The sequence below is a fragment of the Vigna unguiculata genome, chromosome 11 (genome assembly GCF_037176805.1).
Source record: "Vigna unguiculata cultivar grain cowpea cultivar isolate G323 ecotype 2 chromosome 11, ASM3717680v1, whole genome shotgun sequence".
Lineage (NCBI taxonomy): Eukaryota > Viridiplantae > Streptophyta > Magnoliopsida > Fabales > Fabaceae > Vigna > Vigna unguiculata.
Window position 1 is genome coordinate 2,456,402 of NC_140802.1, and position 134,338 is coordinate 2,590,739.

At 29.8% G+C, this 134,338-nt stretch overlaps 9 protein-coding genes across 37 annotated transcripts; 5 read left to right on the forward strand and 4 right to left on the reverse strand.

Moving 5' to 3' along the window:
- Positions 1 to 21,771: 21,771 nt before the first annotated feature.
- On the reverse strand, positions 21,772 to 32,948 carry LOC114169364 (Tetratricopeptide repeat (TPR)-like superfamily protein). 23 transcript variants are annotated; one of them, XR_014986516.1, is made up of 7 exons: positions 32,634 to 32,948; positions 32,371 to 32,538; positions 30,306 to 31,892; positions 22,802 to 22,936; positions 22,543 to 22,606; positions 22,369 to 22,417; positions 21,772 to 22,054 (listed from the first exon to the last, which is right to left on the reverse strand). XR_014986516.1 is itself a non-coding variant. In XM_028054504.2 (3 exons), exons 1-3 carry the CDS (start codon positions 32,771 to 32,773, stop codon positions 30,446 to 30,448), a joined length of 1,755 nt encoding a protein of 584 aa, XP_027910305.2. In that variant the 5' UTR covers positions 32,774 to 32,948; the 3' UTR covers positions 30,178 to 30,445. The 23 variants fall into 23 exon arrangements, 1 of the variants encoding a protein (XP_027910305.2); XR_014986518.1 differs by having other exon boundaries at positions 21,772 to 22,047; positions 22,752 to 22,936; XR_014986515.1 differs by having other exon boundaries at positions 22,752 to 22,936.
- Positions 32,949 to 45,939: 12,991 nt separating this feature from the next.
- LOC114168649 (Ribosomal protein L13 family protein) lies at positions 45,940 to 49,496 on the forward strand. Its single transcript, XM_028053544.2, has 6 exons — positions 45,940 to 46,078; positions 46,162 to 46,269; positions 46,431 to 46,502; positions 47,373 to 47,539; positions 47,774 to 47,885; positions 48,999 to 49,496. The coding sequence occupies exons 2-6, from the start codon at positions 46,234 to 46,236 to the stop codon at positions 49,212 to 49,214; spliced, it is 603 nt and encodes a 200-aa protein (XP_027909345.1). The 5' UTR covers positions 45,940 to 46,078; positions 46,162 to 46,233; the 3' UTR covers positions 49,215 to 49,496.
- Positions 49,497 to 55,622: 6,126 nt separating this feature from the next.
- NRPD1B (nuclear RNA polymerase D1B) lies at positions 55,623 to 75,190 on the forward strand. 2 transcript variants are annotated; one of them, XM_028055451.2, is made up of 19 exons: positions 55,623 to 55,774; positions 55,884 to 55,999; positions 57,091 to 57,195; positions 57,413 to 57,539; positions 57,619 to 57,734; positions 63,097 to 63,150; positions 63,674 to 63,841; positions 64,393 to 64,551; positions 64,900 to 66,780; positions 66,883 to 67,058; positions 67,722 to 67,797; positions 68,360 to 68,484; positions 69,211 to 69,350; positions 70,113 to 70,387; positions 71,047 to 71,220; positions 71,303 to 71,443; positions 71,752 to 73,817; positions 74,196 to 74,310; positions 74,607 to 75,190. In XM_028055451.2, exons 3-19 carry the CDS (start codon positions 57,115 to 57,117, stop codon positions 74,889 to 74,891), a joined length of 6,159 nt encoding a protein of 2,052 aa, XP_027911252.2. In that variant the 5' UTR covers positions 55,623 to 55,774; positions 55,884 to 55,999; positions 57,091 to 57,114; the 3' UTR covers positions 74,892 to 75,190. The 2 variants fall into 2 exon arrangements, with proteins under 2 accessions (XP_027911252.2, XP_085524675.1); XM_085668549.1 differs by lacking the exon at positions 55,884 to 55,999 and having other exon boundaries at positions 55,640 to 55,774.
- A 1,985-nt stretch (positions 75,191 to 77,175) lies between these two features.
- Positions 77,176 to 86,785, forward strand: LOC114169136 (glycoside hydrolase family 2 protein). Its single transcript, XM_028054175.2, has 17 exons — positions 77,176 to 77,476; positions 78,149 to 78,388; positions 78,633 to 78,779; positions 79,076 to 79,154; positions 79,632 to 79,815; positions 80,415 to 80,480; positions 80,814 to 81,059; positions 81,423 to 81,629; positions 81,711 to 82,014; positions 82,150 to 82,309; positions 82,548 to 82,656; positions 82,754 to 82,889; positions 83,000 to 83,055; positions 83,135 to 83,434; positions 83,574 to 83,696; positions 84,843 to 85,532; positions 86,291 to 86,785. Exons 1-17 carry the CDS (start codon positions 77,329 to 77,331, stop codon positions 86,462 to 86,464), a joined length of 3,369 nt encoding a protein of 1,122 aa, XP_027909976.1. The 5' UTR covers positions 77,176 to 77,328; the 3' UTR covers positions 86,465 to 86,785.
- An 887-nt stretch (positions 86,786 to 87,672) lies between these two features.
- PFD1 (PREFOLDIN 1) lies at positions 87,673 to 90,039 on the reverse strand. Its single transcript, XM_028053998.2, has 6 exons — positions 89,849 to 90,039; positions 89,698 to 89,751; positions 88,461 to 88,566; positions 88,321 to 88,327; positions 88,117 to 88,201; positions 87,673 to 87,932 (listed from the first exon to the last, which is right to left on the reverse strand). Exons 1-6 carry the CDS (start codon positions 89,870 to 89,872, stop codon positions 87,819 to 87,821), a joined length of 390 nt encoding a protein of 129 aa, XP_027909799.1. The 5' UTR covers positions 89,873 to 90,039; the 3' UTR covers positions 87,673 to 87,818.
- A 2,282-nt stretch (positions 90,040 to 92,321) lies between these two features.
- LOC114168605 (uncharacterized) lies at positions 92,322 to 94,938 on the reverse strand. 2 transcript variants are annotated; one of them, XM_028053490.2, is made up of 4 exons: positions 94,787 to 94,938; positions 94,259 to 94,553; positions 94,087 to 94,129; positions 92,322 to 92,740 (listed from the first exon to the last, which is right to left on the reverse strand). In XM_028053490.2, exons 2-4 carry the CDS (start codon positions 94,532 to 94,534, stop codon positions 92,589 to 92,591), a joined length of 471 nt encoding a protein of 156 aa, XP_027909291.2. In that variant the 5' UTR covers positions 94,535 to 94,553; positions 94,787 to 94,938; the 3' UTR covers positions 92,322 to 92,588. The 2 variants fall into 2 exon arrangements, with proteins under 2 accessions (XP_027909291.2, XP_085524778.1); XM_085668652.1 differs by lacking the exon at positions 94,787 to 94,938 and having other exon boundaries at positions 94,259 to 94,766.
- Positions 94,939 to 95,720: 782 nt separating this feature from the next.
- LAF3 (Amidohydrolase family) lies at positions 95,721 to 104,965 on the forward strand. 4 transcript variants are annotated; one of them, XM_028055377.2, is made up of 15 exons: positions 95,721 to 95,878; positions 96,365 to 96,522; positions 96,852 to 96,953; positions 97,320 to 97,392; positions 97,970 to 98,076; positions 98,158 to 98,281; positions 99,713 to 99,907; positions 100,418 to 100,503; positions 102,023 to 102,130; positions 102,327 to 102,422; positions 102,503 to 102,601; positions 102,735 to 102,809; positions 103,049 to 103,180; positions 103,284 to 103,399; positions 104,607 to 104,965. In XM_028055377.2, the coding sequence occupies exons 1-15, from the start codon at positions 95,791 to 95,793 to the stop codon at positions 104,779 to 104,781; spliced, it is 1,734 nt and encodes a 577-aa protein (XP_027911178.2). In that variant the 5' UTR covers positions 95,721 to 95,790; the 3' UTR covers positions 104,782 to 104,965. The 4 variants fall into 4 exon arrangements, 3 of the variants coding, with proteins under 3 accessions (XP_027911178.2, XP_027911177.2, XP_085525287.1); XR_003601029.2 differs by having other exon boundaries at positions 95,731 to 95,878; positions 96,347 to 96,522; positions 103,053 to 103,180; positions 104,607 to 104,751; XM_028055376.2 differs by having other exon boundaries at positions 95,736 to 95,878; positions 96,347 to 96,522.
- Positions 104,966 to 115,152: 10,187 nt separating this feature from the next.
- LOC114168368 (protein LATERAL ROOT PRIMORDIUM 1-like) lies at positions 115,153 to 119,970 on the forward strand. The gene is made up of 3 exons (XM_028053152.2): positions 115,153 to 116,123; positions 116,616 to 116,923; positions 119,750 to 119,970. The coding sequence occupies exons 1-2, from the start codon at positions 115,397 to 115,399 to the stop codon at positions 116,909 to 116,911; spliced, it is 1,023 nt and encodes a 340-aa protein (XP_027908953.2). The 5' UTR covers positions 115,153 to 115,396; the 3' UTR covers positions 116,912 to 116,923; positions 119,750 to 119,970.
- A 3,689-nt stretch (positions 119,971 to 123,659) lies between these two features.
- On the reverse strand, positions 123,660 to 128,040 carry LOC114168882 (phosphatidylinositol 4-phosphate 5-kinase 6-like). Of its 2 annotated transcripts, none has more exons than XM_028053851.2 (8): positions 126,403 to 128,028; positions 125,999 to 126,166; positions 125,665 to 125,830; positions 125,368 to 125,484; positions 125,098 to 125,291; positions 124,843 to 124,988; positions 124,679 to 124,754; positions 123,660 to 124,248 (listed from the first exon to the last, which is right to left on the reverse strand). In XM_028053851.2, exons 1-8 carry the CDS (start codon positions 127,506 to 127,508, stop codon positions 123,969 to 123,971), a joined length of 2,253 nt encoding a protein of 750 aa, XP_027909652.2. In that variant the 5' UTR covers positions 127,509 to 128,028; the 3' UTR covers positions 123,660 to 123,968. The 2 variants fall into 2 exon arrangements, with proteins under 2 accessions (XP_027909652.2, XP_027909654.2); XM_028053853.2 differs by having other exon boundaries at positions 124,099 to 124,248; positions 124,928 to 124,988; positions 126,403 to 128,040.
- Positions 128,041 to 134,338: the final 6,298 nt, after the last annotated feature.

The following is a 134,338-nucleotide window of genomic DNA, read 5'->3' on the forward strand; positions in this document are numbered from 1 at the left end:
TATAACTTTAAACTTAATAAAATTAGAGAATTTTCTTATCCATTTCACCCAAAAACAAATGATAGAAGAGAAGCATGTTCACTCATTTTTGTTCCTCCCAATTTTACTCTTCTTGTTTCATCACAAACAAACAAAATGTAATGTCACATTTAACGACAACAACCTAAGATTCTTGCTTTTAAATCACGTTATCATATAAGGCTATAGTTTTATAATTATAGTTACATTACTACACTTTTACTACTTACTAATATTCTCTCTTACATGTTATTAAATGGAATCAAAATATCATCATTTATTCAATTAAAAAGAAAAAAAAAAACATTCTAACACGTGGGATAACATTAATATGCTTTTCATTTTTTATTTGATAGCTTTTTGTTTTAAGTGTAAAAGTATTTCAATGTTTCTATTGTTCTAAATGTTAACCAACCATGCCGAAAGACAAAGTTTGGTTCCGTAAACTACTTTATAATATGGAAGTATTTCAAATATGATAATCCACTTTAATAATTCTTGCGTGTACGCATTTTTTAAATATGTGTGATATTATATTAGTAGGTGATGATAAGATAATGTTTTTAAGTTAATATATAAAATAAAAATTATATTTATTAAAAATAAAGTAAAATATATCTGAAAAATTGAGAGAATAATTGTTGATAAATAGAGAAAAACAGAAGAAGCAAAGATAGATAATTTTTTAAAAAAACTTGTAAAAATAACGTTCAATTTTCGAAAATTTAATAAATAATTATATTTTAAAGAGTAAAATTGGTATTTGAAAATAATGTGAACACAAAAAAAGGAATCATCTTTATATATCGTTATAGATTATCTTATCAAATTCGAAAAGAAAAATATTTTTCCAATATGTTATATATATATATAATTATTTAACTATATTGTATGTATACATTATATAATAAGTTGCAATTTAATCAAAGTTTGGATACTTTTTGATTGATGAAGATCTATGGTACTTTTAATTTATAATGAGAATCTAGATCTTATGACTTTTGATAAGATCCCAATGTCATTGTACTATATGTGAGTAAATTAATGTATTAATATCTAAGGAGATTGATCAAGTCAACTTAATTTTTGAAAATTTATTTTCATGAATTGTGAAATTGAAGTTTAAATTATCGAAGAATTTAAGATGAACAAAAGAGATGTAAGTTAAAAGGTGATTTATTTTTGGAGTTACATGTTTTGCTTATTGTAGTAAAATTTGAAGAATATGATACTGAATTAACGAATAAAAATCTTTGAAAATCTAAATAAAAATAAGGGTACATTTGATTCGGTGAAATAGTCATATTTGTCTGCATTATACAACAGTGATGATTCTTTGCTTTGTTCTTTTAAAACATTGAATGACAATTCTATTTTATTTGGGTCCTGGATTACCCAAAGACAAGCAAAAAAAATGAACATGAATATTCTTCTTTTAAAATTAAAAAGTGAGAATTTGTCACTCTTTTTGCAAAAATAAATAGTAATAATCTTCTAGTGCTTGTTTAGCTTTTTCTTGTGTGCTAGTTTTCATTATATTTAATTAGAATTTTATTCTTAAGTGTTTGTGTATCAAATGTAGATAACATGAGAATAGAATAAAATAGATTATATATGAATGAGCTAATCAAATGATGGAGCATTCCATTCAATTCCAAGATATTTATTCATCCTAATTTCTTAAAAATCGATTCCGAGGGCCAAGAACATGCAATGCCAGAAAAAATAAAATTAAAGTTCTACAACAAAATATTGTCTTTTTTTTGTTCATCATCTGTCTTATATAATAACAATTAATATATATATATATATATATATATATATATATGATTAATATAAATCATATACATTAGAAAACGCTGTAAATAAATTTATTATTTTTTATAGTAGTTATTTTTCTAATCAATTTATAAAGATTTTTACCTTATTTAAAGATGAAGAAAGTTTCGCAAAGATAATAAAAACTTTTTCTATCAATTCTTTTAGATTTTTTTATATTTTTTTATGTCGGTTAATGAATTAATATAAGGGTTAAATATGTTTTTGTTCTTAAATTTTAGTGAAATTCAGAATTAGTTTATCTACAAAAGTTTTGATCAATTTAATTATTCAATTAGTCTATCTACAAAAGTTCAACCTACACATCATCTATCGAAATTAATGAACTTGCTCAATGAGTTCCTTTGGCTCTAAGGAGTGTTTGCATCCTTTATTTAAGTGAAAAACAATGTCAATTCGTTTAAAATGACATTAGAAGCCAAAGATACCATTACATAGATTCAATCCCAATTTCCCAACTTAGAGATTAATTTAAACATTCAAACTTAGATTGCTTATACACATCAACCAAAAATAAAAATTACAATCATAACAATTCATTAATCAAATCAAATATTATCATTCAGTCATAGCCTACACGTCTACCAAATCAACAATTCAATCACAAATTATCAGACACTCAATTTAGATAATATAACTCAAATTGTATCAGACATTCCCTCACTTATTGTAAAAAATACTTTTAACTCAAAGTTGTTTCTAGAGTTCTAATTCTCACAAGATGTTCTAACTATCTATCTAAGTATATCGTTACAATCACAAGTAAATAACAAGTAAATAGAGATTTACTTTCAACTATTTTGAGTTGCATGCATGGATCTTAGACCTATGTGTACCTCAAAATGTTAAACTAACTCAAAAATAGAACAAAAAATTAATTTATTTTGGTTTTAATTATGATGGATTAGAAATGTAGACCTATCCATCTTGAATTTACTTGTTGTCCCTAATCATTAATTGAATGAGAAACGTACTCAAAGAATTAGAAAAAGAAACACACACAAAAATTATAAAATATAAAAAAAAAATATTAATTCTTATAAAGTGAAACTCAATTAATAAAAAATTATATTTATAGTTTGACTTTTTAGTAATAAAATAACTTAGTACCACTTAACTTAATTATTTTTAATGCTTATATATCATTTAATCAATATGTTCCATCTTTCGATACTTTGAAGTGCGAAAATCATTAACTCCATCAATTAATGTTGGCATGTGCAAGCGTTTTTCTTACCTTTATAAAGTTAAGATAATTTTAGTGTATGGTGATAATTTAGATTTCAATAAAAGAAACGTTTACAAAATTAACTTATACATAACTATCTTTTTAATCATATTTAGTATAAAAAATCAACATGTTTTCATAATATTATTTTTATTTATCTTTTCTATCACTGTATCATTCGTTTGGTGGACGGAGAAACTACAATTAATGATTTCGCTAAGTATATGAATTTTTAATCTATAAATTGATTTTAGAAAATGAACCAAACGAACGATTGATGCATATAGAAAAAAATATAAACATTTTTATTACACAAATAATATTTTTTTATAATAAATATTTAAAGGTTTAACCAATAAAACTTAACCATTCACTGACTTTCTCATAATTGACCTGATCATGGTTTTACTTTAGGAATCTGTACAACTCTTTTACCAAACCCTACTTTTCTAACTTGCCTTTGCCAAACCAATGTGAATAGTGTTGTTCAATCAAGAAAAAATTTGGATAAAAAAACAAATACCCAGAAGGAGATTAATTGGTGAAAAAACTGTACACACTCCTCTTCATCGTGTGTATCGATTCTGAAGTACACACACTTGTCAAATACAGTCTGGTATTTTACTTTTTTCCATACTGTAGTAAAGTTTCTGAGCAACCAATGTAAATTCTATTTACTCACTACTCTTTTACATTTTGATTCTTCCCAAATGGTGGATTTTCCAGGTTGAAAATACTAAAATTATTTTTAGTGGCCATAGGAAATAAATTTAGAGTAGGATATTTAGTTTTTCGAAAGTTTAAAATTCAAAAAGTTAAAAAAAATAGTTTCTCATGAATTTAAAGTTAGAAAAGTATAGTTTTCATGTTTGATCATTTTTTTTTTAGAATATAACATTTTAATCAAATTTTCTGATAAACGTTTTCATGGAAGAAATTAAAAAATGACTTCTCCGAGTAAGGATGAACCTTTTACTGAAGAAAATACATCATATTACATTTACTAAATCGTTCAATATGATAAAGAAATTAATAACCTCGATAAATATTTTTAGAAATATCTTTCATTGGCCAAACAAAATTTCATCATTCCTAATCATAATTTTTAAATTCATAAATTCTATAAATCTTAATTATTATATATGATTTTTTTTTTCTTTCAAATAAATATGTCAAAATAAGTTTCAACCAGTGAATTAAATCAATTTGACTTCAGGTTAAGTAAAAAAATAAGAATTAGATGTAGGTTAAACTCAACTCAGTTTATTTAACTCAGGTTAAATGAGTTGAAGTTAGCGATGACAACCGGACAAAACGGGAATGGGTTTCGCTATCAGATACTCATCCCTAGAGAAAAAATTATTCTCATATTCAAATTTAACGGGTATCAATTTTTTGTCTTATCCTCATCTTCATTGGGTAATTGGTATATACTCGTGTTCATACCCGTACTTGTTTTCTCACCGTTTCAATATCAGTTAATTAATTTTTATAAAACAAAAAAAATTACGTAAAAGAAACATAATATTATCAAATATTTAATATTAAAATAAGGGTTGTTTCTTCAATATTAAATATATTGAAAAAAATTATAATTGTATACATTTTAAATTCGAATACGAAATAAAATTTCATGAGAACTAAAACATTAATTAAATTTGCAAACACTAGTGAAACCTAGTTAATAAAATTTAAAAATATTTTTTAAAAAATATGAAAGGAAAAAAAATATTTAAATTAAAAAGTTATAATACATCACTTGATCAAAATCATACAAAGAACAAAGATTAAACTAATGATAATAGAATTTTAATATAAACCTTTCATCTTTTGAAATTCAATATATGTTGGATGGTGATAAAAAAGATTAATGACAATTACATTAAATTATTATATTATAGTAAATAAATTTTATTTATACAATTATAGTAATAAAGTTACACGAATGATAATTTGTTAGAAAATAAAAATAATTATATAAAGAATATCAAAATAGTATTTTACATGATAAAAATAAATAACAAATAAAATTGTTAAAAAAATGATCAAATGTTTCTCTTAGAAACAATTTGAGATACCATTGAATGAAATCGTACAAAAGAAAATAAATGTATAGTTAAGGGTATATGATAAAATGAAAAATAACTTATCCAAGTTTCAAATATCAACATAGTCGATAATTGCGAGATAATAAAAATTAATTTAGTGAAACAAAAAGGTTATTCAAATGAAACAAAAATTAATAATTATAAAATAAATAAGATAATTTTTTTATATTACAAAGTAAATGAAAATTTTATGCTATTGAACACATAAATTGAGAGTGTTAAACATTCTTATATGAAAATAAAATATAAAAAAAAAAGAAACACTCAAATGTAAGACATAAAAAATATTTAATTGATATACATCATTTGAACATAATTGCAAAAATGTTTGACAAGACGAAAAATATTTTGGAGATGCAAATGAATTTCTTGACAAGTCAAACAATTAGAAGAAATAAAAAAAATAGAGAGGGTACTTAATAGACTATGAGTATTTTAATAATTTAAACGGGGATGGAACAAATATGTACATCCACATCCCCATCCACATACCCATACTCGTATATAGGGATTCCCTTTCAAAACAGGGACGGGTTCGGGCATTATCCACGGGGGGCAAGTTTATTTGTCATCCCTAGTTCAAGTTGAGTTGAGAGTGGATTGACTTGTAACTACCAAGAACAACTCTTTATTTTTTTTTTACCCTTCGTTGATAATCTTTTATTATTATTATTTACAAGTTCTAATTATATATGTTTAAAATATAATATTTTAAAAAATTTGGATGTTACTCACTAATATTTAAATAGTTTAAATGTTGAATTTATTTTTTTTAATTATACACTAATGCAACAATAGTTTCTTATGACGACTTATTATGTTGTTTATAATCCACTTGTCATAATAAGTGACAAAATGGCAATTTCGAAAAGATGATAAGACTTTATATACAAATTATTCTAATAGAAAGTTGGTGCGATGACAAGTTTGTAATAAAGTATAAAATTTTCTATGTTGATTATACCTAGAATCGGTATAAAAAGTGAAACGATGACACTTTTGTAATAAAGTATATATGACTTTGCATGCCAGTTCGACACTATAACCGACATAATTTCTTAAATATTCATCTCTCCCTTTTTGCAATTCACTTCACTTTCCTCCATTTGTTGCTCTTCTACACTTCTTCTCCCCTTTTTGCCGCTTTGTCGCTTGCCTCGCTCATGTCGAAGTATCCACCCTGCATTCGCATTACTCTCGCATTCACTCCTCCCTCCCGAATTGACTCATTTTGACACTCTCACCTCCAAATAAATTGATAACTTAGATAAAATAGGACCTCACCTATGATACACAATACGACATGTATATATATCGGATATGACGCATATCCGATATGTCGATAAATTTATTTTTAAAATGATGGGATACAATACGTGATATATACATATTGAAAAGTATAAATAATTTTTAAAAGTATGATAAATATATGATTGTTATTACAAGATATTGTCATCATAAAAGTACTATCGTTTTATAAATTAGATACTTCATTAATATGTATCCTAAAGTATCACACATAAATACGTGTCGGACACAAATGCATGACTCAAATTAAAATATCGGTGCATCATACGACCTCGCACTCGTATGTTTATCGTATATTTAGTAAATTTGATTATCTTGTTATTCACTAAAATTAATTATTAAGAAACTAATCTCATTTATCTTATTTTTTCTGTCTGAAATTCTATTCTTCTCCACCCCTTCATCCCTCAAAGAATCCATATCCCTCTTTTCACTCCTTTTTGAAAACTCTAACCTTCACTTTTTTTCAATCACACTTTCATCTCAAAATTCCAACCTCCATTTTTCTTCTACCACTTTCTTCTGTCTCACTCTTACTTCCTCAAAATTTTTTTAATACCCCACCATTAAACACAAATATATTGGTCAGAAGACTAAATTAAAGTCACAGTTTTACCATGTCAAATCAACATTACTTGTAAACATAAGTATGGCTTAAAAGTTAGGGTGATGTACCCAATTTTCCTGAACATTGGTACTAGACTACACCTCCCAGCACAATCCTCACATTGAATCAATTCATTGACTCCAAGAATTGCATGAGTTGAGTGGTGGTGGCACTGTGGATTTCATGGCAGAGATAAAGGGAAAAGAAAGAAGTGTTTGTGGGCATGGTGTGATGGGTGGTATTTGGCAATGTAGACAGGTACAATGAGTGGGGTTAAATGCTTCTTATTCATTACTTATCTTCAAGGTACAACACAATGTTATAGAGTTCATAATGGGGTGCTATGAATCAAGTGGTTGGTTATAGCATGAATCATGGTTTTATGCTTTTTTTTTTTTAGAGACATGATGGTTTATACTTTATAGAGGCTATGGATAATGTTGAGGTGGATATTGGTTTCACCCTATGGAGAAATTATTAGATTCGGATTCTTAAGGACTGTGATGTGTAATTAAAGTTCATAAATTAAGATTTAGTATATAATCATGTGGAGTGGATTCTAAAATAACTAGACTTGGCTTGGATGATTATACGTGTGTACATCATAAATTTAAACATTGTCTTAAGCATGTTTCAAGATTAAGTTCTTGGAAAACTAAATTGCAAATATTTCAGCATTATTCAATCTATGAACATGACACCCTAGGTAACATAATTAGAATAAATATGTAACTTGTTAATGAATAGAATATTCTCTCTCTCTTTTTTTCACAGAATGAATGTCTTCCATAAAGTTAGACTTTTAATGTGTTATTTTCCTATTAAATAATTCTCAAATAGTGTCATACGTTGTCTGTAATGTCTTTGGAGAAAGCTTAGTATCGATGATTTTTTTTTGTAATGACTTTGTTGATATATATATATGTGGGAGGGTTTAGGTGATGGATAGCATTGAGTATCGATGAATCCGAACAAAAGTGATGGAAGTTGTCAACGAGTCTGATATGCAAGACGGTGAAGACTAACAGGAGAAAAATTGTCATTGTCAATGAATATCTGGAAATCCTTAGAGTTATTCAAACATATCTATTGTCAGTATGTCAAATGTTTGTTTCAAAGCACAAAGAAGAAGATATCATATTGAAACTTCGTTGTGGATTTTTTTAAATGTGAGATTTTGAATGAATAGAGAATATGTTGATTCTCAAGTGGGTATTCATGAAAGTCATATAGAGTAATATAAAGAAAGAAACAATAAAAATATTATTTTTTATTTGAAAGTTTTAGTACCTTGATTCAATTAGTACCTTAAGCGTACAAGGAACTTGGCTTGTTGTGTGTCATTAGAAAATTTATCATTTTGTCTGAAAAAATTCTATATATAATTTGTTTTTTTAGCAAAAAAAAATATTGCATGTTAAATAATATTGAGTATTTGTAGATGTAGGTATTAAGAATCAAATCACATTAAATTTAATGTATGTTTTTATTTAAATTTTATGTTCTTATTTGTGAACATAGTTTGACTATAAGAAATTATTTTCTTATTATATTATTAAGTGATTTATCCTGCTGAACTTAAAAATTTGTGGACAAAAGGAAGGTTATAGAAGATTAAAGAAAAACTTATGAAGCATTATATCTTTTATAAAAATAGTTAAGATTCTTTCTTAATTGTGATGATAATGTTGAAGTTTCGGCTTATTCTTAACTTAGATAAAAGTGAGGTGTTTTTCATTCTTTATCTCGTTATCCATTATTCTCATCTTAATATTTTCTTTGATGTGTTTCTATCTTTAAGTAAGTTCGTGTCATGTGCTTCTTGGATAAAAAATTTATTCTAAATTTCCACAAGGTAATATATTCTTCCAAGTTCAAGAAAAACTACATCAATTTTCATACATGAAAAATAATTTTACTTAAACCAAATTAAATGACTATGTACAATAAGTTTTTTTTTTTAATATTTGATATACATTCAAGACTTATACTTTAGATGAAAAGGTTAATTTTACTTAAATTTTATGTCTTATATGTAAATCATTTATATGATGACCAAAGAAAATAATTGTTATGTTTTATAATTATTCTTCTAATGTATAATAATTTAATTTTATTTTAAAGATTCTCTTTTCAATCTATATGTTTATAGAGTTGTATTACAATTTTGAAAGGAGGTTAAACTTATTTAGAAAAATTAGACATATTATTTTTAAATTATATTTTAGATTGGGGACAAATTTATAAAATATTTTTTAAGTATTTTAGGTCTTTGTATACGAATTAAAACAAGCTGAATGCTTCACTCATCTTTCTTTCTAGTAAAAAATTGTAACTATCTATTTCTTTATTCAAAAATAAATACTCATATATATATATATATATATATATATATATATATATATATATATATATATTACTAAAATAAAATTAAACTGCATAAAAAAAGTCATGGAAAGATTAGTTCGTCAAATTTTAAGAATAAGACTAAATTTAAAATTGACGCGTGTGATTGAAAACTTAATTAATTGGGTAAAATCTTTTAAACCTTATTTTAATACTTTCCTGATAAATTATTAACTATATATTAACTTGTGTTCAAACTTATAAAGCTATAACAGGGTATAAATATAATAATTTAACCTAAACTTTGACAGAATTATTAAATATAACCATCTTGTAGTACCTTTTAGGTCGTTATAATAAGCTACTAAATCACAAAGGGATATTTTGTTTTGTGTGAGAATCATATTTTATAGACCTTTGCTTTTCCATTGAATATGTTATCTTACTAAATGATATACAATCACACTAATTATTAAAAATATAAAAAAAAAATGTGTATTTCACCTTCATTTGACGTGCAACCTTTTTTTTTTGTGTTTGTTTTAATTGAGTTATCTAATACTTGATAAAAAAAATGTATTAATTTTATTAAAATTTTTAATCGGTGTAATTATTAAAAATTAAACCTCAATATTTGTTTGTAATTGCATGAAGTTAAAAAATATGTTTTAATTAGGTCGATTATTTGCATTTTAAGCTATAAAAAATATAAGGGGACAAGGATTTGAATTTGGATTTTTTGTTGAGTTTTTTTTGTGTTATTTATCTATTGTGTCTTCATGATATACTGATTATCACCAATTTTGACGTTTTAAAATATATTAAAAAGATATTTAAAAAATCAACATAATGTATTTTTAATGCTCAACAGATAATAACACCAAGACAACCAAAAATTTAGATCATATTTACATGTTTATAAGAGTATGATCCTTGTACTTTTTTCTAATACCATTCATTTGGGATTTTATTAGACCTAACAAGTTTATAAAATTGTTTCTAAAGTCCTTGAATTTCTTTTAGTGTTGAATTTCAAAGCTTGATATTAATATGTACATAACATTTATAATTTTGTACCACATAAATTTTCTTATACCTAAAAGTAAAGAATCTTTGTCACATATTCACACTTCATGCTAGAAATTAAAATTGATAAGATCATTTCACGATTATACTCCAATAACATATGTATAACTTCTTACTATGATGTGATGTTTAATTCATTTTTTTCTCATCCTTAAAAAAATCATTAGCTCAACACATTCAAACCTAAAAATATTTTGTATAATTACGAAAATGAGAAGAAAAATAAACTTTACAGAAATATTAGCTATAGAAGATATTAACTTAAAAGGTACTTTTTTTAATCTGAAAATATATAAAAGAAAATTAAATAGAGTTTTTGTTTCAAAAATTATTATAAAAAATTGAGTTTCATCCTCAAACTAAATTATACAGTATTTTGTCTCTGTATTTTACATGCTATTATTCTTCAAATATGTAAATATTATGTAATAAATGATTTTGTTTTCTAAAATAAACTATAATATGATCTCCACGTCTTACTTATTAAAAATATATTTTACATTAATTCTATAGAGTAAGAACAAAATATTGTATAATTTAATTTAGAAATAAAACACAATATTTTATAAGACTTTGGTGACGAAAAATATATCTAAAAAAAATCTTATTTAATTTAACTTTAAAACTCACCTTCTAAGTTTTGACTTTAAAATACTTTACAGTTAGAAAAAAATCAAATATAATATAGTAATCTTGACCCCACTAAGTTGGAAGATTTTTTGTATAAGAAATTGTAATTTGATTAGTGCACGTAGTTAAAATGGGTTAGTATGTGTTATTAACACAATTTCACCTCTTTGTTGGATCAACGTCTCCATCATCACCCTATCAACCCTAAAACAAATTTGATGGGACTTTGGAAAAAAAAGTCTTAACTATATCACTAAGGTTTTACTTTTTAAGGTATCAATTTATGTTTTTTTTATGAAAATTACTAATTTTAATTGTTATTTATTAAAGTATATATAGTAATCAAATGCAAAATTATTCAAAATAATAATGTTGTGTATGCATTTTTTAAATATAAATGATATATATTAGTAGGTGATAATAATGTAATGTTATTAAGTTAATATATAAAATAAATTTATATTTATTAAAAATAAAGTAAAATGAATATAGAAAATAATTGTTGATGAATAAAAGAAAAGAAAAAAAAGAAAAAAAATTTATAAAAAATAAGTAGAAGTAATCGTTAATTTTAAAAAATTTAATAAATAATTATATTACAAAGGGTAGAATTGGTATTATGAAATCTGTATACAAAAGAGAGAATCTACTTTATATATTGTTATAGATATATCGACTAAAAAGAAGAAAAAAAAAGTGAATTAATTGTTCATATTTTAAATAAAGCAATGGATAAGTGTGTTTTCAAATATTTCCTCCTTCTAAAGGTTGGAAATCAGAAATGGCTAATTAGTGAAAACAAGTTTCTCTCAAATTATAATATATTTTTTATGGTAATTATACATTTTGAACATTTTTTTAAGAAACAAAGTCTTTTTAGTTCAACATTTTATTTGTAACGATTTTCTTAATTAGTTAATAATAGGTAGTTGAACCCTACGAATACATTATAAATTGAGAAAATGTACCAAAAATAATTATGAGAGTATCTAACTAAAAGTTTCACATACGATATTGTTGGAAATAGTCCAAGTGTGAGTCAAAGTTTTAACATTGGATAGAATAGATAAAGTTAAACACTATATAAGAATAAAGACCCATAACATCATTGCCTTAAAGTTTTAGAATTAAAGTAGTGTCAAATATATGTGTATGTATAAGACTAATTTTTTCGTATGATATATTTCTCTTCGGTATTTGAGTTTCAAATTATTTTAGTCTTTCTTTTTATTCAATATACAACTTTCCTTTGGTGGCATTTGTTCTTTCTTTTTAAAAAATCTTCAATTTTGTTACATTTATTTTTTATATATATTTTTTAATCAATTAAATTATTTTTCTAGTGCTAAGTATGTTAAATTTAGGGTTTTAATTTATCATAAATAAATTATATGAAAGTAAAAGAAAAAAAAATTACATATCTTTTAAAGCGTATATATTAAAGACCAAATATCTCTATTTTAAAATGAGAATGAAAAGACTAAAAGCATATTTATATATAAGATGTTTATATTTTGATATCCATTTTCACCTTAAAGATATATAGAAAAATGTTATGATATTAAATTAATGGTCCACCACCAAAATCATAATCATGGATGATGAAGATAATAGTGTCCTATTTGTGCAAACACTAGGCATTATCTACTATACCTACAATAAACTTTACAAATTTCACCAATTCATTAAAAAGGGTATAATGAGTATTTATATCAATGTTTTTAAAACCACATGCTTTATTAATCTTCATATTATGTGTGATGTGTGAGTAATTATCATATGTGAGAATAGTAATAATATTAATAATTATTACTTTGATCTTTTACTAGTAATAATTATTTGAAATCCAACTTTAGAATTGTGTCCTTTTCACGATGACACTATGGTCTTCAAGTAATTATGAAAATCTTCACTTTTTTCAAAATGGGACAACCACAGTCAATGCATGAAAGCTTTTCTCCCATTTGTTGCTGTGAAAGAAAACTTAGTGCTTTCATTCATTTTTAACAAAAAAGAATTATTATTTTAATTTTCTTTGCCTAATTCATGAATGTAACTTTCTCCATTTTACTTTTAAGGTTTGGCCGACTTCTATATATATATCTATATATTATCCATAATAATCTACTTAATTAAGCTCATTTTTTTCTTCATAATTTTTTTTTCTGTCAAATTAAAGTAATATATATTGAAAAAAGAAAAACACCACGAAAATGAAATGACTTAGTGTACCTAACTTTGGTGGTAGCAACTAATCTCATCTTCAAAGGTTTGGCCGACTGTCACAATCTGCATATATACTATCATATCCAATAACATTTCTTTATATATATATATATATATATATATATATATATATATATATATATATATATATATATATATATATATATATATATATATATATATATATATATATATATATATATATATATAACTTTGATATTTTTATCTAATTCAATCCAAATCACAAAATAAAAATTCTTCCACACTTTTATTTATGTATATATAGACAGTAGTTTTTATGGACATGGTATCTCTCTCAATAATAGAAGTATACCAGGAAAATATATATATATATATATATATATATATATATATATATATATATATATATTATATATATATATATATACATATATATACGTATATATATATATATATACGTATATATATATATACGTATATATATGTATATATATATATATATAATATATATATATATATGTATATATATATATATGTATATATATATATACATATATATATATATATATTTTGTTAGTATATATTTTGTTAGAAATTTAAGTGTGAATCTAAGTCTTACATTGGTTAAAAATGAGAAAGTAGAACACTATATAAGAATAAAAATTCATAAATCTATTGTCGTAAGATTTTGGATTGAGAGTGGTGTCAATATCTTATATGATTGGGCTGATGAAAATAACACGTCTTGAAAAGTCTCACATCGTCTAAGACATGTTATTTTATTTCAGAAATTGAGAGAGTTGTCTATGTGTTTTTTTTTTGTGTTTATTTGATTAATAAAGTAATTTTCAGAGAATTTTTTTCCCAATAATATATATATATATATATATATATATATATATATAATTTAAGAGAACTTCAAAATAATTCATATAGTTTCTTATCACCTTTTGTCATCCTTAATTTTAGACCTAATCATGTTATAGGTGTATCATATATGACGTGCGTTTAAATTTTTCATTGATATGTTGATCTTATATTTTTTAAATAAATAAATAAATGTAGATTTTATCTCTTAACTCATTACTTTAATTTTATTGCTCGTTTTTCCATTTTATTGCTGTATTCTAAACTTGTTAATATTTAGTTATGTTAAAATGTTTGACAGCATAACAAACCGACATGTTTAGATAAAAAGCTTAACAAAATTTCAAAAACTATAAAACACTAAAACCATGTGGTTTTGGAAAAAAAAAATTGACAAAATGACATCATTTAATTTTTTTTTTTTTAACTTCTTTCATGACACATTCTGAAAAATATGGAAAAAAAATGAAAATATAGTGATGATAATGCCTAAAAATGATAAAATTTATAAAATAATATAAAATGTAGCACTCATAATTTTAGTTTCTTATATATCACCGAAAAACTAAATTATGATAATTTTGTGTGTCTTAATTTTTATACAATTTGATCTTCAAACTTTTAAAAGAATGATATTAATCTTCGTCATCAAACGATACTAAGAAATCGCTGATATGACGAACGATATCATCATATGTATATCTAAGTCATTACATGGACATACACATGACACTGATGTCTACTACATTTGTAATAAGTTGTTTGATCACGACATTTATTAATAAAATTTAGAGATAAAAATAATTCAAAAGTTAAGAAAAATTAAAAAAAAAAAATCAATTTTCCATTAACCTTGTTGCTGAAAATGCAATCAATCTTTTTGTTTCATATCTATATGAAATGACTTTGTGTAAGAGTTGGTGTTATGGATGAGAATACCGTTTATGTTTCTTAAGAATATTTTGGTAACATGAAATATATTTTGTTGGTGCTGAAAGTTACACAAATGCACATCCATGGCCACCAATTGATTTTTAGGGTTGTGGAAGAGAGAGTTGATCTCCCGACAGCAGGAGTTGCAGAAGACTAGTGAAGAGGGGAGTGTGAGTGGCAATAAGTCAGCACCTGAAGGCCAGGCCAAATCTGTATAGGGTCCATTTTTCCACATAATGGAGTGTCCAAGTTCACTTCTGCAACAGTTTTTTTTTTTTCTTTTTTTTTCTTTTGATGCACACACACACATGATTGTCAAGATTATACAAAGGTGAGAGAGAGAAAGAGTGTGTGTTTGTGTGCTCTTTGACAAAAATGGAATCTCTGAGTGAAAGCATGACCAATAAGAAAGGGACTTTCTAGGCCTTTGTGGGAATGTGTGCCCTAGATTCAATGACTCCAGGTACACAATTTTAGTTGGATAGAGACACATTATTTTTTAACCCTTTTTCTAGCATTTTCTTTTATTCGCTATCTCGTATATTAGGGTTTTTTATGTTATTTATTTAAAATATTCATTAGGGTTTGTTATCTATATTGTTGGTGAAGAGAATAGTATCCATTAATTTTTATTAGTGAAAGATTTGACTGGACTAGATCTCGTGAGATTTTTCTTCCATATCAAGATTTTTCTACGTTAAAAGTTTTGACATTTGTTGGTTCCTCCTTTATCTGTTTTATGCATTTTATTATTTTGCATATTATTTATTTAAGGAAGATTTTATCTGAGTTTTGCTTTTGTTTAATTATCTTAGTTTTGAGATCTTCCCAACAATATATATTCAAATCTGTTTAGATAATATCATTAGTAAAAAACTTATATTTCATGCCAATTTTGTTTTGAAATTTTTTTTTGTAAGAAATACTTACAAATTTTGTTGTGAAAAGAAATTTACTTACAAATTTTGTTATGAAAAGAAATTTGCAATAAATTACTATCAATTTTCTTGCAAAATATTTTATATAAAACACTTTTCACAACAAATTTTGTAGGAAATACTTACAAATTTTATAATTTTGTAAGAAATAATTACTCACAAAAGAATTACCTGTCAATTAAAATATTTAGAAAAAATGACAGAAAAAAAGTCTTTTCTTGTAAATCTTTTTAACAAATTTACCAGTGTATCATTATTAAGAATTTTTGTTGTAGTTTTGTTCATAAAAAATTGTTAAAAAATTAAAACAGAAATATGTATTTGAATTAATTTTGACCTCGACTCTTAAATGATGTGAGACTGTTAAATTTAAGTGATATGAGACTATTGAATTTATGAAACTATTGGATGTATTGAAATAATACAAGTAAATAGTATATTGACGAGATAAACGTCCAAACACAGACCCTCGTGGTGTGTATTGTGTATGTCAGATAGTGAGCTTATGACAACTGTCTTAGAAACATGTTATTTTTTTGCAGAGACATTGTATGAAAACTAAAGAGGAGATTTTGGAGGAATTCACGTTTGCGAAAAAGCATTATTATTAGTGTTTTTGTAACAGATTACAGTGACAGATAGAGAAAAGTGTGTTCTTTATCTGCTGGTGGAGGCAACAGCAACAGTTCATGTGATTCTCGAAAGTTTTTGGGAGGATTTGTGGATGTGATATATCAGTGAGACTAATACTAATAATTGTACCTCTCAAAGGTGCACGTTTTTCTTTTATTCATAACCTATGTTTATGAACAATTAAGATTCACCATTGTATACATCATTTTTGCATAGGGTTTTGATGAGGAACTTTAGAGAGTGAGGAAATTTAATCACTTCAATAGCAAAAGAAAAGTTTTTTTTTTTATTTGAATAAAGTGGTTCAATTCCTTTTGTGTTTCAAATTCTTTGTTTAAATAAAGTTATTTAATTTCTATCTTATAAAAAAAATGCTTTGAAAAAAACCATATGTACAAAATTTTCAACATCTTAAAAATTCTTTAAATTTGTTAACTAAACTAACCGTTTAAATATATAGTATTTTAAGTTTACTTAAATTGAATCCTAAGTGTAGCAAGAAAAAAAAATTGCTATTTTACAAGCTTAATTGAGCAATGTTCAATGAATAAGCTAGTTATAAGTTAAATAATAGTCAAATGTTTTTAAATAAAAACAATCAAACATATTACGCATATCAACATTCAATAACTAAATTTTATTTCTTATTTTTATATTTAAACTTATCTATTTGTCGTTCTTTAAACATTATTTTTCATTCAGAAAACGATTTGGTTTAAAAAACTATTTATTTGTTATCTATATTTCTCTATAGTTTAGAAAATATGAACTGCAAAACTTTTTTACTATATGTAATAATGTAATCAGAATTGTAACGAGGCTACAAACAGAGACATCATTGAATTTTTTTTTCAGTGTATACACATAAAGAGGGAAGGTTCGCTATGAAAACAGTAATGAAATGTTTAAAGCAAGAACAATGCTATGAAAACAAATTTGTATGTATTGCCTTGTAGGAGGAGACATTTATTAGTTTTTCTTTTTAGTTAAATAGGTTTTTAGTTCTTAAATTTTGACGTAAAATTGAAATTTGTTAATGTCCGAAACTTTAATATATTTTGGTATTCAAACATTAAAAATGAATGGATATAATCATTTTAATTTAAATACGTTAAATATTTTAGACATATCAAACATGTTTTATGCTATAATATTTGACTTGTTTACACCGTTTAATACATTCTCGCTTCAATGCCAGTTCAAAAACTTGTTTGACATATCAACAAAATTTGACGTAATTGGATTAAACGAACTACATTCATTTATTTTTAAAGTTTATAATCCAAAATGTATCAAAGTTTTAAAGTTCAATGACTAAAAACATATTTAATTTTTTTCTTTTTATGTATATATAGTACTATATATGTGATTTTATGTCCCTATTTAATATATTTATTTTTTCTAATAAAACAATGTATGCTTTGTTCAGGTTAGATTCTTTCAATGAATTTATATATCCATGTAGAAATCAATATTTATTCAAAAAGAGTTTTTATCTGATTAAGCATGAACCAATCCATATAAGATACTTGAGAACACCATCAACATTGTGAGTATTAAAATATATATGAGTTTGTGAGTATTTCTTTATATGTATTGTTCATCTCATTCATCTCTAACTACAATGAGACTTTTAACTATACATATGAATTCATCATACTTCCATTTTTTTTGTGAGCATATATATCTTTTTACTAAAACATGGTTTATCTTTGTTTGAAAAAAGAAAAGGTGCATGATGAAAGGAAGAGAAAGTCTATAACTGAATACAAATCGAAAAGCTTTGAGTGAGTGTGTAAAAATGTAAAAGGAAGATGGACCACGACCTATATACTCTTTCCTTTTAAAATTTCTGCATGCATAGAAACCTATGAAACATGGTTTTAGTACGGTTGTTTCCTACTTCCTATGCATCACTTTTCATGCTAAAAGAAAATTCCATCTTATCATCACCAAAAGAAAGTGTGGCTCAATTTGAATAGCTACTTGGTTTGTTGGCATATTAAGTTTTTAGATAAAAGAAAAAGAAAAAGAAAAAACATTCCATCTTATCTTCGAAGCTGTGTGGTTCGATTTGAATTAGGGTTTTTGTAATCTAATCTTTATAGGTTATTTATTTTAATTTATGTTATTTTATTTTAAGAAGAACAGTACTGTGTTTTAAATAAAAGACCTCTGTGAGAACTTTTATTGATTTGAGGAATAAATTTATAAATTAATCATTATACAACCAAAAATTAAAGATTGGTCGATAATAAATGACATAACTACTTAAGGAATAAGTATTTTTCTTTCTGAATTTTGATCATTAATACAAGTAAAATTTTATCAACATGCTACCACTTATTTTTGGAGAAAAAAATAAGTTAAAACACTAATACATAAAATGTATTCGAAATCGTCTTATATATTTCGTTTTTCGAAAAATCCGAAATTTTAGAAACACGGTGACATTGTTTAAATTAGGGTAGGTTTAAGTTTTGGTTCTTTGAAGAACCGAAGTCTAAGGTCAAATCTCAAATTTATGGCTTCGGTTATCAACATGGACATGACACGACGAATTAATAGATTTTCCAAATGTATCTCAAACTGAATATGTTGTCGATTTCACATGGAAGATCGACTGGAAAAAGACATATTACAACACATGATTTGTGATGTTGTCGCAGAAGCTTTTGTCTAAATGCTTGTGTATGAGTAATGTCTACTGATGCGGAGACTTCATTGTACGTCAATACAACTATTTTCACACGATTGTCAATGATGTTGAGTGATGTATATGGGTTCATAGATCCCAACTCACTCATGAAGACAATAAGTTTGATGACACCCAACTCACTCATTAATATGTATAAGTTAATTGATTATATTTTATTATTTTATTTTTTGAAGGAATAACGCTTTGTTTTAAATGAAAGGTTTGTGTGAAAACTTTTATTTAATGTGAGGAATAAATTTACTAATTAGTCATCATGCAGTCAACAATTAAACAATATATAGTAATAAATCACATCAGCTACTTAAAGAATTAGTGTGCTTTTTTCTAAATTTTGATCTTTAATATTTAAGTAAATTTTATTAACATGCACACACTTACTTTTGGAGAAAAAAATAAAGTTAACAAGTTTCATTTAGAGTATATTTTATGAAATTTATATATAATTTGCTAACTTATTCCTTGTAAAAAGTAAGTTAATATAAGTTAGCAAGTCACATCTTAGGTGAATTTTTAATATATACTTTTTAATAACAAATGAATCCAACATGGTGTGCATGTATAAAAGGGTGCCAAAATAGGCTAGTTGAATCCATCTTGGTCCGATCCGTCAGAGGCTCACTTTTTCTTTCAATTGTTTTTTATTGTTTTAATTTATTTTCAAACTTTTCATATTTTTTACTTTTAAAATTTGTTTATAAATACATATAAATGAATAGTCAAAGCATATTTAATCTTATCAAATATTATATAAATTTTTAATTGATTTGTTAATATTTTTAATTAAATAAATTAAAATAATTATTATATTTATTTTTACATATTAAATTACTCTATTATAACTAGTAATTGTAACTTAATTTGTAACTGTTAATGATTTAAACTATAATATTATTATATATTTATACCTTTAAAAAAGATAATATAAAAAATAATATTTTTTAATTATTTTTTATTTTAATTTTAATTTTAATTTTTATTTAAAAAAAAAAACAGGTCAATGGGTCGGAACGTATTAACTTGTATTTTGTCTTGTCAAATTAGACTGGCCTAACCAAGCCAGAACGGACTAGTAGGTTGAAATCTTCAACTCGATCCGTTCTTTTTAACATAGACTGATGAGTTGGCTCGTCAAGTCCAACCCGTTTTGTCACTCTTAATATATATATATATATATAAAATTTTGACTTAATTACTCCATTGATCTTTATTTTCATTAAAAATATCAAATTGGTCTTCAAATTTTTTTTCTTCTCGATCTGATCAATAATCTAATTCAATTATATAATTCATGTTAACGATACATCGGATTAAATTATAAAACATGTGCACGTATAGTGTTTATATAATCAACCATCATCGCTACATTTCTTATTAATAATTACAACTTGGTACTTCACTCTAAATTACATCACTCTTAAAGCAAATCTTTTAGATCTGGGCGAATATAATTTACTTTTTAAATTTCTGATAAATTTTTAAAACCACAATCTTTAGTGCTAATTTACATTTGTTATGGGCTTAATTTTTAGATCCTTTTCATCTGCAGTTCTATGCGTGAGTAAACGACAAAACTGTCCCTTTTGCAGTCACCATTCCCTTGCTCTTGTCGTTTCCTTGCCTTCCCACTCAAGAAACAAAGTATTCTTATTAATTACATAATTCAAAGTAAAAGCAACTTTTAAATTACACGGTTCATAATTTAAAAGTTTTCTTTCTTTACATAAAAAAATAACTGCAATTCAGAAGTTTTATTTTACATTAAAAAACAACTTTAAAATTGTATAATTTGAAAATCACTTTCAAAAACAAAATGGAAATTTTGGAATTTATGAAAGTACAGAAGGAAAAATATAATGGTACAACAAAAATCTCTGAAAAACACTTGAGGTTTAAACTCTTTAATATCATATTTCAACTTAAATGTCAATCCAAAAAATTATTTATCATATAAAAAAATAACATAATTGGGTTATAAAAATTATATTCAGTCACTTTTAAAAATTAAAAACCAAAATATATCAAAATTTAAAAAAAAATTATGTCTAAATTTAAAAATTACAATCATATTTAACCCTTTCTTTTTCTTACAATCCTTTATTTTTCTTACAATGTAGTTTTATTTATACAGTAACCTTTTAAATTATTCTTTTAAAACTTCAAATACACTAAAGAGCATAAATTAGCTACATTTTGCAATAAATTCAAATTACTTTATAATTTTCAAGAAAAATTTGTAGATATTCATAAATAACTGTAGATCTAAAAGATATACCATCTAACAAGTAATGTACAAGTTTAAGACATTTTTCTATTATGGAATGAGTGCAGATATTTATTGAGCCTGTTCCGTTACCATTCTTAATATATAATGTTTTTCTTATTGAATATCTTCACCTACTCCCTTTCATTTCACATTATATATATATATATATATATATATATATATATATATAAAGTTGGACCTAGCTCCCTCTACAAAAGCTTTGAACTATTTCGAAAGTCGCTTTAAAGGAATCATTTCAAGCTTGTCATGATAACTCAACTCTTATCACGAAACTACCAAAATATCAGCCATAATCCTGCAATCTTGAATTCACAGAAAAACTAATCAATACCCGAAAAGTTAGAATGGTAACTTTTACTTCAGAAAAATTAATGGAGTGAAATAATACAAGTAACACAAAGCTAGTGTCAATCTATAACAGATGTAACTTAAAGAGAAAACTTACATATAATACCATAAATTCTGATAGCATTATTCCTCCATCAGATTTGGATCTTAATTTTGATAAAATCGACATACATTTAACAAAATTATTTACTACCAGATTGTGAAATGAAACTCTAAATCTAACTTGAGATCAACACCAACAAGTCAATAATCATAGTACATAGCTTACCTTCTTGTAGCAGGCCAAAACGCACAATTTCTCAGTCAGCTTGTAAAGCCTGTTCTCCAAATATAATTTCTCAATTTAACACTTGCAAACCTCAGTCAAACGGAGAAAAAACACTGACATATCATCTCAACATTCCGATATTTTCAGAGCAAGTAAACATTTATCAATAATTACCAGAAAATAACCCCCGGCTGCCATATTGCCCTTGGTGAAAAAATTCCTAGTGGCTGCAACTAAACTATTGTAAATTATCAAATACATGGTAAAAATAAAGCTACATTTTAGTACATTCAAATTATTTATTTATTCACCAATAAAAAAATCATTAGCAAATATGCTGGCTAAAACCACACTCGTCGTTTAACATTTACAAGCACACCCACCTAAATTTGCAGTTTGAATCCTTCAGCATTACGAACAAATGCGACAGTACCTATTATTCTGCAGGTTTTCTGTCGGTCGCAATCGGCCCATTTTGTGCCGGTAGCCTCTCAATGGTACACTTGTAGGCATTTGTTATGATAACCTCCGACTAGAGGAGAAACAGCACTTCTTCCAATTGCTCCTTCTGGATGTAAAATATATATAATGACGGTTATATTACATCAGCATAAATACAAATATGAATGAATAATCAAGAATTCTATGGCAGATATGAAGCTTGGAGAACGGGAAATTCACAACTTTCTGCTTCTTGAGTTGAGAAAGTAAAAAGAAACAAGTCATCAATCACTTAGAAAATTGAATGTACAAATTCCATCAGTTTTGATTCAGTTATATTTGGTTTAACATGTTTATACAGATAATTAGTGCCAAGACAGCTACGTTGTTAGAACATCACCGATGAAAAGAAACACAACGGATAGAAAGCCACCAAGTATTACTAAAAACGATGTCAAAAGATCTGCTGAGTTATGCAGTAGAGACACGGATAAGTAACAAAATTGAACTAGAAAAGAATTTATCAACAGCAATGGATATCATCGCAGGACTAGGCCATTGCAAAGAGAGATAACCTCAGTCTCCTCAAAAGTACCTACAGAAACAGAATACCCTTTACTCTTCCTCCCTAGCGACCACTGTCATTAATATCAAGATAACAGAAAATATGAACAACTCCAAAAATTCTTCAAGAAAATATTTCTGAAGTCAGAACGGGTTATGGTGGAAGTATAGTAGAAAAAGAAATACAATACATACATATAAATAACAAAAAAATGCAGAAATATAATTGTAATTAAAAAATAATGAAATAAAACGATATAATTAATAATATTGGCAAGTTCAGAAATTCAAATAACAATAAAACTAATAAAACCAAATAAAAAACCGCGAAGTTCCAGTTCAAGACTGAAGATAACAGCAAACCATAAGACAAATGTTCTAAACTTATAATCATTTGGCTTTTCTTCATTCCCAATCTAATTATCTTCAATGTTATCAAATGGGGCGTATCCCTTCTCTTCCTCTTCACAGCAAGTCTTGTGAAAGTTAGTAATTCTTCAAATTCTTTAAACTCAGAATCAGAGTCATCAAGATAATTCGTGTTGGAGCTGAAGTTGCTGAAGTTGCACCTGGATATTTGTTGGAAGCATGGGAAGATCCAAAAGCAAGAGCACCACTTTATGGTTGCTTTCTTTTATTGCTTGTTTTTCTCCTTGTATAAACTACTGGCTCTCCAACTCGTGAAACTTCATAAACAATTGCCCAATTAAGAGTAGGATCTTCATCAAAAACCAAATCATTCCTCTCACCTTCATTATCATTAGCATCATCCACTTGTCTCACTAACCACTCATAAATCAAAGTTATACAATAGGATCAATGTCATCTCAAATGTTGCATCTTTGAGCAAGTTATTTCATTTATTCGTGATGTAAACCAATCATGCAATTGTTTATTGTCACTCCTATTTCTCCTTTTTGAATAAGTAAAATGCTAATAAATTTCTCCCTGCTTTCTACAAAAAATTGTTAATACAGAAATGAGTGATGAAGAATAACTATTACTTGCACAAATACACTCCAATGGCACTCACATCCCAATAAGCTAAATGTCAAGATTAAAATCTTGATTGCTAGCTTTTGCAAGTTTGAAACTGCTTGACCATAATTTTCCCACCATTGAGCTATAAAATCAAAAGCAACTTCAAAATTAAACACTATGTCTTAAAGCAATTTAGAACACTTACAATAACTTCTATGAAAGTGTTTGAGTGTTTCACCAGGAGTTATGGTCCTCCTAGATTCTTTGGCAAAGTCATCACTATAGAATCCACTTCAAATGAATGGAGCAAAAAGATCTAACAATGACATTAATCATATCCTGAAATGTCTTCAGTCTAACAAGGTTAAATGACAAGCAAGTTTGGGAGCAAAAAGAAGGTTACATGCCTCATTATTCATATCAGCTTTTGTCTTAGTTTCTCTTTTGTGTTGCAACAATTGGATTTCTAGTAAACATACCAATCACCCTTTTATACCACCACTCCTTCTCCCCTTAACATTACTAGCTATAGAAATTTCAAATTCATGTTCACTCTTATTATCACCATCAGCCTCTTTATTCATAGGATTTATAGAGGTGACTTCTTTTTCACTAAATAACTTCCAAAGGTCTTCTTTGACATTTGTTGGAATCTTAGTGCAAGATGCAACATTGCCCTTCTTTGTCTTGTTATTTGGATCTAGTAATTCCCTCTTCCATAATTATTTTCACAATAATTATCAGGAATATCAAATAACAAAAAAATATCAGCAACCCCAAGAATGCTTCATGAAAATATATTAGAAGCCACAATGGGTTATGGCGGAAACACCGCAAACAAAAGTACAGTATATGCACATAAATAATTAAAAATGCAGAAATATAATTGTAAATCAAAAATAATGAAAAATAGTCATATAATTAATGAAAATTGCAAGTCTAGAAATTTAAATAAAATACAATCAAATAAAAATACCACCAAGTTCAAAACTAAAAATAGGTGATGAAGTGTTAAAGGGGTTGAAAAGAAGAAGAAACAAATAATTTGGAGAGGACGGTTGGTGCTGAACAAAGAGCAAATTCAAAGGGAAAAACGGACTTCGTTGTTATACAGCTGTGGCAGGACAATGGCTATATTGTAGAGGGATAGCAGCAGTGTTGTAGTGGGACAGCAGTGCAGCTAAATAACCAAGCACATTAATGGGTGAAGGAAAACCTTTGAAGCTGAACGGATGCCTTCACAGCTCGCAAGTGGCGGCGGCAACTTGGGATATGTTGTGGAGTACATAAACCAAGTGCGGTGCGATGTGGAGTACGTGAACAAAAGGAGGCCATGACATTTGGGGTGCGAGTAGTTGCAAGTGGATCTGCAATCATCTGGATGTGCAACCCAATCTGCATTATGAAAGGCTTGAATAGTAAGGGATTTATGCGGAGTAGCAGAACAATCATGAAGACCATAGATAAAGTGTCTTTTAAATACCAAAGAATCTGCTTTACAGCCACCCAGAGTTTGAAGTGGTGTTGCCACAAACTGACAAACCTTGTTCACAAGAAAACATATTCCAGGTCCAGTAAAAGTAAGAAATTGAATAGCTCCAACTATTGACCTGCAGAAGGAGGGGCCAGGCAGTAAATCAGGGCTCTGTTTTAATAGTTTTTAGCCTAAAAACATAGGAGAAAATATAAGTTTAGTCTTAGAAAGAGTATTTAAATCGAACCCAATCCTACAAAATTGATTTCTAAGATGGGTTTGCACCTACCTATGTACTATAATTTGGTCATATCTCTAGCTAATGTGAGATTTCTACACACTTCCTCACACCAAAGATTGGACATCTTGAACAAGTAAATACATATTTATGAGTGATCTGACACCAAGCACAATAGGCCCAATAAATCTCAATGGGATAGGCCTTGATACTATCTTAGAAAGTGGATTTAAATATAAATCAATCCTACAAAATCGGCTTATCGGATAAGGTTTACACCTATTTCTTTGATCATGTATCTAGTCAATATAGAGTCTCTAACATTTAGAATACTGCATTTTGGTCTTGGCAAACAAATATTTGATATATTTAGACTATGTCACAAGCAAGGATCCCTCGGACCGAAGGCACACTTCTATGCCGAGAAAGTAATCAAGATTACCAAACTACTTAAGAGAAAAGACTGAACCCAACTGCCCAATAATGTGTCAAAGAAAAGAGGATGAATTGCGTGCTATAATAATGTCGTCAACATATACCAAATATGTAGACAACACAGGATGCATAGTTATAAATGAATAAAGATAGATCACACTTGCTATCTTTAAACCCAAACTTTAGTTAGGTAGTTTTGAGTTTATCAAAGCAGGCACAAGGAGCTTATTTTAGACCATAAATGGCCATGTAAAGCCTGCAAACAAGAAAATGTATCAGTTCCTTCAAATCTAGGTGGTTGAGCTATGTAGACTTCTTCATCAAGAAAACCATTGAGAAAAACATTGTGAACATCTAAGTGAAAGATAGACCAATTGCATGTAAGAGCAAGAGTAAGAACAATCCGTATAGAAATTGGTTTAACAATTGGAGAGAAAGATTTTGTAAAATCAAAACCAAGTTGTTGACTAAAGCCTGTCACAGCAAACCTTGCTTTATACATTTGAATAGTAAAATCGGGATTTCCTTAATCTGAAACACCAATTTACATCCTATGGTTGTTCTGTGAGGTGGAAGTGAAACAAAAGACCAACTGCTATTATGTAGAACAAAGATTTTATCTTTCATAAAATAAAATCATTATGAGTCTCGAAGAGCTTGTGTCGTTACGGTAGATCCTAAGTAGACAAGAAGAAGGATAGGATGAACACGATTTTGTAAAGTACCAGCTTTGGATCTAGTTTGCATAAGATGAATGTTTAGAGGTTTGATGATTGACTAGGTTCTGAATTAGATGTAGAGTGATGTGGACATCATAGAGGGAGAAAAGGTGGTTGAGGAAGGTGATGAGGATGGAAAATATCAGATTTATACAAGTGTGATGGTAGGTATAGGCGATGAGGATGGAGCTTATGAGAACTAACTAAACAGGTGCAATGTTAGGTATAGCTATTTGGGATGGTGAGACTATGGATATATTAGAAGAAGAGGGGAAGACTGATATTGTAGTTAATTGGGTAGAGAGAAAATTTTCAGTATAAGGAAACTTGTTTTCATTCAAAGTAACATCTTTAGATATATAAACTCTGCTAGAAGGAGATAACAATTGCACCCTTTTGAGATGTCAATAGCCAAGAAAGAGACTGTTAGGCAGGGAAGTAATGAGAAGGTGTAGAAAGTGTATTATAGAAAGAAATCTAAAAATATAAGTAGTTAAGAAGTTAGTTGGGGTGAGACTTTCTAAGAAAGTCTATATATAGTCTTATCTTGTGGAGTGTGGGAGAAGGAGAGTTTTCAGTTGTTGTGATAGGGAATTCCCTATGCAAAAGGAAGAAATTTCCTTTGTAAGCTTATGTTTGTGTTCAGAGTTGATAACTGCTGAAATAATACAGAAAGAGTCTTAGTCTACCTTTTGTCTCTATCTTTTTTTCTTTTGTTTGAGGAGGCACGTAACAGATACATTTTGAGAACGAAAATCAAGTTTATGGTAGACCAAAATTTACAGAAGCAGAGGGTATTTTGGAGATGAGATACATTGTTGTAAGAAAGGGAAGGCCCCAACAGGTCATAGTAAGAGAAGCTTGTTGTAAGAGGGTAGCAGAAAGATCGATGTTTCCTTTCAATGGTGCCATTCTAATGACATGTACAAGGAATATAGTTCTGTGATTAATACCATGGGAAGTGAGATAATCATGAGAAGGACAAAATTTACCACTGCAATTAGTTTGCACTGCCTTTATATTTGTGTCAAATTGCAATTCAACCATAGATTGCAATTGTTGGATAACGAGCAATGCATCCAATTTGCATTTTAAAAGAATTACCCATGTAAATATCAAATAAGCATCCACAAAGAAAATATAGTAAGAATCGTTATTAGTAGATGACACAAGTGTGAAGGACCCCACAAATCACTAAGAATTAATTCAAAATGAGAATTATAAGAAGTGAGAGAATGATGAGAAGGAAATCCATGTGATTTGCCCATACAACAAGCTGGAAAAATAAAAGGTAAACTACTTTTATTATTGAAAGATACATTACAAGACTGAAAGATAAGACAAAGTACATTGAAATTGGGATGTCCTAACCGTAAATGCCGGTATGAGCATTACAATTAAAAGTATTATCAGAAGCAATAGTGTTTAGACTTGGAACAGGAAAACTAGTAGGTTGCTGTTGTGTATGAGAGGCATGAAGCAAGCTTGAAAACCAATACAGGCCATTGAGTCCAACTTGTCCATGAAGAACTTCATTAGATGCACGGCATTTGACAAAACAATGATTAGGATTAAACTCAAAATACACATTGTTGGCTGAAGACATGCCAAAGATGACAAGAGGATCCAGGACAATGTCAACCACAACATGATAGCAGTTGCAACAGTGGACAGAGTTAAATTTGAGGATTCAAGAAGCTCTGCCCTTCAGGGGCGAGTTTTCTGCAGGCTGAGGCTTTTGAGCCTGAACCCTCACATTAGACCAGTCCAATTTGCATGATGAAGCACGGACAGCTGTGCAAAGATTATGCATAAATATGCAGAGTCTTTCATGTTACAACATGCCCAGCCATGCATATTTAATGTACAGTTCTATAGAGATACCTGAAAGATTGAACAGAGAGAAATACAAGCTGTGTCAAGAAGTTTCAGCCAATGCTACACCACTGATTCTGGCCTCAATGTGAAAAGGCCGTAAGTAATGAGCAGCGAACTTGGAATGGATCATTTTCTTGCAACAAATTGCAGGCTATAGAGACTTAGCATCAAATAAACCCACTCTCCTCGTGCAAATGTGTCCTCACCCAAACCATCTCTTACAAATACCTCAGTCACCAACATGAATAGTGTGCTTCGAGTTGCACATTGTATTCTGGCAAACAATGTTGTACCAATACTCTGCCCGAGGTGAAGGATTTGCCACTGTTTCAACCAGTCAACTGCAAAACACCTCAACTCAAGCACTCCAAACCCTTTTCAAGACCTTCATTTGTTCATCCATTAGAAGTAGATAGGCAGAGCTCCTTGCCAGAGTTCTCACTGCAAGCGCATAGTTTTTTACAACAATTTAAAAACAAATGTGGGATCCCAGACCCTGATCACTTAAAATGGAACTTGGAACCCCCATCAAGTCTAACAATTCATTTAGCAAATAACTCATCTATTTCTGCAGAGTAAATGGGTTCTGGAGGGACAAAATGCCCATTGCTTGAGTACCTGTTGACATTGACAACCACCAAACCCCCTATATCTAGGCAACCCCCTATCAAATCCATCTCATCTTTAATTAGGAATGATAGAAACCAGATACAGAAAGGGAAACTGGACCAAAATGTATATGGAAATATTCCTAATACTCAAAGGAAGAAGTCTTTTAAAGGATTTAAGTACATACTACTACTAACACACTAAAATGGAGCTAAGCTCCTTACGAGATGGAAAATATACAATATGACCATGGAAATGATGAGTTTGCAGGCGATTTGGAAGGTCACTAATCCTCAGTGGATAGTTTATAGCAACTAAATTTCAATACAAGTTAAGCATTTAATTAAAATTTAGCAAGAAAAAGTTCCAAACAGCACATGCATTATGTTAAATGTCACCACCGACTTTCATTTAAACAAAATTGTAGTATATAATTATATATAATAATTCACAAATCAGCAGCCAGCACATAAAATGGGTCCACTAATCAACCCAAAATCCACTTTAGTTTTCAGGTACAACATTTAGCAAGAGTTTGGATTGCTGCCAACAATTATTTCACTGATTACATTGTGTGGGATAAAATGTCAACACTCACCTGAAGCATTACTGATAAGAGCTATCATCAACATTTCAGTTGAAATCTGAATTTCAGAAAACTACTGTTTGACTTTTGAGCAAAAGTGGCCCTTTTTCCAGAACTTCAAAACTTCAGGATGTCCAAAGACAGGCAGAATGTCAAATGTAATACGGATGACTGCCCCTTTTACTTTCTAACCAGTCTTGATAGAAATTAAATGCTCTAACTGGTTCCTCTAAGTTGCAGTATTTGTTAAATAGAATCTGCACTGGAACATGATCATTCAATAAACCAGATTTTAGTATTTTGCCATATAGCTCCTCTGCCTCTTTCATCTTACCTCTAATACAGAACACCCTAACAATTTCAGTATAAGTTATTAAATCTGGTTCATACCCTCTCCGCACCATCTCATCATGTAATTGAAGAGCAAAATCAGGACGTCCTAAGTTACAGGCAGCACCTATCAATAAATTATAGGTAACCACATCAGGAAAAATATCCTTTGAAAGCATCTCTTCCTTCAGAGAGCAAGCACCATAGAAATTGTCATCTTTCACTTGTGCAAGAATTAAAGCATTGTAAGTAAATACATTTGGGTGAACACCAAAAGCTAGCATCTGATCTCTTGTAAAAAGTGCATTGCTAAGATCATTATATCGTCCGTAGAAGTCAATTAGTAGGTTCCATATTAAAGGCTTGGGCACTATTAAATTGTTCAACATAGACCTAAGCAAGCTTTTTGCTCTAGCAATCTCTCCATCAAAACAAAGGCCTCGAATCACAAGCTGGTATGTAATTTCATCAGGCATAATTCCCATACTAGACATGACTCCAAGGGTATAGCAAGCCTCACTAATTTTACCTTCCTTGCAAAGAGCACCGATAAGAATATTATACGTAAAAACATCAGGAAGTAAACCTTTCTTATACATCTCGCATGCATATCCATATGCAAGGTTCATTTGTAGACTCTTGCAAAATCCATGGATAAGAACATTATAAGCTACAACATCAACTTTAGTACAATTTTGAACCATCTCATTCCAAAGACTAATAGCCTGAATAATTGCTCCTCTCTTAAAGTAGTTATCCATAAATATAGTAGAGGTCACTAAATCAGTTATATCTTTCTCGTCATCATCCTTCAATATTTCTTCGAGCATCCTTTTAGCTCCCTTTAGAAGACCTTTCTCACACAGAGCACGCACCAGTATATTACAAGTAACCCTGTTTGGCAGAACCCCAGCATTGGACATGGTGGAGAATAGAAACAAAGCCCTGTCCATGTCATTAACAGTGCAATAGCCCTTGATCAAAGTGTTATAAGTCGCGCAATTGGGACCAGGACCAAATGCTAGCATCTCTCTAACAATCCAATCTGCTTTCTCCAGAAAACCACTTTTGCACAGCCCGTTTACAATATGGTTGTGGGTAAACACATCAGGAGCAACACCTTTCATAACCATTTTCCTTCGAAGCCAAAGAGCTGCTCCCAACTTACTTTCCAAGCACAAACTCCTAATAGTAGCTGTATGTTCAGCATACTTGAATTCACAAGCATATCCCATAGTTAGACCTATCTTTACCAAACATAGATTTTCCCTGCAACATTATATGTAATAACCAAAAAAGTCAATCACATTGGAATCCCTTATATCTTTATCCTAACATATAACATAATAGAGATATACATATATGGGGATGTAGCTAACAAGAAATCCATTTTAACATGATGAGAACAAATCTGGGTCAAACAACCATACATGGATGTCAAGATTAGAAGTTTTTTAAAATCACACAATATAGGACCTTTGAGAAAGGTCGTGTGAACTCTTAAATTATTTTCACTTAATTATTTGTTTTTTCCATTTTCTCTTCTCTCAGGACTGAACCGTGTATTCAACACACTTATTCAGCTAGTTGTTCATCTAGTGACATAAATAATCTTTCATTGATGGTAAGATCTAAAACTCAACCGCATAACATTACATAAACATGCATTGCATGATACTATGATTCAATTAATTCTACAAATTACTTTAAACTACATTCTTCGAATTCGATTACAATAAAAACTGACCTCATCATCTTCAGCCGCTCTAAACTATCCTTAAGCATAGTATCCAGCACATTGAAAACGGCGTGCCGTCCATTCTCGTCGGCGCCGAAACTCGTGTCGTTCGACGAGGAATCTCCCGCGTACACCTCGCACTTTTTCTCGACCGCCGCGTCGACGTCGCAGCAAATCCTGCAACCAACCACGGAACGACGTCGTTGAGGTCAGAAGTGTGAAAGAAAGAGAGGCGATGCAAATAAATGGAGTGAGGGAGAGAAAATAGATGCCTGTGGTGTGAGACGGCGTCGTTTAGGGAGCGGAGAATGTGAGCGATGAGGTTCCGTTTGACGTAGAGAAAGGTGCTGTTGAAGAATCGTAGCAGAGGAGGTTCTCCGGTGGCGGCGAAGAAAATTGCGGTTTCCGCCATCGTTTCGGTTTTACTCGATTGAAGTTGAAGACATTTAGATCCAGAGAGTTGAAGAAGAGAGGAATATTGAGAAATGGAGAAACTGTTATCTCTGAGTCTGTATTGTGTTGGTGGCTGAAGAGTGTAGCCGGTTGAAAGAGGAATACACAGCAGTGGAAATGAACAACTTCATAGGGAAAAACCATAAGGGAATTTTAACAAAATAGATTATCTTTGCAGAAAATTTAGAATGTTTTACTATATGAAAAAGGTAAAATCCTATAATTTTACTTTACTCATTCAACTATTCAAAATTAAATAATTTTAAAATTTTTATAAATACATGTGCATGTGTGCACTTATTTTTTTTATTCTCATAAAAATTTATTAAACTATAAAATAATTATTAAAACTGATTATAAGAATAAATAAGTTTGTATTTTTTATTAAATATTTTTTTATTATAAATAATTATCTAAATTTAGAAAAATAGTTATTAAAAAATATAATAATAAAATAATTATTTTTAATTTATAAAATATTTAAATTTATATAATGATTATTTAAAGGATAAAAAAATATAATCATTTTAATTTAAAATAATGATTATTTTAAGGTAAAAATAGAAAAAAAATGTATATATGAAAAAAGTGAATCGTGTATGTATAGAGATTATTTAATTTATTATATAATTCTTTTATGTGCTTAATTATTGATTTATATTATTAAAGTAAATTGTTCTCACTTTGGTTTTGAAGTGTTGGTTCTAGCTGCATTAGAATTCTATTGAGTCTTGGTAGAATAATTCTATTGAGTGCTTGGATGTCCTTGGATGTTGGCATATGGAATGGCCGTGATAGAAGAAACAATAATATTTTTATAACGATAATAATTTAGAATATTTTTTATTTTGAATTAACACATTTAATTTTAATTTTAATTTACACATTTAATTTTAATTTTAATTTACACAATAATAATTATATATTTATCATAATTTTAAAAGTTTTTTATAATTTTCAATATGTATATATTACATATCAAATCTTTTATTATTTTAATATGTGTATTGATGTATTTAAGTGTCGTATTTAATATTCAAAATATATATATATATATATATATATATATATATATATATATATATTATATATTATATATGCGTCATATAAATTTAGGTTATGTTAGGTTTGGAATTTGAAATTTATGAAATTAGTGGCAACAAATAGAGGTACCAGCGGACTTGAGGCTTTTCATATATCTTTAATGAATGTTAAAATAAGAATTTTAGAATTTAAAAAATGCATAAAGAAAAGAGTGGGTGTAGGAAGAAGCAACCAGTCAAATTGGTTTTGTAAAGGGAAAAATATGTTATTTATACTTGTATGTTTACCTATGACTCAAAATAGTCTCTTATCATCGAAATTTGTATAACTTTTGGTTTTATATTTTTAAAACTTAGCTTTGGTTCCTATTTTTCTAACCACGTCAAATTTTATCTTACGTGGCGATTAATGACAGATCTTCAATCAATATTTTGGGTATACAAATTTTGGTTGAATTATTCTTTTTATTTTTTTTTTCGTTCAAAAATGTTAAGTTAGTCGCCTAGTTTATTTTAGTCTTAATATTTTAAAAATTAATATAATTTAGTCTTTTTTCATTAAACTTATTGAAATGGAACACATATTTTTTATAAAAATTGATATTAGGATTATGTCAATTATACCGAAAAAGCAAATCATTCTTATTTACAACTTTAATTTTGATAAAAAAACATTTATCTAATTCAACAAATTTAACTAAAAAGGACAAAATTGCATTATTTTTTCAAAAATCGAAACAAATTTGAGATTTAAAAGAATTAAAGAATCAACTTGATATTTTTTTTGGCGAAAAAATAGCAACCAAAAGAATAAAGCAGTCAAATAAAAATAAATAAACAAATGATCATATAATATTGATAAAATAATTATTTTAATTTAAAAAAATATTTAAAAGGTAAAATTGAAAAATAAATGTGTACAATAAAAAGAAGACTTTTCTTTTATATATAGATGTAGATATATAATTTTTTTTTAGAATATAAAGTATATAAAATGCATTACAAATATTAAATTTTAAAAAAATATATTTAAAATTAAATATTAATTTTATAAATTTTAAAAAATTTGGAGCCATGACATACCTTATTATTATAAAGGTCTTTGATGATGGCAAACAGTGCGCGACGTATTATTTATTTATTTTATAAAATAAAACACTACGTCTGTCTAAACCACGACGTTCACAATTAATTATAAATAAATAAAAAATAAGTTAAAATTTCAACATATGAAGATAGAAATTGTAACATCCATTTAATTAATAATCCTAAATAAAGGAAACGTCACACAGAATAATATAGTAGCGCGGTCTAGAGTATAAATACTATTTCTTACTACTTTCCAAGAGAAAACAACATATAAATTTAGGCACGCCACGATGCTAGAACCAAAATAATATAAGGGGTAGACAAAGTACAAAATAAGGTGATAATGCAGGACAATACATGGGTTATAGCCCTAAAAGAAAATTGGAGTTCATCTCAAAGACGCTAAGAAGTGGAATCACCGTTTCCCTGTTGACCACAGGGAGTTCTCGCATATGCTCACATCAACAGGTTGATGATCATCGCAGAAGGAGAAAACCACACACATAACAATCAAACCAGCAACAGGGTAAGCTAGAGCGGAAAATGATTTATCATACAGTCACATACAATTTTATAGTTCAAGACGCATAAGCCAACCAATCATGTTATGACGTGCAAACAATGACTCATACACGACTCATCCGAATACATATAATTAGTCAGATTCAGCGAATGCTTGCACTTATGGTGGATTTCCCTGCTCTACTGAGCTAAATGTTACAGTGTCTCACCCCTACGCACAAGGTTAGCCCTTAATGAGTTTCAGGCCTCCTGCTACTCTCACCACTAGGGTCAGTACGCTCTATGTGAGACTAACTGACTCTTTAGAGTATCAAGATGCAACCTTACCTTGAATCCTTACTAAATTATATAGATGCGGTAGTGTCAGGATGCAACCTTACCTTGAATCCTTACTAAATTATATAGATGGGGCACCACCATGAACTCCCACTAACAAGGGTCATGGAATTACGTCCCGACCAACTGAGGCACCACCATGAGGTCTCACCTAGAGGCTCATGGAATTATGTCCTAACCAATGAGGTACCACCATGAAACTATCATGGAATTATGTCCTAACCATATACAATTCATGCTTCACTAGCCAAATAAGTATTTATCATGCATACCAATCTCATGCTAAACTTTACAACCAACCTTCATTCATATCCTATATCAAATCCATACCAAACTCATCATATTCGATCCATGAACCAATTCCATACATGCACATCATTCATTTCATGCTTTTAGCACATTAATTCACCCAAGCATGTGGTAACATACCATGACAGAGAAGAAAAAACAAAACCTGATGCATTCTCGCCCAACTTCTCGCTCAAGCAGAAGAGTCTCGCTCAGGCGAGCTCCTTTCACCTAGGCGAGAGCTCAAAAAGTGGGGAACAATGGCTTGTGCGTTCTCTCGCTTAGGCGAGACCTCCTTGCCTGAGCGAGATAGACTCTCGCTCAAAACAGAAGCTTGTTGCCTGAGCGACAGCTCGCGTAACCAACCTGGGCGAGTTGCTGCTAATCTCGCCTAGGCGAGACACGCTCGCTTGGGCGAGAAAACTAGCACCCTCCACTGTTCACGCATGCTAACATACAGATTCATCCAGAACAAACTTTTCATCTCATTCCAAACATCATTTAATCACCATAGGCACAAAATAGAGTTGAAAAACCAATAATAGACATTAAAACTTAAAAACAGTAAGGGCTCTAGCTTCCCTTACCTAAAAAATACTAGCCAATAACTTCGACACCCAAACCGTGGAGCACAGGTAGCTATAAGAGCAGATTTAGAGCTGGGAAATAGCGAAAGCGTTCAAAACGAGTTCACCCTAACAAACCCTAGTTGGGACCACGAAGAATAAACTGAATGGAGAAGAGCATGAACTGAAAACTGAAATACGCGGAGTAAAAGACTGGTTTGAGCTAGCTTGAAGATGACGGAGCTCTAAACCCTAGCATAGCTTCTGTTTTGGAAAAGGAAAAGGAGTCAAACACTATTTTTGGCAAAGTGAGTGCAGGATGAGACTCTTAACTGCTTTAGGGGCCTTGACACTTCATTGACCAACCTTTAGATACAAAAGATTTAGGACAGCCCCTTGGTTTTAGGGCAGAATAATTAATAAAAAAAATTAATTGGTCTTATAGAAATGATAAATATCGAATGAAGAAAAAATAATGGTCTAATCCAACTACAACCTTTCTATTACCTATTATTATTATTATTATTATTATTATTATTATTATTATAATTAAATTTTTGTATAATAATAACAATATTGTTAATAATATAAAATAATAATATTATTATTATAGAATATATTATTAATACACTAATATTCTGAATAATAATATTATTATTATATGATTATAAATTAATTATAATAATTAATAATAATAATAATAATAATATTATTATTATTATTATTATTATTATGTATTACTAGGTTACACACGACCGTTATCGTGCTTGTGTTAGCATTTTTTAATTTTCAAGAAATTTAAGTTAAGATCAATAATAAATATATAATTAATTTTTAAAATAGTTGTTAAATGTAAAATTAAAAAAATTAAGATATGTGCAATTTTTTTTATATAATAGTTTAAGACAAAAAAAATTTTTAGAATAATGATTAAAAGTAAATTATTTATAAAATAATTAATTTTCAAAATAATTAAAGGTAAAACTGATATTATGAAATGTGAACAAAAGAGTAAATCTATTTATATATTAATATAATTAATAATAAAAATAATAATATAATAATTTAACAATATAACAATATTATTATTTATATAATAATATTAAAATTACCAATATAATAATGATTAGTTACTATTTAAATTTGTTTACGTTTAGTAGTGACTGAATAAGTAATTTATTTAAACGGGAAAAGTAAAACTAAAAAAAATTGATGTATTATTAAAATAAAATATTTAATAAATGAAATAATTTGAAATAAGATAAATTTAAATTTAAGAATTTTTAATGTGTTTAAATATTTGGAAAATATCTATTTCAAAGTTAAGAGATAAAAATTTCGCGGGTGCATAAGTTCAAAGAATAGATTTTAAAAAGTACAATACATTAAATCTAAATTTATTTTATTTTTTAAATGTTTTGTTTAGATTATACAATTAAAATTATTGAATGCAATATTCTCGTTTTAATAAAGCATTAATAAAAAAACTATTTAATAATTGTTAATATTGTAAAATATGATATTATTAATCTTTTCAGTCAATCTTAATTATGTTTTTTTTTCCAAAAAAGATTTTATTGATCGATAAAAGTTGTTATGACGTGGATCCAAATTGTTTCGAATTGACGTTGCACCATTAATGCATTAAACATTCTTTTAAAAACAATTCTCAAATAAAATATATTTTGAAATCATTCATAATAATGAATATAATTTTATCTCTTTTAAATACCATGTTTTGAAAGAAAAAAAAAAGACTTTTTAAAAAATTATCATTTGAATTCATTTTAAAAAAGAAGTAAAAAATGCATTCCAAGAAACCCTTTAAACAATAAAAGAGATAAAGTCAGTATGATGATTATTACCTTAACTCTCCGTTTCTTGGGAAGAAATAATAATCAAGAAACAATAATTTTTTTAAATGGTATTTCTCTATATTATGGTAAACATAAGGAATGTTCCAAAATAAATATTTTATCCTGTCCTTCATAATTAATATAATATTCATTTTTAATTAGTCTAATTACAGATTCCAAAAAATAACCTAAATGATTTATAATTATCAATTATTTTGAAAAACGATTTGCATGACAGTTTGAAATTGATGGATGACCTTAGCATAATTTCTAATGGATTGAATTAGACCAAACAATGGTATTGCACGTTGGAAGGATATAGACAAAATAATTAATTAAATTTTAGATGAAAATTAAGGTTTATAGCTATTAAAAAAAGGTTCAATATATCTAAAATTTAGAAAATGATGGATAAATTTTAATAAAAAAATCTCAAACAACTTCAATAAAAGTAAGTAGAAACATCATTTAACATATGCGAGAAACATGTTCTTATCATATATGATTGAAAATTTAAGTGTGAATCTAAACTTCACATTGAGTAAAAATAGAAAGTTAAGTATCATATAAGGATCAAAACCCATAAATCTATTCTCTTAAAATTTTGGGTTAAGAGTAATGTTAATCCCTTATATAATTAAACTCATATTCATTGATATTAAATCTCCTTAGTAATCATCTTTCAAAAGATCTTACACATATATCGATACTGTCACGGATATGTGACACCGATACAGACACTTCAACATAGTATATATAGTTTATATGATCCTAAAACATCAATTTCATATACCTCTCTAACAATGACACCATCTTCTCACAAGTTTCAGATGTTGTAAAAGTAGCCTCCACTAGGATTTCTGCTGCTGGATGATGAATTCTCTTGTACACAGATTTAACCAATGGCAGAACTACTGCAATTTCCTCATCAGCCATGTTTGGCTTCTTCAGCAATTTGATAATCTCAACAATCTTTTCACGAGAAGGATCTGAAACTTCATCAGTATCATCATTAGAAGATGATTGTGCAGTTGAATCAACTATACACCCTATTGCAACTAGATACTGAGATACTCGACGTGAAATCTCACCTAATCTATGTTCAGTATCACCATTCTTCCCAGCCATGTTCTTGAACTACACTTTAGAAGAAACTAACACAACATTTATAGGAGATATAAGTGTAACTTCCAAGGTAAAACTGAATTGATTACAAGTTGTATTTACTAGAAGATTAATGAACACAAGTGCAACTACTTTCTAGGTAATGTAAGAGTGTATGAATTTTAGGTTTGAATGAATGAATAAGCTGAAACAGTTCTAAAAAAAAATAATCTAACCAAACCAACCATAATGTGTATTAATCAAACATACAAATTCAACAGTAATTTCTTAGTTTCTGTTTGGTATATAATATGATTTTTGTGTGTGTTTTATTTTAGTTTTGTTAGGTCGGCTATAAAGAATAAGATAATAATATTTTAATAATTCTTTTTCATAATCTCAGATGTTATTTTTAAGTGGTTTTAGAATATATATATATATATATATATATATATATATATATATAATAAGAAAATTAAAGAAAAATAAAAAGCTACTTAAAAAGTTACCTCAAATTTTAAAAAAAAGTTGTTAAAAAATTATTTTCCTAAATAATAATCAAATGATTTGTAATTTCTCAACTTGAAACGACAATCGATTATATTTAATAGAAATTTATAATTTTATGCAATTTATTTTATAATTACAATTTTGCTATATAACATTGTTATTCTTTCATTTATTTTATAACTACAATCACTATTAAAAAATTTCATATTATATGAAAATTTTCTTACAAATTTTCTGTTATTTTTTTAAAAATTTTAATTAACAGATAATTTTTTCATGAATAATATTTTTTTTACAAATTATAAAATTTATAAATATTTTTTACAAAATTTGTTGTAAAAAATATTTTATTAAAAATATTTTAAAAAAAAATTGGCAGCAGCCTTTGAAGCATTCAATAACAACAATTTGTGCCTCAAAACACTCAAAACCAATAAATATTTTCTCGTTTTTTTACCTTTGGGTCGAGAAGTATAGAATTTAAGAAGACAAATGAAACTCTTGGGAGAGTAAATTAACTCATCAATACTTAACTTCTAAAATACTTCTGAATTTATTATTAATTTCATGTTATGTTTTCAAGAATTAGAGGTATTTTAAGAAATTCTTTTTTTATGGATACTTATTTCAATTTATATTGCACAATAGAATGACTATGTGAGATTAGCTACAGCAAAAAAGTACAATTTCATATTATAGTAAACATTTTGGAAACCATATGTGAAATCTTGAATCAGGTTAATATATAATTATATCATGATTAAAATTCATAATAAATGTCTTTTCCAATTTTAGGTATATATTTTTTAAATGGTTATATTGAAAAAAATATATTACCTTGTATGGTACCAAGCAATTCTTAATAGTCGATTTAAAATAGTTATTCAATTGGAAAAATTGATCTGAACTTAGTAAACATGTTAGACAACTGGTACATTGGTTCGCACAGTTTATGAAAAAAATGCAAATTACCAAGGGGTACATTTCTTTAACAAACTGAAGCGTGATATTTAGGAATTTATACATTTTGCTCTTTAATGTTTCTATTTTCACTGTTTTCAACAGTTACTGTAGTACTAAAGTCTCATAAAAAACAATACATTGTAATAGAGTTCTACTAAAAAAAAGTGCAACGGTCATATAAAAATATTGCCCTCTATATTACTAAGCAATGTGTAATACCAGTATCACAGTATAAGAAGAAAATATGAAAGACCTATATCAAAGTTCAAAACAAAAGACATTCAAAAGTTGAGGACATGCAGTGGTAGTCCATGAAACCTAATCAAATTACATATTCAAATGTCATATTAATGCATTTTGTATTTTGATATACTTGGATACAATTTTTTTTTGTTTTTCCATATTGTGTTTATATTTTGGTCATAGACATTGGAAATAAAAATATAAAGCATTACTTATTTTTAATATGAAAATATGAAAAACAACTTGATCTGCTTTTTTTAAATTTTTATTTCAAGTTTTTCTAGACAAAAATGCAAACCAACACGAGTGAAGTATGCGTTAATGATTGGAAACGTATTTAATTCTTCTATGTAAAAAAACCACCACAATCTAATGTCTCTTGGATGGGTAAATCCAAGGAAGTAAAATTGGCTAGAATCATTAACACAAACTGTTCTATTAGTGTAAATTTATAGTCTAACAAAACCTTTGAGAGCAAGGGTCATTTCATTTCCACAGCATCCATAAAGCATATATGTACATAATGTATTGTAGAAAAATTATGAAACATGAAACAACCATAGAAAATGAAGATAAAAAGCCTTTGCTTTTGTGGCCACCTAGCAGTGCCAAATATCTCTTATAGTACATCACACTCAATGCATGATTGGATGTTCTACCAGTAAATGTAAATTTGCTCATCCATCATCATCACCTCATAATAATAGAACATAAGACCATAAAATCTTCTGTATTTAAATATAACCCCGTTAATACATGTGCACCTGTGAGTACATAAAAAGATGAAAGAAAAAAGTTAATAGTTAACACAAAGCATTTGAGTGATGAATACATATAGTACAGTAGTATAGACTCAAATAGATACTAACATGAAAAGAGATGAAAAAAGGAGTTGTGTTTGGCATTTGATAACAGGGGGGCACTTAAGGGAATTTCCTATTCTAACATACCAGATAGTCGAATAAAGGAACAATTTCACATAAAAAAATGTATAATATACATACAGAGTTTCAGTTCAACCTAGTTGTTATCCAAACTACAAATTTTTTATAGTTACTAAATTCATTAATTGTGGAAGAGGAGGGAAGTAAAAGTTTATAGGAAATATCTAATAGAATACAAAATAAAAAGTCTCTAACTATTAATCAATGAAATAAATTTCATTCATCTCAATGAATAACTAATAGAATACAATATAAAATAAGTTTCATTTATCTCAATGAATATAAATGATGTCACGTGAGCACCAATATTCATAATACATGTTGATAATCCATTTACATGACTGCTGCAATATCGGTCAAGTCAAATAAAATAACACCTTATGAAAATGTTAGAAACTAATTAAGAAATCCTGACAAAGAAATCACTTCCAATTTTTTCAGATATTGTATTGATTGTTCTCCACCAACCCCGTCGTACAAATAAATTTCATAATCCATCATAATCACAATTCCAGATATAGATTAAAGATATCATGACCTTTATAGCACAAATGATTTCTAAACCAAGAGAATAGAGTTTGAGAGTATGAAAATTTGAACAAAGTGGTATGCAACAACTTCCAACTGTAACACTTGGTTTATTTGGAAAATAAGGTTACAATATTATCAAGAGCAGCAACAAAACAATTACAACCACAATGATGAATGCGTATCATCTCAGTCATTAATATTAATAGTCATTTATACATGCAATCATCATATGAAGTTATAACAGCAAGTCCCTATATGGGACAAAAATTAAGTTTGGGTCCATTCTAAAATGAATTAAAATAAAAAAAGAAAGTCATTAATTGATGTTAATAACCATGTCTACCAATAAAAAATAGCTATAAAAGTAGCAACAAAACAATAAAAAAATGAAAAGTGAATAATAAAATAATGATATGATCATGAAACTATACTTACTTTCAAATCATTAACAAGTTTTAAATTTTCTTCAAGATAACCTTTTCTTGAAGCCAAATCATTAGACGCACAGAGAGATAACTTCATTTTGCTCCTCATCAATTGCCTAATAAAAATGTAACATTCAAAGTTTAAGATTGATATCATATAAGTAAAATGGTAAAATACAACTATAATTTACAAACATATTTACTAACCATTCTTAGTGTAGAGAATTGTCTCTCTAGTTTGCATTTCTATTCAATAGTTGTAGTTCCTGCTGCCATTAAATTTAGTTAATTTCCTTAAAACCTGAAGATGTAGATAAACATAAGTGGCACATTTATATTTTGTACCTTCGTGCGGGAAAAAACAATTTTTTCATGGAGGGATCTACTATTCTTGCCCGCTTGCCTGTGAATAAAGTTCTTTCAATCAAACATATAATTTGATGGAATTGTATGAAGTACTCAATATCTTTCAAAGAAAAACATGCATTAGCGTTTATACTTTTCGAACATTATGAAACTTCCAATGTAAAATTGATCAAAATCAGAAGCAATTTCTTATAGGATGAATATTATTTTATCACATTGTTAACTTTGTCAAGTAAGCATGAACACCTACATATTCATAGTAGTGAAAAGATGAATCACATCTCATCTTTAAGTTTCTTATGAATTTGATAAATAACTGTAGTAAAAAATAGTCTTGATTATTATCATTATCAAAATCACCTATAATCACAAATGCTCTTTTTGTAGTACTAAGATTAGTATCCATGAGTTCAATGCCAAAGTAATTGAGTGTCTAATTGAGTGTCTCCATCACCTTGTTGAACCTTCCCCTCTATTTGTGCCACAAAGACTTGTTATTTCAGAAAGTAAGAGTGTTAACATTAGTAATAAAGAATTTTTGGGATCTTTTTAGAGTATATCTATCATTGCATTCATACATATTAAGAATATCTATGAATTTAGAGTGATTTCAATTTAAAACCATGAAAGAAAAATATGGAGAAGGCAAACTTACAGTAAACCTTCAACAACTCCAAACACACAGATCAAGGATTATGCTCCCTAAGGTTTCATAAGGACAAAGAAAGGAAAAACATTAGATACAAATTCACATGGAAAGGCTTTTTTGGATTACAAAAACATATTCAAGATACAGAACAAATAGAAACATCAAGATAGAAAATAAAACCTTAACAACAAAAGCCAAAGCAAACCTTAACTGCAAAAGCTAAAGCAAACCTTAACTGCAAAAGCTAAAGCAAACCTTAACAACAATCATCTCATGAAAGAAAACAAAACCTTAATAACAAAAGCAACAAACAAACCAGCCATCAATATAATAAACAAATATACAAAAATAAAAACAAACCACAAACCCATTTGATAGATCCACGAAAATACGGTAATAGGAGATGGAAACAAAATAATCATGGAAAATGGAAACAAAACAAACAATTGATTAAGGAAACCTTAACAAAAAAAGCCAAAGAAAAAATATATAAATTTGGGGTTTCAAAAATATGAGCAGGAGAGAAAAGAGGGATTGTTCGCAAGTTCATTCCACAAAAGCACCACAAAATATAGAATTTCAGTCGTGGCTAGAAGCTTCCTCGACAATTGATTTACAAAGGGTCTTAAATCCTTATCCACGAGCCTTATTTTCTTCGACGTCAAAGCACTTCAATCTGCAAAAAAATCAAAACTTTCATAAAGAACAGTCAACACAGTAAAAAAAAAATAAACAGAACACAAAGTAAAAAAAAAAAACAAAGTATGAAGAAAAAGAAAGAAGAAGGATCCACAGAGAAGAAGAAGAAAAAAAAAGGAAGAATAACAACAAAACTAACCTTGATGAACCAAAGGTTCTGTTATGCATGAAAAACAATAAACAGGAAGTTAAAAAAAATATAACTTCATATGAAGAAGAAGAAAGAAAAAGGATCGACAAAGAGAGAAGACAAAGAAGAAGAAGAAAAACAAAAGAAAAAAATATCCATAACTTATGTAAACCTTCAACAACAACAACAACAACAATCACAAAAAAAAAAGACCAACAAAAAAATAAAAAACTTAGGCTGGTATGAAGAAGAAAGAAGAAGCATTAAAAAATATCCACGACAAAAAAAAAAGAAATAGAAGAAAAAATTACCTACACCAACCAAAACTTTTGTCAACATGCAACAACAACAATCAGCCAAAAAAATGAAGCATTAAAAAAATATCCACCACCCAAAACTTCTGTGAACATTCAATAACAACAATCAACCAACAGAAATAAACAACCAAAAGAATATTTAAAACACTTACGTTGGTATGAAGAAGAAAAAAGAAGAAACAATGGTCTTGAAGAAGAAGAAAGAAAGCAAAAGAAGGATAGGAAGAAAGATAATGGAAGAAGAAAAAAAATCAAATACCTTGATCAAGTGCAATGACTTGAAGAAGAAGGCTCTACCTGTCAACAAACATCAATCGCCATTTAATGCTTTCAGCGGGAAAAAAAATCCAAAAAACTAAATTACCCTCAATTTGAGACAGATGTCAATTAGTTACAATGTCTACCTGAATAAATTACCTATACTAAAAATTTCTTAGATATATAATAGATTTTCAAAAGAAGCACATTTTTTATTTTTTGGGTGTAATAGCAGAGTCACTATTTTGTAATTGGGCTTTAAAATGTTTTAAAGAAAATGGGCTAAAGTGTTAGGTTAGAAAACGGGTCCCAATTTCAACCCATGAAAAACGCCATACATCAGGCACCACCACGAGAGTCACCACCGCCGCGAGAGTCACCGCCGCCGCGAGAAGTGACATTGCCGTGAGAAGTGTCGCCACGAGGTCTTACGGGTTGAAACGCGATTTTGAATACCTTACTCTTATCCCTTTCTCACACTACTTTCTGTCCATTTTTTTTATCTCAGTATTTGAGTCCAGAGTTGAAGATTTTATTATTTGAATTGTGAGGAAGATTGATCAAAGAAACTGAGGCAAAAATGAAGATGGTAACTGCTTTCACCGGCAACATGAAGGTGATTAAATTTTTGGAAGCTGTATAATTAGGTTCTTGTGCTATATAATTTTGCTTAGTGTTTCGTAAAAGGGATCCACTTCCTCAATGGTTAAATTGGTCTGTAATATAGGCATTAATTTTCAAATTCAATTTTTATAGCTGTTTTCACTGTATTCTCAGAGAGCTGCTGCTGGACTTAGACGCATTAATCTTGAAGGTCTTCGATGGCGCGTTTTCGATGCAAAAGGCCAGGTGATTTGCAGTCTTTTCGTGTTTCTTCCCTTCAAAGCTAACATAGAGTGACTACATGCCATGACATGATATTTTGATGTCAAGTTAAAGCAATTTTCTAGTGTCTATGATTTTAGAACTTGAAACTCACTTCAATGTCGTTGTTTCATTTTTGGCTATGTTTGGAACTGATGGATTGGAAATGAATGGAATGGGACTAAATGGAATAGAATCACATCAATTGTCATCGTTTGGTTTGTTAGAATAGGAAATACATCTATTTCTACCCCTTATGAGAGAATTGGGTGGAAATTATGATCCATTCTCCTTATAATTCTGTCCAAATCCCTATTGGGTTGCAATTTTTCCCATTCCATGATATATTCAACTGTATGGTTATTTTGTTCTGTTTTATTTCATATCATCCTGTTCCAATATACCCATAATTAGAAAATTAAGTATCCAAGCATAACCTATGTGATTTTATATGCATAATTTTTAGCGTTTTCACATTGCAAAATAAAATGTGAGAAATTGGGTTATTTTCTCACATTGGCTTGCATGGCATGTATGACTAGGATTGACAGTCAAATCCTCTGAAGAGTTATCAACGGATTCAGAAGTTAATTTCATGGAGGTTTCATTTGATAACCATCCAGAATGAATATAGATCTTTTGCAATTTCTAGTTATAAAACCAACTAAGAAGGGATCATGTATTTTGTCTCAATTATCAGGGGTTGTTATCACTTAATAAGTTGCAACCGATAAGCAAATGCTAGAAGCGAAGCTTTCAGCTTATACACTTTTTGATTGGCATTTGTAGTGCAGTCGACTACTGAACAATTTGCATATTTGATATTTTGCTAATACGAATGTTCCTTTGAAATAGGTCCTTGGGAGGTTAGCATCTCAAATAGCTACTGTAGTCCAAGGAAAGGATAAACCAACTTACACCCCTAATCGTGATGATGGAGATATGTGCATTGTTCTTAATGCAAAGGATGTTTGTGTGACTGGGAGAAAACTAACAGAAAAGGTCTACTACTGGCATACAGGGCAAGTTCTATGCATTTGTACTATAAGTTAGAAGTTCTGGAATATATTAGTTATTTGCATTGTTTTCTGTCATACTATAAATTAAATCCTTTTTTGTAGTTAAGATGACAATCTTTTAAGAAATTCTTCCTAGTTTATTGCATTCCTATTGTTCATTTGATTTCTTATGCTCCTTAGACTTCCTTAGTTTTCAGTTTTGTTCATTCTATTTTGACATAAAGTCATGGTATGTAGATATATTGGCCACCTCAAGCAAAGGACTCTAAAGGATCAAATGGCCAAAGACCCTACTGAAGTCATTCGCAAAGCTGTTCTGCGTATGCTGCCCAGAAACAAACTACGTGATGTAAGTGATATGTTCACCAATGATCTTGGAATTTTAAGCTCACTAAGGAATTTCATTACCAGGGTGAATGATGTTATTTTCATGTTTGGCTTGGATATTACTTGTTAGAATCCCATTTGAGAAAAAGTAAAAAGCCCTTGAGCACTGTACTTTGACATTTTAGAAATGGTAGGTCAACACCCAGAAGTAATTCATTGGAGCACTGTACTTTCCAAAAGATATTGATAGGTAGCTGTTGTGATGGACAAAAGCCGATAGTTTTCTGAAAAGATCCATTGGAGCAACATTTTTAAATTTAATTTGCCAAGTGCATCTCATGATTTATAAAAAATATCTCTATGGAAATTGAAAGTTCATTGAATCATTTCCGTGTCAACCAAACAGGAGCAAGTGATCTCTCAGAAAACATCACTATCGAAATTTGCACCTGTGAACCTTGAAAAATTGTGAGGTGTATATCAATGTTATAACTAAATTTTCCTTTGAATGATTTTTTTTTTGACAGGGTAATTAGAAAGGTTTTACTAAACCAGAAGGTTTTGCGATTGTATTTACATATTACCTTTACCAATGAAGTACACAAAAAAGTGTTCAACCTTAAAAATTGTGAAGAAAAAAGCATATCAATGTTATAATTAAACTTTCCTTTGAATGAATGTTTTCTTTTTTTAACAGGGTAATTGGAAAGGTTTTACTAGAAGGAAAGGTTTTGCAATTGTGTTTACAGATTACGTTTAGCAATGAAATGCATAAAAAAGTTTTTAACCCATGACCATTTTTGTTGTCTTTTGATGTTCGATCTACTGGTTGCACTAGGCGCCAAACCCCTTATTCACTACTTCATGAATTGCTCCTTCTACTTATCATTAATCCAATAATATTGCTTTTAGTACTTTATTAACACTTGGTTTCAGAAATAGAGACTAGGATTGACAGAAAACATTATCAGTGTATACAAAATCATCAGGTCATTATCATAAATGTTACGAAATGAAGAATCAAGTATCTTTTGCTAAAGGATATTCACCTTATTAGCTTGTGGTTTTGAATTGTTTTTATTTTATTTTGATCCAGAACTGAATTTCTAAGTTGCATTATTCTTAATGGATATAGGACAGGGATCGAAAATTAAGGATTTTTCCTGGCAGTGAGCACCCATTTGGTGAACGGCCACTTGAACCTTATGTGATGCCTCCGAGAAGTGTACGGGAAATGAGGCCACGAGCAAGGCGTGCCATGATTCGAGCACAGAAGAAGGCTGAACTGCAACAACAGAATGCTGATGGAAAGAAGGGCAAAAATAGAGAAGCGAAGGAAGAAACTGCATGAAGATGCAATTTTGTTCAAAGGATGATGGTGCACACACTGATTATCATTCAAATGGAAAATCATCTGTCTCAAAGGCTTTAAAGAAGACATAATTAAAGGCTTAGACCAAAGAGTTTGAAAACTTTATTGATTATGATAAACTGTTCAAATAACTATTTTCAGTAACTTGTATTCCTACTAAAAACCGGCAAATTGAGAACAACTGCAGGTCCACATTAAAATTGAAACATGTCTCTAAACACTAATCCTAAGCTGAATGATCAACAAATTCTTCATTCAACATTTCTATATCTCTCGACATTTTGGTGAATGATTAGGCTTTCTTAACCTAACCGATGGTTCACATATTTGTGCAGTGCAGGCATTTTCCTTTTGCTTCAGTGGACTCGTTCATTATGATTTACAAATGATAAGTGTGCTTTACTTATATGAAAGTTTACACATCAAGGTAAGACTTACTCACCAAGTTTCTGATGCCTCCATTCCTGAAATGAGTAAAGGTTTCAGAACTCCATAAATCTTGACCCCATAGCATTCAAAAGGTTTACCTTTGGATAAAAGTTTCATATTAATTTTAGTTTAATGACAATCTCGAAATAATATCATTTGCTAGATAAAAGGCAAATTTTTATTCTTGTCTTTGTTGAAAATTTAAATTCCTTACAGTAGAGTAGTTGATGGATCAGCTTACTCAAAGCTATCAAACAAAGAATCCCACTTGCTTGGGGGGAATACCTATATCACACAGAAAGAAAACCTTTGATTTCTCCTTAAATCGATTTTACTATTACACCACAGGGACGGTTCTGTGTAGATTTTGTAGACAGGTTCATACCACAGCCTGTGCCCTCCTCAACTTGAAACCAAAGTATCACTTTGTTGTCTTTTATAGATGCTTTTTTTGAATGATTTGTATCTGGTTTCTCTATGGTACTTCTGTAAACTCCATAATTTCTTCTGGTCAAGAGGAAAATTTGGACTAAACTAAAAAAAAAAAACACATCACATTTGCAGGATAATATTTGCTAGATGCTTTAAAACCTTGTTAAAAGATCTTATCAATTACTTTTCACTAAACTAAAATCTCTCATACTTCTACCAAAATGATAACCAAACCAGACAAGTCTAAAACAGTCTCCACAATGTGGTTAATGCACTGGACAAAAAACATATCTACAAGCTCTTCAAGTTCCCTTCCTAATCTTCATGATATGCCAATGTTTGTTTTCTGCCATAACTAAACTCCCTCTTCCTGCACAAGCCATGAGCATATAAAGTAACACATCGGACAAATTTCAACTTGATTATGTTTATGTTGGTCTGATTCCAACTTGATTGTGTTTATGTTGGTTTATGTGAGGCAGAAAAGCCTCTGTGGGTGTTATTTAGTCTTCAATATATAGTGAGTGTGACTAACAATACCTTGGTTTATTAATAACATAATAACACATTGTTTAATTTAACATTAAGCATTGTTTTATATATCTTCATAACAATGCATTCATATCAGACATAAGTTTATAGCATTCCATTAGTAAACTGTATTATTAGGGAAAAGGTGCTAAGAGATCCAACTTTTCCCGAACAAAAAATAAATATATACATTTTCGATTAAAGTGAAAATTTTATCACATCTTATTTGCAAAGCAAATTCGTTTATTAAACTCTATATATATATATATATATATATATATATATATATATATATATATATATCATCCAAATTATAACAAAAAGAAGAATATATAAATGTAAAATTTATGACAAACTATTTATTGTGGTAGAGATTTACAATTTAATTTATTAGAGTGCGTTAACCAACAAAGTAAAAGTGTTTTATGTTATTATTAAATCATATTCGTTACGTACAACAAGTTTATTTAAAATTTATAATAACTATATTAAAAGAAAAAATTAAGATATTTTTTTATTGATTAAGATTGTAAAATTCTCATTAATTTGAAACACGAGTTAGATTCGAACTTATTTTCATAGTTATTAATGGAAGAGTGATAAAATAAATTATTTTTATGGGTTTAATAAATGTAAAATTCATGAAAATTTTGAGTATTTTTAATTGGGTTTTAATTAATATTTTTAATTGAGTATTAAAAAAATGTATATTTTTCATCTGAAATCTATTATCTAATTTTTTTCACTATTTATTTATTTATATATTCAATTATATTGTTTTGTGTCAAATATATATTATTTTATAGCAAATAAATATAATAATAATAATTATTATTATTATTATTATTATTGTGAAACAATCAAATTTATGATAAATAAAAATTTGATTATTATAGTTGAGATGTTTTTAAGTTATTCTATTGACCATGGTGAAACTCATTTATTCCAATTAATCATTACAAAATTAACCTAAGTTTTTATAAAGTGTGATAAAAATAATGTTGATGGATTTAAAAGAGTTTTCTTTCTTTTTATTTTATTTGGATATGTTGTGGTTTTATATGATATTTGTCTTACTTCCTTGTTTTATTATTGTATATATGACAAACAAATTTTGAAAATCACACTTTAATTAGATGGATATGTTGAGCATGTAAAACTCTTTTTCTTTTTTTTGGACATTTTGGCCATTTTCTCATAAAATGTCTAGTAGACAAATGTTGTCAACAACTCCATGATTTTACATGCATCAAGAAAAATTGTTCTTACTTTCGTCTCGACTCTAAACATATCCATTTTTATACAAGAAATCATGGTGTTCACTTTTTGTATACCTCAAATGGTTCATGTCAACCCTCTCATTAACTTGTTTCTCATATTGGCCGAAGATTAGTAATAAGTACCTAAGAAAGAAGTAAAAGTAAATAAATAATCTTTTTTCTCCTCCTAGTATTAGAAAAATGTAAAATGTAAAATATATGACGTAAAGTATAAGATGTAGAAAGTTTCCAAATCAACTTGTTAGCATTATTCATATTATTCATATGTCCATTAAATGATCTATCTCATACCGTTTACATATTTCTTATGAATTTGCTTATACTTTAGTTGTTTAGTTGCATAAAGCACAAGTTATAACATTTAGAAATCATATATAAAACATTGCACACCACATTTTCAAATTATAACAATACTCCTTTAGTTTTCCTCACACCAAACCCATCAAAATCACATAAATTTCAATTCCATACATTCCTCAATAAAAAATGTTTTTGCACCCAAAGATGACGGTAATATGAATACAATTTCACATACACGAGAAAAACAATTAAGATCCCATCAAATTGTTAAAATTTAAATAAAACATAAAAGTGCTTTTAAGAAGAAATTGAACCTAATACTTCCCATTCCAATAAGCTTTAGCCAATTATGCTACAGCATCATTTTTTATCATGTTTTTATTTTATTAAATTAAAAATTATCCTAAACCGTTTTTTATTCATTTTACCAATGAAAACTATTTTTCACACGTTTTACAAATGGAGGTTATCTTCCTAGAATGTCTAACGTCTAACGAGATTTTAAAAGCTGATTTTAACGAATAATTTTAGTTAAAGTTCAATTAATACCTCCCATTCCAACAAGCTCTACCCAATTGTGCTAACATATTTTTATCATGTTTTTATTTTAATAAATTAAAAATTATCACAACTTGTTTTTTATTTATTTTACCAATGAAAACAATTTTTGCTAGGTTTAACAAATGGAGGTCATCTTCCTAGAATTCTAACGTCTAACAAGGTTTTATAAAAGCTGATTTTAATGAATGATTTTAGTTAAAGATCAATTAATCACATTTGGTCAAATATCATTTGAAACTAAATTATAGTTGACGAAAAGTAAGAATAAGTTTTCTAAAGATGATTGAATTTTGTATTCATCGCATACAATATAAGGTTCACTCTCTTAGGTTGTTGTTAAAGAACACTTTAGTGTTCTATTAACATGCTAGGTTTTCAAACTTTTTACTTGAGCAGTTGTAGGATCATGTTTGATAAATCATTTATTCTTCAAGACTATTTTCTTTTTATAAAGAGTTTGGAAAGATACTTGTTGCAATTCATTTTCTAGTTATTGTTAAATATTGAGAAATTATTTGTCTTCAATTATTTATGTTATTGAATATTGCATTAAATGTTTTTATGTAACATTAATTGTAAAACTTTTCCTTGATGTAGAGTTGTCAAAACAAGTCATCTGGCCTTACCCATTAAGAGTTGGTCACTTAGTGAACAAATTCAACTCAACTTATTTATTAGCGAATCAAACAAATTCGAACCTGACCCGGTCCACTATGAATTGGTGGGTTAAACATAATTAAAAATATATAATTTTTTTCTTTGGTCCCAAAAAAAATTAAATTGTAATTATGATTAAAATTTAAATAAACTTCAATATAATTCATATACAATCCAAAATAATGTTTAATCCAAAATACAAACCAAAATCATAAAAACAAAACAGTCCAACCCAATCCAAATAAAAAAAAAGTGTAATCCTTTATCTGTGGGTGGATTGGTGAGCTAACCCGGTTCACCATAAATTCAATTCAGGTGAGCCAGATTCTTTGTAGACCGGATAAAAAATTAATCCATATTAAAATTCGTAAAAAAAATTCAACCAAACTTAACCTAAATCCATAATAGATCGGTTTGGTCCACGAATTCTAATCCATTTTGATAACTTTAACTTAAAATAACATATTAATGGTTAAAACAACTCATCATACCTAGGTAGAATTTTTTTGATGTGATCTTTAGTAAAATGTCAATATTGTACAAGGCGAACAAACTAAAACAAAGGTGATAATTTGTCCTAAACTGTTGGCATAAAATAACTTTACACACTCTGTGAGAGATCTTCTAACATTGACATTTATTGCAAGATTCTCTTTATGCCTTTTTTGATAAACGTAAACAATCGCATTTGTCGAGATCTGATAGTTAACGATATATTTTTATTTTAATACTTTGTTATAAAATACTTAACCAAAATTACAAGATTACTTAAGTAAAGTTATGTATATGGATATTTTCTTTAACAATTTCTCTCTTTTTTTTGGTTGTTGAACCAATAAAGTTTAAACATAAAAACTTTTCAAAGGTTTTTAGCATATCCAATGTTTACAAATTGTTTTCTCAACTCACACACACATAAGTTTGGGTGTCATTGTGCTTGGTTCTATAAGAGATATATAATTTTGTTTATGTGAGTACAAGTTGATCCGATACACCCAATAAATCTCACATCTAGAAATCAAAGTCAAACGTAATTTAAATACTTATTTCTTTCTATATTCTCCAAGCGTCCGTTTAGAAAATAAATAAATAAATAACCAATAAGAGTGAATAAATAATTGATCTATTAATTACCTGCAATACATTCAATGTTTTATTAATATGTTATAAAAATGACATGCAATAATATTGATATGTATGTTTTATTATATAAATTAAATTTATTTATATATATTAGTTATTATTATCTAATTATAATTATATATAATTTTTAAAATTAATTAAATTCTTATAAAAAATTATCAATACTTTTATTTAATTTATTTTTTTAATTTAAATTATTGTTATATTATTTTTTTACAAACTTTATTTAATATCATGTAATGAAACATCAATTTATAATTTATAATTATATATATATATATTTATTTATTTTAAACTACATAAAATGTTAAAAAAAAGATAATAAATGTTAAATATTGAAATTATTATAGTAATTAACTATTTCTATAAAATTGAAATAAATTAAAAAATATTAAAATTAATATCCAAAGAAAATTAAATTAAAAAATGATAAAATAAACTATTTGAAAATATTGTAGTAAAAATTCTAATATTAGTGAAACTTACTTGTAAACTAATCCAATAGTTACTAATTAACTTATTCTTATGAATGGTGGATGTCACTTTTATACCATACCTCATTTGTAAAGTAAAATCCCACCCTGAAACCATTTGTTTGGTTAAAATATAGTCACTAACTACTTTAATTAACTCCGGTGAATTCTCCTTAACCACGGTTAGTTTCATTTATGAACGAAATGACTGAGCTGTGCCTGTGATGGTCCGCATGCAAATTTTGTGTGTTCACTTTAACAAACAGGGAGGAAATTCCAATAATACCACAAATTTACATTCAACTAAAATCAGAAGAAATGAGTCAACACGGGTAAATATGTCATTTCAGGTCAAAACCCCGAAATCCAGTTTCCAACACTTTCTGTCTTTTCAGCGCAAAAAGAGACTCTCTATTTCCGAAAAAAAATAAAACTTTCTAATGTGCATTTTCGCGCAACTTAAGTTAGTACTAAAACAAAATCAAGTTATTAATTGAAAAAATAATTAAATTTAATAAATATAAAATAAAAATAAATTAAAGTAAGAAGTATTTGTTGAAAGAGAGAAATTAAAACTAGTGTCATGCTTATTTCATTTCACAGTCTCACTCTCACTCTCTCTCTCTCCTTTCATCTCAGTTTTCTCTTTTCCTTTGTTCTTTATTTTCTTTTCTCTTTTGAAACCCCCTCTCTCTCTCTCTCTCTCTGAGAGATCGATTTTTCACGCGACGAGGTACTATGGTTTTGTGTTTCTGCTAGGCTGCATTTTAGTCTCATGCAATGCGTTTCGTTCTCTTTGATGTTTTCGGCGTCGATTGTGTTATTTGCTTTTTGTTCTTTAGTTTACAGGTGTCCTTGCATATTCTAGGGTTTAAGGTTTTGCGTTTAGCTGCGCGAGATGCTGGAATTGAACTGAGTTTGTTTCGTTTATGAGTTAAGAAGCTGTTCCAAGAAGAAGGTCATGATTTTGTCTTGTTTTAACTTTTGCTTTTATTTTTGTTTTATTTTTGTGCTTGTGTTTGTTGTGATTGTGGTTGGGTTTTAGTTTGCATGTTCCAGGGAGCATTATGTGTACTGTTAGTTCTCTCTCGTGTTTTATTTATTGATTGGTTTTGCTTCTATTGATATTTGAATCTGTCATGAACCACTTGTTTTTGTTAAATTTTGTTGTTTATCTTTCATGTTGAAATGGGAGCTGATTAGACTTTCTTTTTTGGTGAAAAACAAGTTCTGTATTAGTGGATGAGAACGAATTGGTGGCCGGTGGGAGTTTTTTTAACCTGATCAAGGAGTTGTGTTAGATATTTTAATTTTTTAAGACGGATGATTTTGGTTGGTTTAGATGATTTTAAGCTTGCATGGATTTAGTGGAATTCTTAGCTAACTGTGTTCTTTGGTGAAGTGGAGGTGGATTTATATGTATGTAGAGCTATTTAATGATATCACACTAATAAGTACTTTTGTAGGGATGCTAATTATAATTACTGCTGTAGTTGTGGTTGTAATTGTAATTTTAACTTATAAAACACTTCCTAGTATAGGTTATAGACAGGCCTTGGTGTTTAGACACACAATTTAGTGTGATCTATCTGTTTTACGAGTGCTCTGATGTGAATTGGTTGAGGATTGGCTTTGACATAATTGATTGTTTTTACATGGGAGTACTCTTAAGGCCATAGAACTTCTTAGTAAGAATGAAAACATCTCATCTTTGATAGATTGATCGACAAGTTGTTATTTCAAATATCTAATTTTGCTAAGAAAATTGTGTTATCTAGTAATCCCTTAGGACATTCATGGTGATCAGTTGTTATTGACATGCCTGATGTTTTCATTCTAGGCGGTATCCATATACCTGTTTTACGACCTAGATTAGGAGAGTGGTTGTAAAGGGAACACATGCTATAGTGTTTCTTTGAAGTTATGTTGGGTTTTCTTTCTATTATTTTTCTATTTCGTTTATTGTTTAATTACTCTTCCTCTGTAATTCTGGTAAAGATTTCTATGGTTTACAAGTAATGACTGTAACTTTGAGGTTTCTATCATCAGGCACTGTAATTGACTGCAAAAGTAATGGAAGATAGTCCTCCCTCAAGTCTTTTAGATGGGGTGGTTATTGGAGTCAAATTTGGTATGGCTACACGCCAGGAAATTGTAAGCTCAAAACACATTCAATTTTTCAGTTGAGGTCTTTGTGACGTTAGCTTACACACACACACACACACTTTTTTAAAAATTATGATCTTTAGCACTGTTTTAAATAAAAAGTTCTCTTTGGAAAATTGAATCAATTTTTTTAATATAAAAGGGTTATGGTCTTTGATTAGCTTTGATCTCTTTGGCGGTAAATTGTCTACTTTTGCCTTGATAGAGTACAGCATCGATCAGTGACTCTTCAATTAGTCATGCTAGTCAGCTGTCAAATCCCTTCCTTGGTCTACCCCTTGAATTTGGCAGATGTGAATCTTGTGGTACTTCTGAAGCAGGAAAATGTGAAGGTTTGCTCTTTTTCTGTACTGCCTTTTTAAATGGTAAAAAGATGAAATGCAAATTAAGAAATTTGATGTTACTTTTCAGGTCACTTTGGATATATTGAGCTACCAATTCCAATTTATCATCCTAGTCATATTACTGAGTTGAAACGGATGCTGAGCCTTGTCTGTTTAAACTGCTTGAAAATGCGGAAAAGCAAGGTATTGTTGACAACGAGAATAAGAGTGTCATTCTTCATCTTTTTGTATGTCTATCTAGCTTGTATGGGTTAGCTACTAATAAAGGGTGTAGTAGTGGTTTTAATGATATGATTTGGTTTTAATCTTTTTTACCTATATGTTCGATTTAAAATAACTATAAATAGGCCATTTGCCTTTGAGAGTTTATTTTGTTTTTATTTATTTTTTCAATCTTTCTTTATGAGTTGAGAAAAATAAAAATTGAGGAGAATATATTTTAGAGAGCTTTTACTCGTTTATTAGAAATTGAATATTAATGTAAGATAAAATGAGATAGAGAAAAAGGGGAAAATATGTAAAGGCACCTCTAGGACCCTAGGTACATATAAGTACTACTCAAAACAACTTTTTAATAAAGCTTATTATTTCAAGCCTATTCTAACACTCTCCCTCAAGTTAGAGCATACAAATTGTATGTGTTGAGCTTGGAACAAATAAATTAACTTCAAGGCCCTCAAGGATTTTATTAACACATTTACAAGTTGATTGTTGGATTCGACAAAATCAATACACAATTCCTTGGACAACAACTTTTCTTGAATACAATGATAGTCAATTTCCATGCATTTGGACTTCTCATGGAACATAGGATTGAAAACAATGTGGAGAGTTGTTTGATTATCTTAATACAACTTCATTTGCTGAATCTCACAATTATAGTTATTGGAGAAACTGACTTACCCACACAAGTTCACAAGTGAGAGGGGCCATTGTCCTATATTAAGCTTTTGTAGTTAATTGGGCAACCACTTAAGAAAGGAGAGTTTAAGGCCAATTCAACCTCACAAACCAACTTCGTGAGGTGAGCTTTGCACAAGACCTATATATATATATATATTTATATATGTGTGTGTATGCATGTATGATTGTATATATATGCCATAATTTTGCATATTTCTACTCGACGTGGGTTATCCATCATACCTCCTCACGTTGAGCACTGAATGTCTCAAGTGTGGGACTAGGGGTAACCCAATAGTAGGGATCACTATAAGCCCAACTAATTTAACTAGGATAGGTTCTGAATAACCTTGTAACTATTTTAAGAACTGTAATTTAAATCTAGCTTCAAAAATGACTTGGTAAGATGAGGTTTGAACACACCTATAGGGGGAACCAATAGCATGTGATATGATAAGCTCAACAAACTTGACTTTAATAGGTTTTAAATGATTTTGATACCATTCTAAGAAAGTGAAATTTAAGTCTAACTCAACATCTCAAAACTGACCTAATAAGATGAGTTTTGGACCCACCTATATTTTATAATTTGGTTGTAAGTTGGAATCTCCAACACTTGCTTTTCTAGGAAATAATATTTCCTCCAATAAAAACACAATATCATGTAGTAGAGCATTCGCCTATACTTGATTCTACCCAATTAAAATCATAGTACTTTCAGATTTGGGTATTCCCTTTATCTTCATATATATTCATATAAAAGACATTGTCCAGAGTCTTTCTGAGGTATCTTAGAATGCAAATAAATGGCCCAGGTTGTTATACTAAATGAACTTCTTGTAAAGAAATGGGAAGAAAAGATTGAAGTCTACTAAGTTTGGGAACCATTTTGAGGTATTCCCATTATCTTCATATAAATGACATATAAGGCTTGAAGTCTACTAAGTTTGGGAACTATTTTGTTTAATTTTGACAAGCGTGAATGACCTAAGCGATAGTATAAATGCTAAGGAGATAGGGATCAAAACAATACACATGGTGAACTAGTTCCAAAGTAGTATAAGCCTTTGGATTCATGTCTATTTACAATTTGTTGACTTGTGCCACGTTCTTGTAAACGAAAGAATTGACACGCAATGTTATTGAACAATTTAGTGACTCAATTGACTTAAAGAAATATGATTGAAGGAACATGCAAGAACATTGAGAACAAATTTTAAGTTTAAGGAAGGAGAAAAGGAAACTTTACCAATTCTTTGAGAAGCAACGTTATATCCATTGGCTAAGATTGTCATGAAGAATTTTAGGATAAAAATGGAAAATGAACAGAGGTATTGCATAATTGTGATTAGAAGCACTTGAGTAAATTATTCATGGACTTTGACTATCCATTAATTGTGATTGTGCTAGGATATTGGATAGATTTCGACCTCAAACATTCTTGATATCCTTCATAGGAAAACTTTGGTTCAAAAACTTCAGATTTTGAGATATTGTTTGTCTTGTCAGGATCAACATGGAGAGATGAGCAGTTTTCTTGAGTACAACACATTATTTTACAATATGTGCGTTGAGGATGTCCTCTACCACCATGTCCACCTCTAAAACAATGATCCCCTCTTTAATGTGTAGATATCAAGGTAGAGGATTTAATAGATTCTTGAAAATTTCTAGCTTTAACAACCGGAACACAAAAGTTGTGTTGTTAAGCTTTCCATAGTTGAAGCTTCTTGACTTGTTATGATTTGATCTCTAATATTACCGAAATTTGGATTTATTGCATGAAGGATCGTGACCATAAATACTTTGTCCGAGTTTTTCTTAATTTCTTCTAGGGTACTAGCTTCTAAGAACATCTTTAATTCTATAACACCTATTGTGCCGTCCACTATCAGGAAGTTTGTTGTTTGTTGGGCATGTTGTTCCACCCGTTATCGGACCATCCATTAATGTCTAGTCCCACGTTCGAGATGTATATACCTCAATACGAGTTGTGTGTGTTGGAAGTTCCACATTGGCTAGAGATAAGGCGATTTCATAGTATATAAGTGGATGCAAACTTCACCTTATTAGCTGATTTTATGGGGTTGAGTTAGGCTTAAAGTCCATTTCTTAACAAGAAAGGATTTAAAAAATCTAAACTCACCATCCCAATCAGTTTGAATAATTTTTATTTTAGTATCAAACTAAAGTTCAACATGAGATTTAAAGTTTTTAAAAACAGAGTGGGCTTTAGATTTTAATTTAGAAGGATAAAGCCACGTAAACCTAGAAAAGGCATTGACAAAGGAGATATAGTACAGTTACCCAGTAGTAGAGGGGGACATGGGATGGTCCCCACATGTCACTAAAAGTTAATTGAAGTGGTTGTGTGTAAATAGTAGAAGTGGAAGGTAAACGATGAGACTTGCCATCACAACAAGATGAACAAAATTCCTATTTTGTATAATGAAAAGGAACATTATGTTGAGTCATTACAAGTTTTAATACATTGACATTAGGATGGCCTAATCTAGAATGCCATAAAGTGAGAGACTTCGAGGGAGATGGAGTAGTTGCAGAAGACACAACATCAACAAAGGGGTGGAAAGATTGGATGAGAGAGGGGCAAAACGATTGTGAATTTGAAGATTAGGGAAGTAATATAAGCCATCAACACCGGGAACATCTTGGAGAAGGATTTCATGGTTGTCCTATGATTTGACAGTACAATAGTGAGGAAAAAATTCAAAATAAACACCATTATCAAGAGCAAATTGACGAATACTAAGGAGATTTTTGGTGATAGATGGAACAAGGAATAAGTGATGATGATTAAAAATACAAGCTGAGCAGGTAGGATGACATAGAGAAATGGAACTAGATGCAAAAACGTTCAAACCTTCACCATTGCCAACATAAATGTGATCAAGACTATCAAAATGTTGAATATTTTGGGAGTCACCAATAACATGAAAAGAGGCTCCTAAATCAGGGATCCAAGGAGTGGTGTTCTCAGAGTGGAGGAAGAAGCAAGCATGGCACCGGGAAGAGTGGAGGTAGACCGAGTGGGGGCAAGAGCAGTAGTTGCTGAAGACAAAGGAGTGGTGGATGGGGGAGGAAGGTGTATAGGTTGATTGGTGGCTGGATCATAAAGGATCAAGTATTAGTGTGGCTGAAAAGAAGGATCAACACGGAAATGGTAGAAATTAGCGGTGTGACCATATTTGAGGCAAATCTAGCATTGGAAATTAGCAAAGTGACCACCACGGCTATGACCACGACCATGAAAGTGTCGAGCATCACCACAGACAGAGAATGAGGTAGAATTGTTGCCGTGAGGGGAGGGAAGAGCTCGAAAACTAGAATAATTGGATAGAGCAGAAATTGATGAGTAATTGAGGGAAGGAGGAAAGGGATTTTTGGTGTCTTTAAGTGCGGGCTTCATGAGTAAGAAGAAGAGCCTCCACCTATAATGGGAGGAGTTTCAAACTTACTCTCAATAATTGAAATGACAACATCATAGTTTGGCGGAAGACTTTCAAGAATAGCATCAACATATTTAGTAGGTTGAATTGGATAACCAATGCCAGCCAATTCATTAACAATGGACTTGATGTGACTTACGAAGTCATGCATGGACTTGTTGACAAGACACTGATTTTGAAGATAAGTACGAAGTTGACACGCATATGCTTTTGTTTGGGTAAAGAAATAATCATGAATATGCTCCCATACTTGATAGGAGTGAACAACATCAAGAACACGAGATAAAACACCCTTGGTGATGGTAGATTGCAACCGCGCAAGCAAAATTTGGTCATGGGCTTCCCATTCTTCATGGGCAGGATTAACTGTTCTATATTTGTGATCATCATCATTAAGGAAACGGACCGATGGAGTTTGTGAGCCTTGATGAAAGGTTCAACTTGTTGCTTCCAATGAAGATAATTAGAGTCATCAAGTTTTTCGGCGACAGAGATTGAAAAAAACTGGGAGGGAGTTGGGTGGGAAGTGGAACTGGGAGAGCCCATTGTGGATCATCAACCAGCTCTTGATACCATAATAGAGTTTTGAACGAGAAAGATGAGAATAATAAGTGAAGGCACCACTGTTTAATGTTTATACTGTATATTATTGATAAGAAAAACCATGTATTCAGTTCTGTTCTGCCAGCAGAACTTATAGAAAACAAAAATGGAGTTACAGGGCAGCTATGGACAGTTACTTATGGTTACAAACCAGTGTAACCTCTGAGAATTACAAATAAATTTAAAAAAGAAAATAATCATAGCCGTGTCAGAACAATTAAAACAAACATCGATCATATAGCACTAATAGTCGGTAGTACTACTGCTTAATTTACTCAAATGGTGTCCAATTCTTCTCAGAACCAAACCTGTCCTAAAAGGGGTAGTTATGTTTTTTGTTTCCCAGATAGGTAAACATTTAAATTAGTTAAACAATTTTGTTGTATTTTTTCTTGTTATTGATCTTTTATTTTGAAGATAAGTGCTCCTGAATGAGGTTTATTAATTTTCTTGTCTTCATGTTTTTGTAATCTAGCCATCACTCATTTAATTTGCTAGATTTAATACGAGGATACAAACTTTGTCTAATGCCATTTTTGTGTGCTTGATCTAACTGGTTCACAATCTTTCAGCCTTCAGCATCAGGCAGTGGTTTGGTGCAGAGATTAGTATCTCCTTGTTGTGAGGTTAGTATGAACAAATCACGAAATATCATCTCTTAATAGTTATATGGATTTACAACCCTGAAATATTTTCTAGTATTGTTTCCTATTGATTCTTCCACATAGGTCTTTGCATATATATATATATATATTTTTTTTTTCTAATTTTAATGTGTTTGTATATATTTTTTGTTATTGGTAGAATTTTATGATCTTTGTCATGACTCATGATACCTGTGGAACCCTGGCATGTTTTGCTAACTGTATGTTCTCATCTGAAGGACATTTAAGGAGACTGACTCTTTTTCTTTTTTGATTTCTGATGTGCATTGTTTTGTCTTTCCTTCCACTCTTTTCCATGGTTTACATATCTGTGCATCCTCTGATATGGTTTGCTGTCACAATTCATGCTTAAATTAGTTTTTCTTGTCAGAGTTGGCTAAATGTGATTTTACTATTGATGCTAATTTGCTGTGGATGGAAATCTGCTGTCTTTGTAAAATTTCGTTTTGAAGGTTCATGGCATTTTTATTTTTAACTTTTACAGTTTAATGCTACTGAAGTTTCTATAAGGGATGTTAAAACAAGTGATGGGGCTTGTTATCTGACACTCAAGGTATCCAAATCCAAGATGCAGCCTGATTTTTGGGGTTTTTTAGAAAAATATGGCTATCGCTATGAGGGTGATCATACTCGAGCCTTACTTCCTTGTGAGGTTGGTTTCTACTTTTGTTACTTTACTGTCCAAATAGCTTCTTCTTTTACTTGTTTGCAGATATGCTGACACTTGTCAATTTATGATTTTTTATGTGCCGATTTAAGTTACTTCCTCCATTGTATTAGGCCTATATACGTTTTCTCTCTTATTGTTTTGGTACATGATGACTTTTCTTTAAACATCATGCCACAGTATAGAAATAGACATTCTTCAAAGTGAGAAATTGTTGGATTTAGCATTATGCTTTGCCCCAAACATCATATTTTGATATTAAAGGATTTTCTATATTGAATGATTTGTATTTGTTATATTTACATCTTCAAAACTGCATTTTCTTCTTTACACGACAAAAAATGACATTGGCATATTTGAGAGGTTTGAGTTCGACTCCTGAAATGTTTTTGATTTGCTTTTACAATGATCTGTAATTGAGGGTTCCAGGCTAATTGTTGTGTGCTATTTTTTAAATATTTTAATTCATTATGTCTTCCTACTGAAATTGACTATTTGGCTTTTGGTTAATATTTTGATTTTAAAATATCTTTCAGGCAATGGAAATTATTAAGAGAATCCCAATAGAAACCAAAAGAAAGCTTGCTGGAAAAGGGTATTTTCCTCAAGATGGATATGTTTTGAAGTATCTTCCAGTGCCACCTAATTGCTTGTCAGTACCAGAAGTTTCAGATGGCGTTAGTGTCATGTCTTCGGTGAGAAAATGAACATATTGTGTCAGTAAATGTCGTCCTAGTACTGTTTTTTAGTATGCTCAATTCTATTTTCTGTAATAGTTAATTTTGTTATCCTAATTTGGCAGAGCAGATAAACTGCCTTAGGTTTTTAAACCAGACTTGATAATTGCTCTACTCTAAAATTCTGAACCATGATTACATGTATAAATATGAAAAATCCATTCAGAGTTCATTATGAATTAGGTTGCCTATATTTTTTGGATCTTGCTTTGATTTTCTAACCTGAGTTTTCATATCTTTGTTTTGTGAGCTCGATTTTGTGCTCATTAAAGTGCATGTGTAACTGATGTATTTGTTGCTTGGTAGGATCCTTCCATTACAATTCTGAGAAAATTGCTCAGGAAGGTTGAAATCATCAAAAGTTCTAGATCTGGAGAACCAAATTTTGAGTCTCATCACGTGGAAGCAAATGATTTGCAGTCAGTTGTTGATCAGTATTTTCAAATTAGGGGCACTTCTAAGGCAGCACGTGCTATAGAAACACGTTTTGGGGTCAATAAAGAGCTTAATGAATCGTCAACGCAAGCATGGCTAGAGAAAATGCGGACTTTATTTATAAGAAAAGGTTCAGGTTTTTCCTCCCGGAATGTGATAACTGGAGATTGTTATAAAAGGATAAATGAAGTAGGAATTCCAGTTGAAGTTGCCCAACGAGTAACATTTGAGGAGAGAGTTAACATCCATAACATAGGTTATTTGCAGAAATTAGTTGATGAAAATCTGTGCCTTACTTACAAGGAGGGCATGTCAACTTTTTCACTCAGGGAGGGCTCAAAGGGTCACATATATCTGAAGCCTGGTCAGATAGTACATCGGAGGATTATGGATGGGGATATCGTCTTCATTAACAGGCCACCTACAACACACAAACACTCTTTACAGGCACTTTTTGTTTATATCCATGATGACCACACTGTGAAAATAAATCCTTTAATTTGTGGACCACTTGGGGCTGATTTTGATGGTGACTGTGTCCATCTGTTTTATCCACAGTCACTTGCTGCCAAAGCAGAAGTTGTGGAGTTATTTTCTGTCGAGAATCAACTGCTCAGCTCTCACAGTGGCAATTTGAATTTACAATTAAGCTCAGATTCGTTGTTGTCGCTGAAGATGTTGGTCAAGAGATGTTTTTTTGATAGAGTGGCAGCTAATCAATTGGCTATGTTTCTTGTACCTTTGCCTCAAGCTGGTTTGATGAAGGCCAATTCTGGTGATTCTTATTGGACTTCCATCCAAATTTTACAGTGTGCTCTTCCTCTGTGTTTTGATTGCTCTGGGGGGCGGTATTTGATTAGGCAGAGTGAAATCTTAGAATTTGATTTTAATAGGGATGCTTTGCCTGCAACAGTAAATGAAATAGCAGCCTCAATTTTCTTTAGCAAGGGTCCAAAGGAGGCACTAAAGTTCTTTGATGTATTGCAGCCTTTTTTGATGGAAAGTATATTTGCTGATGGGTTTAGTGTTAGCCTGCAAGATTTTTCAATATCCAGGGCAATTAAAAGAATTATAGGCAGAAGCATAGGAAAAGTTTCTTCTCTGTTGTATCAGCTGAGGTCTGTTTACAATGAACTGGTGGCGCAACAATTGGATAAGCTTATTCGTGATATTGAACTTCCTGTTATTAATTTTTCTCTAAAGTCAACCAAACTAGGAGATTTAATTGATTCAAAGAGTAAATCTGCAATTGATAAGGTTGTTCAACAAATTGGTTTCTTAGGGCAGCAACTTTTTGATAGGGGAAGATTCTATTCAAGAGGATTGGTGGAAGATCTAACATCTCATTTTCACGTGAAGTGTTGCTATGATGGGGATGGCTATCCCTCTGCTGAGTATGGATTGCTCAAAGGGTCTTTTTTCAATGGTTTGGATCCATATGAAGAGATGGTGCATTCAATTTCAACAAGGGAAATAATGGTGCGTTCTTCAAGGGGATTATCTGAACCAGGAACACTATTCAAGAATTTGATGGCCATTCTTCGGGATGTTGTTATCTGTTATGATGGAACTGTTAGAAATATTTGCAGTAATTCCATTATCCAGTTTGAATATGGATTAGAGAAAACTGAGCACCTATTCCCTGCTGGTGAGCCTGTAGGTGTCTTAGCTGCAACTGCCATGTCAAATCCTGCTTACAAGGCTGTCCTTGATGCTAGTCCCAGTAGCAATTCCTCATGGGAGTTGATGAAGGTGAACATTTCCTCGTAGTGAATGAAGATAATCTGCTTTTAAGTTTTAATATCTCAATAAATGATTTCCCCTGAAATTTTTGTTGATGCATTTTTTCTTCAGGAAATATTACAATGCAAGGTCAATTTTAAGAATGAACCTGGTGATCGGCGTGTTATTTTGTACTTGAATGACTGTGATTGTGGAGGGAATTATTGTCGGGAAAATGCAGCATATAAAGTTAAAGATCAATTGAGAAAAGTCAATCTTAAGGATGTAGCAGTGGAGTTCATTATTGAGTAAGTTTCTCTTTTAATATTGTACCTTTTAATCTTAGTCTGCGCATGCTTTAGTTAAAAATATTTCCAGTATACAGTTTGTATTTATCTACTGTTCTTCATTGAGGGAGTTGTGATATTTTATAGGCTTAAATATGTTCTTAATCGTTGAAAAATGAGTGAATTTTCATTTTGTTCCCGTAAGTTTTTTTTTCTGATTTTGGTCTCCATGAGATTGAAAATCAATACTTTTTGATCCCCTAGTATTTTATGACACTAATTAACTGTTGAACAAAAGGTCAAGTGACCTGAGTGATGCAGAATGGTATTGTGATACAATGTGAGCATTTTTGGCATCTAAAAGAAAAACTCTTAATATCCATAAAATAAGTTATTTATCAATCTTAAAATGCATATAAGGACTAATAATAGTGATTTTAAATTTTTGAGGGATGAACGCCAAGGAAATGTATTTTACGAGAACTAAAACCAAACTTCACACATTTTATAAGGACTAAAAACATTTCTTTCAAATTTTATTGGGATGAAAAACAAAGAAAATTTTTCAGAGGGACTAAAATAAAAAATAATTTTACAGAGACTAAAAACTTATTTAAGCATATTTTATATTATTGAGAAAATGAGTTTAGTTTAATTTTTTTGGGTCCTGTTTTTTGTATGCAGGTACCAAGAACAGCGGATGCGAAAGGGAAATTCTGAAACTGATGCTGGACTTGTTGGTCATATTTATCTGGACGAGGTTGTTCTATTTCTTTTTCATTCAATTCGATTATAGTTACACATTGCTACATATGCTGAAATTTTTCCCTTTAATATATGAAACTTATTAGAATATAGGAAAATGTCTAATAAAGTCATGATCATATCTTAGAGTGTCTTAGAACTCTAGAGTATCCAATTATACATAGATTGTATCTTATAATACTTTTGTTAGTCACAAATTATCTCTCAGAACTATCTGCTTACTTTCCATCCGAATATCTCATGATTTATTCCTTGGTCGGGATTGTGATTAGTATATTTAATGCAAAGGCTTGTGCTTTAGGGTTTATGAACACATCATCATTGCACTGTAACAAATCACATCATATCAGGTCTACATCAATTTCATTCTACTTCGTGTTCTTGACTCTCTATTCTCTCCCTCTACCATCCTGTAATTTTAACAAAACCTAATAAATAAACGTGATTGAACATTTTTTCATGCCTCTGGAGTTTTAATCATACGAGAATACTATGTAATGTTGAGTTAATCATATATTGGTAATTATAATTACTACTAATGATATCGTTTTGAACAGATGATGTTAGAAGAGCTGAAGATCAGCATGGCCAACATTTTTCAGAAATGCTCGGATAGACTAAAATCATTTAGTCGGAGAAAGAAAGCTAATGAATTTCTGAATAGGACTGAATTATCGTTTAGGTTTATCCTCAGTTCTTTCCTTTGGCATTTGATATTCCGTCATCCAGTTTTAAATATTTATCCTTCCTTGTAGTAATCTGGTGCTTGCAATATGAGTGGTAGTGTAGAGGTGCACTTTTATTTTCTTTCAAAAGAACAAAATTACATTTTCTTTGTAAAAGTAGTGTGGTATAAATGGAAACTTGAAAATATATTAATGTTAAAAGCTGTAGTGCTTTGTACTTTTTTAATATATTATTGTCATTTTAGTAAAATATAATTCTTGCCTAATAGTTTAGTACCAAGGTTTACGGGGGCAAATAAATGTGTAGGATTTAATTTAAAATGGGCAGTTATGGAGTGGCATGGCTTTTAATTCCCTGAGCTTGTATATCAACGTTTTTTAACAGTTTAGGAGTACTACTTCCAAGAGAGGGACCAGTCAATAAATTTCTACCTTGATGGTATCTCACATGTATTGTCTTTTCTTATGTTTTTTTTTTTTTTTTTTTACTAAGGTCCATTTTTCATAAGTTGAAATTTCCCTAAATTTGAACATCCATTCCATAGAGTGTTATATTTTTCTCACAAATTTCTACAAGGTTGGTGATCTAATCTAAAGAAAGGAAGATAAAAGCTTTTACATGTCACTTCCTTTATACATCATTCTAATCAAATGCTTTGTTTTGTGACTGTTGTTTATTTGTTAATTTATATCTCTTTCTGATCTGTGTTCCATCTTGGCAGTGAGTCTTGCTTATCTTCACATCCTGCTGCCCCGTGTTTAACATTCATTTGGCTTGACGATCGTAGTAATGAATTTGATCGCATTGTAAAGACCCTATCGGAAGAAATCTGCCCTGTTCTGTTAGATACAATAATCCAAGGTATTTTCCTTGCAATCATTTCTTTAGGGAGAGGAAATACTATATTTTTTTTGATCATTAAATCTATATCTGCGATTGTGGAGGGAGCGTGGAAAAGAGAAAAAGGATACCAGGAACTAGAATAAAATGTGCCACAATTCACTAATTGAATGGTGCTGTGGTCTTATTCTAATTATTTGGTAAATTATTGATACAATTCTAAATTCTGTACATTTCAAATCCACAATTTCATGAAGACTCCAATGTTTAATACATTAATATTGTTGTTACAAGTAGGAAGCCTGAAACAGAATATCAAACACCAAAATTTTATACCGATTGGCCAATTTTAAATAAATGACTTGTGTACTGGATAATCTCCCTGAATCATGATAGCATAGTGTTCTTGGAAGATAGCTCTTGTAAGTTCTTAACCATTTTCTTCAAGCACTAGAATTACCATTGGCTAGTTACTCTCATATCCCCATTGGCATTCTCAAAAACGAACAAATTAGTTGCTAGAGGACCTCTCCTGCATTCAAATTCATTGGCCATATCTATCCTTTCCACATGCTAATGTTTCACAATCTAAAGACTAGCTTATTCTTTTCGGATGTGGTATTCTGTCAAATGTTTATTTCTTGTTTAAATTTGTTGGCCATCAGTTTTTATATGTGGTCTGTCATATGTTTTGTTACATTCATAATTTTGAATGCATACACTGCTTAGATCACATATTTATGTCTTAGTAATGTTTCTGACTTTCCTCTTGCTAATAAGCAGGAGACCCACGCATTAGCTCTGCAAGTATAATTTGGGTTTGTCCGGATACAAACACATGGGTCAGAAACCCTTATAAATCTTCCAATGGTGAACTGGCACTGGATATTATTCTTGAGAAGGAAGTAGTCAAGCAAAGTGGTGATGCTTGGAGGATTGTACTTGATTCCTGCCTTCCTGTTCTTCATTTGATTGATACCAGGCGTTCAATCCCATACGCTATTAAGCAGATTCAAGAATTACTGGGGATAGCATGCACTTTTGATCAGGCAATTCAGGTAAGTTGTATTGAATTATGTTGTTATTTGCTCTTTTGGTTGTCTATAGGATATTTCCTCAGTTTTAATTACTAAGTATTTTTATGGGGCGGGGTTGTTGGTTGATTCACAACGTTTCTAATTGCTTAGACTTTTGCCAGTGTTCCTTTTGCCTCTATCTCTATGGTGTCCTAATATTGAGAGGTATTTTCTTTGGTCAGATCAGGTGTGAACACATTGAGGATAGATATTTTTAGTTTGAGAATTTGGTGCTCAGAAATTTTGCTTTAGCACTGAAATCCTATCTTTAGAAACTAAAAGCCTATATATAGGAAAATGAAAATTATTAATGATAAATATATTGCATCAAATGGACTGCGCCTCAAACTAAAGACCCAATCCCCAAAACATAAAACACACAGAACAAAACTGAATTTTATTTCTATCTTATTTGATTCTAATATTAGTAAAACAATCAGTTAAAAATCAAACTACATTGTTAGGTTTTATGGTGATATGCAATTTTTGCCCCTCTCGTATATATTGGAGTCTGATTTTCATATCTTTGGGGTGTTTTGTTGTGAACTCGTTTGATGAAAGATTTGATCATTATCCAATGTTTAGTAGCCCCCATTAGTTAATCTTTTGTACGCATCTTATCCTTCTGTTCCTACCTGCAGCGTGTTGCGGCATCTGTGAAAATGGTGGCGAAAGGTGTTCTTAGAGAGCATCTAATTTTGTTAGCTAGTAGTATGACATGTGGAGGGAACCTGGTTGGCTTTAATACAGGGGGATATAAAGCCCTCTGTCGACAACTAAATATTCAAGTACCATTCACAGATGCAACACTCTTTGTAAGTTGCTACCTTGTTAATTGTTGTATCATGATGTGTATCAGGTTATTGTTATTCTTACTCTGTGAATGTTACTATGCAGACACCTAAAAGATGTTTTGAGCGAGCTGCTGAGAAATGTCATACTGACTCTCTGTCAAGCATAGTGGCATCTTGTTCCTGGGGTAAGCCTGTGGCAGTTGGTACAGGATCAAAATTTGATGTTGTTTGGGATGCAAATAAGGTATTTTGATCATACTCAGGTTTAATACTTATGGGTGTACAACTCCTTTTATCAGTTAGTTAGTTAGTTACAACCATCATTATGTATTGTGTTCTCTTAGAGTAGTTTGTTACAGCTGTCACTGTCAGGTTGTAATAAGTGATCCCATAAAGTTAGATGAGCTTCTGTAGTCTATGTATATTTGCTGTATACAGAAACTTGTAACTTGTACCAATCTCAGAAGTGCAGTTTCTTTTCTCTTAATTTTGTTTTTAATAATTGGAGTTCTGGGTAAGCATTATTTGAATGTTGACATTTGTTTTTTGCAGATAAGATCAAGTGAAATTGAAGGGATGGATGTTTACAGTTTTCTTCACATGGTTAAAGGTCATACTGATGGGGAAGAAGAAGCTGATGCTTGTTTGGGTGAAGATATTGATGATTTGCTGGAAGAAGAAAAAATGGATTTGGAAATGTCCCCACCACATAACTCTGGTTTTGAGGCTGTCTTTGAAGACAATCCTGAAGTACTGAATGATTCAACGTCCAATGGTTGGGCTGTACATTCAAATCAGACTGAATCAAAAACCAATGGTTGGTCTGGTTGGGTAAGTAACAAAGCTGGAACAAATGAAGGAAGATCTGAAAATGCCCAGGTGAGTTCTTGGGGGAACACTGTCACACAAGAAGACTCTTCTAAGTCAAGTGGTTGGAATTCAAACACCACAGACCACACTAATACCAAATCTAATGAATGGTCTGCCTGGGGAAGTAGGAAGTCTGAAATTCAAACAGGTGGATCTGAGAATGTTCAAGGTTCATGGGGCATGGGTAAAACGAAAGATGATACCCAAAAAGATAATTCTGGGTCTGGTGCTTGGGGTGCAAACAAAACTGTTCAGGCAAACACAAAATCTAATGAATGGTCTGGCTGGGGAAACAATAATTCTGAAATACCAGCCGGAGGATCTAAAAATATGCAAGGCTCTTGGGGCTCTGGTAAGAGAAAAGAAGTTACCCAAGAAGACAATTTTGCATCTGGCGCTTGGGATGCAAACAGAACAGATCACACTAAAACAAAATCTAATGAGTGGTCTGACTGGGGAAGAAATAATAAGTCTGAAATACTTGCTGGTGGATCTCAAGAAAATTCCTGGGGCTCAAGTAAATTGAAAGATGATGTTGCACACAAGAACAATCCTGGTTCTAGTGCTTGGGATGCAGGAAGCACAAATCATACAAAAGCAAAATCTAATGAGTGGTCTGGATGGGGAAAGAATAGGTCTGAAATACCAGCTGGTGGTTCAGAAAATCTGCAAGATTCTTGGGGCTCTGACAAGGGGAAAGATGATGTTACCCAAGTAGACAACTCCGTACATGGTTCTTGGGGTGGAAACAGAAGTGATCAGACAAAAGCAAAATCTAATGAATGGTCTGGCTGGGGAATGAATAAATCAGAAATGCAACCTGGAGGATCTGAAAATGTAATAGAAGATTCTTGGGGCTCAGGTAAATCGAAAGACGATGTTACCAAAAATGACAATTCTGAGTCTGGTGCCTGGGGTGCAAGCAGCACAGGCCAGATGAAATCAAAATCTAATGAATGGTCTAGCTGGGGGAAGAATAAGTCTGAAAGACCAGCTGCTGAATCTGAAAATGTGCATAATAATTCTTGGGGCTCTGGTAAGAGGAAAGATGTTACCCAAGTAGACAACTCTGTGTCTGGTTCTTGGGGTGGAAGCAGAGGAGATCAAATTAACACAAAATCTAATGAATGGTCTGGCTGGGAAAGGAATAAATCGGCAATACCAGCTAGCGGAACTGACAACGCACAAGGAGGTTCTTGGGGCTCAAGTATATTGAAAGATGATGTTACCCAGAAAGATAATTCCGGTTCTGGTTCTTGGGGTGCAAACAAATCAGGTTTTGCAAAAACTGAAGTAGATGAGTGGGCAAGAAATAAAGTTGAGGCAATAGATGGTGGGTCAGAAAAGCCCCAAGAAGATTCTTGGAACTCAGGTAATTGGAAAGCTGACTCAAAAGTTGGCAATACCTCTTGGGGAAAAGCCAAATCCTCTGGAAGTCAATCATGGGATTCCCATAATCAGTCAAATCAGAATTCAACTTCACGGGGATGGGAATCACATATTGCTTCAGCTAATTCAGACACTGAGAAAGGTTTTCAGTGGGGTAAGCAAGGTAGAGAATCTTTTAAGAAGAATCGCTTTGAAGGTTCACAAGGTCGGGGTTCAAATAGTGGTGACTGGAAAAATAGGAATCGCCCACCTAGAGCACCTGGACAGAGATTTGACTTGTATTCATCTGAGGAGCAGGATGTGCTGAAGGAGATCGAACCTATTATGCAGTCTGTCAGACGAATCATGCAACAACAGGGGTAAGTTACTTGTGGCAGTAAATACTAACTCCCCAATATAATGATTTGGCTAGCTAGAAAAAATCGTTATGTTATTTGTCTTTCCTGTAATAATACAATCCCTACACTGAATTGCAAGTTGTAATTTGAACCTTAGCATCTGCTCTACTGTTTTTATCTGTCCATCGCAATTTTTCTGGTAATTTTTTTTGGTTTGAACAAGATACCATTACAAATATAACTATTATTACTTTAATTTTTGCTCCTTATCAAGTTTTTGTTAGCTGTACTCTATACCGTAGCCTCGAGTGGTTTCCTGATGCATTCCCTCCGTTATGAGTTTTGCATCATATGCTGAAGCATTTTGATCTTACTTTTTTTAATAAATTCCTGTTGAAGGTACAACGATGGGGACCCGCTGGCTGCTGAAGATCAACAATTTGTACTTGAGAATGTCTTTGAGCACCACCCAGATAAAGAAACCAAAATGGGTGCTGGAATTGATTATGTCATGGTATCATCTAACTCTGCTTACATTGAATCTTTCATTCACATTTATAAATAAGATTGTGATCAATATCAACTTAGATAAATGAAATGAGTTTCTTTCCAAAACTTCCTGGGTCCTGGTACTGAAATATGGTATTTTGGTATCTCTATTTCCTTGCGTATGTGTCAGTTTACATACATGCAATACGTGATCTATGTATCCATCCTTGGATTATGGGTTAAGATGGAAGTTGAAACTTCAAATTATCGTCTACCTTTATCTTTTCCTGTGCGTAATGTTGGCAGTATTATTTGCAACAGGTTAACAGACACAGCAGTTTTCAGGATAGCAGATGCTTTTATGTGGTTTTGAAAGATGGTCAAAGAGAAGATTTTTCCTACCTGAAATGCTTGGGTAACTGGATAAGAAAGAAGTATCCAGACCTTGCGGAAGCATTCCTAGGTAAATATTTTCGGAAACCCCGTCGTAGGCAGGACCAAACTGCAAACCCAAGGGGGGACCAGACTGCAATGCCAGTGCAGGACGAAGCTTCTACACCGGCTGACCAGACCTCAACACCCGGCCCTGTGGAAACGAATGAGTAGAGATTAGAGGCGTTTTGTCCATAATATTGTACAGAAGCGGCGTAGTTAAGGCCACTGAATAGTTTTTGCGTAGATGGCCAATTTTCCTGACGGAAATTTATCCTCTTTTCGGTGACAGTTGGATGGTAATTTTTGTAACCCGTGAATCATGCATCTTTGTGCAGATGTTAATATTCTTACTGATTACAGCACATGATGATGTGATGATTTTTGAACCTTTAATTGGACGTGGCTTTCTGCCATTGACTGGACCACCCATATCAAAATGACAATGCTTCTTATTAGAGTTTCATGATTCAGATTCTGGCTCATTCTTTTTTCTAAGTTTCTCAGCATTCCAGTTTTTTGTTATCCAGTTTAGAGAAACTACTTTTTCACTGTCCATTCTTGTTAACTGCACTGTCATTTTCTTGTAAATTTAATTTTCTAAATATTCGATAGTATACCTATCGAGTCTCATGCCATCCTTTACAATGCTTTCGGATTATGTATGTTTCCAAAATCATAATTAAAGCAATTTTCACCACTTGCTCCTTTTCAATAATTGTGTCTTTTAATTATATGGATACCACAATGTCCCTTGTAAATGTAGAATTCGATCTTTTATAATTGAATTCTGAACTGTGAGTAGGAAACGACTGGTTGAAAAATCAGGGAATCGAGTTTCACACTAATTTTTTTTTTTTTCAATTTAAAAGAACAATAGATGAGACTTTGGAAGAAAAGAAAACATTTTGTATAAAATAATAGTTCTGAACATAAATAATACAGTATTATCCATGTAAATAAATGAACAATTTGCTATTCAAAGAAAAAAAAAAGGTGGAAAATTCATAATGAAATGAATGGATAAGATGGTCTTAGAAAACACTTTTGAAAACTAATCTTTAATGCTTTATGATGTTAGATCGCTATCAATGTCTTCTCTCCTTCCTCACTTCCATCTCCATGTAGCAGCTGCCACTAATGCCAAAACCTTGTATTTTATGGTGAACCTGCAATAATCATGGTTCCTCCACTATCACATGTGGGTTCCATACCCACTTCTTTCTTTAATTCCCTCGTGCCATGCCTGTTACTTCTATTTTTATTTTTACATTTCTTTGACTTTTAAAAATTGGTTTAATTAGTCGGATAGTACTCACTTTCGTTTAAATGTGTCTCGCTTTTAAAAATATGTCAATTTAGTCCAAACTTTTGAAAAAGTGTCTTAATCATGTTCCTTCCAGACAAAAATTAATAAAGTCATTAACTTAATTCATGAATTTTACTACTAAATTTTAATATAAATATCAATACTTAATTTTGTAAGTCATTTTAAATATCAATACCGTTAAAGGTGTTAATAATTTTTTGTTGAAAATGACTTAATTGAGACATCTTTTCAAAAGTTATGACTCAATTAACACATTTTTAAAAACAGGTATGAAACTGACACATATAAGTGAAAGTGGATAGTATCCGACTAATTAACCCTTATAAATTCAATGCTTATATCCTCCCAATATAACACAATTTTATCCTTCATATAAATTCAATAAACTTGTGAGCATAATATCTACATTGTCACTACACCTATTTTCTCATTTTAGTTAATGGGTTTGCAAAGTTTTCACCAATATGTATATATATGTACGAGTCATAATTAAAAAAAACATCAATTTTGTATCTTGTTATCATATAAATCTTTGAAACTAAAGAAAACTTAAATAACTTTCATTTAAGCTCCTAAAATCAACTTTTTATTAAGTCACCAATTCAAATACACCTATACTTATATTGTTAGTCCTTCCAAACAAACAATTGTTTAATTTCTAGACTTATCAATTGAATTGGGACAGAACTTAGATACTACTTTTAAGAATATAAAATTTTCCCAATTTTTACTTAATGTGATTTATTAGTATACGATTCATTAAAATAAAATTTTATTGGACAGTCACATTATTCTGCAAGTAGGATTAGTTTCTGAATTAATTAAAGAGGAAAACCATGAAAAAAAAACAACAAAAGAATATAAATTGGTTCTTGAAAATAGTAATTGATATCACCAATAAAACACGACTAGAAATTTATATAATTCTATAGATATAAATACACACACAAATATGCTTTAAATTTTCTATAAAGTACATTCATTACCATATAATTTGTCATTTTATTTTACAAAAAATGTGGTAAAGTTTATATCAATAGTAATTTTTGTTAACCAAAAATGTAAAAAAAAACTATTACATTATTTAAAATGAATATATATTGAACACTTTTTTGAAATAATCCACATGAAATTCCGAGTTTCCAAAACGACGAGTCGTGGCATGTTCTTCCGTCCAACAAGTTCTTCCGTCCAACAAGAATCACGTTTTAGATCATCACTTGCCACTATAACTCATTTGGCTTTGGCCACAATAGTTCAAAGAATTTTGTGAATTGTGTTATGGCTTCTTCTTCTTCTTCTTTGGTTGTTGTTGGGCCTCTTAACCTCACTCAACAGAATGGTTACAAAGTATGGGAAGATCCTTCTTTCATCAAGTGGAGGAAAAGGGACTCTCATGTCACCTTGCACTGCCATGACTCTCTTGAAGGTCTCACACCCATCAACAACTATTTTTCCATTTCGTTTACTGTGACGGATTCTACGCTAAAATGGATTCATTTCATGTTTTGGGTTTGCTAGATAGATGGAAACACATTTTTTCCATTCTGAAAGTTCGTATTTTTTAGTTGCCCTTTTCAAGAAAATTTCATGTTTTAAAATATGTTATTCCATTCATGAGAGTTTTCTATACTAATTTCCATTGGGTGGGGGTTGATAAATGGTCGTAACATTTCAGCTGAATGAAATAATTTGATAAAATGAAGTGAGGATTGTTTATTCTAAAGGTTCATTTTTTTAGGCTATTTGCAAGAAAATTGCCTCTTTTTTTTTAATTTATTATATAATTGTGTTCATAAAGAGTTATCTATTATAATTTTTATTGCGATTGATAAATGGTTTCAAAATGTTAGCTGAATGAAATGGTTTAAGTAAACTAAGTGTTGGTATATAACACTGGCTTCTTATATTGAGTGTTATGTATTTAACCAATAGTTCAATGCACATGAATGAAGTTCAAATCAATGACTGTAGTTTTTCAGTAGATGCTTACCGCCAAAAAATTGTAAAGGATTTGTATGAGTTTATGTTGTTATGGATTTCCTTATATTTTAGTTTTGTTATAAACTATGGGCAATCTGTAATTTTGTGATACGTTTAGGATCTCTCAAATATTGGTATCAACGGAACAAAGTGGATTTTTTGGTTTCCCAGTCTGCTGTTTGGAATGATGATGCTGTTCAGGGGTCTCTTGATTGTGCTGCATTTTGGGTCAAAGATTTGCCTTTTGTTAAGTCCTTGTCTGGATACTGGAAATTTTTCATCGCTGACAGGCCCAGCAATGTTCCAACTAATTTTTATGAAAGTGATTTCCACGATTCAGAGTGGAAAAATTTGCCTGGTAAGTGCTTATGTTTAAGTGGTATATGTTATCGTAAAACGCCTTTGCATTCACTGTGTATCATTTCCTCACTGTGTCTGCTTAATTTCTTCACCATTTTCTCTAAATTTTGCTTTACTATAGAGTTTGTTGTAATGGTGAAATGCTATTATTTTGCTTTAGAATTGATTTTTGTCATTTTCTGTTCTTAGTCAGTGCTGATATATTTATCAATGTTTAATTATCTTTTGTCAAAATTGGACAGTTCCTTCGAATTGGCAGTTACACGGATTTGATGTTCCTATATATACGAACGTGGTGTATCCATTTCCGGTAGATCCTCCTTTCATTCCAATTGAAAATCCTACTGGCTGTTACAGAACGTACTTTCAAATTCCTAAAGAATGGGAGGGTATGACTTGCTGAATTTCCTTATCCTGTTTTTTCTTTGCTTCTGTGGATTGACATACACTATTGAGGAATTTGGTTTTGCCATTCCCTTGTTTTCATTCAGTTCTATATGTTAGTGCATTGTACTTCAAAGGTAACTACGAAAGCATTGTATGACATTGTTTCTGTGGAATATATGAAGTGTTTTTCTGTACCACTTGTGTGGAAATGTTGTTTCCTGAATTTTTTAGATCACAACCAGTACTTGCCATTTTTTAGTTTAAAATACTTACTTTAACATTGATTGGTTTTTTGTAGGTAGAAGAATTTTGTTGCATTTTGAAGCTGTTGATTCTGCCTTTTGTGCATGGATAAATGGGCATCCTGTTGGATATAGGTATCTCTCTCTCCCTGATATGCAGATCATACACTCTTGAACATGATTACATACTTTCTGGTTAGTATTTTTCTTTTGTATTTTCAACTCATATATGATGCGAGGAGGGAGAGGAGGGTGGGGGGTTAAAGGGGATAGATGATAAGATTTTCAAAGCAATGCAAGTCAGGGAGAAGGCATGTTATGAAATAGATAATAAATTGGTAACTGTGATCTTCGGCAATGAAGAAAATTCTTGTCTAATCATTAGATATTCATTTACCGTCTTGTCTTTTTTTTTGCGAATCCCTGGCTGAACATAGCTGGACTTCTGACATTCAGTAGTATGTTCATGCTAAAATGAAAGGGCTTAGGCCTGTTTTTTCTAATGGATATGGAGTGAAGTGTTGCCTTAATACATAATATGTATGAAGACAAAAGGTAATATAAATGAACCTTTGGCATTAATCAACTCTTGTTTCTATTTTGCAAGGACAGCCAAGACAGCAGATTACCTGCAGAGTTTGAAATCACTGATTTTTGTCATCCATGTGGTTCAGATCTTAAGAATGTTCTAGCTGTTCAAGTGTATAGATGGAGTGATGGCTCTTACCTTGAGGACCAGGACCAATGGCGGTTATCTGGTATTCACCGTGATGTTCTTCTTATGGCAAAGCCAGAGGTTTGGTTTCACTAAACCTCCTATTGTTTGATATAATTTATTATAATTAAGTTAGTGTTTATAGGTAAAAACGGAAGTCATTAACGTTTATGGTTTACATATGACAATCAAATTGTGATGCTGTTAGGATACAAGGAAAAGAGAAATTAGTTAAGATAGTTAGAATGTTAATAAGTTATTTACTTGAGGTCTTAGTTATATGTAAATTGGGGAAGGAGAGGAGAGAGAAAGATATTAATTTTGTAGTTTGAGCATTAGCTCTTTGTTAAGGAGAAAATCTAGGAGGAGAGAGCTCTCTTGTTAAATTCAGTCTATTCAATAAAACATTTTCTTTTCTTTCCCTTTTAGTTCTTGTTTGCTAACAAATGCTGTCATTATTTATTAGCGTTAGGTCTTGTAGAATAATTAAGAGTTAGATTACATCATAAATGCACCTAATTTATCATTTAAATAACATGGAGAATTCAAGTTTGAGAATTATATACGTGTATCTTTATACCTTTTTTTTTTTATTGAACATATAGCATGTCCAAATTTTCAGCCATTTGACTATTTTCTCATGCTTGATGCTAATATCTTTCAAAATATTTTGTATGTAGGTATTTATTACTGACTACTTTTTCAAAACAAATCTCACTGAAGATTTTTCTTATGCAGATATACTGGTAAGCATAAATACATTGTTAAATTATTGTTATTTTTCATTTCATAGTTCTATTATACATCCGTAACTGGTCTTGTGGAAGATTTTACTTAAATCCAATTATATTGAATTCTCTATTATTTTGTTGTTTTTAGTTTGTAAAAGTGAAATGCAGTTTCTAAATTTGTAAGTGAAATTATGTTCTGTATTTCTTCACAGTAAATTTTACCATTGTTTCCTTTATTCTACCATGATTACCCCATAGTATCACTGATATTACAACAACACTGTTATTTTTATTTATGTGTTATTGTTATTTGGGATATAATATCAATTTCATGCATATATTATCCAGGTTGAAGTAAAAATAGATAGATTAAAAGAGACGTCCAAGGATAATATTCTCACAGACTACTCTATAGAAGCTACATTGTTTGATTCTGGAAGCTGGTACACCTCTGATGGCAATCCTGATCTCCTTTCATCTAATGTGGCAGACATAAAGCTCCAACCATCAAGTACACCAGCACCAATATTAGGGTTTCATGGCTACTTGCTTACAGGGAAACTACAATCACCAAAGCTTTGGTCTGCAGAGAAAGTAAGAAATTTCATTCATATATTTTCATGTTTCGGTGGATTTTATTCATTGATTAGCAAACTAACAGTTACATTACTATTGAAAAAAATGTTGAAGTAGTTATCAAGACTTTTTATGTGGTGATTACTCAACAACTGTAATCCTGCAAATGTCTCCTGTTTCTTGTCTCATTACCTTCTCTCATTAATTTTTTTTATTTTGAATTGGTGTTTCTTAAACTCCTATGAAAAGGTTTTATGATGATTTATCAAGACAAGACCTATATGTGTGATTATTGACATATTTGGATTTTCTAAAAGCTTCACAAGATCATTTTTTCATGTATTTGGTTTTCATGTATAATTTTTCTTTGCATTTTCACAGCCATACCTCTATACTCTGGTTGTTGTCTTGAAAGACCGATCTGGCCGTGTTGTTGACTGTGAATCATGTCCAGTAGGATTTAGACAAGTATCTAAAGCCCATAAACAACTGCTTGTTAATGGACATGCTGTTGTGATTAGAGGTGTGAACAGACATGAACATCATCCTCAAGTGGGGAAGGCAAATATAGAATCCTGCATGATAAAGGTACTGCTAATCTGATTTCACCTAGTTCATTTATTTGATGGCCAAATATCATCCTCAATGTAATAATTACTGTGCTTACAGGATTTGGTCGTGATGAAGCAAAATAATATTAATGCAGTGAGGAATAGCCATTATCCCCAACATCCACGTTGGTATGAGCTATGTGATCTGTTTGGCATGTACATGATAGATGAAGCCAATATTGAGACACATGGTTTTGACTATTCTAAACATCTCAAGCATCCTACTATGGAACCAATTTGGGCATCAGCAATGCTGGATCGTGTGATTGGCATGGTTGAGAGAGATAAAAATCACGCATGCATTATCTCGTGGTCTTTAGGGAATGAATCTGGATTTGGAACAAATCATTATGCTTTAGCTGGTAGATACTGCTCGTGGGTTCACTTACAGTTAGCATATGCATATTTGAAGTGACTTATTTTTTTATTCTGCTGTTACATTTTATTTGAAAGATTACTGGCTAAGTGTTTTTTTCTTCATTTTGTCAATGCATCAGGTTGGATTCGAGGACGTGATTCATCGCGGGTATTACATTATGAAGGAGGTGGATCCAGGACTCCATGCACTGATATCGTGTGTCCTATGTATATGCGTGTTTGGGACATGGTGAAAATAGCCAATGATCCAACTGAAACACGTCCTCTGATACTGTGCGAGTATGATAACATGACTTCTATTGTTCCCTGTTGTTTCAGTTATAGATATATTGGTTTTTATATTGTCTTCTTCTTGCACTTATCTTTCTCACCTTGTTATATAATTAGTTATATCTCTTACCCATATAAATATAACATAACATTGCTGCATTCCCTCTCTGTATCTTTGTTACTGCTGGTATCATTTGTTTTGCATATGTTTGAAACCTTTTTTTTTTTCCGACCCAAAAAATGGCAGATATTCACATGCAATGGGAAACAGTAATGGAAATCTTCATTTATATTGGGAAGCAATTGACAACACATTTGGACTCCAAGGAGGCTTTATTTGGGATTGGGTTGATCAGGTTAGTGGTTTTTGAGTATTGTATCCAAATTGAGGAAGGATCAACTTTACCTTACATTGTCTGAATTCTCTCAATTTTGTACTGTGCTTGCACATAGGCGCTGGTGAAAGTTTATGAAGATGGTACAAAGCATTGGGCATATGGAGGTGAATTCGGGGATGTTCCCAATGATTCGAATTTCTGTTTGAATGGGCTCACATTCCCTGATCGAACTCCTCATCCTGTTTTACATGGTAAACTCACAGAATGTCTCATTATTGCACACACAACCTTGTAAGAGTGACAATTCGTTATTCTGTTCATATCATTAGTCATGCTTCATGAATATGCCTTTTTGTTTCAGAGGTTAAGTACTTGTACCAACCAATCAAGGTGGCTTTAAATGAAGGGAAATTGGAGGTACTCATAGTGTATCTGAATTTTATGTTTCTCTAGTCAAATTTGACATGATAATTCATTTTTGTTTTCTATTTTGTAGATAAAAAATACTCATTTTTTTCAAACAACAGAAGGATTGGAGTTCAGCTGGTATATTTCTGCAAATGGATATAACCTTGGATCTGGTATTTTGGACCTTGCCCCTATAAAGCCCCAGAGTAGTTATACTGTTGATTGGAAATCAGGTCCATGGTATTCTCTGTGGGATTCATCATCAGAAGAAGAACTATTCTTGACATTAACGGTTAAACTTTTGTACTCCACACGTTGGGTTGAAGCTGGTCATATTGTTTCATCTGCTCAAGTTCAACTACCTGCCAGGAGAAACATTCTTGTGCATGTAATTTTATGACCTGTTGATTTATTTTAGAACCAATTCATAGCTCTTGTTAGGGCCGAGTAATGAAGTTTATTAGCTTATACTATATGTTATTGCTGAAATTAATTTTTTATACTTTATGAATGGTTGTTGTATTCAGGCTATCACTATTAGTGCTGGTACTCTGGTTGCTGAAACACAAGGAGATACAATCATAGTCAAAAAGCAAGATGTTTGGGATTTGACATTGAATACTAAAACAGGTTTAGTTGAAAGCTGGAAGGTAAGTCCAAACTTTGAATTTATCATTTTTGCACGGTCTCTTTAAATTGAAGATAATAGCAAATGTAGAATACAGGACAAGTGCCTTCTTAAAATAGTAAGACCTGGCATGGACTGATCACCAGTGAATGTAGAACTTGTTATGGTGAAGAGAACCTTGAATAATGGTTTCTGTATTTTAAATAATAGGTTCTTTTAATCTTCAATCACAAGAAATACAGCATTCACTGATCACGTTGTTTTTCTTTTTTAAACCTTCTAGTAGGAGCCTAAGTGTTGTTTGCTATTAGAAATACCCGTTTATCAAAACCTGGATGTTTTTTTGGGCTCAAGGTTTTGATATTATCTATATCTATAACCATTAATAAAGGGGGATTCTCCCTTTTGGTGCACACAATTTTTTCTAATTACACCATTTAAGTAACTGCTTTTTTAAACTCAAATAACTACTCATAATAATAATAAAAAAAAGCCAACTACACAATAAAAGCATTGCCTATAATATCACTTTTTTATAATTTAATAACTATTTTTTTATTTCAATAATTATTATAATAATAAATTTTTTTATATGATAAGAAAAAAAGTTGATACACATTAGTGCATGTATTTCCGCTTTAGATCTAACTCAACTCTACAAAATTGGTATTAAAGTGAAGTTTTCTCTCAAACTATATTTTACACTGTCTCTAATTGATGTGAGACTTAGGCTTTCTCCAATGTAACCTCTCATTTCCAACTCTATTGGGCTTGGTAAGTGAATAACATAGTAGGTGGCATTTAATGTATTTAAGATATATGATAGAGACTTGTTTAACACTGGAAATGTATGATAAAATCAGAGGCAAAGGTCCAGTACAGTGGTAACACTGGAAAGCACAAAACAGACTCAGAGTTGCAAAACAGATTCTGACCTTGGCCTCTCAGCCTCCTCATCAATTATAAAAATCTACCATGTCTTCCCACTACTATTCTTTCCTTCCTTATTTCATATTTCTTGAGTTTTGAAATGTTTGAAGAGTAAAGACATGTCATGTTTTTGGAACATTTATGTTATTTAAGTTTCCTCATTAATAGAAGTTTCATGATGCCTCTTTAAAGTTTTCTATTACTTTACAGCTATTATTATTATGATGATAAATGCTAGGTTAAAGGAGTACATATTTTGAAAAAGGGCATACTCCCATGTTTCTGGCGAGCTCCTATAGATAATGATAAAGGAGGAGAGGGAGCCAGTTATTTGTCCAGGTGGAAAGCTGCTGGAATGGACTGCCTCCACTTCATTGCTGAGAGCTGTTCTGTGCAAAGTATTACAGAGAATTCAGTTAGAATATTGGTGGTTTTTGTTGGTGTTACAAAGGGTGCAGATGGTTCTCTCTCTAACCAAGACAAGTCAAAGGTTTTATACACTACAGAAGTGACATATACAATTTTTGCTTCTGGGGACGTTATCATAGAATGCAACGTGAAGCCAAATCCTGATCTCCCACCTTTACCACGTGTGGGAATTGTGTTAAATGTGGAAAAATCACTGGATGTAGTAACTTGGTATGGAAGAGGACCATTTGAGTGTTATCCAGATCGAAAAGCTGCTGCCCAAGTTGCAGTGTATGAACATAATGTTAGTGAGTTGCATGTTCCTTATATTGTTCCTGGGGAATCTTCCGGCAGGACAGATGTTAGGTGGGCAACATTCAGAAACAAAAATGGTTTTGGAATATATGCTTCTAAGTATGGTATCTCTCCACCAATGCAAATGAGTGCAAGCTACTATAGCACCTCAGAACTTGAACGTGCCGCACACAATGAAGAGCTCATTGAAGGAGATAGCATTGAGGTATGTATATCTTGCATCAATATTTCTGTACAGTTTCTTTCCACTGTTTTTGAATTGGAAAAATCCACTTCATCAGGGTGCAAATTAGAATAATGCTATAGTTTATGGTGAAAATGTGGTATGCTATTTTTAGATGTCAAGCAGAAAGCTGGGGCCCAAAGTTTACGTTGGAAAGGTTCAATATTTTCCAAAATTTGTGTTGGTTGTGACACTTTAGCAACTGTAGTAAATGTAATATTTGTTCAGTTTGTGCTGCATTTTAGTGCACTGTGTTTGTGTCTGTTCTGTGACCTGAATTTCTTCATGTACAATTAGTTGTTTTGAATGTTACTTGCTATGGTGATATTTAGTTTTCTGAGATGGAAATATAGCCATTTTTTTATATATTATCCCATCTTTCATAGAAACTTTTATTAGGGTGAAATTTGTTGTAGGTCTCTTAACATTTGGTAAAGTTTATATTGGTCCTTATGTGTCTAAAATGTGGTGGATTTCTTCTCTGGTCAAGACAAAATGAAGTATAAGGCCATCTCTGAGATTTTGGAACATCTTGTAAACAGACCTCTTTTTCTTACTAACATTTAAGTTTTCCTTTTTCTGAAGAAAAGAAAAGAAATACAACCAAAACCACTGATTTTGAAATGTATGGACTAAAATAAGCATCCATCCACCAAATCCTGAAGGACCTAAAACAAATTCTATTTTACCCTTGCTGTTATTATTGAATTTCCTATCCTGGATGTTTTATGGTATTACAGGTTCATCTTGATCACAAGCATATGGGGATAGGTGGAGATGATAGTTGGTCGCCATGTGTCCACAATGCGTATTTGATTTCTCCTGTGTCATACTCATTCTCTGTTAGATTGTGTCCTGTAACTCCAGACACTTCTGGGTATGACATCTACAAATCCCAGCTTCAAAACTCTTGATTTCATGGATCACATGACTTTATTCTATCCAAGAATAAGCATGTAGAAGAAGACAGAAGACTGGTATGTTTACAAAGACCTACTTCAAAGACACTTCAAAGCTGTTAAACATTTTCATGCAATCATTTTAGTTGGAAGCTTTATTTAATAATGTGGAAGGTGAATATAATCTTGTATTAACGAATTTGATCTATCTGAACAAAGTGGCCAGTTCCACAACTTGTTTAATTAATGTGCTGTAACTGTGATATGAATAATTTGTTGTTCTTATTTGAAGATTAGTGACGCTGAAATAAATGAAAATAATCTCCACGTTCTGAATTTGATTCTTACATATTTTTCTGAGATCACAAAGGGGCCCTTGAGGAAAAAATACATATCTTGAATTTTGGTTTTGTTTCCAATTTCCATTTTAAAGAATTTGGGTAATGATAGTCTTCTAGAATGGGTCCAACTTCCAACTTTTGATGAATTTCTTAAGTTATTCTTCATTTCGGAAGGAATTTTTCGAAACCCTAAAATGTATATCCGGAAATGAATGGGAATTAACTAAAAAAATGTCAAAATGAGACAAAAGTCTAAAGGAAAATTGTTGAAAGTTATAATTTTATATCTTTTTTAAAGTTTTTATCCATTTGGGTCCCTGGTTTTTTCTTATTTCTTTTATTTTCACCAATTTAACTCTAAATCTAATATGTTCATTTACGGTGTCATCAAGAAATAATTTAACTAATTAAAATAAATAATATATGAGTAAGTTGAGAATTTGATCAAAATTACAGTTTTTCCCAAATACGAAGGCAAAAATTGCAAGCAGAGGACCTAAACTGCGGATCAGAAATTGGAGAGAAATCAAAATTATAATCTAACCCAAAATGAAATTGCTATGAAAAATAATTAATGCAAGTTCGAAATTATCATTATTAACTTTTGTTATAGCTTTAATCAGCAGAATCCACTCCTTCAGAGTACAATAACTTTTTAATAGAATTTTGCATTTGAAACAGGATATGTAAAATATATTTAATTCTCCACATTTACTTTTGTATTCATTTTTAATATCTCTTGTATGGTTGAGATGGTTTTTTTTTTCTTGGCTTACCTATCATTGTTTTTTTTTCAGAATAATATTTTAACGTATCATTTTAAAAAATGTTTTGGTTTTAACCTAATTTAAATCATGTAATCAGTAAAAACCTGACTATCGATGAAGGAAAGGTGAAGCAAATAAATGAAGAAAACTAAACAATCTGAGAGTTGATAACCTACGAAATCCCACCAAGTCCTGAATTTTTGTATTTGCTCAATACACCAGAAAACTCATCACTGGAAGATAATTTCACTAATGGAAAGTTTACACTACATTCATAGACATGATTTGCCTAGCAAGACCAGGATCTTGCTGTAACAGTTCTCTCAAATTGCTTTCCACCTCTGCCATCTGCTTTTCCAAGTACTCTTTCGAGCTCTGTTCAAAGACACAGTAGAACAAGAACTGAATTTCATTCAAATGTTTTGGAAACTTGTATTTTTCTGCTTTAGAAATTTGGTTCAAATAGTTACATTTGTTTCAGATATGTGTTCAAAATAAAATGAGGATAAAAATGATGGAAGATAAGAAGTTTCTGGACAAATGAATGAAGGAGATGTACCTGTAATGTAGTAATTGAAGCTTCACCATCTGTAAACTTTTTCTCCTGTTCATTCATTAATGATGCCTTGGTCTCCAATACAAACCTGGTCATCATGTTAAGAGTGTGTTAAAGTATGCCTTTAATATTTTCTACAACAGCCCATAAATCAAGCTTTTGTGTACTCTATTTAGTAGCACGTTCAAAGAGGTAACCACAACTCACATTCTCCCTGCAAATAAAAAAAACTGGACACATCATATCTCTGTAGAAAACTACGAAATGCCAATAGAAATACTTTCAAATTTGGTGGGTCACTTAAAGAACAGAAACAGCAAGATAAAATCATGATTTTCTTCACATACCAATAGATTTGTAAACATTAGTATCATCAGGAACTTGCTTTAGCTCTTCCATGGTCAAATAAGCGCGCTTTTTTTCAGCTTCTTTGGTACGCATCTGGTTTTGCACCTGCGTGTGCCAAGGCATAATATAAACTCCTCTCAGGCAAAATACAAATGTCAAGGTTTTCATTTCTTTTATATCCCACTTCTAACAACAATAACAAAAACCTTATTCCACTGGGTGAGGTTGACCCTTTTCTTTTTATCCCACTTCTAAATAAATAAAATTATATATTCTCTTTTAGAACTAAGATGTAAGTATTCTCAGTCAGAGTTGATGGCAGTGCAGCCTGCACATCCCAGCACGCACACAAACAGTAACATAACACTTGAAACACAGTAATGTATTAGCCATGACAATATACAGTGCATAAAATCACTACTCGTCATAGTAATAGTGTGCATCAAATCACTCTTCTTCAACATAACAGCCTCTTTACAGTTATTCCAAGGACATTAATTAAATCTTCCAAAACAATAAGAATACACCCAGGAAACACATGTTAGAAAAAAACATGATCAACTTAAGAAACTAAAGAGGAACCCATTCCATTAGAATCCAGTAGGTTTAAGATGAAATATTTTCTCCACAGGAGACAACCCTACTTGAGCTTGCTAAGACTATTGTGGACAGAAAATTTTCTTTCCAAATATTTGATAGGATTTCATACTCAAGACCCAACCTTGAAATTACCTATAAAGCTGAAAAACATTGAACCAGTTGAGATATACAATCAGACAATTAGAAGCCCATACTTAGCTTCATGTGAATCTAAATGAGTACAAAAACAACTTCACATTATCCACTGATCACTTAAGGTGTAGGTCTCTTCCAATAAAACTCAATTATTCAGCTAGGTTCAATCAAATTCAAACAATAACAGGGAGTGTAGTTACAGAGATTTATAAAAGTTACAGGGAAAAAATGTGCACCAAAATCTTGTATCCCTTTATATATAGTTATAAACTATACATACATAAAGGAGATATGAAGCTTTGTTTCTACTTTGTCGCTATAACTTTCTTCCTTAATCTCTATTCTATCTTTATAACTATACACTTCAAATGATTCATATCTTTAACTAGACTGTGCAAACCACCCACTGCTATTAATTTTTAAAAATAAAAAAGGCACAAAGTATCTTTTTCCCCATATAACAACAATAATAATAAGAGATTAAGACAGATTATGACAAACCTGTTTTAGTTTTCCAGTAGTTTCGATCATGCGACCTTGAATTTCAAGGAAAGCCTGCATTTTTGGATCAATAAATGAAGAAAAAAATTGTCATAGCCATTAGAAGAAGAACACTGCTTTATACAGAACGAAAGAGATAGAGTGTTTTTACAGTTTTGTTAGCTTCGTCTGCCATTTTGATCGATTAATGATAAGAGACGATCTCACAAATTTGCAACTTTCAAAAACCCTAACGCGATTGGATCAGAGGGAAAGGGAAGAAGGAGACGAAGTAGAAGTTACACATAAAACGCACCGTTTTGAGCTTTTTTATTTAACATTTTTTTATCAGATTGGCTGATATGTATACAATTCTTTTAGGTTTAAATTGCTTTTATTTTATGTTTTTGTTTACATAATTTGATGAGATGCGTTATTTTTGTTTTATAAAGTTTTAATTTGATTACATATTTATTAGTGTGAAATATTGATGTATTTGTAAGTCATAGACCGATTTTTCTTTTCAATAAAATTATTTAATTTTAAAAATTGAAAATTAAATGTTAAGTTAAATTTAAGTTTAATTACTCGTATCATACCCATTTCGGTTCAAAAACTTCAAAATGGTACACACTTTGAATTTTGCATCAATTTAGTACCCAATTTTGATTATTGTATCAATGTAGTATCCTCCATTAAGTCTTCACAAACGGCGTTAACTACCTTGTCACGTGTCAGTCTCTGGATTTTTTAATTTTTTTTAATTTTTTTTTAATTTTTTTTTAATTTTTTTTTATTTTTACTTTTTTTTGAATTTTTTTTTTAAAAAAAGAAAAAATTTGTCACGTGTCAAATCCTTGATATGACATGTGGCATTGTCAGTGACACGTGGCAAGGTATCGCCACGTGTCAAGGTACTTGGCAAGTGTCATTTTCTTCATTTCAACTTAGTCTCCACATGTGTCTATTTGTTTCAATTTAGTACCCATATATGTTTATTTGTTTCAATTTAGTACCCAATTTATTTGTTTGAATTTTATTCAAATATTTTTTTTTAAATGGAGAAATATTGTATCTCTTTTAAGACAAAATTTATTATTTATATAAATGTTATATTGATATTTGTTACTAAAAATGAGTTATAAAATTAAGGGCTTATTGAAATTTATATTAAAGTTAATGGTAAAAGTCATGAATAACATATTTGTAAGTCATTTTTAATAACAAATATAAATATAACATTTATATAAATAATAAATTTGGTCTTAAGGGAGACATAATATTTCTCTATTTTGTAAAATAATATTCAGACAAAATTAAAATAAATAAATTGGGTACTAAATTGAAACCAATAAATATATATGGGTACTAAATTAAAACAAATAGACACATGTGGAGACTAAGTTGAAATGAAGACAATGACACTTGTCAGGTAACTTGACACGTGGCGATACCTTGCCACGTGTCAGATTTGACACGTGGCAATTTTTTAAAAAAAAAAATTAAAAAAAAATTAAATTTTAAAAATCCAGAGACCGACACGTGGCAAGGTAGTTAACGCCGTTTGTGAAGACTTAACAGGGTACTACATTAATGCAATAATCAAAGTTGGGTACTAAATTGAGACAAAGTTCAAAGTGGGTACTATTTTGAAATTTTCGAACTAAAATGAGTATGATCCGAGTAATTAAGCTTAAATTTATATAGGAGAAGAAAAAAAATGCACATGGAAACAATAAGAAGAAAAGTTGATTTAAATATTTTTGTATACACTTTTAAATCTTTTTCAAAATAAACTATATTTATTTCCTATTTCTTTATTGAAGAAATTAATTTTGATTCTGATTTTATTGAATTGTCATTCACTTTTTTCTAAATTAATTTAATTTTGGATAAGAATGAAAATGATCCGTTTTTCTTTATAAAACATAAATCTTTAAATTTTTAAAATATTTAAGAATTTTGTTGCTTTTTCTAATAATAACTTTCTTCTCAAATTTCCTTTAATACATGTAAACTCACACTCACTTCTTACATTATATTTGTTTTTCTACAACTTTTTTAAGTTTACTCAACCATGTGACATCCCTTCCTTTTCCCTTCAACAAATAATTTTAAATTTCTTCAATCTTAAATTTAAAATACTTAAATAATATTTTAAGTTTAAACAAAACATAAAAAAATTATATAAGCAAAAGATATATTAAAACTGTAGTCAATTTAAAATTAATACAAGCATTAATATATGAAGTAATAAAAATTATTATAACAATTAATTTTTAATTCAATAAAATGAAACATAAGAACTTACTGACAGATTAAATCCTATGTACTCACTAGTATAAAAAAGTTCACTTATTGAATAAATAAATTATTTAATCAAAATACATCGTCAGTAATATTATAATAACATGAATTTAAATTTTAAATGTTACATTTAAATCATTAACAAACAGACACCAATATTAATAGCAATATATTTTAACCACTCTTTCTTTTATCATTAATCTTTATTGATACACATAACTTTTAATTAATTATTTATTTTCATTTTAAAATTTTAAGGAAATCAGCAATATTTAAAAATAAGATTTTTATCACCCAATCCTGTTTATACAAAGTCCACATATCCAATCAACACATAATTAATAACTAACATGAATGGATTATAATAGCTTAAAGAGAAACACATAGTAACAGCCAAATCCAGCCAGATTACTCCCTCAAAGCACGTTTCATAGTAGAAAGAGTTCATTTGATTACAAACATAAACTTAATAATTAAGCACCTTGCATGAATGCTTAAGGAACTTTGAAAGATTGACTAAAAAATCTAGCATGGTCGAAAACAACTAGGCCAATTGAAAAGACATGGGCTAATGTTGAAGACCTAAACAAAGTCACTAGAAAACATCAACTTGCTTCAGTTTCACCTTTCAAACCAGTATCTGTTGGACTCGTTGAGTTTGTTGAGCTTTCTGATGCTTTTACTACATTTGGTAGGTACTTCCAACAGCGTTTGTGAACTCCACTAATTTTTTTTGGAGCATCTGCTAATGGCAAACCTGCAATAAGTTGAAATTTATCAATTTAAGCCAGCAAACAAGTACTGAAAAAGCCACAGTATTTACACAATGCTTCATACAATCTATACTTTATGCTTACATTATGCTTCGCAAAGTATTCACTGAGAACTTATCAAATAAAGCTGCCGAGTTCTAACAAGCAACAGAAACTATACTGAAATAAGAAAAAGTATGTCTACACTGTGAAATAATAAAAAAAATTAAGTGATTTATACTTGAGATCATAAATAGTATGATATGGAACATGAATGAAACAAACAAAGAAAGTTAACACCAAGTGATAGCAAATGAATGGAGTGCCGCGTGTGGCATCATTCATCCAAACTTTTGCGCACTAGTTCAATCCTCTCACAGGCAAATTGCTTTTTCAATAAAAGAGATAACTGAATTTTGGCACAAGAAAGAAGACACTGAAGAAAAACAACAAGTTGGTCCTGTAATAGCAGCCCCCAAGTCTAGAAGTGGTGCCACAGAGAAGCAAGGTTGACAGCAACAAAGGAACAGGCTCAGTCTGCTCAAGCGGAAGTCAGAGGAATGGAAGAGGAAGAACAATACTGTCAGCAGAGAAGCAAAATCTCTTTAGAGAAGGGTATACAAACTCTGAGCATAGAGTTTAAGGCTACTGAGACAAAGACAAGAAACTATGATGTAAAAATGTTTTCACTAAGGATTGACATTAAAGAGTTGGCTGAGAAGTTCAAAGTAGTAAGAGCAAAGGTCAAATTATATCATAGGGAAGCGATGGTATTTCAGCAGAAGACTAATCTTGAACAAAAGATCACATTGTTGATGTCTTCACCAAGCAATTTTAACCAGCAGGTTAAATTTCTGGGAAAGAAGCTAGGAGTTTGCAGCCTTCAAGGCAAGAAGGAGTATGTTGTCAGAGCAGTTTTAATTTTAATTTTGCATAAGTCAATTATTAAATTGACAAGAACATGTTATATTGTTTTTAGTTGTCAGTGGATTAGTTAGTTTCAGATTTGATTATTCAGTTATTAGTAACAGCAGCTCCTAAAACTGTCGAGCAAGATTTCTATTTAGTTATTTCCGTGTACTAAATACAAGATATACCAATAATAGTTACAGGCTTCTGCATTTCAAAATATTTATATTATTTCCTTGCACATTTTTTTTTCTATCCTTAAACAAAAACCAACACATATTAAGAACTCAGAAAAGCACTCTTAGCCTAGCCAACTATAATTGAAGAATAGAAGTGCAGCATTATTATCAGCGCCTTCAACAAGCTGACTCTGCTGCATATAAAATTGAAAAACAGATTATCCTAAGCCAGAAACACTTCTCATACAACTTATGACACTAACCATTTTTATAAGCAATCCCCCATGCTTTTCCATGTCTTCCATCCTGCAAAAACATACGTAAATAACATTCAGAAAGAAAGAAAAACAGAGAAATAAATAATAGTGAAATGCAAAATAGTGGAAATCCAATACAAACAATAGAAGGACAAAAAAAAAAACAGAAGTTAAGCACCTTGTAGAGATTGAGTTTAGTGATTTCGTAAGAAACTTCATTCCAGTGAGATTTGGCCATGTGGTAGCCAATTCCCCAGTTAGGTAAGAACTGAGCCACTTCAAACAAGTTCTTCTTCTTCCTTCGCTTCGATTTCTTAGGGTTCTGAGCAGAGGAAACAGCAGAAGAAGAAGTAGAAGAGGAATCAGAGCTAAAGGCTCGGAAGAAGTTGAGAGAAGACCTTAGTAAAGGAGTGTTTCGAAAAGATTCAACTCTGCTACCAATTGCACTTGTCATTGCTTTTCTTTCAAAATCCCTATGAAGAAGCAAATCCAAAATGTCAAAAGTCATGCACCTAATCATCCCAGTGACATAACATCACAGAAAACAATTCCGCCATTGCCACAAACATAAAAATTTCCATATCATGTGAAAACAGTAAGATTTACAACATTTGATGAAATTCACACACTGAGAAACAGATCGGTAATCACTCAATAAGTAGGAAAAATAGGGCAAACAATGAGTCTCAAAGACACATAGGCTCACTTGTTTCGGTGGTGTGCCGATTGCGAGTTGCGATCGCTTGAAACGTCAGTTGTTACAAGATTAGTAGTTGTGTCATATCACTCATAAACCCTAACTCCTTTCAAGATTTCTAAGGTTCTTTTGATTTCTCTATTTACGTAATAAATTTTATAAAAAAAATTAAATACAGTTTTAGTATTTAAATTGATGTAAAATTAGAATTCTTTAAAATTTGATAAATTTTTGTCCTAATTTTAAATTTAAATATAAGAATATCATTTTTTTTAATTCGTTAAACGATATCAAAAAGTGACATTTTCATGGAATTTGTAAAAGTTGAATTTTGAAAATTGAGTTAAACGTTAAAAGATAATTCAATATAAATATTGATTTTTTTTATATAATAATAAAAAAAGTTATACTACGTATTTATTGATTTTTATGTAAATATTGGTTTTTTTAATATAATAAAAAATTTATACTAGAGAAGTTTTGATTTTATCAGTTATGTTTGAATTTTATTAAGAATTAAAGTGATTAAATATTTTTAATAATAATTTTATAAAAAGAATTCATATTAATATACAAAATAACTATTAAAAATATTAAATAAATTAGAAATTTAAATGTAACTATAATTTTTATTATCCTAAAATTGAAATAGGTCTATATTTATTTTGATGTTTAAATATAATTAATAACTATATTTTTTATATTAAGATTATAATATTTTTTATTATATTAAAATCGAAATAGGTTTACATTTTGTCCATATCTTATTGTTTATTAAATAATTTAATAATAATAATTATTTTCTGTGAATTCTTTTATATTTATAATCAGTAGCTCAATAATAATATATAAATTAATGTTTAAATCTTTAAAAGAAAATTGTTAATTTGGACCCTAAATAAAAAAATATTTTGATAGAAGAAACTCTAGATTTATGTGAAGTGGTGGTTGGTAAGAGAAGAGTGAAATGAGTAACAGACAGAAGAGGAAGAGAGAGTGTGGTTTTGTTTCTAATGGACTTTCTTCTCATTCACCTGTTTCTCTTTGTTCCACTCCTTTTCTTCTTCACTTTTCTGTCTCTCCCTTTTCCATTCCCAACCTGTAACTCACTATCTCTCCTTGCTACTGATTTTCTCTTCTTTCTCACACACAACACAACTATGAGACAACCTCGTAGACACCTTCCACACTTGGAATTCTCATTCAGTTTTGGCACCTTATTTTCCTTCTTTTTGTATCAATATAGATAGGATTGTTGCAATAATTATTATGCAGACCAAACAACTATTGATGTCGATTTTTAATACTTATGTTAATTTGTCTTTTGTTGGTTTGTATGCAGGATATCACATAGTTTGAAAAATCAGTATTTTAGTGTTAACCAGTTACAATTTGTAATGTATGGTGAAAGTTATAATTACAATGATTTCTTATTAATTGATAGTGCAAAGATTTTTGTAAACATTGCATTAGAAATTGAACCTTTTTATTATTGTATTGTTGGTGTTGCTGCTGTGTAGAGCTACATGGTTTTCTGAACGAAGTACATACATGACATTTTTGTTATAGTTTCTTTTACTTTTTCAGATTTTTGGGCTTGGAAGTCACAGTTGTCTCACCCAGTGGCTGATTTGGTTTTGAGGAATGGGGTGATATATACTAGTGATGATTCTCTCCCATTTGCAGAGTCCATGGCAGTGGCGAATGGGAGAGTTCTTCGTGTTGGAAACCATTCATTTGTCAAGGTTATAATATTCTTGATGCTAAACTCAGTTCTCCGTTTACTTAAAAAAAGGCAGAGCAATTTCATTGTAGTTTAACTTTCAGGCATGCAGGGTAAAATTTGTTATATTTAAAGTGGCTTTTTAAATAATTGTTACAGAAGTCAACAAATCTACAGTATATGACAATATGGATTTGGAAGACACTCTATAACAATTTTTAAAGTGTTAATGCATTCCAATTTAATTCATTCTATTCAATTCAACCCTGTTGTTGTTGCTGCTACTCATGTATTGTGGCGTTCAATTGCAAACTGGGTCTGACCCAGATGTGCTTTTCAACATTTATGTAGGAGTTGGAGGGATATGGAACTCAAGTTTTGGATCTTGGTGGGAAGGTTGTGGTTCCTGGGTTCATTGATTCTCATGTGCATTTCATTGCTGGTGGATTGCAGGTTAAGTCGATGTCCCAGTTTTCTGAATGTTTCTTTTACCTCTATTATGTGCTTCAGTCTGGGTTTGCTAACCTAGTTTTTTCTGAAATGATCATCTGTTACCGGCTAGACAATAAGAAGATTCTTGTAATCTCTAACGTTTGATTCTTGAATACTTATGAAAAAACTACTATTCTATCAATCAATTGCAGTTCAGAAGTGTGCTCATCAGAAAGTCAAATTGTTAAGGATGGATTCTGGTTGTCTATAATAGGAGGCTTGAATCATTTGCATGTCACCTAATTTTTATTTTTCTATCTGAGAAGTCCTTTATGTTTATAAACCTACAATATGTTCCCTGTCTTAAAACTCCACCTGTAGTAACAGATGATGCAGGTGGAGCTGAGAGGTGTTAACAAAAAGGAAGAATTTGTTAGAAGGGTCAAAGATGCAGCACAAAGTAAGCCTTGAGTTTTTGCATTCTTTTTCATAGTTATGAGGGAGGATAGTTTAACACCTATCTAGTAGTTTCCTTGATGATCATCATATTTGTCAAACTGTTAATTCATATTTGTTTAAGTGCTGGCTCAAATGCGAGCTGTATGTATTCCACTTTTCAAACTTGATTGAGGTTCCATAATTAAAATTATCTTCTAAATATTGTATTGATGCAACTAAAACAAAGTTGAGCATAATTATGGTTGTGTTTCTATATTTCATAAATCAATCATTTGATTCCATTAATTCTTAGTCTGAATCCATCAGATATATTTGTCTCATTTTTCCTTTTATTAGTAGATTCATTGGAGTTTATTAGTTTTACCTGTTCACCACCTAATGAACTATTAGATAAGATTGACATTCTTTCTGAGTAAGCATACTCTGGAATAGAAGGATTAAAGGCTGGTGGTTAAATCCGCACCACTATGTTCATCAAATGGGAAATATCACGTTGAACAATTTTCAAACTGGATGCCTCTGAGTCCTGAATTATGTTAGTTATGATGTTTACACATTTTGTACACTTTTGGATTTAGGCTCAAAACAAGGTTTCTGGATTTTGGGTGGTGGATGGAACAATGATCTATGGGAAGGAGATCTGCCTGCTGCCTCTTGGATTGATGATATTACTCCTAATAATCCTGTGGGCCCTTTACATATGTTCTTTCCTTTATGGAAATCTCCATTCACAGCAAAACTAATCTTATTTGAAGTTTATGAGCAGGTTTGGCTTTCAAGAGTAGATGGCCACATGGGCTTGGCTAATTCAGTGGCACTAAAGTTGGCTGGGATTACAAATTTAACAGATGATCCAATGGGGGGAATTATAGTGAGGGCTGCAAATGGAGGTAATATTATCAGGTTTCATGTTAATTAAGGAAATATAGCGTCTATTGTTTATTAGGAAAAAATAGACATTGTTTGATATTGGTAAATATTGTTGATATTGTTTATAACAATATCTTCTATTTACCATATTTATGTTTGGTTGCCATATATATTGTGTATCACTCTTAATTATAAATACATTCACTCTATGTATATTTTAGACATAAGGGAAATTAACCCTATATAGTTTTTCTCATTTAACAAGGTGAATAAGCATTGTTAGATATAAAGCCATTTATCAGTCTCCATCCAATCCAACTGCTTAAGCTTTTATAATAGTTTCCCTTTGACATGGTAGCAAAGCCTTTATGACTAAAAGTCAAGCATTTAATTCTTACCATCTCCATAATTTACACCTAGTTGAATTTCAACTATAGGTTAAATGGTCTTGTACAATGTTCATTCTTTTAGCTCATAGGTTCTTGCATGATGGAGCATTTTGAGAGAGTGACGGTCTCTGCAGTATGAATTGTATACTTGAAGAAGAAAATACTATTACATCTTTTTATTCCATAAATCAATATAGTGTAATACAGTATCAAATATATATGATATGATATGCTCTGAAACAGAAAATAGGGAACTTGTGATAAAAGTGATTAAAGATGTTCAGCAATATTCAACAAAATAAAACCATTCATGAGCCTCTACCTTATAACCTGAGCTTTTACATAAGTCCTTAAAAAGCATATTGACGTGTCTTATTGTCATTCCATGTTCAACCTTTATTGCAATTTCCAGTGGCATTTTGCTGTCACTATCATGTTATACTATTCACATGTTTGGTGGTCTGCTTCATGTGTTTTCTAAAGCAGATTACATGTTATAGTCTCTTTATTGAATCTATTTTAATGAAATTTGTTAGACTTATTGTGTTTCTCTCTATCGGGTCACCCATATATATTTAGTCTTACACTCAAAATGTTCCATTCTTGATATGAGGGGAAGGAGCTTTTGAGATCTTACATCAACTACAAATATAAACAAATTATAATGAATGCAAATTTCTACTTACAAGTTGATTTTGTAAAATTGAGTTAGACTTAAAGTACGATCAATAAATGAATTTATTCCAATATAATACTGCTAATTTCATTTCAAGATTCTTTTTTGTTCTAGGAGTAATTGATAAGCTATCTGCAACTTTGTAGCGCTCGGCTTTCCATTTTATGTTTTCCTTCCCTCTTCTCTCTGCTGTATATATAACCTCCTTTTGTAATCTTCGCACATCAATGATATCAATAATAATTTTCTTTTCCCTAAGCCTTTACTTCTCTTTTCCTAATTCTCTTCCTGTTTCTCTTCTGTTCCTTCTCTGTCCTGGGGAGCTTCTTTGTGTTCTTTAATGGTAAAATGCAGAAAGTCTAATAGTAATTGTTGTTATTATGCAGAACCTACTGGAGTACTAATTGATTCTGCTGTGACACTTATGACCTCCCTGATTCCGGAGGATTCAGTAGATGATAGGAGGGAAGCGTTGCTTAGAGCAAGCAGTCTTGCCCTAACAAGAGGGGTGACCACGGTTGTTGATATGGGAAGATATTATCCTGGGTTTTCACCTGAACTTTCTTGGGATGATTTTTCAGGTTTTATCTAAAAGTACAAATTGATTTATATTTAAGTTTTTTTTTCTTCATTTTCTAATTGTGGTTTCTTTGTCATTTTGTTTCCTTTTATTTTGAATATTACCATAATGCCAATGTAGTCACAAGGCAAAGATTTATAGCAAGCAGTTCCTGCTGTTCTAAATATTGAACTATACATAAAGAAAACCACTTGATCCATTCAAATGCAATATAAAGTAATGGATTTATTAACAATGAGGCCATAGAATACTTACCCAGTTGCTGTATTCAATTGCATAACTTCATCTGTGTGATAGTTTGAGTGATCTAGATTATATTTTTAATATTTGAATAAATTAAGAAAAAAGGAGTAGGAAAGCATAGATGATGTAATCCTAAAGCCAAGTTTCAAGGATAATGCCTTTTTGTAATTTGAAATAGAATTACTTTTCCTCTTTTTTTATGTGATATGTAAAAAGCCTTGTTGAGCCTAGTTGACTATTCATTTTATTGTTATTTTGAATTGCGCAGATGTTTATCAATGGGCTAATTCAATGTCAAAAATGAAAATTAGAGTATGTTTATTTTTTTCAATGGAGACACGGTCACGTTTGGTGGTATGATTCCTTTCTAACTTAAGATTTATTGAAAGTTTAGTGTATTCTTCACTCTGCCTTTTCTAGAGCATACTTCTATGTTCCTTCTTTTCTATCTTTCTGCTTTTGAAAGTTAACTATTCACTTATCAAGGAAATTTTTGAAGAGGAAAGTATCTAGTTTAGATAAATTAAAAGCATTATAATATTCAAATCACAAGCATATTTTCTTGCCTTTCTTAATGTCTTGGAAGTTGTCCACTGGATTTTTTCTTCATGTGAGAACGCTTTGTTGTGCCCCTCACAATTAAGATAACTTCTGTTGGAGCTTGATACAATGGAAGGGAAAATTAGCCACAGGCAATTACAGTAGTTAATTAGTCAGTTATAGGAATCAACTTGATATAAATAGGGGGAAATAAGAGGAAATGATCCACTTTATCTTTTTATCATTTGAGAATTGATTTTTTCTCTTCCCTATTTTCTACTTTACTGAATGTTGAACTATGCATGAAGAAAACCTATTAATCCGTTCAAATGAAACATAAAGTAATGGATTTACAGCAATATGTTGGAGGAGTTATCTCCCCTACTTTATGTTCTTTCTTTTTCTCTAATTTGGGTTCTAACAACTTCCTCCCCACTAATTAGCTTACAAGTTCTTCCCAAGGAACGCTTACGATTTAGTCTAGTGAATGCTTGCCCAATTTGCTACATTTGGAGCATTTGGATTGAGAGGAACTCTTGAATTATAGTAATCAAAACACCAATATTGCTTTATCATTGAACAAGTTGTACATGTTTGGTTTTTGAGGAATCCTAACATTCATTGAGAAGATCAGGAAGGGTCACTAAAATAACTTCCTTGGTAATCTGCTAATAATATGAGGAATGCTAACAACACTTCTTCTAACACTCTTTCAAAAACTCTTCATTAATGGTTGAAATTGATTGAAAAACACCAAATTTTATGGTTCTCACTTACCATTTAATGATTCTCTCTCCTTATTTTACCAATGTAAGAACTTCCAGACATATCTTTTATTCCAGAAAAATGATAGCTAAAATGTCTTAACTTGTAGTATTATATGTAATAGGTAAACTCTTCTTTTGTCTTTTTTAATCAGTTTAGCTTTTATTGCTTGAGTTAATTCAAAATTCAACTAGTGTTCTTATTAGAATTGAGAACAAATTAGACCTAACTAAGCCGCAAAAGCTAAATAGGATCTTAACACATCTATTCACCCAAACTGGACATTTGAACTATAGTTTGTAGTACTGTATATTTGTGGATGTCTCAACACCAAGTTTGGGATGGCTTTGATAATTGATACCATATTCAAATTGAGATTGGTCTAGCCTAAATTAACTTAGAAAGCTAGTTCTAAGGGAGGAGGGTTTCACCATATGCCAAGATCTTAATAAGTGTTTGATTTCTCTGTGTATTTGGTATTACACTAATAAATGTTGTAAACTATATTTTTATTTTTCATGTCGATTTTAACATTTGTCTCCTAAAGTTACATTTTTTTTCTCCTTAGGATTTGATTAACAAAGTTGGCCATACCTTGAGCGAATGGATTTATATTGGTGGTGTTAAAGCTTTTGCTGATGGGTCTTTGGGTTCCAATAGTGCATTGCTTTATGAGGTGAGGCCAGATATTCACTTTTTCAGTATAAATTATCTGTCGATAATTTTTTGAAAAAATCCATTTATTTATCTGTTTTCTGCCACTTTTTTGTTTTTTTAATGGATATGGGTGGGGAATGACAAGGAGCACCTTAGTTTATAGACTTAAATTTAGCATATATCCTAGGTTAACTATGCACATTCAAATTTTGTAGCCGTATGTTGATGAGCCAGACAACTATGGTTTACAACTAACTGAACCTGAAGCACTTCTCAACATGACCTTGGAGTCTGATTTATATGGTCTACAGGTGATTGTTCTTTTGTTCTTAGTTGCCAAATTCGTGTGTGTATATGAGATTTCAGTTACCAAATTGTTGATTCATTACAGGTTGCTATTCATGCTATAGGAGACAAAACAAATGACCTTATCTTGGACCTATATAGTTCAGTAGCTTCTGCAAATGGTATGAGAGATCGAAGATTCAGGGTAATATTTTTGCTTAAACATAGCAAGCTTTAATAATTTTCTATTGATAGTGGGGAGATTTTGCTTGAGAAATGTTTGTTCTAACATAATCATTGTGAGCCAAGTTAGTAATGAACATAAACACTACTTTCAGATTGAGCATGCCCAGCAGTTGGCAGCCGGAACCCCTGGCCGATTTGGTAAACAGAGGGTTATTGCTTCCATGCAGGTTTTTCTTTTTTATTATCATTATCTTGTGTTTTTTCATTACTATTAATATTATGTATATGCCAGAGACATATATGGAAAAAGACATGAATTTGTTAGGACAGACTTTATTTTAGTTGTATCTTTAGTCGATGTGCACATCTCTAATCTCCAATACCTTCCTTGTTATATATGTTTTGACAATGTAAACAATGTCTCTTAAAAGATCTGTAGTATTTTCTAACTACCAATATTTAACAGCCAGATCAATTGTTGGATGATGCTGACTATACTAGCAAAAAGCTTGGCAAGGATAGGGCAGACACAGAATCATATTTGTTCCGGTCACTCTTAAATAACAATGCATTAGTGGCATTTGGTTCTGACTGGCCGGTAAGTATGTTGTATTTATCACTACTCGTCACCTTGCACAGTTTCATATTCCTTAACACTAGTTTAGAAGTACTTTTCACAACATCATGTCTCTCTTTGACAGGTGGTAGACATCAATCCCTTAAGTGGCATTAAGACAGCAATGAAGAGGACACCTCCCACTTGGGAAAGTGCATGGATTCCATCCGAATGCATTTCACTAGATGATGCAATAAAGGCGTAAGATCATGTTATTCTGATGTTATGTGACTTGTTGATTTCTTGTCTGTTTGTGATGTTATTGGGAGCCACTTTATGTGGACTGGCACTGAGTGGAAAATTTTTACATATTGTTGGTTTGTCAACTCAAGAAATTAGTCAAAATATTATATAACATTAGTATCATGATTTAGTACTGATGGCCTGATCTATATTTTCATCTGTACACATGTACAACAGAAAAAATGGAATTGAGAGAGACATGAGCAAAAGTTTTCCAGGAATATAACAATAACATATGTTAGAATTTTGGATTTGTTAAAGTATAATTCAACCTCACAAAACCGGTTTATAAGGTTATAATTGTCTCCTACTAATGTATTTCAATTTAATCCCACCATTGATCAATATAAAATCTCTGACATTCTCTTTACAAGTAGAATTAGACATCTGAAATTTGAAGTTTGCAAGATTGGACATTATGGATAGTTCGATAACCGTCTAATAACTAGTGGTGTGAAAGACTCAACAACAATTACTGGAAAAGCTCTGGTATTATCTTAAGATTTAGGTTAGAATCTAATTCAATACTATAAAATGGTTTGTAAAGTAAGAGTTGTTTCTCCATTATATATTTTTGTTTGATCATATTCATAGTTGTTAATTAGTGGACTTTAAGTCTAACTCAACCTTACAAAACCGACTTGTAAGATGAGGTTTATACACTTATTTATATACTATAAACTTGTCTTATTTCTGGTCATTGTGGGATCTCCAATAATAATCAATTTATGGTTTCCAACAGGATCTAATAGATATGGTTTGTGGGATTACCTATTAACTCTATAATCATTTGCATCTCAGAGGACAAGTTCCTTAGCCCTCATGCCTATCTGAATTTGGTATGCAAAACAATCATAGTGTGTGTGGCTTTTAAATAGTGGAGAGACCACTTCTTCAGTGCTTGGTACTTTACAGAAATTTTCACCACAATGCTGTGTAGTTCTTTTTGTTTTTTTCTTCTGATAGTGGTTACAAGGTACATTCCCCACTTCTTCATAGGACATTTTTAGGAAGTGTATTGTTTCATTTCATGTAAATCTAGATCTGCTTGAGTGGTGCACTAGTGCTCTTTCCTTATATGATCATATTTCAACTTCAAGTTCATCATATACATGATTTTCTTTTGCTATTCTTGCATGATACTAAAACTCTCTGGCCTTCACAGTTACACCATTTCTGCTGCTCGTGCAAGCTTCCTTGACAAAGATCTTGGATCCTTATCTCCGGGGAAACTGGCAGATTTTGTCATATTGTCCACCGATTCATGGCAAGACTTTGCTGAAGATGCAGATGCATCTATTGAGCAAACATATGTTTCTGGTGTGAGAGCATATCCTTGAAGCCCTTTCATTCAGTTAGATGATAAATTTTTGGTTAAATTAGAAAAAAATCACTGTTTTCATTTCAGTCCTATATGAAAAAACTCTACATTTTAGTTGATATAGTAAAAAATGCATAAGAACTGGTTTGTGAACATTACAATGGTGTTTGATCTGTTTCTTGATCTTACTCTTGATAACATTTGGTTAGTTCCTTCATGAAAAAAACTACACTACATGGCAAAATCTCTACATTTTTTGTCTCAAAAATCTCAACAATGGTAAAATTTGGATAAATTGTAGAGACTGATTTAGAGACAGTTTGTATTAGTTGGGGATAAAATATATGGTTAATAACATACATAAAAAGAAAGTTACAGTGGCAATTTTAATTTACGAATGAACTCAATTGTTATTCTCTGATGCATATGATACAATGTAATGGGGTGACACTCAAGTGCAAAACATTTTGACATACTCAAGTTCATGTAATCAAAACACTTTCTTGCCTTTGGTTAAAAATGGAATAGTTTTCACTTTTCTTAGGAAAGTGGTGTAGTAACTCATTGTGGTATACTAAATATCTTTTCTTTTCTTTTCATCATTAGCATAAAACGAAGTCCTCCAATATATATATTATATATTAGTTTAGATAATATAAAATTTCTCATCATAACAATTAGGTTTATTTCATGATTCATCATAGTATATTTTTCTTTTGTACCTCACTGAAAAAAATTATTTTGCTTTTGAAGGAAGATACAATAGGAAAGAAAATAAAAGAAATGATGAAAAAAAAATGGAAGGGTTATTACCTTATATGGTATTATCCATTGAAAAAGACTTGAAGGGAAATTTTCATTCTTTAATTTTGCTTTATGAAAAGCAATAATAGTTCATTTTCATAGTATTGAGTGAGATGAAAATATGACCCATAATAGGTAAGAATCGATTCCTTTCTTCTCCCCATAATTAAAGAAAAAGAGAATTTGCATTGAAAATTAATTACTTTCATTTTTTAAATTTAGAATTAAACTATATCAAAATCTGAAATAGATATAAATTCTAATTTTTTAAAAACTAAAAATATATTTAACTTTTGAGAAAAATAGTTTAGAAACTTTGAATAGATGATTGATAAAATGCTTATGTTTCCTTTAAGCTTCGATTAAAAAAAATATAGTATTTTTGATAAATCTTTACATAAGAGATGATTAATAGATAAACTTTTGTTATTAAGTTTCGTAAGACATTATCATGCTATTACATTATTTGCAATTTTTTATAAAACATTTTTTTTTATGATTTATCTTGTATAACATTATATATTGATGAAGAAGAGATAATGAAATCCACAAATATTACCGTCTCTCTCTATCTCTTTCAAGAAAAAGAAAGTTCTTAACTTTAAATTTATCATGGGAAGGTAATCATAAATTATTTTCATTTTTTCCCTCTACATATTTCTTATTATTCAGGTAAATATTCACAAAATTTGATTCATTTAAAGACACAAAATTAGCCGTAACCTAATTTGATGTTGTAAAATATCTATTGATTTAATTTTAAATATAACTTCAATCTGAGTTAAATCCGATTTTTTTTTTCAACTTCTGCAATCCAGAAACTCGTTACATTATATTCAAAATTTATCAAATACAATTTAAAAATAATTTGTCAAATATATTAATGTAGTTGAAAATTTCATTAAAAGTACACCATATCTTCAACTAATCAACAATCCTACAGTATATCCTAAAATTGAGTTGAAAGTATAATAAACATTAAATATATGGATAATAGTAAAATCTTTTAGACAAAATAAAAAGTATCATTTGGGATAAGTTGAAAACTTAAACTATTACAATTTTTTTTCTTTTATTTTCAAATTTTTTTTTTAACATTTTTTTAATATTGCTTTTGTAAATTTCAATTTGTATTGTATCAATTTGAAACATTATGAGGAGAAAATGCCAAAGTTTGCTACATTGCAGGATCCTTGTAATTCAATTGATCTATAGTAGTCTATGCTATGCCCTAAACCTAACCCTACCTAAGGGCTAAGTTAGCCTAAACTTTTTAGTTTTTACCTACTTTTGTCAAGTACGTACCTAGACTAGGGCTAACTAAGGCACACCACTACCCTCTACTTTTCTTTCTTCTGAATAACCTAAAATTCTAAATTCTAATCTCATTAATATTTAACTATTTTTAAAATATATATTTCTATTATAGTAAAAATGTAGTAAAGTATCTAACTTGTTGTGAGATTGTTTACTTAATTAACCTTTAATTATACTTTTTAATGAAATTAGTCAATAATAAAGTGTTAAAGAGAAAAATGTCTTAGATTGTCCAACATATATGGCAAATCACTTAAAAATGATGGTGTTTCATATTTTTATCACTCAATTTATTATTATATGTTTTATTTGTTTTTATTATAATAATAATAAATAAAATAATTTAATTTTTACTTTTTTTTGTTGACTCATTTAACCAATTTCCAATTTTAATTTTTTATTTTATTTTTCATCTCTCAATATTAAAAGTATACAAATTGAAAAAAGCTTCAAAAGTTAATCTCTTGACATATTCGTAGGTATTATCTTTAATTTATTATATAATCTAACAAGTTGATATTAACTTTTATTTTATCCTTATTTTTCATGTTTTTTTAAATCACACAAAATTAATCATTTTTATTATTCTATAATTATTTATCATTTAATATCCTTATTATATATATATATATATAATTATATATAATTATATATATATAATTATAATTATAATTTTTTCTTTGATATTTTACACTTATAAAAAGAATTATATAATCTCGATATTTAATACTTAATAATATCATTTCTTCTCTCGTTTCGTTATGGGAATGAAAAAAAGAAAAAAATTCATATTGTTGAATATGGGAGATAGAGACAAAATAATTTTTTTTACTTTTGGAGATAGAATGGTTAAACTCACACTCATCTTCGTGTCTCATTTTCATATCTAATGAAGAGTTGTAAATTTAATTCTTGGGATTCATACATTTCTATTAAAAGTTTCGATAAAAGTTTTCTTTTTTTTTTTTGTTTATGTTTCAAATTAGTTTCTGCATTGAAGTTTCGATATCGACAAGAAAAAAAGTTTCGCTGAAAAATAGTTTGAAGTTTAAAATTATCATTTTAATTTAAATTACTTCTTAAAAAAGTTGACAGCTTCTCAAAATGTTAATCACACCAACCTGCCAAATAATCAAGAAAACGTGAATCCTTCTAATTTTATGATGAATCGCCAAAATTGTAATGGATGTTTGCAAAGATGATTTCTTAATTTGTAAGCACCTAAAAAGTATTAATATATATATATATATATATATATATATATATATATATATATATATAAAATTGACTTTATCACTAGTCAGTGTGAGATATTAACACATCATTCTCACATTGAGACATATACATCTCGAACATAAGATTAGACATTAATAGATAATTCGATAGAAGTTTGATAATGAATGAAATCATCAGTGACAAATCTTACAAGAAACCGAGGGAGGCCTTGGCCCCTCAAATTTTTTTAATATATATAATTTAAAATATTTTTTAACTTTAATATATTTTTCATATATTTGACACCCATAACAAATTTTATATATCTATATAAAGATTTTTGCACCATGAAAATATTTGTTGAAAATCCACCACTGGGAATAATAAGCCCAACAAATAACAAACTAGGACAAACTTTAACTCATGGATATCATATTAAGAAATAGATTTTAAATTTAACTCAACTTTACAAAACGTGATTATAAGAGGAGGTTTATATCCACTTATATATCATAAATTAGTCAACCACAAAATCGATATGAAACTTTCGAAAGTTGATAAAACAAGTCAACATAACACATAAGTTGGCTCACCAGGATTTGAATTGAAAAATAGTTAAAAATTTTATAATTAGATTCACCCATTACAAGTTGGTGGAGGTTAGCTGGGTTGACTTTATTAAATATAATTTATTTTATATATTACATGTGGATTCACTTAGTTATATTTTTTTCAATCCTACCAAACTCATATTCGTAATGAACCAAGTTAACTAAAGTTTAAATATTTTTTATATATAATCTTTATATGTTATTTAAAGTATTAAGTTATACCAACTACAATCATAATGATATCATATGACATAACATAAGGATGAATTCATCTTTGAAACATTCATAATTTAAATATATATATATATATATATATATATATATATATATATAATATAAAATAAAATTTCACATAAGAGAAAATTAACATTTACTCAAATATGTTGTGGTCACTTGAGTTACATAACTTCTTGCATAAACATGGAGTTGTACCATTAACATCCAATTTGTCTCATCTCACTTAAAAACGATTACATGTTGTTTAAGAAAAAAAATGAAAAAGATAAAATAACAAAAAACAAAATGCCATGATTGATTTATTTTTGTCTAATTGCTCTGAATTCCTTAATTATGTAATCTATTTATGAAAAAGATAAATAATCAATCATAAATCTTAATCATCACTCTTCGTATATATAACCTATTTGCGAAACGATAAAAAATATGTATCATAACTTAAAAAAAAAAAGTTAAAGTATTTAGAAGTTTAGAAGAAAAAAGTCTTTAAAATAAACAAGTAATAAATTATTTAAAATATACTCATAAGCTCTTTTTTTAATGTTTTTTCATTTTTTTTATTTAATTCTACGTTATATATTTCTTAATAAAAAAAAAAACTTGTGATAAAAAGCTTATTTGACCTTAGAATGAAGCTAAATTAGATAAGGTAAAAGTTGTTAAGAATTCAAGTGTGAGCCTAAATTTCATATTGGCTAGAAATAAGAAATTAGTGTACTATATAATATAAGAATAAAGATTCATAAACTCATTATCTTAAGATTTTGGGTTGAGAGTAATGTCAATATTTTATGTGGTTAAACTTAAGTCTCGTTGATGTTTGTATCTCTCCGGTGAAACCTTCTTTATAAACCTAACAATTGAAAAAATAATGACATGATTTCATAACATTTTAAAAAATAAAATTTTGTTATTTTTCAAATATGTACTGAACTACATATTACATATGCATAGGATGCAGCACAAGTAGTAGCTATGACAGATTTGCACAAGGTATGCTAGTAGAGTTTCACATGTCTTTTATATATATATATATATATATATATATATATATATATATATATATATATATATAATAAATAATATATATATATATATTTATTATTTATTATTTATTTATATTTATCATGTGCGTATACGGATTCACCTAAACCTATGCATGCTATACATATGTTGCTGCCTAACCCTACAAATATTATGATGCCAAAAAAGTTAGATGGGTAAGATTCCATGCATATAATTTTTTAAATATGTAGATGAAATTTAAAATGATACGAACGTTTTTTCTCATATGTTATGAAAATATTATACATGAAAATTAAACTCTAATAGTAATACCGTGTTGATTGATATTAACTAATTATTAGGTAATAATGAGTTTAAGTTTTACCTATGAAATTATTCATTAGTATTTTGTGAAAAAAGAATTAATTAATTTATTCCATAACTCTCCACTCTAATTAACCCAATCATACATTGGTTCAATCATAGCATAACCAATCAAGTAACTTAATTAGACTCATTTGAGTTTAGTTTCATAATTATTGTTTTGGATTCATATTCTTTGACACACTCATAATTAGAAGAGAAGAACACATTTTATACAAAAAGACAAAGAAAACAAGTTTCTCCTCAAAAACACATCTCAGATATTGAAATTGGAAAAGAGAATTATTTATAACATTTTTTATTGTTAATTAAAATTTATTTAAAATTATAAACTTATCAGATGGACAATGTTTTAAATTTGAATTATAATAGAAAGCATATTCAAAAGGGTATGTCCAAAAAATATATTACTAATATTTCTCATTCAAAATCATAATTTTTAAAACAATGAATCCTTCAATTGTAAAATAGAAATATTTCGAATGTGAACTACAACTAACTACAACCATTGCTTTTTGTTTTATTCATCAAATAAAAAAAAAAAAAAGTAATGTTGATTGACCCAGCCACTTATTTATATACATGAGACAAAATTTGGTTACTGTATTTAAGACTCTCGCATCAATATGTCCTGATTAGGATTACGTAATGTACCTCTCATAAATTCACATGGTTTAAAAGTTAATGTTAATGTTAATGAGATTTAAAAAATAAATAAATAAATAAAATTGTGATGGATTCTTGAATTGTAAAGTAGATTATTAAACGGTAAATGTTCATGTTCATGAATTGTAAAAAATAAAGTAGATTTAATGAGATTTTTATTATCATGTATCAATAAAAATACCACGAATTAGGGTTAGTTTTTTATATTCAACATGATATTTGTTATTTTTATTTGATTTACTCTTTTTTTTTAAATTGAGCATTTTTGTTCTTTTTTTAAATTGAAACCAATTTTAATTTTTTTATAAGTGTTATATTGATATTTTTATTAAATATTTTTAATTTATAGTTATAATTGTTTTAAATGAAAATTTTAAAAGTGAAGAATAATACTATTGGTTTAAAATTTTTAAGAGGTTAAAAATCAAATAAAGTAATATAGTTAATTAATATAATCTTGTATGACATTTTTAATATTTTACATGATTTTTAACCTCTTGAAATTTTAAACCAATGATGTTATTATCTATTTCTAAAATTTTCGTTCTAATTTTAAATTAAATATAAATTTTAAATAAAAAATATTTAATAAAAATGTGAATTTTAATCAAAATATTAATATAACACTTATATGAAATTAAATTTTATCTTAATTTAGAGAGAAACAAAATTATTTAATTTAAAAAAATATATCTGAATTGAATAAAAAATGAATAAAAAAAATTGATCCTAACATGTAACATGATAGTGACTTGACATGTGATTCTTTTATTAAACAATTAAAAAAATAAAACAAAAATAAAACAAAAAAGTTACAAAATGACATATCATTGTCAATATTTAGCGTCTAATAATTATTTAAACGACATTACTGAAAAGAACCGAATCGAACAAAACTTCTAATTATTTTGTTCTTAAAATTTCAATTGTTAAAAAATAATATTAAAAAATTAAAAAATATGTATTCACACAAATCTTCTATGATCATAGTTTCATCTTCAAGCTTAGAAGATATCATTGTTAGAAAATTCGATTCCGTTTTGAAATTTTATGTCTTTGTCACTCACTATTTTTGTTTTTAACTTTAGTTTTAATTAAAAAATACTCAAAAAACTGGATTTAAATGTTTTTGTATGATCATAATTTGGATTTTAATCCCACTAAAACTGGATTCAAATATTTTTGTAGAATATCCAAGTTTGTTCGGGAATTTTATCTTTTTACTACGATCTTCTTCTTAAAACTTTAATCTTAGTTAAAACAAATAATACTCAACACTTAAAACATTGTGTTTAAATATTTTTATATCATAATGTTAACTTCAGAAATGTTAAAATAACATTGTTAAACTGTCTGAGTTCAATCTAAAGTTTGTGTACACGATACAATTTTATTTTTAAAATTCACAGATTAAAAAAGTAAAATATATAAAATATTATTCGTAAAAGACACATTGATAAATTAAAAGAAGAAAAAAAATATATATAAATAACTCTTATAATCAACTTTTAAACATAACAAAATATTATCATTAGTTATTTTCGGTGAAAAATATCATCAATCCCATCTTTTTTTTTGCACAAACTCAAATTATACATTTAATTTAAGAAAGTTAAGTTTAATACTATAATGCACTAATACTTCAATTTGAATAATGTATTCATATTTGAAATATACTTTATCCGATACTTTCATATACATTGATAATACTTATCAATTAAGTATTTAATCTATAAAATAGTAATATTTTTATAATGATAATAATTTATAGTTTTGTATGTTAATAATTTTAATATAAATTATTTTAATTTAGATTCACACAATAACAATCGTATATTTATTATATTTTTAAAAATTATTACATATATTTTAATATATATATATATATATATATATATATATATATATATATATATATATATTATATTATATTATATATCATATCTTATTATTTTCAAAATAAACATATCAATGAATCATATACATGTCATACATATATTATTATATCCTTACATCATAGATTTAATATAATTTATGTTTAATATCGTGAAAAGAAATGTAACGAATAAAAACATATTTTTCAATAAAAAATTCAACTATACTCTTATTTAAGGTTTAATAACATTTTTTTTTGTCTATGTACAAATAACAATGATTTAATATATGTTTTGCCTCAACGTGTTTTCTATATTATTTAAAAAAATCAATATTATAATTTCCGTTAAATTAGTATGTTAATGACATTTTTTTAATTTTATTCCTAAATTAGACAAATAAACGTGTAGAAAAGACGGGTGATTGTAGTAATGTCAGCTCATAATCTTCTAAATCACATTAAAACTAACCAAATTAATTTTCTTAAAAAATATAAAAATCACATTAAATAAGAAAAATTAAAAAGTTGTTGAATCGTTATTATCTATAATATACGAATACAACACATATCTATTATGCACGTATCTGATTCACCAATATATTTATTTTTAAAACAATAGATACGATATATAATATATTATATATTCGTATTAAAAAGTGTACAGTAAATAAAAAAATTATAATAAATACATAATTGTTATTACGTGAATCTAAATTAACATTAACATTATAATTATAATTATAATTATATATATATATATATATATATATATATATATATTTATTAAAGTTGTCCGTATAAAAAAATTATAAAATATAATTTTTTTATAAATTTTAAATTTTATAAAGTATCGAATATGGATATATGTTATCCGAATCGAAGTATCGGTATATCGTATTATTAAATTTTAAATTTAACTTTGAAGACTACTTTTTAAATAAAATTTATACTTATAATTTGGTCATATATATATATATATATATTTAATTTATTTAAAATTTTGAATAATAAATAATTAAAATTAGGCTCATTATCCCTCCACATAATTATTTATGACCCTAGTTGGCGAAACCAAAGTGCGAAAGATCCATATGAAAGAGCTAAGGGGCCCCCCCCAAGTGTGATCCTGTAAAAGTGGGGTGCCCTACAAGTGTAAGGTGGCTTGTAGGTCTTAGTTGATACGGGCTATTTTTTTCCAATAAGGCCAATCTATTAGGGCACTTAGCTAGGGTTAGGGCTATGACCATGACCTACATGGACAGACTCTCTAGGTCTATCACCCCCCATTATATAGGTATAGGTGCTACCTTGGGACCCCTCCCCTACCCTATTTTTTGTTCTTTCACCATTATTATCACTTCTTTACTTACACAACCTTCTAAGCATGTCCCCAATTTTAATAACATGCAATTAAAACTCTTCATTCCTTCACTGTACATTAGTTGAAATCTTAACAATGTTAAATTTTCACAATCTTTTAAGATTCAAATGTCAAAAATCAACATAGAAATCTCGTGAACATTTTACTGCTACATTATATAAGTTGATTCCCTGTCATTGTTATATATACATAAAAAAAAACATTTTTTTATCTCTAATTTATATATACTGTTTCTTTCACTGATAAAAAAACATTATTTCTTTCATTTTCTCCCTTGTCATTGTCATATTTTTCTCCTATATGTCGCTCTCTGTTTTGTAAAAAACTGAGCGTAGATTGATTCTTTTATATAATAATAATAATGATTAATTAATGAATTTTCCTTAAAAAATTTATACATGGTTTAAATTAAATAAATTCATTATCATTGACTCAACTTTGAGAGATTGAAAGTAAACTAGCATAATTTAAAAGATGGTGATTTTACATATTGCTATATCTAAATTTAATATTTAGATACTGGCACAAAGTTCATAAAAAAAAAAACATTTTTTCATATTTTTTAAAGTTTGAGGGTCAATCAATTAATTTAAAAAAAAAATTAACCTTTATTCAAATAAATTGAGTCAAAATTTCAAAAACTTTTGTGAACAACTCGTTATATTTAAATAAAAAACATTTTTTTCATAAATAAAAATTAACTTAAAACCAGAAACCAGAAAGGATTAAATTTTCTCTGTTTTTTTTTTTTTTTTTCATATTCAGAGTTAAAAATTGAATCTAAGAATAAATCTGTTAAGTGTAGTTAGAGTGTCAGAAGAGAAATCCCTGTAGCAGTAATGTCTTGTAGCATCAAAACAAATAACTGATAATAAATCTCACTTTTCTCAATCCTAAACACAACAAAACACAACACAACACAAACACCAAATCATCATCACTCACACCACAGTTTCTTTCAAAGGGAATCTCAATCTCAATCTCAATCTCAACCTCTTCCATGTCCCTAGCATTCTCCTTATAAAGCCTCCAAATCCAACATCAACACACAACACCAACCTCAAAACCATTGACATAAACATCAAAAAGTGCCATCCAAAATCCAAACCTCAAAGAGTGCTAAAACCTTGTTGTTCCAATGAACATGTTAGGCCTCAGAGACTTGGTTCTCATAGCTCCAACCCCTTCTCAACTTCACCACCATCAACACCAACACCAGCACCAGCACCAGCACCACCAGCACCAACACCAGCCCATTTCAGCAGAACACCACCCAAACCTTCCCTTGCCTTCTCCAGCATCTCTCAGCGTTGGCCTTGGCATTTTCCCTCTGCTAACAGTTCCACACACCAACGATGTTCATGATCAGGTTCAGAACTGTGCCAACAACACCACCACCACCACCAACGCCACCACCACCAACCACAACGCCAATTACTGGAACCTCAAGATGTGTGGTGTCTCTGAAGTGAATTCCACAAGAAAAGGTGTCATGAACGTGGAAGATGAGGGCAGCAACAAGCACGTGATGGAGAGTGAGGAAAGTGGTGAGTTTAGGGTGTGCCAGGATTGTGGCAATAGGGCCAAGAGGGATTGCAGCTACAAGAGGTGCAGGACTTGTTGCAAAGGACGTGGCTTTGATTGCAGCACTCACGTGAAGAGCACGTGGGTCCCAGCCTCTCTCAGACGCAGTGGTGCTAACAGTGGCAGTGAAGGTAACGGTGATGGAGATGGTGATGGTGGTGCTTCCAAGAGGCTAAGAACAATAGGGTCATCCAAGAATGTTGCAGCTACTTCTCTCAGTTCAACTTCCAATGCTACCCCCTCAAAGAGCTTTAGCTTAGACACTAGCTCATGCCAACAAGGTGATTTCGTTATCTTTTTTTCAAACATGTTTGATGCAAATGTTCTTGATAGATCAGTCAAATACTTATTCAATCAAGATTTTAAATTTCAATAGTTGTTATATTATAGCTTCTTTTTGTACTTTTTGACAGTGTAAAAACATTACAGACAAATATGATCATCTTGATGTTTTCTTAAATCTTGATGTTGTAATTCTTCATATCATGACAGATTACAGATAGATGTAACTGATTTGATCACAGATATGGTTGCAGAAATCTCAAAAGCCTTGACATTGTGGCCAATTGTTGCATGTGGTGTGAAGAATTTTGCATAAACTTGATTTAAAAGAGCCTAATCAAACGAGTTAGCAAAGTGTTTTGATTTGATTAATTATTCTAGTACTTGTAGGAACAAGTAAACAAAAGGGTGCAGATTATTTCTAAGGAACAAGTCAAATGTTGTAAAATTTTGGAATTTGAATGTGTAAGTGGTTCTGTCTGGGATTGCAGATGCTGGTTTCAAGCAATCTTTGCCACGGCATGTGCGTGCACCTGCTGTGTTTAGGTGCCACAGAGTTTCTGCTATTGGGAGTGGTGAAGATGAGATTGCATACTTGGCCACAGTGCATATCAGTGGCCATGTGTTCAAGGGGTTTCTGTATGATCATGGTGCTGATGCCAGAAATGATGTGCCTAGTGTCTCTGAACTGCAACTGGGAAACAATGGAAGTGGAAAGAGTAATAATAGGGAATGTTCTTCTGCAATTGGGGTTCCAACCAGTGCTTACCCTGCTTCTGTTTGCTGAGATTTCTTCAAGGTACAAAATTTACTTTAAGTAATGTTCAACACCCTCTTTAGTATGTTGTTCAAGTAATTGCTTCAATGTTTAAGCACCTTTTAAAGAAAACTGGGAAAATCTGATTCAGTTGCTTAAGTTATATGTTTTGTGATTTAGTTTTTGACTTCAAATGATGAGTTTGATCCTCCTGTTTTTTTGTAACTGACATAACTTTGATCTCTCACTTTAGTGTCTTAAGTTTAGTACAGATAGACAAAATCTTATGTTTAGATGCATGTTCATTGAATATCAGCATGCATCACACTGCAACTACAATAACTAGTTTTGTTCTGAAAAACAAAAGAAATTTACATGTCTGTGAATTGAAACTAGACACACTTATACTAAGATCATTTATAACTGAAAACTGGACAAGTTAAAGCACATTTCATAGAATAATAACTGTGAGTTTTACTAAACTTTTTGTTCTGATAATGTTAACTGGTTAAAAAGTCCACCCTGCTGGTTATTATTACAATACAAAGCTTAGAAAATTCTTGTGTCTCGTCACTTTAGTGAAACAGTGACAAATTTTCATCAATGAGTTGAGTTATTTGGAGAAGAGTAATCATGAAAAAGAGGGAAAGAAATAGAATTTATCAAACGTTAAGTAGAAGACATCACCAAAACACCAGTAAGAAATCTGAACTCTGTGTTTAGTCAGATTCAATGACATGAGAGGTTAGTTAAATTCAAACTCAAACTTGGTGGAATCAAGTATAGGAGAAAAGTATGATTCATGAAACTAAACCAGAGTGGTTTTATCATTTGACATGTTAAAGCATTTGCATCTAAATTATGATGAGTGTTGAGTTTGCATTGGTTAATTTTGTTACAGTGTAAGGTGGGGTTGAAGAGAAGTGGTGACTTTAAAAGTGGCACTTTGAATGAAAGAACAAATAGACAAAGAATGAATGTGCACTTTTTAATGTGCATTGAGAGTGTGTTGCATTTCCACTACCAAATTATCATGTGTGTCTGCATTCATGTGTGCGTGTGATAGGGCAAGATTCAACTGCACTTTGTCTGCATGCAAATATTATATTTTCTTAGATCTACCAATCAACATCAACTTTTGTTTTAATGCAACTTTTCTTTTGGAGTTTTTACTTTTGGTGTTAACCATAGGACATCAGAACTTCTCTTATCTCCACTCCTCCATTTTTCTCATCATCTTATGCTAAAAAGTTAGTACATTTTACTGTGTTTTTAAATTACTTTACTTGATAATTTTGATGTAGAAAATGCTTTGTTTTAACCAAAAAAAAATAAAAATCATATTAAATGTTCTTGAACACACTATAGAAAAATAACAAAGTAAGTGATATTTGTATTTATTTGTTTAGAATAGAAAGCTACGTATATTTATGTATTTATTTTTTATAAATATTGAAAGAAATAGTATGAGAATGTTATAAAGAAAATGTTTAATTAGTCGGATGGTACCAACTTCCATTCAGATGTGTCAGTTTAGTACCTGTTTTTAAAAATCGTCAATTGTGTCTTGACTTTTGAAAAAGTGTCTCAATTAGGTCCAATATGAGTATTATTGAAAATGTTATATTCATACTTTTTATAGAAAATGACGTTATAACATATTACATTTTTATAATTGTTAACCCATATTTTGTTATTCATGACTTTTACCATTAAATTTTGTTCTGAAAGAGATCTAATTGAAACATTTTTTCTAAAATTAAGATGTAATTGACATTTTTTAAAAATGGATACTAAACCGACATTTTATAGAGAATGTCACATCTATAGATATAATAATTTTCTTTTGACCATTCATGGCTACAATCCAACAACTAGCAACATCACTATTAGATAGTTGTTGTATTTTTCTTTCTTACACTTTCTTATATGACATCTTACCAATGTTTTATTGTGTTGATTTCAAATCATGATGAAGGGAAGAAAATGAATCCACCACATTGTATTTTGGTGATATCTATTTAATTTTATTCCATACAAAGTTGTTAAATTTTTTCCTTTTTTTCATCTTAAATTATTATTGCATTCTCATTTTGGGGTCTTGCTTTAGCAACCAATCATGTCTTGACATCATTGTTGTCCATGTTTGCCATTGTTGTGAGAGTGAAATGCCTTGAAAAGAAAAGAAAAGAGTAAAGACTCAATAAAGTGAAAATTAGGGATGTGAAAGAAAGGGAATAATGAAAAAGGCACACTAGTGATTTGTTGAAAATTTGCCTTATAATTTCTTTATATTGTTATGTCACTTCATATTGGTTGCTTTATTCTTCTTATTTTACTTTCTATACTTTTTTGCATGGTCCATCTTATTTCTTGACAAGGAGGGGTTAACAATACTTTAAATTATTGTTATTATTATTAATATATAGTTTGGTGAGATTTATAAATAGTTTGTCTTATTGTTCTTAAATGAATTAAAAAAATTTATTAATTTTTTTGTCTATAGAGTAATATATACTTACTTTTGATATTTAAATTTTTTTTTAATATGTCGATATCAATGTACTATTTAAGGAAAATAATCATTTGTGTAAGAATTTAGGTAAAAAAGAAAGTGATTTCTTTTAGGAAAGGTTAAAGTGAATTATATTGAGTCTTACTTAAGCAAGTTGTGAGCTAATATCTTGTTTATTTTTTTTATTTAATGATACTAAAATTGTTGATTACAAATATTATTGAAATGTTTCATATTTAAAATTGTAAAAACCAGAATAAACTGCTATAAATATTATCTATATTTTTTTTTATAGGAAACTCTTAAATTAGGGCTAAAATAATATTTATGAAATTTTATTTGCAAAATGACAGGTGGTGGACAATCTGCTGTTTTTGCAGGGGAAAGAAACTGACGGTATATGTGGTCTTCTGTTACTGTTATTCTGTAAATTTCTGTTCTAAAGAATGTTTATATATTCATATATAATATATAGAGAGGGACCAGCTTTCAATTTATTGCATCAGAATTGAGACATTTATTCATGTTCAGGGATCTTATATTATGTTCAGTGCTAAATCAAAGTTTTATTTTATCTCGATTTTCTTAAGCAGGTTTAGTTTCCACTTTCAGGGTATAATATATTTTAGAAATTATATTGTAAACATTCTGTTTTTTTTTAACTTGTATTTGGTTGATATTTGGAAAAAATAAAAATAAAAGTAGAGGAAGAAATGTATAAAATAAGGTGATGATAATTAGTAGTTATGGAAAACAATTTCTATTGTACTTGGCATGTAAGATATTTGTGATTATAAGGAAAATATTTATTAGAAAATATAAACCATGTTCATTTTAGTCCTTTCTTCTTTTTATTTCATAGTTTGTGGATTTTCTCTTTTTGAATCAAAGTAATATCCAATTATATCAATTATAACTTCATTCAGATTTCCTTATCGAAATATGTTTTGGTGGCAAGGATTTTCAAATACAATAAGAACTCAATTTTATTATTAAAACAAAGTCTTGAATATTTTATGAGTGTTAGGAACTAAACAAGTACACGTACGATATATAGTTAATTAATTTAATAGTAATAGCAATAATAAAAAAAATAAAATAAAAATGAGGTAAGTAATGGATTTCAATGCTCACCAACATAAAAGTGACATTCAATAACTAGTATTTATAAAAAAAAAAATATTTGAATGATGTTGAAGATTTTATGATAGTGATATATTAATATAAATGAACCTATATTTTATTTTATTAAATTAATTTTAATATAACGTCAATCTTTAGAATTTTTCGTAATCGAAATTAGTTAAACATATTATATTAATAATTATTATGTTTTTATTTTTATTTTTAAGATGGATATGTTTAGGACAAAAGAGTATAGGAGCATTTGAACCATCACATAATTCTACCTTGGACTCATTTATAAGGATATGTGCAACATCGATCTATTATCCGTCGAACTACCCTCTTATCTAAATCGTGCAACAATCGGGGATTACTCGGTTGTCGAGTAGTTTCCTAGACAATGTCAACAATTGGATTGTCCGCAGGATTTCATCCGTTGTCCTCTTATGTTGTTTGTGTAACGACGCCACACAACGACAAGAATAAATAAGCAGCTTTGTAATTATTGTAAACTGATCAATAATCAGATTAGATTTAGAAAGGAATTGGACCATGATTAGGCCAACTCTAATCACGGACTTTATGTAGAAAACTATAAATACAAGTCAAAAGTATGATGGTTGAAACTTTTCTCTCACATTTATTATAACATTAATTGTTATCGCTGACTTAACCATCAGAACTTTTTTAGCAAATACATGATAGGCCAGAGAACCAAACAAACGAGAGATGAACCAAATGATCGATGACAGTAAAGAACTAAAAACTAGACAAATTGTTTTAGTAGACACTCTGTCTCTACAACAAAACAATTTATATATTCTATTATAATGAATAAGTATTAAGAAAACTTTCTCGAATATCATGTGTAAGAAAACCTTCTAGTTGGGAAGATCAATTTTGATTATGTATCTGATTGATATAAAACTATATATTTTCATCTTTTTGTTTAAATTAAATAAGTATGAAATTTATGCTTGACTTTTACTTTTGTTTATTTACTCATATTTGTAGTAGGATATATCTAAATATTTATTAAGTAATTTTTTTTTAAAGTTATAGTATTATAGAAAAAATCCAAATGTCTGGAAGACATTTTTTTTCCTTTTCAATTAGAAACAAAAAAATAATTATAATTATAAAATTTCAAAACAAAAAATAACAAAGTTAAGAATCTTTTAATAACTTAAAACGAAGCCAAAACATATATATTCATTTTCCTGATCATCCTCAATTAATTTGAAAAAGTTTGGATAATATATATATATATATATATATATATATATATATATATATATATATAATTATGAATTTATTTATCATCTTAAAAATGAAAAACTTCATGATATTTTAAATTTAGAAAACAATGTGTAAATGAAATATAATTAAATTTTATTTTAGAATAGTATATTAAAATAACATATTAAATTAAAATATTTTACTAATATGAGTTCTATTTTATTAATTTTTTTTAAAAGTCTTAACATTTTCTTTTATCAATATATGTCAAGTCAAATTTGTAAAAACTTCAAGTCATAATAAATTTACTCGTAATTATTATTGGCCACCTCTTTTTTGCCCATCAAAGTTATGTTTTCCCTAACAACTAGATACATTCATTTGAAGACAATAAGTATCACAAAATGAATTTATGATTATATATATATATATATATATATATATATATATATATATATATATGATAATAAATTGATTATTAAATAGATCTTTAAATAACTCAACCACCCACTATCTATATTTTCAATCTTGTTGATACATCTTATCCTCTTTAAAAGCTTTTGATTTCATAATTTAAGAATAGAACATGATACTATGCCACAAGTTTTTTTCTTCTTATAAACTTAGAAATCTAAATTTATTTCATGCGAGTTTTTTAGAGTCAGATAAAAAAAAATGGTTATATTCCTCTTATTTCTTTACCATAAAAAAAAATTAAAGATGACATCATGCTTACACCCTTCATATTTTTCAAATAATTACCGAGATTTCGGTTCTTAAATTTTAATATAAATTTTGGGTTAAATGTGTTTTTTCTCTTAATTTTTATAAAAAATTAGAATTAATTATTTTTTAAAATTTTGGACCAATTTAATCATTTATATATAGGAATACATGAATTTAGACCTTTTAACTAAATTTTGTTAAATTTATTTAACGTTTCAAACAAATTTTTCAGTTAACATTAAAATAAAAATATGTCAAACTAAGTAAACAACTTAAATACTATAATGAAACTTTAAGTAAATTTAACAAAATTTTGTTAAAAAAACTAAATCTACGTATCTCTAAAATTTAAAAACTAAATTAGATCAAAATTTCAAAAATAAACTAATAATAACTTTTATAAAAATTAAGAGAGAGAAATATATTTAACTCCTCTTTCTTTTTCTTTTGTTCTAAAACTATTACTATAACACCTTTTCTACATTATACATGCAATTTTTAAATTTTAAAAGCATTCATACTTACACCACCTTATAAAGAAAAAGTCACTGTAATCGTGGGAAACAACGTACATATAATTTAAAATAAAAAACTATGATTTACTCAAAAATACACATAGAATCAGAAATGTTTTGAATGCTCTTTTTTATCTAAACTTTTTCTTCTAAGAAAAACTCAGTCCTTGCTATAATATTACAGTAACATTGACACCTTTCAAAGAACATAACTAACTGGTTATTATGTAATGGTTATAGTGCTTAGTAATTTTGTTTAAAATTGTACACATCAAATGGTGAAACCAGATTCACTTATTTAAACACATAAGAAACTAAAAATGTAATTTGCAGGAAACATTTCCATGTTCAAAGTGTTGAGAAAACATGCATTCACCAACTTATCCAAACATTCTTCTGTTGTCTGAAAGTATGACAAAATTAGAACTTTTGATAAAATTATTGAAGCAGAAACATCCTCAAAATGATTGCTTAAACCTTTTCATTCATTCATTAAAGGGTCACAAAAAAATATCCAAAGTATGCAAAAGGGGAACCTCTACACACAAGGATGATCCACACATTTCTGCACACAAATCTTAATGCCCTTCACTTCTTTTCTGTACATGTTTATTCAGAGCTGAAACCCCAGAGGCTCACCTGGGATATTATAAATATGTAAGCAAAAAAGAATAGTTTCCAATGTTGTTTGACCCTTTGTGTTGATTCATTTACAATTGGGAAAAAAAAGGCTTCTTGAGTAACTCTGAACAACATTGATCTACACTACAACATACATTAGCTGTGACTATAATTAATATAAAAATCACAAACTGTAAGGGGTGAAGGATGAGCAAATTTCAGAACCATGCAACCCCTTCTGGCTAGAATATCACAAGAACACCCTCAACTAGTGTGTGTTGTTGGTGATTCTGTGCAATGATTATATCAATATGCTGGTTAGTGCTGCAACTGCAATTTGAATGTTTTAGTCCTCTACAAAAACTCTGAAGATGAAATCACGAAACCGTCTAGAGTACAGTCTTGGATCAACAGCAGAGATTGTTGTTGCATCATATTGGAATGCTTTGTAAGCATGCTCAAGCTTTTTACTGATGTCATAGTCTTGTAATATGTCAATGATCCCGAAAAAGATGATGATCTCATATAACTCACCGGTTGGTTGTCCTACTAACTGAGGAGTGTCACAACTTTTTCGCACTGTCAATTCAGCTCGTGCTGGCATGTTTATACCTAACTGAATCCACCTGAAACATGAACCAAAATTCAAATGTTTTCAGAACATTCAATGCAACCTTTCCTGAATGAAGAGAATATGTGTATGAGGATCTGTCATAGTAAAAACTTGTGCAGCAGTGCAAGATAGTGTATGCTTGATGTTTCATTGCATCAGACATTATCCAAGTCCATTTAGAAATAAATATTTATAGCTTCTACATCTTCTGACTTGTTTTTATGAGATATAAAAGTGGTGAAGATAATGTTATGTAAAAGTTTTTTAACTTAGAAGTAATAATGCATGAACTGTGACATCTGAGTAAAATAGGATTGCTGCATGAATGTTTTTGCATCATCAAAATAGTAACAGCAAAACAATGCATGCAGCTTTGGTAAAAACTTCCTATCAGAACTCTTGAAAATTTGGAACTTCTGTCATGATGTGTTGATGGACTATACCGACTAGGATCTACAACAAGATGATCCACATCCACTCCTGAAAGACGTGGTGCTCCATCAGCCATGTTACCATTGCCTGCAATGTAAGTTCATGTGATCAGAAAAAGAAAAACTCATGGTGTGAAAATAAAATTAAGAAAAATCCATATAAGACAAGGTATAACCAGTTGGGGTTGTAGAGCCTGGACTGTAACCAGAAGTAGGAGTAACATTGTCACAAGAAGACATTCCTCGAAAGTGAAGACCTACCAACATACTATAATCCATGATCCTCTCCTGTTCCAGAAAGTCACAGTCTTTGTTCACTTGCCTGCACAAAGGAATGTTAAAAACATAGCCATTCTACTGACATAGCAGCAGATCAAATGTCCTTAATGAAACAAAAAGCTGGTGTGCTGCATGAGCAAGTGATTAGGTACCTGCAAAATTCTTGAAACCAAGATTTCCGCAACCGAAATATATAATTTAAATCAAGGTCCTTAAGTGTTGTTGTAGGGTCTATTTCTGACTCAGGTTTATCTGTTGTGCGACCAAAGGTGGAACCTTTCAAGTCAAAGCGCCTATGGATGGCATATTGTGAGCAGAATAGATTTCCCATGATGACAAATCGAACCTGAAATTTATCAAGGATATTCATTTATAGACTTTTGTGAGAGCACAAACCAGTCTACACAAACCTCAGGCATTACCTTCTTCTGTGCAGTTCCTGTTAGCTTAACACAGTGGAGACCAAAGAACTTGGTGACTAGAGTGTTCTCAAAAGCCCGAACATGTTTGTAGTAACCAGGGAGCATTCTCAAGAAAACCTGCAATCATTTTATGTAGTCCTGAATGAAATATCGTTTAGCAGATAATAAAAAACAACCTTAGTAAAGTGTAATGGAGCAACAACTAAAAGCTACATGTTGCAATGATAACCAAGTAACTTCGATTTTTTTTTTAAACCAGTTCAAAAACATATGGACCTTGTTCAAAAGGGAACTCACTTTTACTTCTGATTTCTTCATGGTCTTTATCATGTAGCGGTCATCATTTGTCAAATAAAAAAAGCTTCCACTTTTTCCAGGAGATGAGAGCTCCCGAAGGGCATCATTTCCACATAATGATATCATGTAATCAGCAGGATCTACTTTGAATAATTTTCTAAGAGCCCTGCAAATAGGGATGAAAAAATCCATAATCAAGAACTAGGAATTGGGATAAGTAAACAAAGCTCTAATACAGCAGAGTGACTTTGTGACATAAACTTCCAAGAGCACACTCAACAGGTTAGCAGACTCAGGGTTCATCTAACTCACCAGATTTTGATCAAAAGCTTACCTGAACACTACAGGACAGTAGTCTTTCCATCTAAACTCGCATGAGGAGTGAGGTGGCGTGTGCTTGGATCCTTCTGGTGGAAATTTAGTCCATACTTTTTCTTTAGGATCAAATGCAGAAGACTTTAAATCAAGAGATGTACTTGGAGCAGGTCTTCCAACAGCATGTCTGTGCTATGGCACAAGAAATTAATAACCTCGCAGTTAAAATTAGAATCATGGAAAGAAATTATTGTTTCTCAGAATGCCATATTCATCATTGCACCACAACCTTAGGAGATGCAATGCAAGGTATCAGTCTACCAATGAAAAAGGCTGAATGCTTAACTCATGACAGAGAGAGAGAGAGAAAAATGAGTAAAAAGACATAATTCAATAGGAAACAACTATGAATATGATCAGTACCTGATACCAAGCTGCAGATTAAGCATGAGGTCATAGTTTTTATGCCCTTTAGAAATAGTCTCTCCCTGTTTCTTCGGAGGCTTCAACCTCAAATTTGGCACTCTTGGAATAGAATTATCACAATGAGAAGTCCTTGAGCCGTCATAGGAACCATCTTCAGAACTGTAATTGCTAACCCTTGCATCTGCCGAACTCCACCTTGTCCTCCCATTAAAATCAGTTCCCTTCCTACTCATCTTATCCAAATCCAAAATGTTCAAACTCTTCTGTGAAGGGTAAATTGCCACCTTCTCACAAGCACAAATACTGCAATCCACCAAGTCCACAGAGAACAGCTCCTGAGGATCCCACTCCAAATGGCCAACACAAGAGCCAGAAGGGTAGTATGTTCCACTTTGCTCTCTTGAATCTCTACTCCACACCCCAACATAGAAACTCCCATCACCCCACCTGAATGTGCCATTCCCCCTGGGCAACCCATCTTCCCAACAACCATCAAACCTATTCCCATTGCTCCACATCATGGTGCCATTCCCATAGAACACACCATTCCTCCACTGTCCAATGTAATGGTTCCCATTCTTCCACTGGTACCTCCCATGCCCATTCTGCAATCCCTTCCTCCACTCTCCATCATAGAAGTCCCCATTGGGGTAGCTCTGAGTCCCTTGGCCATGTCTCAACTCCATCACCCAACAACCCTTATAGGTGTCCCCAGAAGACCCTATGTAAGTGCCCTTCCCATCCATGTAACCACTCTTGAAATCACCCTCGTAGGTGGCACCACTGGGCCAGCTGAACCTCCCTTTCCCCGTGATTGCACCCCTCTGCCATTCCCCAACATACATGCATCCATCTGTCCACAGATACTTTCCCTGGCCGTGAGGACCATTCTCCAGCCACTGCCCCGTGTAGAAGTCGCCATTGGGGAGAATCTTCTCAACCTGAGTAACGGAAACCTCACCACCATTCCTTGCATCATAATCATCATCAACATGGGCAACAGACATTGGTGTGAAGATGCTGCTTGCCCTCTTCTTTGGACCTGCTGATTTCCTAACTGCTGCTTCCCAAGCCTTCACAAAGCCAGTAAGCTCTTTGTTCATTCTTTTCCAAAAGGCTTCAGCTTTGCCCCTCCCACCCTCTCCCTCATAGCCCTACAACACCCCCTTTGGCCTCTATTCACCCATCAATGATCATGTGAGGACAAGAAAAGAAAAAAAAAATACCTATTGTGTGTTGTTGTCAATGCACAATGCTGTTCTTCAAAGAAAACATCTTTTCTGGAGGAGAAGGAGAAAAATTAAACAAAGGGAATGAAGATTGAGAAGAAGAAATCAAAATCCAAAACCCAATGCCAAGTTTGTTTCTTTTCCCCAGATTTTGGTTCCTTATTTGGGTCTGTGAAATGGGTTGTCTTCAGATTTTGAAAGAAACTGGTGCTGTTGGATTGACAGAGAAAGGAAAAAGGTTGGTTGGAACCAGTAACTGGCATTTCTCTTTTCTTTTTTTCTTTTTTTCTCTTTTTCCCCCTTTGTCTTTGTTTTTTGTTTTTTATGTAAATTTTTTCTTTTTTTTTTTAATTAATCTCCACTTATTTTGTTAATTTTATTTTACTTTAGTTTTTTTTGTTGAGTTTCTTTCTTTAGATGGGTGTGGGAGCAAAGAGATTGCTCTCATCATTCTCTTGAAAATCCGAATTTGGCTCCTAAAAGTAATATCAGACTTGACAAATGGAAGAATGAGAGAAAGAGTGGTGGAGAGCATGTCTGTCATTGCCATTTTTAGCAACTTACTCCTAATCTTAGCTTTGTCTTTCTTCTTCTTTTCTTTTCTCACAACAATGTTCAGTTTTTTGCCTTTTAATCTTAACATTATTTTATTTTTTTATTCTGGTTTTCTCCTTGATCCTTTTCCATCTGAAACTATTTATGAAAGACTCTTTTCTTACCACTCTTCAAAAATTATTATCCAAATCCTTTTTTTTTCTTTTACATTATAAAATCCTACTGATGATGTTTACTGGTTTTTCCTGCAGAAAGATATGATTAGATGTTAAAGAATGGACTAAATTAGTTTTTGATTTTTTTTTTAAATATGTAGTGTGTTTCTAATCTTTAAGAATTAGGAGAAATTACATTACATATATTTATGAAGAAAATCTACATTTTTTTTATAGTTTTAAAGAAATATTTTTTACATTCTTTTTTAGTCTTTAAACATACAGTCTGATTTTTTTTTTCAATAAATAGTACCCAACCTTTTCTATATTTAGAGAAAGTTATACTTACCTACTTTATTTACAGTTTTAAAATATGAAAACAATTTTGTTATAAAAAAATTGAATGGTTTAACCATCGTTTATTAAAAACATCATAAAAATCGTGCTGTCACAAAATTATAAGGTATCTTATATTGTCAATTTATTATATTTACATGAATTTTAATACAAATATAAATTGTTATGAGAAGTACAGTTGTTACGCTTACTAATAATCCAAAAAAAAAAAATCTTACTAAATATTTTAAAATTAGAATGTGATTTAAAATTAAAGCATTCAATTTCTTTAATGAAAAATGTTTAATTTCGTAATTTAATACATTGATTTTTAAAATTTTGTAATTTTTATTTTAAATTTTATCGAATATTTATTTTTAAATAAAAATCAAATTTATTATGTTTATTAAAAGCATAACAAAAATAAATACCATTTAAATTAGAAAAATATAAATGTTATTTTTCATAATTACGTGAGTGAAATGTATAATCTATCTTCAAATTAGAATAAATATGATTATTGTTCAATATTATCTTTAAAGAGTTAATTAATAAAAGAAAATTTGTCCAAAAATTAATTTATCCCATGTTTTTAGTTCCTCGTTTATGAAATTTCATAAAAAATAAGATAAAACAAAAATTGTAGAGGAAGAGAATAACTGAATTCTTATAAATGAGGAATTAAAAGGAGATTATCTGATAATGTTTAATCATTACAAAATTGTTTGATTTGAAAACAAATACTTCCATTTACATTTTTATTTCGAATTTTATAGGAAATAGGGAAAACAAAAATCAAAGTACGTTAACTATTTCTTATACGATATTTTGAAATAACAAATTTAATAAAGAAAATAAGGTTTTATTATTGTAATGGTATTTTAACATGTGCAATTTAAGATAAATATTTTATACATCTAAAATTAATAATGAATGAAGAGAATTGAAAAAAAAAGAAAGAGTATAAAAAGAGAAAGATTCCTTAAACTAAACAAACTCTAAATAAACATGCATTATGAAGTGTGAACTAAAAATTGATTTTTTGTTTTGGACTAAAATGATCATTATTTATTTACAGTTATTAAAAATATATAGTTTAATTTAGAAATAAAAATTCTATTGACATTTTAAACTTTATTTTATATTTTTAAAACTTATATAATAAATAGTGTAAAAAAAATGAAAAATAAATTTTACTATTTCCATGTGTTGAATAAAGATGAGGTGTCATTGTTGTAAGTAGTGTTAATACATGTGCAATACAGAAACTTTTTTCTTTAAATAGTTTTGTTTGACATTACATATACATATAACTCATTTTATATAAGAAACAAAAAAATGTGATTTTTAAAGTGTTGCATTGAAGTGCCAATAATTTGATGCCTATTGTAACCAAAAACATTTATTAAGGATATGCATGTTATAACCTATCTACACTTTCTTGCTGTTTGCTTACACTTTTCAAAAGTGAATGGGTGGAGTGTCAAATAAATTTTGTACCAATCTTTCACCAATCATAAAACATAAATAAGGTATATGAGTTATTACACAAATTTATCTATATAATAATATTATATTATTTTAAAAATATATATTTTTCAATAAGTAATACTCACACGAAACTATTTACCTTTCTATAAATCTAATCGCCTATTGCAAGATATTTCATTTTTAAAAGAGAATTAAATATAATTTGTATTTTAGGTAAACATATATTGAATATAGATTATTTAACCAACAATTTTTTTATAAAATAAAAAAGTAAGAGTTTTTTAAAATAAAATGCATTCTTGTCTCTAGATAAAATTATTAGAGATGAAAGGGTTTTCTTTTGAGTATTTAATGAAAGATGAAACAGATTATGCTTCAACAAATATAAATAAGTTTACCATTTCATTCAATAATAAATCACATATATACACTTTTATAATAATTATCTTAAGTATTGGCGAAATGATAGGGTATACAAAATTATGTTTGTCTTTTGTATTATACTATAATCGTTTTTCTTCATTTTATAAAAACGTAACTTTTCTACACTAAAATTAATATGAAGGTTTAACTATAAGTTTTCTGGTAAAGCATATTTAGTATACTAATTTGTCGTATATACAATAACTTTCTCTCTTTCTTAATCTTATAAGAAGACACAATAATTTATTTTGTTTGGAAGTATGGAGGTAGCTCAAACCATGATTACATACATAAAAAAGCAAGAATTAATCAGTATATAGAGCTGGTTAAGTAATTATGTTGTTTTTCATTATAGCTAGTAATCATTAATTGGTTTTATATTTTCTTAGTGAACTTCTGTTTTTAATGGGGAAACAAATTTAAATAAGTTTTTAAGAAAAATTATAAATTTTACATTTAGTCTTTAACATTATATTTACTTTTTTAATAATTTTTAAATTGTTCTTTTACTTTTTGATTTTTTTATCATAATATCTCATCATATGATAAGGAATTATGTTAATATACATGATGTATGAAAAGGAAAAACTCCAAAATAAAAAAATTGAAATTAAATGGTAAATTTTTAAGTTTTCATTGACAAAAACATAATTTACGCTGCAAAATATATAATGAGATGAGTGTTAAGTTTATAGAGGAGGGGTTTCACCAGAGAGAACAAACACTAATGAGACTTGAGCTCAACCACATAAGACTTTGACAGTACTCTCAACTCAAAACCTTAAGATAATGAATTTATGGATCTTTATCGTTATATAATGCTCTACTCTCTCATTGTAGTTAATATAAAACTTAGACTCACACTTAAATTTCTATCGATGAGTACCGTTTTTCTTTTAGAAACAATTGAGGCATACATATACTATGTAACTTATCATTACATATATATGCATTAAATTGTAAGAGAGTTATGTATAAGAGATAAACTATATTATGTTATTTGTGAACTAATTATAGTATTGTATATTATTATATGTAAGAAACTAAATGTTAGACTTTTGATAAAAGGATAAATAATGAATAAGGGTAGTGTTTATTTGTAAAGGAGTTGAGTCAGTTTATTTTAGAATAAGGGTAGTGTTCTGTAACTTTTTTTTTTTTTTTTGTCAAAATAAGGTTTGATCTCGAGTCTTTAAATTCATTTTAAAATCAATTATAATTTTTTACATTTATTACTTCCATTATTAAAAAAATTATGCTGGTGTAATTTTTTAATAAATACTTTCACATATTTTATACAAAAGTGAGCCTCCAACTATGCTTGTCTGAGAGTCAACAAGAGAAATTTAATTAAGTTTCCATTTCATCATTAAAAAAATTAAAACCTTCCTATTTGGGACATCATTTCTCTGACAAATTAATATTATATAAAACGCAATAACCTAATAAGATTCATTTTTTTTATCGTATATAACATGAAAAATGCACTTGGTAGATTTTTCAACTTCCAAAAGCACACACATATAAACATGACATTTTTTATATACTATTATTATTGTCCAAGTTAGTAAAACAAAAGTGGCCATTATATATTTTTTATTATCAAATATATATTGTCTTATATATTACTTATGAATATATTAATATAAAGATATGAAAGTTACATCATTCAATGGTGGAATTGGAGTGTTTCCTTATAGCCGACCCTAGTTTCTTTCATTTCTTTTGTGGTGTTTTTTTCTTTTTCTTTCTTTTCTTGTGTTTGATTTTTTCTTTTTCTGATGTTGAAGAAGTGTTTTTGGTTTTTGGTTCTCTTTTATTGTGCATTTTCTCTAACATAGGTGGTTGTGGCCAATATTCTTTTGGTGACAAGTAGCAACCATCTAATTCTTTTTCTTAATTTAATAATGACACTAATTTTGAGAACTTTGATTTTGGTTTCAAAAATGTCTTCTGATGTAGCAGTAAATTTGAAAAGTCGTGCTTGGTTTTACTCAAATTTGTTGTATATATATGTTTGACCTAATTGGACATTACATAAATTTAGGGTTTATTGAGAAAAAGACTTGCCATTGGTAGGTTGAAAACCTTGTGTGGAGAACATCAAGACACCTTATGCTCAATGAAAAAGGCCAATGTAATTTATTTACTCATCTTTCACTACCCTTTAGTTTTATTTTCTAGGGTTTATAGTAAACTTATAATATATTTCTTTTTCTTTTTTATTGTTTATTGTGAGTGATTGTTTTATGTTCATAACTTTGTTAGAATTAGTGATATAAATCAAACAATCTTTGGAAGATTTTTACAAAAGAAAGGAAAACCCCTTTTTTTTAAACTCTTTTTGTATTACTCTATTATTATGATATTCTTAAAATGATTGTGTTGATTAAGATAAAAGTTAGTGAAAGTATGCAAGTAACCATAAATATTTCCTTTCTAATTATGTCAAACTATATGTAAAAAATGTGCCCTAATTAAATTGCTTTAATGTACAATTTTTTATACGCAAACCGTTTTATTACATGCATTAATTTGTTTTATATGTGTTTTATTACATGTAATTTTGGATGGTCTTTTGTTTTGATGGAATCACCATATTAAGTTATTGTATCGACTTTTTTTTATTATAAGGGTTAGAGCACTCCTCAAATGTTCTATTTAATTTATTTTATTCTTTACTGATAAAAAATATATAATGTTTAAGTTTCAAAATTTCGCATACATTTATCTTTTCCAAAATGTAAACCCTAAACCAATAGTTATATATACAAAATTTAAGCAAGAAAGAAAAATTCTCGTAAGTATAAGAAAATGTGCAAATAAATAACATTCATGTTTACCTGATATTTTTTGTGTCATATACATATGATTTTAATCTTCTCAAAGTTAAATAATTACACACAAAAAATAATTAAGAAAGACTTATTCTACATAAGTCTATCGAGAAGATATGCAATTTTACATTACTATATTGTATATACTTAAAAAAAAAGATTACATAGGGTTGAAATAAATAACTCAACACATGAAGTAAACTTTATGTTAAATTTCGAGATATGTGAAGGTAAATATTGGTGGTGAAGAAAATCATAAATAGGTGTAGGAGTGTCCCTTTCATATATTTAAAAATATTATGATTCATGAATGTGCTCTCATCTACACAAATTAAAGATGGTCCCAAACCCTACGTGCAACACATCACACTTTGGAGTTTAGAAAAGGTCAAACCCTAAATATCCATTGTTGTCCCACAAAACCTTCATTTTTATTGCATGTAAAGGTGACACTTGTCATTTCCTCTCACACAACTATATTCATTGATTGCTACATTATGACTATGGTTCACCACCATAAATGGAAAAGCATATTAGTGGAATGGGAGTTTTTTGTTTTTTTTTTTCCTTAAACATGAATGATTGCAAAAATTTAAATTGATACTTTTGGAATCATTGTCTCCCAATTTGAATGACTAATCAGATTTTAAGGAACATAAATAGTAGAAATAATGATAAGAAAAAAACAAATTAAAAAAATTGAGGATTATATATTACTTAGAGGAGGAAACAATTTGTTAGGTTGGAAATTGATACAATAGGTATACAATACTTATATAAAAATACTTTTAAAAATTAATCAAAATTATTGGCTTTATACACTAATAGAATGTTTATGTGTGAAAGATTATTTAGTATATGCAACTATCATTTGGGGTATACACTACTAAAAAAACTTATATTTCCT

Excerpts from the sequence above, each read along its gene's own strand:
- LAF3 (XM_028055376.2), top strand. The coding sequence starts at position 95,791 with ATGGACTTTCTTCTCATTCACCTGTTTCTCTTTGTTCCACTCCTTTTC. Across the intron at positions 102,423-102,502 it reads CTGATTTATATGGTCTACAG|GTTGCTATTCATGCTATAGG; the intron begins GTGATTGTTCTT and ends GATTCATTACAG. Across the intron at positions 103,400-104,606 it reads CTAGATGATGCAATAAAGGC|TTACACCATTTCTGCTGCTC; the intron begins GTAAGATCATGT and ends TGGCCTTCACAG.
- LOC114169364 (XM_028054504.2), bottom strand. The coding sequence starts at position 32,773 with ATGGCGGAAACCGCAATTTTCTTCGCCGCCACCGGAGAACCTCCTCTG. Across the intron at positions 32,539-32,633 it reads GACGCCGTCTCACACCACAG|GATTTGCTGCGACGTCGACG; the intron begins GCATCTATTTTC and ends GGTTGGTTGCAG. Across the intron at positions 31,893-32,370 it reads GAGCGGCTGAAGATGATGAG|GGAAAATCTATGTTTGGTAA; the intron begins GTCAGTTTTTAT and ends ATAATGTTGCAG.
- LOC114169136 (XM_028054175.2), top strand. The coding sequence starts at position 77,329 with ATGGCTTCTTCTTCTTCTTCTTTGGTTGTTGTTGGGCCTCTTAACCTC. Across the intron at positions 78,389-78,632 it reads AGAGTGGAAAAATTTGCCTG|TTCCTTCGAATTGGCAGTTA; the intron begins GTAAGTGCTTAT and ends AAAATTGGACAG. Across the intron at positions 81,060-81,422 it reads AGCTTTGGTCTGCAGAGAAA|CCATACCTCTATACTCTGGT; the intron begins GTAAGAAATTTC and ends GCATTTTCACAG.
- LOC114168882 (XM_028053851.2), bottom strand. The coding sequence starts at position 127,508 with ATGAACAAAGAGCTTACTGGCTTTGTGAAGGCTTGGGAAGCAGCAGTT. Across the intron at positions 125,485-125,664 it reads TGAAGAAATCAGAAGTAAAA|GTTTTCTTGAGAATGCTCCC; the intron begins GTGAGTTCCCTT and ends AAATGATTGCAG. Across the intron at positions 124,249-124,678 it reads CTTGTTGTAGATCCTAGTCG|GTGGATTCAGTTAGGTATAA; the intron begins GTATAGTCCATC and ends TTCATGTTTCAG.
- LOC114168605 (XM_085668652.1), bottom strand. The coding sequence starts at position 94,600 with ATGATTAGGTGCATGACTTTTGACATTTTGGATTTGCTTCTTCATAGG. Across the intron at positions 94,130-94,258 it reads CTAAACTCAATCTCTACAAG|GATGGAAGACATGGAAAAGC; the intron begins GTGCTTAACTTC and ends ATGTTTTTGCAG. Across the intron at positions 92,741-94,086 it reads GGGGATTGCTTATAAAAATG|GTTTGCCATTAGCAGATGCT; the intron begins GTTAGTGTCATA and ends AACTTATTGCAG.
- NRPD1B (XM_028055451.2), top strand. The coding sequence starts at position 57,115 with ATGGAAGATAGTCCTCCCTCAAGTCTTTTAGATGGGGTGGTTATTGGA. Across the intron at positions 67,059-67,721 it reads GCAGTGGAGTTCATTATTGA|GTACCAAGAACAGCGGATGC; the intron begins GTAAGTTTCTCT and ends TTTTGTATGCAG. Across the intron at positions 68,485-69,210 it reads AGGACTGAATTATCGTTTAG|TGAGTCTTGCTTATCTTCAC; the intron begins GTTTATCCTCAG and ends CCATCTTGGCAG.
- LOC114168649 (XM_028053544.2), top strand. The coding sequence starts at position 46,234 with ATGAAGATGGTAACTGCTTTCACCGGCAACATGAAG. Across the intron at positions 46,270-46,430 it reads CTTTCACCGGCAACATGAAG|AGAGCTGCTGCTGGACTTAG; the intron begins GTGATTAAATTT and ends CTGTATTCTCAG. Across the intron at positions 47,540-47,773 it reads GTCTACTACTGGCATACAGG|ATATATTGGCCACCTCAAGC; the intron begins GCAAGTTCTATG and ends CATGGTATGTAG.
- LOC114168368 (XM_028053152.2), top strand. The coding sequence starts at position 115,397 with ATGAACATGTTAGGCCTCAGAGACTTGGTTCTCATAGCTCCAACCCCT. Across the intron at positions 116,124-116,615 it reads CACTAGCTCATGCCAACAAG|ATGCTGGTTTCAAGCAATCT; the intron begins GTGATTTCGTTA and ends CTGGGATTGCAG.
- PFD1 (XM_028053998.2), bottom strand. The coding sequence starts at position 89,872 with ATGGCAGACGAAGCTAACAAAACT. Across the intron at positions 89,752-89,848 it reads CAGACGAAGCTAACAAAACT|GCTTTCCTTGAAATTCAAGG; the intron begins GTAAAAACACTC and ends CCAAAAATGCAG. Across the intron at positions 88,567-89,697 it reads CTACTGGAAAACTAAAACAG|GTGCAAAACCAGATGCGTAC; the intron begins GTTTGTCATAAT and ends TGGCACACGCAG.